This window comes from Homarus americanus, unplaced genomic scaffold (assembly GCF_018991925.1).
Source record: "Homarus americanus isolate GMGI-L3 unplaced genomic scaffold, GMGI_Hamer_2.0 scaffold9798, whole genome shotgun sequence".
NCBI classification, from domain to species: Eukaryota; Metazoa; Arthropoda; class Malacostraca; order Decapoda; family Nephropidae; genus Homarus; species Homarus americanus.
Window position 1 is genome coordinate 245,966 of NW_024742161.1, and position 144,179 is coordinate 390,144.

The window sequence follows — 144,179 nt, forward strand, 5'->3', positions numbered from 1 at the left end:
AAAACTGACCAAAAATGTAAGAATGATTGACCTTGTTTGGGTAATGATATACACTGATGATTCTAGTTCCCCTTGACAGTAATTCTTCCCTATTACAACTAAATTGCGTAATAAAGCGCAAATTTATAAATGTAATTATTTGTAGCACCATGAATTTCTTTATCTCCGAGTTCCTCGTCTCACAGCGGCAATGTATTTCCCCCAATCTTAAAACACAGGTCTGATTCACACAGTTCTTGACTCTTACACAGATAAACGCTACGAATCGAACCCGTGTACTCTGTGTAGTGTATAAAGGGATCCTCCGTTCCACACATGCACCGACCTCTCCTTTACCCCGAAGGAGAAAATAAAGAGTGAGAGATGATAATATGCGTTGTAGGAGCGAGTGTAACTAGCAGGAGTGTGTACCCCCGGGAGCTCACCATCTGGAGAAAGGTCATTACTGCCTCTGCTTCAGCTATAAACTGCTCAGTCGGTGGTGTAGATCAGCTGTTCTCCCCACAACACCTCCACCAGTAGTGTAGATTGACCTGTGTTTGTGTACAGACGCGGGAGTTTCAAAGGCAGAGGCAATGGGTACGAGATCCTGTGCATTGGTGAAGGAATGTAGATTTTAGGAAAGAGTGGGCGCGTTGTGTATGCGGGCGTGCATGGGCGTGGAAGGAACGAGGAAAAGTGTTGGTGTGGGTGAGAACAGGGTAAGGCGTTTGTCGGTGGTTCCCGAGATGCTGAGATGAGGGCGTGTGCGCGTGGGTAGGGGCGGGATGAAAGCGTGTGGGTTCAGGGGTGAGGGCGCGTGTACGTGCGGGTGGGGGTGAGGGAGTGGGTGGAGTCAGGGGCGAGGGCGCGTGCAGGTGGGGTAAAGTAGTGGGTTGAGTCAGGGGTGAGGGCGTGGGTGAGTCCAGGCGTGTGGCGTGGGCGTGGGAGGGCGCGGGGGTCAAGGTGCCCACTGGCCTGGTAATAAGCCGTAATGTCGTAAACTTTAACTCGGTATTAAGGGCCTCGGAGTCGTGCTGATGACTCCCCCACCTTGATCGCTTCATCAACGACCTGACGCCCGACCAGCCAACCAGCCAGCCACCTATACCAGCCAGCCAGCAACCTATCCACCCAGTCGACCAGTACATCCAGCCAGTCAACTACCCAGTCAACCACCTATCCTATACCAGTCTGTCAGTCAGCCAGCCAAATGCAACTCTTCCGCCGACTAATTTCTCGTGGCTGTCCTGTTCCTTCTGGATAACTTAACTACGCCCTTCACTCCTTTCCTCCAGGTCTTTTATGAGTATATTTTACCCTTTGGTCTTATATAGGAAAGCTTTTGGCCTTTTATAACTTTAACAATCTCGCTTCTGGTCTTGCCAAAGCTTTATCACGACCCTCTTAATTCCCATGGTGTTTGTACGCGTTATTAAGGTAATTTAGCCAGAATTATTCACCTTGTTGCTCGGTTCTCTCCCTGTACATATTAATGGAGCGCTATAATTTGGCGTCGACATTTTTTTACACAAGGTTAAACTTTCACCTTCATTGGATTCGTCTTTTACACATTTACACTTTCACGAATACTTATAGTGACTTATTAACCTTCTGTAAATTTACACTTTCACATAGTTTTAAGTAAACGTTTATTGTCTTCATCAGCTTAACTACTTATAAATTGGTTGTGAAGTTTTAGTCTCAAAACCTGAACCTGAACCTGGACCTGGACCCGTTTAAGGAAATCCCCAATGGACCCTTTTAAAACACCTTACCCTGCTTTAAAAAAACACATTAAAAACCCTTACTGGACTTTGTAAAACCCCTTAAAAACCCTTAAAAAAAACCTTACTGGACCCAATAAGACCCCCTTAGTGAGCCGTCTTAAAGACTTCTAATTATATTCGCTCCGTCATCACGAGTTTCATTTAGCTTGTGACAAGTCTAATGGCTGAGCTATACGTCTCCCTTAACAAACTTTCACTAACAGCCGCGATGGTCTTGTCTTGTCACGCAGCTGTTAGGGAGAGGTGCGAGCGGGGGTAGTGGTGGGCGGGGGTGGTGGTGTGCTGCTTGTAAGTGGGCGGGGATGAGGGTGTGATGCTTGTGGGTGAGCGGGATTCGAGGGCGTAGCGATGGTGTAACAGAGTGAGGGTGTAGGCGACTTGTTAGAATGTGGGTGGAGTGAGAGTATGAGTAGGGGTGGGGGTAAGGGTGGGGATGTGGGTGGTGATGGTGTGGGCGTGAGTGCAGATGCTGGTGTAGATCTATAAAGCATGGACGTGAGTGTGATAAGTGTAGATGGTGGGAGGGGGCGGGAGATGCAGGGACCAGCAGCATGAGTGTGGGCGTATGGGTGTGGTCTTTAGTGCCAGCCCCGTAAGGAGGACCAAAGAGCAACACGTGGGGTGGGGTGGGGTGGGGTGGGGAGGGTGGGGCGGGGTGGGGAAGAGACTGAAGCCCAGGATTAGGCGGGATACGTAGATTAAGCCATTCATCAGGTGGTAATGTCTAGTATTATTCTCCAGGATGATTTACACCCTCGCGGGCCCCTGGTGCTGCCCACCGCTACACTCGACACACCTCCGCCACCCCCCACCCCCACCAGGCTACACACGCCCGAAGCTGCTGAAGACGCCCCAAGTTACTGAAAACGTCCCCACCAGGCAAGACACGCCTCAGGTTGTTAAATGCGCCATTAAAATCGCCCTAAGTTGTTGAAGACACTCTCAAGAGTCGATTAAGTCTCCGTAACTCCTGCTCAGGTACGAGAAGTATACCGTAGGGAGTAGCTACTGAACAGTGGCCCTCACAGGTACACCAGTTTACCCGAAAACGTCGAACACACACTAATGACGTCATCTTCATCAAGACTTCGCGTCACATGATCCCCCCTTGAGAGAGAGAGAGAGAGAGATGGTCGCTGTCACAATCAGTCACGACCATGCCATCATTCTCAAACGTCCGGCTTACACGACCGCTTACTGACTTCCAGGGAGTCCCCACGACCCTCCCTGGTAGTTCTAGTCTTCAGACGATGGAGGAGTAACCGGTGATGAAGGAGTAACCGGTGATGAAGGAGTAACCGGTGTTAGAGGGGTAACCGGTGATGGAGGGGTAACCGGTGTCAGAGGAGTAACCGGTGTTAGAGGGGTAACAGGTGATGAAGGGGTAACCGGTGTTAGAGGGTAACCGGATGGAGGGTAACCGGTGATGAAGGAGTAACCGGTGTTAGGGTAACCGGTGATGGAGGGGTAACCGGTGTCAGAGGAGTAACCGGTGTTAGAGGGGTAACAGGTGATGAAGGGGTAACCGGTGATGGAGGGGTAACCGATGTTAGAGGGGTAACCGGTGTTGGAGGGGTAACCGGTTGTAACCGGTGTTGAGGGTCCGGTGTTGGAGGGGTAACCGTGTTGGAGGGGTAACCGGTGTTAGAGGGGTGATGATAACTGATGGAGGGTAACCGTGTTAGTAACAGGTGATGAAGGAGTGTTAGAGGAGTAACCGGTGTTAGAGGGGTAACCGGTGTTGGAGGGGTAACCGGTGTTAGAGGGGTAACAGGTGTTGGAGGGGTAACCGGTGTTAGAGGGTGATGGTGGGTAACCGGTGTTAGAGGTAACCGGTGTTAGAGGAGCAACCGGTGTTGGAGGGGTAACCGGTGTTGGAGGGTAACCGTGTTAGAGGGGTAACAGGTGATGAAGGGGTAACCGGTGATGGAGGGGTAATCGGTGTTAGAGGGGTAACAGGTGATGAAGGGGTGGTGATGAAGGGTAACCGGTGATGGAGGGGTAACCGGTGTTAGAGGAGTAACCGGTGTTAGAGGGGTAACCGGTGTTAGAGGAGTAACCGGTGTTAGAGGGGTAACCGGTGTTAGAGGAGTAACCGGTGTTAGAGGGGTAACAGGTGATGAAGGGGTAACCGGTGTTAGAGGGGTAACAGGTGATGGAGGGGTAACAGGTGATGGAGGGGTAACCGGTGTTAGAGGGGTAACAGGTGATGGAGGGGTAACCGGTGTTAGAGGGGTAACAGGTGATGGAGGGTAACAGGTGATGGAGGGGTAACCGGTGTTAGAGGGGTAACAGGTGATGAAGGGGTAACCGGTGTTAGAGGGGTAACAGGTGATGGAGGGGTAACAGGTGATGGAGGGGTAACAGGTGATGGAGGGGTAACAGGTGATGGAGGGGTAACCGGTTGAGGAGAGTGTACCGACCGGTGTAGCCAGACTCCCTGGTGGTAGTTGCAACAAGTGAGATTTATTCTGCTGGACTCCGACAGCTTAATGACCAGGCCACAGCTCCAGCCAATGGCGGGTGGCCACGCACACTGATAAACGTGGTTCTTGCGGCTCCTGCTGGTTGCTGAGGCTGACCTGTGGCGGCCAACTTGCGGCAAACCTGCGGTGACCGACTTGCGGGAGACCTGCGGCGGTCAACGTGGGGGAAACCTGCGGCGACCAATGTGTTGGGATGACAGCTGCAGCCAAACAACAGGGAATCTACGGCCAAAATACCTGCCGCAGCTTGGGTGAGGAAGGACTGCAGCCCCAAGAAAAAGAGAGAGAGAGAGAGAGAGAGAGAGAGAGAGAGAGAGAGAGAGAGAGAGAAGATACAAGGAGATAACTTTGATATACAGTTTCTAATTATCCCCGAGCAATTTGTGACTTTAAATGAATAGTCCACCATGCACTGGACGGACGTAGACAAAAAAAAAATCTTGTTTAGGAGATGGCAGCTTGACTAATGGTTTCCAAGAAGGAGGAACTCGTAAGATTAATTCCACAAGACGCAACAGCTAGTGGATAATACATCATAGGGAAGCGAGGAGCTAATGGGGGAGTGAGAAGCCTTAGTCAACACACACCTGCCAGATTTACTCAACACACACCTGCCAGATTTACTCAACACACCTGCCAGATTTACTCAACACACACCTGCCAGATTTACTCAACACACCTGCCAGATTTACTCAACACACACCTGCCAGATTTACTCGACACACCTGCCAGACTTTGGTAAAAAAATCAAGCAGATACTAGTGTGGTCCTGGGTGGCAGATGTGGGGGTAATAATGAAAGTGGCAGTATAATACGTAAGTGGCAGTATAATACGTAAGTGGCAGTATAATACGTAAGTGGCAGTGTAATACGTAAGTGAAGTATAATACGTAAGTGACAGAGTAATAAGTGGCATTGTAATACGTAAGAGGCAGCCATTGGTCTAATAAGCGCCACAAGGGGGAGGGAGGGAGTGGGAGATGTCTTGGAGGGGGGGTGGAGGTGGATGTCTTAATGCAAAATTTACAACGCTTGATTATAGAGGTGTAATGCTGCGGCCGTCACATGGTCATGGCCCCTCCCCTGGCCAGCCTGGTAGCTTACCCGGTCATGCGTACACGTGTGCGTCAAAGGCTGTGTGTGTGGTGTGTGTGTGTGGCATCGTAGGCATACTGTACATGTGTGCGTGGTATCATGTCGGATAAAATTATTCTTAATTAAGGAAATCGTTTAAATTCTCACACACACACACACACACACACACACACACACACACACACACCACACACACACACACACACAACCACGGACACACACGTAAACATTAGACACGGACACACACGAGTAACCACGGACACACACGTAGAACATTAGACACGGACACACACGAGTACGGACAGTCGGTAAAGGTAACTGAGGTAGGATTGGTCTTGTTTGCGCTCGCGATCATTACTTATTTTCCAAGCGTGTGACAACTTAATTGGCAGGCGCCGACGGTACCGACTACCACCACCCGCCACACACCACCAACCGCAGCCGTGAACCGCAACCAGCCAGCCACACACCACCAACCGCAGCCGGGAACCGCAACCAGCCAGCCACACACCACCAACCGCAGCCGTGAACCGCAACCAGCTAAACACCCACCCGCCAGAACCGACAGTCAGCAAACATAACTAACGCATTCAGTCGACCACACATTAAATAAAAAAAAAACACCCTCCCAGTCAGTTAAACCGCGAAGTCGGTCAGCCAGGTCGACTCAGTCAGCGCCTCTTAGTTACCTTCATCGAAAGCACGGACAGTCAGGCAGCCAGTCAGTCAGTCAGTCAGGTCAAAAAAATGTAAATACAAACAGTCAATCATACAACCACCTCAGCCTGTCAGCTCAAACACAGTAGACTGGAGTTCCTCTTCTGCGTCTTGTCCACTAATTGATCTCTCCCTTCACCCCCTCACGCCCCTTTTATGCCTTGTGCTGTCTTCTGTATCTGCTCGCCTTCCCTTTTGTGTGTGTGTGTGTGTGTGTGTGCTGGTCTGTTCAACAATTGCTATAGTCTTCTCTACCGTTTTTTTTTTATCTCTTCTCTTCACTTTCTCTTGTTCCTTTGTTTGTGTTTTTTGCATGTGATGGTCTCTTTACCTCATCACTGACTGACCAGGCCGCTCACCCCAAACAAAGACACTGACAGGAGGCGCCGTTGTGTCCTGCACGCTCCCGCTGGATCCTGGGACTGGCCACTGAGACTCGCCGCTCCCTGGACAGCATAATCATCCTCCATCGCACGCTCCATGTCACGCTCTCGTCCTGATCGACGTCATCGCCTGGGCGTTTTTGCAGCTTCCGCGATATCCGTACTGATCCATTTGCATCCTGGCGAGAGTTCGTGATGGGGAGACCATACCTGGCGGATTATACGTGCTGAGGATTGGCTGCTGCGTCACGTAGGGCGTCGATGTTACTTGTTGCAGAGGCCAGGAACCTTTGCTGGGTTGATGGGTTGATATAGGGGTGAGGAAATAGTTGCTGTCAGTTCCCAACAGAGTACACAAACGTATATCCCTCAAAACGACATTTACTACGAGAAGCATCAGCAGCCAGTGTTTGGTCAGGTGAAGGCCTGAGCGACATCAATGACGAGGAAATAATGATCTGACCTCACGAGGTCTTTATTGTGTCAATTTGTATAATCATAAGCCAGATTTTGTCATGTACTGTATAATATATCATGACAAAAATACTATTTTTTATTGACCTTAACTTCAGTGTAATGTTAGACTCAGAGATGTACAGGACCCGAGTGTGGGAATTGTCTACGAGTCCTGCTGTGAGAGTTCCTCGGTATGTGGGGTGTGTGAGGCGCTTGTGGGGCAAGGACGGTGGCTGATGGGGTGGGGAAGGGAGCGGACTGGCGCAAGTGAAGCGTGGCGGGGCGTGGGAGGGGCAGAATGGGGGAGGGAAGGCTTGGGCACTGATGCCACCACGGCAGGGAGGAGAGAGGTGCGCAAACCATGGCTGAAACGCATTGGGAATAAATGATAGAGATAGAGAAAAATGGGCGTGGCTGGGCAGAACAGGGTGACAATGGGCGGGTTGGGGTGACATGACATGGTGGTGACGGAGGGGCGGTGAGGGAGGAGAGTGAGGAAGAAAAGCTGACTCGAGGGTGGTGAGGGAGGAAGAGGGGTGAAGGAGAATGAATTTTATGTTTTTAATTTTAATTTGGCCGCAGACAAAGGCTAGTTTATTGTGAGCGGTAATATAAAAAGGATTACAGGTATTGTGGCATTGAATATTACAGAGTATTTCTTGTTCACTTCTTATTTAGATGTGTATATACATTAGAGTTGACTTATTCCTATCTGCAGTGTGTGGTGAAGGAAGAGATGAAAGGGATGTGGAATTATCTGACGTGCGAGGCGAGAGGTGAGGGTGGTAGGTGGAGGCAGGACACCCCCCCCCCCTCCTTCCACACTTCAGCACGTCAAAATAACCCTTGAGACACCAACAACGTGTTGACGATCTTGGTGTTGGCTATTTTGCTCAAATTAACCTTTAATATTCTTTACCAAACACAAACAAATATAGGATTATGTACAGTAGTTTGGGGAATTAAGGACTCGCTTTAAAATACCATCCGGGGCATAAGTGACTACGGTGCCAGTAGTTAACCATCAACAATGTGGTGACAGGAAGGTTCAAATTCAGCTTTATTAAGTAATACCAACCTGTAGTACAGATTTAGGTATGGAATACAGGTGAGGTAGTTCTAGACGTAACAACTATACTGTACGTTATGTCCCTCTGTCACTACAATGAGTCATGTTAATAAGAGAGACAACTATAATGTGATGTCCTACACCATGGGTCACCTTGACAACACCATGAAAAAGATAAAGCCCACGTGACACACCAAGTGAACCAACACGTACACAGCTAACACCCACACCAAGTGAACCAACACGTAACACCCACACCAAGTGAACCAACACGTACACAGCTAACACCCACACCAAGTGAACCAACACGTACACAGCTAACACCCACACCAAGTGAACCAACACGTACACAGCTAACACCCACACCAAGTGAACCAACACGTACACAGCTAACACCCACACCAAGTGAACCAACACGCACACAGCTAACACCCTCCAGACAACACCATCTTCTGCGCCACTACGAGCACCACCTGTCAGCCACCACTACCACCAGCAGACACTTGTTGCAGCGGGAGGGAGGGAGGGAGGGAGGGTGACCGACCTAGACAATGTGTTGTGGGTTGAGAGTGGCGGCACGCGCGACAACCACCTGATCGTCGGCACGTGCCAGGCGCGCGACCATTGTTCCCCGCCCCTCTGTTTCCGCGGTCACGGAACCCCGCTAACACGGACACTACCGCACTTCCGCTTCTCTCCTCGCCTTATTTTTCCTTCCTAAAACCTTCATTAATCTCTATTATTCCAGATTTATTGGACGAAGAAGGCAAGGTGGCGGTGGTCAAGCAGTTACGACACTATCATGACAGCAGAGAAGGGGAGGGAGGGGGTGTGTGAGGTTCCCACAATTGAGGTGAAGTGAGTGTGTGAAGGCTTGTGTGTTCACGCCGCCCTCAACACCGTGGGAAATTCTTGTCATTTATGGGAAAAAATTCTCCCCTTTTTCACTCGGGTCAGGAAATTAATACTACATATAAATAAATAAAATTCTCATTCATGGAATAAAATGAATTTATATTTGTATATAAATATTTAAATCCATATATTCTTGGGTAGAAAATAAACAATAACATTTCACTGTGCTGGACTATAAGCGGTCTGTAGTATTTTGGGTGGCAGGAGGGAGGGGCCGGGGGTGGGGAGGGAGGGAAGGGAAAAGTGGGGGTGGGTGGGAGGGTGGGGGGGAAAGAATGAGGGAGAGATGGTTGGGTTAATAGGGAAGAAAAGTTGATATGGTGGGGAGAGGAGAGTGAAGAGTGAGGAAGGGAGGAGATGGTAAGGAGGAAGGGGATAGTGAGGTGAGGGTGGTGATGGGCGGCGGGGTATGTGTGAGGGATGGGATAGTGAGAGAAGGATGGAGTGGGCGGCGGGGGAGGGAGAGCGGGCTGGAGTAGACGGCTGGGGAGGGAGGTAGGGCCGTGATTTACTGAGCTCTGCGGTCAGCCATTACCGCCAATGAAGCGGTAAGTATGTGACGTCTGGATAAGAAGACCAGTGTAAATGTACTCAATGGATGTTTAATGGTCAATACAATGTGGATTAAAAGTTATGTAACAAATAACAGCTTCGTGTGGTATACAATGGTAACAGCATGTACTACAAACTTATGTGAATATTACAAAGATGTATTCATAGTATCTTCCAGTACACAACAGTTTAGAACAATAAAGCCTCGTAGAGCATAGACCTACGAGTAACGGGTCCTATAACTAGAGTCACTCGTAGTGCTCACAGCTCGACAGTATGTTCTCAACTGCCCCACCGAGGACAGATGGGGTACAGATGCACTACCCGCTCTAGCTGTGGGTGGCTGATCCCACCTTGGTACCTTCCCTACTGGTGCTTGTAGTGGTAGGGCAGGTTGATAGGAAGGCTAGTAAGTAGGTTTGTAAGCAGGCTAGTATTAACATTGATAGGCAGACTATTATGCAGGATGGTATACAGGCCATACAGGCTTCTTTATGACCTGCACCACGTGTGTTTAGTGATCTCCATGCAGTAAGTACTCGGGGTTCTCGTGTTTCTAGGGGAGAGGAGCGGGACCCTCCATTACTCTTAGACTCACGGCCCCCTCGACTGACGTGAGTACAGGGGGCTCTTGGCTGCTGCACTAGACAGGAAGGAGCCCTTGACTGTTCTAGACAGGAGGAACCCATAACAGGAGGGAGACTCTCACAGGAGATATACAAGAGGGACTCAGCCCCTCACCGACGGTCAGGGGTGACGAATAATCAACAACTTTCAATTCAAGAGTTTTCCCAGGCTGTGATGAGCACCTTTCTCAAGCCAGCGTCCAGGGACAGCCAAGTGACGTGTGAATGGAGGAGGGGGGTAGGAAAGGGGGGAGGGAAGGGGGGAGGGAGGGAGAGGAGGGGAAATGTGGAAATGAAAAAGAATTAACTTATATGGATAATTGGAAAATATGACGTGAAGGATGTAGGGAAATAGAAAAAAGAGTTGGTGTCTGTATGAAAGATTGAAGGAAGAACTAAAAGGTAAATAATTATCAAAGAAAACAGTTGACTTACGAGAACCTGGGAGACAGAGACAAATACTGATAAACGATCAAACAAAATAAAGAGAAAGAGAACACAGCAAAAATAATTGTATAATATGGATCCACTCAGTAAAAAAAAAAGTCTTGCCTGTAAACACAAGATATCACAGCCGGAAATCCCATAAATATCACAGCCGCCGCCATCACCAGCGACACTGCCAAAAGAATTTCGAGGAAGTTTTCCCTCGGCATTAGCCAAACAACATTGTCTTCCATTTTCTACGAAGGAGCATTAGTGACGGCTGCCAGGGTCTGTACAAATGGTGTGGAGGGTGAGGGAGCATGACGGCTGTAACGATCCCTCACACACACCACACACACAGACGTTACTGGTCGAGGGTCTTACAGTTGCCCCTTTACAGCTCGAGATACCACACGGAAAAGACTGAATTCCTAATTAAGGGTCTGTCTACCTGACAAGCCTGTGAATGACCCCAGCCATTAGTCGCGGCAATTAGCAAGGTCACCGCCAACACCTTTCCTTGTTAGCCATTTGCTGGCAATTGCTCATTCACGGTCTCCTTGCCCCGTGGACCGTAAGAACAATCTTTCATTAAGGCACAGGAATGGATCGCTGTAAATAAACATCCTCGTGTAGCTACTTGGAATCCTCAACAACTTCTCTCCTTTAAAGTCTGGAGGCGCTCTTGACGCAAGCGTTATGACAAACGAGCAACAACAGGTTTCACTCAAGGGTATGTTTTCCACCCCCGGGGCACCAGGTAACGTGTACACCTATACTGGCAACTGGGGTCATCTCTTGGGTACTGGAAGGTTCAGTCTCTCCTGTCCAAATGTGCCCCGAAAATCCCGTTGTCCAGCCCCGCCAACCGTGTCCCTCGATCCAGCAAGGTCAGGTGCCCTGCTCCACCCCAACACCTCCCCGCCCACTGTACACTAACAAATTGTTGCAAAATACTATCAATCCTGCATTAAATTTATCTGACAAGTCCCAGATCAGATGGTAATTGTATTTTATGATGGTTCATTAATCAGGCTTTCTGAGAACCTGGTGAGACTGAGAGCGGGAAGGACTTGGCGTGCCTGACTAAGAGTCGAGAGCTGCAACGTAAACTCCTTCGTTTCTAGGCCAACGAGAGACGTACCCACTTGCCTTAACCTGTGAATTAACTTGTAGCTCAACGATGGTCGACAACCGTCTCACTTTTACCAGGGTTATTAACCAACAAGCACGAGTGGCTTAACAACATTTTCCCGCCCGGGTTCATATTCCAGGGCAGCGATAAAGAAATTGCTCCTCACCGGCGCCTGACACCATGACGAACGAGTCTGGTGGAGCCTCGCTAACGAGCACGTTGGCCGGGGTGTGACCCACTATGTGGCTCATACACGCTGATTGGGCCAGCTATGTGGCTCATACCCGCTGCGTGGGTCAGTTATGTGGCTCATACATGCTGCGTGAGCCAACTATGTAGATCATACACGCTGCATGAGCCAGCTATGTAGCTCATACACGGTGCGTGGACCAGCTATGTGGCTCATAAGCGGTGTGTGGGCCAGCTACGTGGCTCTCACAGTGCGTTGCTCTCGAAAATAAATATATACTACTGGAAGCAAAAAATGGCTACAATGTTGATACACGGAAGCTTGAAGCAGGAAGGAGAGGTAAGGGCGTGTTAGGGGTACAGTTATAGGGGAGACAGACACGGGCGACCGAGGCGTGGCAGTAACACTTGATGGTGTACACTTCCACGCTCCAGCGCCGCCCCTGACGGGCAGTGTGGAAGGTGAACGGAATGAAACAGTAAAATAACAACGAAATCAGGAGACAGAGGGAGCAAACTGACAACAAGGCAGAGCGCTAAGGGGATCAAGTGTCAACTGTCAGAGGTCACAGTCGATCGTAGCATGGTGAGAGGGATTAACTCAGCCAACGAAGGCACTACACACAGGGCGTCTAAATCTTTATATCCAACTTTAAACATTTGGCAGCTTAGAGTAACACAAAACCCTGGGTACAGATCATCAAAGATTCCTAAAGTTATTTTTTTCCCTGTGACTGAATATTCAAGAACACATCCAGATGATTAAACTTAAAGAAATAACACATACAAGGTTGGTGGAACATATGTTTAAAAGAGATTAGGGACGTGCATGGTCAGTGGGGTACAAGAACCAGAAACTTGAGAGAAATTATGAGACTAGAACACCTGAAGCGAGAGACCAGATTACTTAGAACGTGGAATTAATACGTTTAGAGAGCGCCTTGGCATCTTAAGAACGAGACTAAGATTCTGAAAGCGAAATTAGGATCCGTAGAGCGAGACTATAGGATCCGTAGCACGAAACTCTTGAAATACGTAATTAGTGAAGTCAGGTGAGACGGCCACACCTGAGCACAACATGAGAGAGGAAGGCGTGTTGGACCAGGTATAGTGAGTCTCTGGTCCCCCAGGTAACACATGGCCACCACATGACCAACAGACCAAACAATTAACAGGGGGTGGCAGGGGAGGGGTGGCAGGGTGATGGGTGGCAGGGCGGCAGGTGGTAAGAGTGGGAAGGGCGGCAAGAACAAATAGTTTCTGATAACTCACTTAAACCCTTTGAAAACATGTGGTGTCATTGGGCCCACAAGGAAGATTTATTCAGCAGATATTTAGATGCGTTATGGTGTTATGTGTGTGTGTGTGTGTGTGTGTGTGTGTGTGTGTGTGTGTGTGTGTGTGTGTGTGTGTTTTCTATCCTTAGTTGACGATACATGATCATTACGTATACATTGGATCTAATATACACTACAACAAACTCGGTCATTCACTACAAGTCCCTGACACATAGTTCTTCATTATAACTTCCATAGAATATTTGTAAGAGCAGCGGGTCTTGCCGGACACTGGAGCCTTTGTTTGCTTTATATTCAACAACATAATGATAACTAAGAGACGAGTAACTTAAGGTGCCCGAGGTAGGAACAACAACAGCATCAGGAAAGAGATAGAAATAATTAGTAATATGGGAATGTAAATCCGAGGTACAAAATGTGTTTACAAGAATCGGTAAAACGGATTGAAAACTGACGCAAGAAACATTATAAATCAGGAAGTGACAACCACGCAGCAGCCCCCCCGGAGTGCGCACTGAGTTCTGGTAAGGTAAAATGTCGAGTTGGGATGATTTAGGTGGATATCAGGGATGGTTGACAGCTGTTCATTAATTTGGTATGCCCCTTAGCTCGGCGGGGGACAAGGGGGTCTGCAGCCGTAGAGGTCGCGGACGGCAAGATATCCATGGCGGTGTTGTGCTCCCCACCGTAAGATTTAAGGACTTGTTTACATGCTGAGGAGAATGATTAATTATCGTACATTTGCAAACGTTCATCATTAATATTGCTTTGTCCGTTTACTTGGTCGTGCATATACCTGCCTCACTATCGTGGTGTGATGATGCTGATAATGCCGGGTATTTATCGAAGCTTCACTTTGGAGATCTGTAATTGGATAAACAAAGTGTGTAAACATTTCTGAAATTCTACTCCAAGCGTGGCCGTACTCCAAGCGTTGTCTTCTTTGTTATACAAGCGAGCCCCGGAACAGCGCTCGCGCTCATCTTATTTTATATTCATCATCCCCAGTTAGGTTAAAATGTTATATATGGAAGGAAAAAGTGGCAGTCTGACTGCTGTAGCGTAGGTGTGAGAGGGGTCATAAAAGGTTAGGTGGCGGTAGTTGGCAGTGGCGGTAGATGAGTAATTAATGGTGGCCTCCCCGCCCTGATGGAGTGACCCCGGAGGATAGGGCGGGGCGGGGGGGGCTTCCCTCACCCCGCCCCGATGGACACCCCAGGAGGGCTCAGCCGTTTACGTACGTCTTGTGTGTGTCACTGTGTCTGTAGAACGTATAGGCCGTGCCTTGGTCATGTGCCCCGCGGGGAGTGTGTCTAGGGGTTACGCCCAGCCTAGTAAGCCTACGGCTTGGCTGTAGCTGACTAGCTGGACGACTCGCCCCTGCGTGTGTGTGTGTATGTGTGGCAACCGACATTACTACAGAAACATGGGTGTACAGTGCTCCCCTCGCTCGTGGGGTCAACACCAGATAAGAGACACCTACACAGGTGTCTCTTTCTGATGACACAAGAGTCGGCACATGTTTCATTTTCATACATCAAGTTGAGTCCAATATTAATATTATCAGTCATAAGAACTTGTGTGTACATTATTTACCTCCGCGGACATTCCTTGAAGATAAGTCCCAGAATACGGGTAGATGTTGGAAAAAATAAATATCGTTTGTAATCGAATATTCCCAGTAGATATCTGTATGTAAAATGATCTTAACCCCTTAAGGCCTCCCTGGCCCCAGCGCCTTTCACAACTTGGTGCCATGTGTCTCGAGGAAGAGCCTCTCGTGGCTGACGCAGCTGACCCCCTGCTGACGACAACAACTCGAGGCTCAGTCAAGGTCGTGGTTGGATATCATCAACATGTTACAGATTTTAAAGATTGCCCACGAGGGGGCTAGTTTATTGGGCACCTCCTTACATCCTGTGCAAGATGAAGCGCAGAAGCGTTTACAGTGCCCAACTGGGAAGCATGCGGAGTTCATGCTTGCCTTTATGACTCATGCATTAAGGGCGTAAAAGGCCTGAAGGGTCATGGGTTTTGTCAGCAAGTTACATAAAGTGACAGAATGATGAGTGTGTGGGGGGAAAATTCCCGGTACAATTTATCTGTTTATGGCAAAGTGTGGCAGGTCCCTAATAATGTCAAGTGCCAGGCATGTCACTAGGAGGAGGGATATCTGGTCAGGTTACAGTGTTTGAGTAACGCCGCCTGGGGTTACAGAGCCACGGCTGATATATGGGACTATTTCAGTCCTCCTTCATGACTAGTGACAATGACCATGAACATATGTGTCACTAGTAACGTTGACGTCATCCTACCGCTTCTGTCCCTATCCTCTGAAACAAACACCACGGAACAGTCAACTATATCAGTTCAATATCACACTTGATCCGAAAAAAAAACATCCCTAGATCATTTTTTGTCATAGCTGTTACACTTCAAACTTATTAATACACGAGTTTTCCTTATTTTGGTGGACATAATCAACGTATGACCCACTAAGTATCCAGGTCCTGACGCTGCAACCACGAGTGGCAAGTCTCTGGCAAACGGGTTGCAACCTGTGGGCTGAAGCAAGATGCTGGACCTCGAACGCTGATGGAACTCATTACAAGCCGGAGCAACCCTCACTGTTTTACTCGTGGCTACTCAGGCAAACACGCAGGACTCGTATGAACAAGGTGGCTCATAGGTCGCGCACCATAAGATGATGAACGTTCATAACAAATTAAAGGAGATGGCTAAGAAATTAACACCGAGCCATATACAGTATATGGGTGTAGTCTCTGGCTCTCCATACTGACTCCTTCCATCCTTGTTAATGGCAAAGGAGAAGAACATCACTAGACACTAACAGTCTGCATCATCGGTATGTTAGGCAAGTGTGTGTACGTATGTTGTCAATTACTTGTTGGTGGGTAAGCAAGAGCTATTTGGCGGTAAGTGGAGTCAGCGGGAATGGATCCAATGTATTACTGTGGTGGTGAACTTGCAATCTACTTCTTAGTGGGAAATAGATAGTTTATTATATGTGTAGAGTGATGGCATCAAACGTTTAGACAAATGAAGTTCTCGAAAGCTTTATCCCTCGTGAAATAGGTCAGGCGTTATGGTTACCGCGCTAATGGTCATCTTGCAAGTTTAACTAACACACACACACACACACAAGTTATTCTCCATAACTCAAATTTATATTAAAAAAAGCTTATACTCTGATCAAAAGATATTGTATAACTCCATAATTACAGTAAACAGTTTGTTAAGTTGTGAAGAAAGTTATTCATTTCATAATTATCGACATTTCTCTTTTTTTTATAAGTTTACTGGATAGAAGATGTTTGTTAATGACGAGAAATTATGGAAGAGTATAGCGGGAGTCGTTAAGAGTATGACCAATTGTGAGGTTAAAGTGACTATATAGGATTGGATCACCTATATAAGAAAGAAGTAAGTTGTTTGTCACCAGTATGAAACCCTGATAATCCTGGATTTAATTTAGTGATACAATAATGAGGGAGAAATACCCGTCCAGAACTATTGTGAACCATGTAGTCAAACAGGAATGAAAGGTGCATGAGAACTATAAGGGAAAACTATCAGGTAATTTTGCAAGCAAGGAATGAGGCCAAACTTTTTTTTCTTCAGATAATTTGTAAATTTCAGGAGATACAGCAAGGGTTGATTACTGTAGTCTGATGGTTGATCGATAGAGGTGAACAACAGAGGGAGGAGCGGCCAAGGAAGCCACACTACCGAATGCTGACGAAGTTGGTGATTATTTTATTGGAATTATTCATTTTCTTTAGCAGTGGTATGAATGTTAGCAAGTTTCTGTGATGTGATGTGAAGAGAGTGTTTAGAGATGTTGATGATTGGTCAGGAAGAAGCTATAGTAAACACTTATGGTAGATGTTGATGTTACTGTACTTCAACAACCAAGGTGTTAAGGCGCGTATTGTAGCTGAGTAAATAGAGTGAATAATTGAAGGAGCTGAGGAGTTTGTGGAATGTTGTACTCAGTATAAACTCCTTCATTCCGACCTTGATGATACAAGTGTTGTGGTGAGTAGCAGCGTCAGGATCACTAGAGGAAACACAAGAAACAGAGACATACCGAACCAAGTGTGACAAAACCATCAGCGATGATAACACCAACACCTGTAACAACGCCAGTGTGACAGAACTACCAACTGCGACAGAACCGTCAAAACTTGTGACAGAGCGCAAGTTTGTGGCGGCTACATGAAGTGGGTTTGCCAGCCTTATATCAGCTAAGATAAACAGCTCTTACACCCAGGGGTGCCACTCGGCCCCGGCCACTCCAACCCCCGTGGAGGGTGTCTGAAGGATTCCATATAGGTCCTAGAGGGTTCTTAATCCCAATTGTGGAGGTCCTTCAACACCTTTGCCCGAGCGTCCGCAACCAACAGAGGTTTATTAACGCCCTGCCAGGCGGACGTACTCCCGACCTTATATATATATACACTGACGATACAAGTTTGCCAATTCAAAACTTTATGAAGGCTGATTGCCATACTCGGTTACCAATTGGAAGTTTTATGAAGGCTTCGAGCGTGTCTTGGACTAAGCGAGCGCTGGGGTGAATACCTCAGGCGACGTATTTGTCGGTATTATATCTGATATTCTTTTTCTTACGATAGATGGAGATGAGATAAAATACTAAGAACAGGAGGTGGATCCGTCAGCAGATGAGTAAAAGAGTGAATTTAACTAAGGCGGTGAACCTGAAGTGCTCCAGATGTTTTTACTGTAAGTCTTGGTGGCCGTCACGTTGTTTCAGGTTCCCACGTTCCATGTACCGTACGTCAGTGTCCATCTGTTAAGCGTCAGTCGTTTTTCCCGTCACCGGCCATCAATACAAGACAAGGTAATCGTGAGGCCGCCTTGCAACACCCCCCTCCTTCCCTCTCTCCACCCTTGATCCCCTACCCCCTCTCCGCCCTGCCCCGCGCCCTCCGGACATCAAACGACAGGAAAAACATCAACGCTATCGACCATCACAGGATTAATTTGTCCCGTCTAAACTACCCAGCCAGCGGGGGAAAAAAAATATGATCCCCTGCGAGACGAAGAAGAAGCCCCTGTATTTTGATTAACACCCCGCGCTTACGTCCGTGTGTCTGTGAAGGATATCTCCTCCATGCGTTTTTGTCTTGTGTATGGCTGCCCCCGTCTCCTCCTCCCCCCGCCCCGCCCCGCCCCTCCCCACCCCTGCCCCGCCCCGCTGCCAAACACCACTTTTCCAAACAAACACTTGCATCAATGATATTCTTATCGGCTCTCTTCTAACCTGGCGCGAACTCCTCGACGCTATGTACCAAACAATCAAAGTTGACAGTGGGTTAAAAACAGGTTGAAACATGGTTGGTAAGTGGGATGATAAATGGAAGGTTTAGCGGGAACAGGGGCAGGGAACGCTGGGTCACGCCGGCCGCGCTATCAGATACACCTCCTGACATGATTGGGTTTCACCAACTTTTTCCTGTCGGGGCTTCACTCAATTGGTCGAGTCTTCCTCCAAGGGGAGATGGGGAAGGGGGAAGAGGGAGACAAGAGGAAATGAGAGAAGTGGGGGTTAAGAGGGGAGAACTGCAAGAGGCGGAGAAGATAGGTCAGCAAGAGAATGCGAGAGAGAGAGATAAATGTAGATCACAAGCGCCTCATATTAATGGCAGCAGAAGAACTTAGAATCATTCACTCATAACACACTGCCTCGCCACCATCACTAACTGCACCACTTAGCCCTATGACTTACTGAGGGGAAAACCCACGAAACACTACTGACCAACTATCACAGCCGTTGCTTACCTCTAAGTCTTGCTGCTGTCTATGTAACCAATATGCAGAACACCTTGTCAATATTTTACCTTTAATATCTTTCGTAAAAAAAAAAAAACGCACATTATAAACTATGTACCCAGACCACGAAAACCATATTTGTCCTTATATAAAAATATTTTGATATTTTGAGCAGATCTACAGTAATCTAATACATTCCCGGATAGTGTGGACGAGTACACCCTCTACAGATGTTCAGTACACCCTCTACAGATGTTCAGTACACCCTCTACAGATGTTCAGTACACCCTCTACAGATGTACACCCTCTACAGATGTTCAGTACACCCTCTACAGATGTTCAGTACACCCTGTGGAGACGTTCTATGTATCAAGGTAGATCAAGAACCTGGGTACAAGACGCACCTGAGATATACTGCTGGAGAGGTGACTGCTGGTGAGGTATTATGTGGCCGACTCCCCTGGGTTGTGGGGTCTGCCAGGGACAGCTATTGTGGACACGCGTACCTGAAAAGAGATAACAATCTGATTAAGGGAAATGCTACTAGTAATTTGCATTCTCCTAATTAACTTCAAATAAATGAATAAACAGAATATTGATCAGCTGCACCTGTGGCCTCTGTAGTGCAATTTGCATAAATGTGAAATCTGTAGTGTAGATAGATCAATTTGCTTGCCAATAAACATTCAAGTACATCGAACATTACTGTCATAATGTGTTACCTGCATACAAGATAACAAATAAACATTCATACAACATTAACGAGACGGCAAATGTATATTCAAATAACAAAGTATACCTGACAAACACAGAAGCGTGTATAGCTGCGAGTAAGGTTAAAATACACATCTATGACAGGTATACAGCTACATAAATCCTTCAGTACATCTTATATATGGAGCCTCAAGGGTTTAGTCTAATAAATTGTCACATTATTAGAGCTAATATAATCCTGGCGCGTCTGTGTGTTGACACTGAGGAGGTGTTGAGAGTGTAGGGGTGGAGACCTCAACCTAACACAGTCTATTGCCCGGAGAATTGGGGTGATGGTGGAGAGAAGACACACACACACACACACGCACACACACACACACACACACGATAACAAAAGGCAATATAGTGTCTTATCTTAAATTAACAAGAGTTTAAAGCAACAGGTGTGTGTGGTGAGGCTGGGTGTGTGGTGAGGCAGGTGTGTGGTGTGTGTGTGGTGAGGCTGTGTGTGTGTGTGGTGAGGCGGTGTGTGGTGAGGCAGGTGTGTGGTGAGGCAGGTGTGTCTGTGGTGAGGCAGATGTGTGTGTGTGTGTGTGTTTAGGCAGGTGTGTGTGTGTGGTGAGGCAGGTGTGTGTGTGGTGAGGCAGGTGTGTTTGTGTGTGTGTGGTGAGACAGGTGTGTGTGTGTGTGTGTGGTGAGGCAGGTGTGGAGGCCTTGCAGGACTGTGACAGTGTTGGGACAATGGCTCCTCCGATAAATAAATTGCCAGAGTCACAACTGTGAATGACGCTCGATAAATCCTGGGTAAGTTACGGTGGTTCTGCTGCCATGAATGTGGGGTACGGTGGATGGGTTAATGGGGTACGGTGGATGGGGGGTGGGTTAATGGGGTACGGTGGATGGGGGTGGGTTATGGTTGGATGGGGGTGGGTTAATGGGGTACGGTGGATGGGGGGTGGGTTAATGGGGTACGGTGGATGGGGGTGGGTTAATAGTGGTGGTATGGTGGATAATGACAACAAGAGAAAGAAAGAAAAATGGAAATAAATAAAAGAGAGAGAGTGAGTCACCGTATAATAGCCCACCTTACACACTATCAGTGACTGGCGCTGGTTGGCGAATAATAAGCGTGTGTCAGCCAACCCCCTAACACGTAGAAAAAGAATAAACACATGTAAAAGAAAAAAACCTCACTGGAGTCTGAAGATATTAAATTTTGGGTAAAGTTTATTTATTTTCTTTTTCATCTGGAGTTTGTATATAACCAGACAACAAACAGATAGAGAAGATGGTCAAGGGGGAAGCTGAGAGTCACCCCCCTCCCCCAGGTCACTCCTCCCGCAGTCCCGAGACATTTGTCTTTGTGGCTGCGACAGCGGACACGTATCAAACCCCGCTGAGGGATGGCTCAAGATACGGCTACTCAAAGTCCTTGCCAAGACCTACCTACCTGGGACCTGCAAGAAAGAGCTGGTCCCGGCTGGCTTTCCACTGGTACCTGTTGTGCAGAGGTATGTATGCTCTCCGGGACCCAGGGTGAGTTTGTTGTAGGTTTAAAATATGTCCGGCCGGTTTTTTTTTCTCTCTCTCTCTTGCGTTCGATCGACTGAGTAAAATAGCGATTACGATGTTGTTAGCGTTGGCTGTTGGTTGTGTCCTTGCTGGTACATAATCACATAAGTCAGTCCTTATCTCCAGTCTCCTGGTGGACGAGTTACGGGCTTAATCTTGGCCAGAGTGTCAACCGCCCAACAAGGTCTGGTTCTTCATTCACCCGATCTGCTCTTGTTGCCGCATTGGGAGCCGTCGGAGGGCGCCGCTACCCTCTAGAGTTATGGCCGGGGCCTGGCCCAACCCGGATGGTGTGCGGCTGTGAGAACCAACACCGCCCCACACGACAACCTACCTATTTACTTGGCCAAGATGGACAATCTACATTTCCAAGCAACTATAAGGGTAATGGCACAAAGGTATTGTCGTACTGGTTTACTCTGGAGGAGAGTGAAGTGTAGAGTGATGGGGCGGGTAGAGCAGAGAGATAGCTGAGGGGGTAAGGTGTACAGGGAGGAGAGCCGACAGGTGAAATGTAATGTACAACTGAGCTTCATGGTGAGATATGCGTGAGCCAGGAGGAAGGAGGTATGCAGTGTGAGGCTGTGTCTCCTTCGTCAGGATACTCTGCTGTTTGGGAAAGATTGCATCATAAACTATCTCATCATTTAATTAACCGTTTCTTGTTAATTTCCCCCAAAGAATATAATTAGAGCTAATGAGTTTGCGATTAAAAAAAAATCCGGTACAAGTTTTTCAAATCGCAGAAAGAATTCTTAAGGCACGGCAAGAATCCTCAGGGAAAAAGCATCTATGACACTGCGACAAATACACCGTGTGAAGAATTACAAGATTTTTTAATGTCAAAAACTCTTTGCGCATAAATCCGCCAGCTCCCTCCCGCTAACCGATAAAAAAACGATGAAAGCTTTAGTGTTACGAAGACAATAAAAAAACCAGCAGTTAAGTTGGGAATCTAATGAGCTCGTATCGTTGGCGTGATTTATAATAGCATTCGACTAATTAAAAATAAAACAAACAGTAGACAAGCGGCAAGGCAAGCTGTGGCTGTCCCCCCACATCATGAGGAGCAACACGAGGCAGCAACATCAGCCAGTGTCACAGGCCCAGCATGTCTCAGGTGCACAATCAAAAGATAATTGTAAACACCGCAGCGCCTTTTCCCAGACCACCTCCAGGCTGTCGAGGGACCGTGTAGTCAGGGAGGGGCCACGACTGGTACCCCGAGCGCCCCCACCTCCCCTCTCTGTCCCCTACCTACCCGCCCGTCCCTGTTCCCCACCCCAGCTTAGCAGTGCCTTCAGAGACCCGTGACGTGGGGCATTTGTCACCGCCAGGTAGGAACACCGCTGGCACTTGTCCAGACGGGTCCTCCTGTCAGGCCCGCAACTTGCGTCTCTCAGCCTGTCTCCTTAGGATCAATTGTTCCCTTATGAGGACAGGATGAGGCATGGATCGTCCGCTCTTGTCCATTAGTCCGACTTGTGATGTTATTATTCCTGGGGACTGGTGGCGGATGATAGAAACAGCCAAGCTACTGATGGGTCTCTGTGTACGACAACATTGAGAACCCTGTAGGTACCTCAAAGACTCGCTATGGTGGACATTCTCCCTGGGTACCCCAATGAGGAGTCTACTCTTTACGGATAAGCTACGGAGAATCATTAGACTATATGCTTATGGAATAGACTACGAAGGGAGTATTATTCGTAGAAAATAGGTCATGGGGTATACCTATCATGTGGCAGTAAAGGACTATTCTCGGGTTGGCCTATGAAAGGACACTAGACGAGGTGGCGCCATGGTATCGCAAGTTGTTACTCCTATTCTACACATCTGTTTAATAGGACATAACAACATGAACATATTTTCCTTCTGATAGAACAAATGGATGACACCAAGAGACAAAAGAAACATGGAACACGCAACACCACAATAAGATGATGAGTACAAAGAGTGTTAAAAGACGAGAAGACGAGAAGAAACAGTCAAGACGAAGGAGAACAAAAAGAAAAGAGGAAGAAGCAACACCACAAACACGAAACAACATCTTCACTACACCCCCCCCCCCCCAAGACATAAAATGAAAGAATAAAGGGAGGGAACAAAATCGTAACAGCTACACAAATTACGATTCATCTTTTCATCAGCGGACATAAAAAAAAAAAGATAATGAACCTTTGTGAATTATCTTATTGAGAAATGTTTTAGCATAGTGGAGGGGAGGAGCGTCGCATGACCTCATCACTAGTATATGGTGGTCATGTTATGGATCATTACACTCATGACCGCTATAATGGCTTTTCTCTTGTGTGCTGAAGAAGGAATTTAATGCCAAGACGATCTGTTGACAACCTTACTTCCTCATTTTATATTTGTTATATTTTCTTATTTTGTCTTCTTGATTTATTTTCTTCATCCTTGTCCACCTTTCCATCTTATCATCCCTTCTACCGTCTTTCCTCCTCTCCCTCCCTTTCCTTCCCCACCTTTCCTCTCCTTTATTTTTTCCCTTTTCCCATCCCATCCTCTCCCTCCTCTTCACCACCAGTTAGATTGAAAACACCTTCGTAATAAATATCTGATGAGTATTCTTGCTCAAGTGACTCTCACCAGGGAGTCTACTATTACGCAGTACTCCAAAAGCACTCGGATTAATGAAGGTCAACAAACAATACGATTACGCGATACGCTTGAAAATTATCCCGAGTCTGTGATTACAAGAATACGCATTACCTATCACTGGAAAATATAATACGCATCATATAAATATACGCTGTAACCCCCCCTCCCTCCCACTAATTACAGGTCACTATATTGAGAAATACATATATACGCAACATTAATCGTTCATATAATACTCCACACCATTAACACTTAAAACAGGTTCACACTATTGAGAACTAACACCACTATTCAATACAGGTAATGATACACCAGAATACACTCATACGCAACACTGATAATGATCAATTATCAGTGTTGTGTGGTAGTGTTGGTGGTGTTGGTGAGGGTATCGAGTGTTGAGGAGATCCAGAGCCACAACAAGCAACACATTTAGCCCTGCGTTGTGTTCTTATCTAGGGGTCAAGTGTTGCCTCAAGTTAGACACAAAGGTCTTATCTGCCTTCCCTTGCAAGAAGACCCTCAGCCCCTCCCCCTACTAGTACTCCCCCCCCCGTTCCTCCTCCTCCTCCTCCTCCCCCTCCTTCTTCCTCCTCCTCCCCCTCCTTCTTCCTCTTCTTCTTCACTTGGGTTTATTATCTCCCTGCTGCTGTTCCTCCTTCCTCCTCTTCCGGGATTATTAGTCTTTAGTATATTTTCTCTTTTTCTCCTCTATGCTTTCTTTATCTTTCTCTTCATTCTCCTCTACATCCTATCTTTTCCCTCCTCTGGAAATATTCTTTTAGTGTTTCTTCCTTTCCTGTTTCCTACATTCTTTATTTATTCTTATCTACCCTACTCTCTCTCTCTCTCTCTCTCTCTCTCTCTCCTCATTTTTTCCAGTTTCTCATTAATCTTATTCTTCGTTCCTCCCTCTCCTTCTCCCCTGAATCGCCTCTTTCACCTAATCCTTATCTTTATTACCCATCGCTCATCCATCCTTCTTCTAATTCCTCTTTTACTTATTTTTTCCTTCTAAATTCTTTCTCATTTTTTTCATCCCTTTAAGTCTTATGTTTTAGTAATATTATTTTCCTTTTTATAACGTCTATTTTTAATTCTATCTCTGCTTCGTCTCCTCTTTTGCCTCTCTCCCTCTCTCCCACTTCCTTGTCCTCTCTCTCTCTCTCAATTCTTCTCCTTCTTTCTATTTTCTCTTCACATTTCTTCTCTCTCACTGCTTCTCTTATTTTTTTCCGTCTCTCATGTTTTTCCCTCTCCTCTTTTGTTCCTCCTCCTCCTCCTTCTTTCTTCTTTTCTCCTCCACTCTCTCTTTTATTCTTCCTTATCCCTCTCACACTGCATCTTCCTCTCCTCCCCCTTCTTCTGTTTAAATATTCCTCCTCTCACTCTCTCACTTTCTTGTCTTCCTTTTCCCTTCTCTTCCCTCCCATATTCCCTTCCATCCTCCCTTCCATTCCCTTCTCCTTTCTATTCACTCCATTACTTCCCACCCTTATCCTTCTCTCCCCCTCCTTCCCCCTCCCCTCCCTCCCTCCCCCCCTCCCTCCCTCTCCCCTCAACGCAGCTATCACGCCATCGCTCAGTGAGGGTGGAGGTCCGCAACGCAACCTGTACCTAGTCTGCTATTATGGATCCCTGCAACCGGGTCACACACTCGACTCCCAGGGTTTTGACCATATTAGAAGAAGTGACTTGAATCACATTAGTAGTTTGAAGTTCACGGCCTCTGATAAATGTTTCTTGTTTTTACTATAGTTTGTCCTCTGAAAATAGCGTTACTTTGTGTGTGTGTGTGTGTGTGTGTGTGTGTGTGTGTGTGTGTGTGTGTGTGTGTGTGTGTGTGTGTGTGTACTAATTATACATTTTTTTCGTGTATTTCGAACTTCAGAATATAACACAAAGTTTGAGTATTTTCACCTCTTATATTATCAACATTTATCAATACATTTTAGGCATATATAAATACTTTTAGGTGTATTATAACCCCTATGAGTATCTCCATATGCATCAAAACTTTTATCATTCTTTAACCTCCCAAAAATATGAAACTCTATCAATATTTTTACGTGGGAAAAAACTCTCAAAATATTATGAAAATGCAAGCGACACAAAGCAGCATAAGGAATATTAAATACGGGTTGAATACCGTTGATAAATACAGGTCGTGTAAGAAGGAATAACAGGTCGTGTGAGTATGAATAACAGGTCGTGTAATGAATAACAGGTCGAATAACAGGTCGTGTAAGTATGAATAACAGGTCGTGTGAGTATGAATAACAGGTCGTGTAAGTATGAATAACAGGTCGTGTAGTATGAATAACAGGTCGTGTAAGTATGAATAACAGGTCGTGTAAGTATGAATAACAGGTCGTGTAAGTATGAATAACAGGTCGTGTGAGTATGAATAACAGGTCGTGTAAGTATGAATAACAGGTCGTGTAAGTATGAATAACAGGTCGTGTAAGTATGAATAACAGGTCGTGTAAGTATGAATAACAGGTCGTGTGAGTATGAATAATACTTGACCATTTTTCATGACAGGAAGAGGGCTGCTCTCTCTCTCTCTCTCTCTCTCTCTCTCTCTCTCTCTCTCTCTCTCAACTCTTTCTCCTCCCTCCCTATTCGTCCTCCTTTTCCTTCTCCCCTTCTTTTTCTCCTCCTCCTCCCCCTCCTTTCTCTCCTCTATTCCCTTCCTCCTCCTTCACTTATTCTTCTTTCTTCTTCTCCTCCCTCTTCCTCCTCCTCCTCCTCTCCCATGGCATTACCCGTATTAAAAGAATTACCATAATCGGACAGAATGAATATTACATGACCATCTCACTAAAATTCCTGATCCTTGTAAATCAAAAGAGGGAGGAGACCAACAGAGCATAGGAGATCATGTTATAAAGTATGCAGGGAGACGTGGGTGTATACAGGGAGACGTGGGTGTATGTGGATGTATACAGGGAGACGTGGGTGTATGTGGGTGAATACAGATTTATACAGGATTATGTTATTTATTCGCAAATTCAGAGAGAACAAAATGATCCACAAATCAATATAACGATACAATTTAGGCAGTGACCAGCTTGACGATACCTAATCATTAACGCCTTGTAGTATACCTAACCTTATGTTCATACCACACACCCATACGATACTAGAGTACAAACTCCTTGAGAATACTGAATAAAATCATTTAATGAAGATAATGACTTAAATACAAGGACTTAACCCCTTGAGTACAATGACTTAATCCCCTGAGTACAATGTATTAATATCAACCCTTTGAATACGAGGACTACTCTTAATATAATCACAAACAAAACATTAAAAAAACAAAAACTAATTTCTCATTCATAGAAAATCTGACTTTTAATTCCCAACTTAACGCAAGATTTACAAATTGTTAGTAATTTTTTTTCCTCATTGCATCAAGTTTCCGAGATTTGTTTAGCTTATGAGGGCCAGAATTTATCTTTCATAGTCAACTCAACTTTATAATTAGGAAAAAAAATTAGGGTATTTTTCAGTATTGGATTATAAATGGAAAAATGAGAGTTACTACGTGCGTGAAGTGTATACAGAGTTGGTTAAGACGTCATCTGGAAAATATGTGAAGGTAAGGATCGATGGTGTCTCAACTATATAAACACACACACACACACACACACACACACACACACACACACACACACACACACAGACACACACACACACACACACACCTGAGAGGGTCGTGTGGTCTTGTGAATTAAAGTGAATTATAACGAGTATTCTGGGAGCATCAATCACCCCAGTTTCTTACCGAGTCTTGAGTAATGTGTCCCCTACAGTCGCTGGTCCCACGAATCATTATTATTATGTCGTCAAAAGGGGCAATTACAGTAAATTAGCAGAATGTAAACACACGCAACGGGGACGCAAGAGGTAGTGGAGCATTAACGCTTGCAACAGACACGCGGGAAGCAACAATATAGTCAACACCTGCAACAAGGGGACGATAAGCAACAGTAATATAAGCGCTTGCAACAGGAACTAAAGAAGCAACAGGTTGTTAACGCATACAACGGGAATGCAAAAACTAAGAGCATCAACGCATATAACGAGAGAGCAAGAAACAGCAGTATAATTAGCGCATGCAACAGAAACGCACGAAGAAGAAACAGAAAGATACATAACAGAGATCTAAGAAGCAGAAAAACTTGAGTGCACGCAACGGGAACGCAAGAAGCAGAGGAGAGGCACCGATGCATGCAAGTGGAACGCATTAAGCCGCGGAAAATCAACGCATGTAACTAGGGCGCACCAGACCGTCATTTACAAACGTTTCACGGACTGTTAAGGGCGGTGAATCACGACGACCCGCCCTTCTGTCGTGAATCACACCGCCAGCAGGAGGAGGACCCCAGCCAGCCACTTCTCCCCAGGTAGTAATGAGACCAACGCATAAGGAGAAAGATATCCGCCTTCATCTCCCTCGCCAGCAAGGCACACAACATACTACTGAGGGCGGGATGGGTGCAGGGTCCTCTACAGAATGCCACAATGGGCGGTGGTCGTAGTAGTAGTAGTAGTAGTAGGAATGCAACACAAGGTAGTACAAACACACATATGTAGGTAGTGGTGGCAAAACACAGTAAAATAGTAGTAGTGGTAGTGGTCGTAGTGGTAGTGGTCGTAGTGGTAGTGGTCGTAGTGGTAGTTGTTGTTGTAGCTAAAGCAGTATATGATGATGATATAACAGGAAGAAAAAGTGGTGGTTGTGGTAGTAAGGTTATAGAACACAACAGAACAAGGGGCCAGTGTTGTGTGGTGGAGTGAGTGGCTGGGGGTGATAAGAGTGTGCTGAGGTGGACAGAGTTGAGTGTCACAAGGCCCACCCTAGACCAAACACCGCCACCTTCTCCCACAGATACTTACAATACTTGACCCGCCTTGCTGTGACTAACACAACTAGTGGACGCAATTACCACCGTCACAAACATACACTTTTCTTATACATGCCATAATACTTCAGTGTAAAGAGGCAGATTTTGATCGTGAGTTATTCCATCTCCAAATGCCACACACACACTCTCACGATTTGGTCTTGAAAATATTAAGGGATTTGGAAGCTAACACGTATTTTATAATCCCTAAAATATACACGACTCCACCCCTAGAACGCGCGTATTTTGATCTCACACAGGTATAGTTTAGTCCCTAACAGATACACATAGGTTTCAACCCCTAAAAAACCACAAGCGATTTGATCATGAACGACAAATTTGTTTCAGACCCAAAGTCACTGGATTCACGTTAAACAGTCGGATTTTTTTCTGCCTTAAACTGTTGTGGCTTATTTTAATCGAAAATTTAGTTCCATCACCGAAAAAAATGAAAGGAGGAGGAGGAGGAACAGGGTGAGGAGGAGGAAGAGAGGAGGAGGAAGAGAGGAGGAGGAAGAGAGGAAGAGCACCACACAAGACTGGTTCAAGAAGTCTAACTTTTTCTTACTGACAAATGGGCCTCGTAAGGAGTTTTAAAAATTCACTTTCAATTCATTAACATAGACAAGGAAAGGCCCCGACCACCGCCACCTCCGCCCCACTGAGGCTTTAGCTAATGTGCATATATTTACCACAACCAGATGGCCCAGAACCCTACACGGAGAACTGGGCATGTGGGTAAACCCCTTGACACACCTCTTACGGCAATACCTGAAGTTTGTTCCAGGCGCCTCTTATCTACACCTTCTACCATAGAGACTTTGTGGTTGTTGTAGAATAGTTGATGATGGGTGGGTAGATGGTGGGTAGATGGTGGGAAGGTGGGTAGTGGGTAGATGGTGGGAAGGTGGGGAGGTGGGTAGTGGGTAGACGGTGGGAAGGTGGTGGATGGGAGGAACAGTCAAGGGTGGTAGTGGTAACAGTGTCGGGGTTCGCTAATGGTGCACTATCAGGGAGGTATTGCCAGCCCCGGCCAGATGGATGAAGGTATGCAAGCAATTGACGTGAGCCCAGCCACCTCACCCTCTCCCTCCTACTCCTTCTTCTTCCCCTTTATCTTGTTTACTCTCAATTTCTACCCTTCTATCCTATTTATTCCTCACCTCATTCCTCTTTTCCCAACTTCCCTCATCTTCACCACCCTATTTCACGTCTTATACTTTCCTCTCTTCCTCCTCCTGCATCACATCACATCTTTGTCCTCCTCTGTCTAGCTTTATTCCTCCTTCTCCTCTCACCCCCCTCTTCCTCCCCTCCCGTTACTGTTCAAGCCTCCAGGACCCCCCCTCCTCCCCCACACACCAAGAGACCTGAAGAAGTACTACTAGCTGGACCAGACGAACACCAGGACACGACTCGGCTGCTCTATGATGTCGGGTCAATATATTCCCCCACCTCACCTACACCCACCATATACGTGTTGTTGCAGCCAATGTCCATCAATTTGGTCCTGTCACCCACTAACCGCTTAAGTAACTCCTGTAATAAATATACCATAGGTTTTTATTTGAGTTAAATTCCATATACACTTATCAATGACGTTACCTGGACTGGCATTATACAGTATACATCACAACGGAGAGAATATTTACACCTTTAATTAAGAATATCAAGAAAAAAACAAAAGACTCATCTTTCCTCTACCATCATGTGTGTGTGTGTGTGTGTGTGTGTGTGTGTGTGTGTGTGTCCTCGTCATCCATCCACAACCCAAGAAGTCATCAATCGCATCATTAATAATTAATGTAAAAGATATTAATTAGTCTAATGTCCGTCAGGTCTGAGCCACAACTTCTTCCCCCACTCCCCCTGTTACAGTCCAGGGGCATCTCGGGAAGGACCTGTCGCACGCCTTCACATTACAAGACCCTGCCGCTGACGCCGCCACGTCGGGGAGGCCGTCTGTTGGTTGTGGTCAGCTGTTACTTGAACACTATCCAGTATCGCTATTATTGCTGCTACTGTTACTACTGTAGCACCTGGGTCCCTCACAGGAACTGTACGACCTGACGCTAATGGTGGTGGTAGTCGTTTGATCTTCTAGTTCACGGATCACTAGTGTTGTAGTCGTTGCTTCTCTGCTCATCGATTCTGCTACTTCTGATATTGGCTAAATCTAAGCCATTTGAGAATCAACACCCATAAACAAAAAAGTCTAGGAATAATTTTGCCTTCATCTGCGAAACCTGTCTTGGGACTAAGAAAGCGTGCACACAATGCCAACATTCAAAAAGTCTCCAGGTAAATTTTACGCTATTCGAGAAACTGGACCCCAAAACAAACAAATTATTGCCGGGATAACCAACCTACAATTCCTGTTGATCATACTTGGACACCTCACCTCACTCTATGTAATATGGATTGTGCCGTCTGGCCTTGTGCCAACTACCGTCGGCGACAGCCGTGCATATAATACCAGAGTGACCCACACGCCTTCCACCACGCAGAGGAGGGCGTGGGGGAGGGTGGTAGAGAGAGTAGGAAAAGGAGGTTATTCCCAGCATGTCCACACCAGGAAGTAAAAGGCAAGAAGGGAGCTCAGAAAACTATACCGCTTTAAAGCGCTTCCTGAGAAAAGAAAACTCCGCCTGGTGACATCATTTATCACACCGATATTAACTTACCCAGCAGTACCTCTTCATACTATGAGCACCGCTCAAATATTAAAATTATAGGTGGTCCAAAATGAAGCCCTAAGATTCGTCACAGGTGAAAGACACCCCTTCACCAGAACCACAGCCGAGATACATAGAGACCTGAGAATGAAACCCATCAGCCAGCAGCTGCACACCATGGCCAGCAGAATCTGGCAAAAGATAGAACGATCAGAGCAAGAACTCCGTCAAAGACTCCCACCAAATAACGACAACAACCATACATGGTTCCCAAAAAGTTACCAAATCTCAAAAGGTCCATTACCACCCCCGATCTACACGGCCAGACAATAGACAACCTCCCTAGACCAGCATCCGCCAGTAGGGTCAGCGGAATATGAAATAAGGCCCTCAAAACACCCATATAGGGGATAGGGTTGACTGTCTAGTGCCTGTACCGAAAGACAATAACTAACCCATGACACAACCCTAACACACTATAAGCTTAGCTAGGTGGTCAGCCCGCCCTCTCTTACCTCCTCCTAAATTTCTTCAATTTCCGAACTATAACTTCCTTCCCCACCTCTAATCTTCCTTCACCCTCCTTTCTCTACCAAAAAACAAAACAAAAGGTATGAGGATAGAGGGCATAGGGAGGAGGGTGAGGGGTAGGGGTGAGGGGTAGGGAGGAGGGCGAGGGGTAGGAGTGAGGGATAGGGGTAGGGGTGAGGGTGGGGGTGGGGAGGAGGTGAGGAGGGTGAGGGAGTAGGAAGAGGGAGGAGGGCGAGGGGTAGGAGTGAGGGATAGGGGTAGGGGTGAGGGGAAGACCCACACCTGGTAGTTTACTCTTCCTCCTGACCTTCAGAGTAGCGTCAACACATACACACACACACACACACACACACACACACACAGATAGCATTTCCTTGTATGTGTTTAGTTTGTTTATGCGAACGACTGTTTGTATGGATGTATATTTCTGGGGATGAATGAATGAGTAAAGAAATAGTCAATGTGTATAGTACATGTTTGTTTATTACGTATTTACCCCCCACCTATTAACTCACATGTGTGTGTGTGTGTGTGTGTGTGTGTGTGTGTGTGTGTGTGTGTGTGTGTGTGTGTGTGTGTGTGTCTGTGTGTGTGTCACCGTGGAGTCGAGTTACAGACAATGGGTTTAGCATTCTGGCACTTCTCAACACAACACACTGCTCATCTCACTCTCTTCAGTGTGTGTGTGTGTGTGTGTGTACGTGTGTGTGCACGTGTGTGTGTGTGCGTGTGTGTGTGTGTGTGTGTGTGTGTGTGTGTGTGTGTTGTGTTGTTGCAGAGGTTGTTGTCAAATCTTTTTTTTTTTCTTAATTATTTACGGATTCAGGTTTTAGGTCGACGGTTTGGAGACTTTTTGAGCAAGACTAAATGATATACCAGTGCAGAAACACACACACACACACACACACACACACACACACACACACACACACACACACACACACACACACACACACGTACACACACACACACACACACACATGATCTCATTTACTATCTTCTATACCCTCATCCACCCACAACCGCCCACGCCCACTACCACACGCAGGGGCCAACACATCGCCCTGTGTCTACGCGCCCACTAGATTCTACCTCTCTACCTCGTACGCCAATACACATAGCCACGCCCACACAGCACTTAAGAAATTACACCCACGCCTCAGTGAACGCCCACTACACCCACGCAACAGGTAAGGGATTCTCTCTCACACACACGACCACCTCTCTTCCTTCCTCACAGCCAGAACCTTTCTCGTGAGTTCTTTTTTTTTTCTTCCCCAAACATTCACTATCCCGTCTCTCCCTCACCCTTCAACACCTCATGTCTCCCTCACCCTTCATCATGCCTCCTCTCTCATCTCTCACCCGTCATCACCCTACCAAACAGAGATCCATGGAACTTTGCGCTAGTCTCCCCTCCTCCTCCTCCTCCTCCCCACCCCTCCCCGGGCCAACATACAAATACACAAGTTTTTTTTTATTCTTTAGTTATCACTCCCTGGCATTCCTGGTTTATCCGTGTGTCTCATAATTCTCGTCTACGTAGTGCATGTTTATGGACGGCCGCGTATATTCCTTTGGTGGGTTTTGGCGGCTGTTGTAATCGAGCTTTCAGGATAAAGTTTGAATTTCTTTAGCGTGGGTGACACGAGTGAAAATATCCTCGGGGGGAAACGTACCCAAATGATCATAATCTGTTAGTACTCATGGAAGTGTTAAGTGGTGTTAAGTGTTGTCTAAAGTGATCTTCTTTTTTATAAGTTTGTCATGTTGAATCTCTTGAGAATTATCCGTGTAAAATTAAGTGGTAATATTGTTGGTTTTCCTTCATCTGCCTGTGTTTATGTGAGTAAATATCTGTCTTGGTAAAATGACTCATTTAGTGTTCTCAAATAGTGCATTAGATACCGTATTATTATTATTATTATTATTATTATTATTATTATTATTATTATTATTATTATTTATTAGTATTATTTTATCAATCTTACTTAAACACGTCTTTGAAATTCTGGTATAATCACTTATAAACACCACCCTGTTACCCATCCTTAATAATGTCTGAAACTCTGTAATGTTATTCACCTGATCTCTCACTATACCTTAAGCGGCACACCATTTATGTCATGTACTAAAATATATGAAAACATTTAGTGTAATAATACAGTGTTAACGTAGACTATGATTTCTATTTCTCAACAACTTTAAATGTGCTTCATATGTCGGATAGAGGGACTGAAGAAAGTAGTATTTAGCACAGTAATACTAACATGACACGTGCTAGGGATACCAATACAATATATAGTGTACTGCACATGAAGTGGAACAAAGGAGGGTAAAATATAATGTGTAGATCAAAGAGGTGTGGTGTGTGGTGGTGGTGGTGGTGGTGTGTGGTGGTGTGGTGGTGGTGGTGGTGTGTGGTGGTGGTGTGTGGTGTTGTGTGGTGTTGTGTGGTGTTGGTGGTGGTGGTGTGTGGTGGAGGAGGCTGTGGCAATGACCTTTTATATCAGACAGACGCATAAATCTCTATCCTGGGCCTAGGCTTATATGGCGCACCCGACCCCTGATACATTAGGCTCCTTCACTGTGGCCACAAACATTACCAACACCACCGTGGCCACAAACAACGCCACCGTGGCCACAAACTACACAACACCACAGTGGCCACAATATCAGATAGAGGTAGGTGACACTTTAGTAAACCAGGAAGTAACAAGAAAATGCTTAGTGCGGCGTCTCTTGAACTGCAACGCCGCAACTGTTGTCCTTAAGGAACCTCCACGACCCTGGGAAATCGAGGAGTTTGTACACGTAAACACAATTGCCAGCGCCGGGGGTAAAGTTGAACGGTGTTTCTACAATGTTTTTGCTTCATATCGCTTAAACAGATGACTCAAGATGACACACCGTGTTACTTGGGTCCTGCTTGGCGGTGGTAATTATGTGATTTTGCCTCGTAAAAGGTTATGTCTCTGTCCGGTGTTCGTCCCTTAAAGGAAAGAGATAAGATATACCCTCACCATCTGCAATAAGTCATATCGCTTACACAGAAGACTCAAGGTAAAGTGTCGTATTATTCTCGCTTGCTTCGTGGTGGTAGCTATGTGATTTTACCCATAAGGGAAATTTTTTAGATCGAAATTCCCTCACCAATAGCCAGAGATAGTTATTATATCAGTACACAGTGTGGTCGTGAAGGTACACAGTGTGGTCGTGAAGGTACACAGTGTGGTCGTGAAGGTACACAGTGTGGTCGTGAAGGTACACAGTGTGGTCGTGAAGGTACACAGTGTGGTCGTGAAGGTACACAGTGTGGTCGTGAAGGTACTCAGTGTGGGGATCGGCCGTGATGTGTGAGGGAACGTGTGGGAATGAAGATGATACACATTTTACAGCTACTTGTGTTGTGTCAACCTGGATCAGCGAGGGATGGGTGGCGTAAGGTAGGTGCCCGGCCTCACACATCACCAACTATATTGTCCATAAGTGTAGGGTTGAGAAAACTGGTCTTACAGCTATGAAAGTAGTATATAAGCGTCTGGTAGGTGGACTCTTAACTTCACAGCCCCTGCACTTACACAAGGCATCGAAGAACGTTAACTGCACGCATGATTATAATAGCTAAACAAGCAAGATGACGAACAGACCCTTGTGTTACGCGTATCACAGAACAAGCACAGCCCACACATCTACGTCAATCACCTAACACGTTCAGTAAACATTAATTATCCACACATCAAAACATAAACCTCAGTCTGACCCACACACCCACACACACACACACACACACCCACCCATACACCCGTGTTGCCGCTACACCAATGAAGTTTCTCAAGAAATATCGAGGTATAAGAGGACCCCCCCACAAGGCCAGCGGTAGTATAGTGACCAACATGAGGCACACACACACACACACACACACACACACACATACGAAAAAAAGGTTGAGAGAAATTGGAAGAAACAGATTGAGGGCCTTGATTACCTGGTCCACCTATGAAGCTCCTACATGGCCAACAAACACAAAAATAATTATAATCAACATCAACAAATAAGTTCATATATCAAGCAATACCGGGTTTGAGATTTGATCATTTTTGGTAATCCTGAAAATTTTAGGCCAGCGTGTGGTAACCGGACCCCCCAAGGCCCCTCTCGAATATTGTTATTGAATCTATAAGAATCTCGTAAATGACTGCGAGAGACCTAAAGACCAAAAATCCCTACCAGACCGGAAAAAAACCCAGCTTGTAATGTCTGAGGTATTATCAAGCACTGTCAGGTATTATTTGGCAGCAATAGAGTAATTAACAGTCACGATCAGAATGCGAAAGTTTAATCACGAATATCAGTACAAAAACACGACAGAAAAACTACGGTAATATCAGGTTAGTGTAGGTTGGTATGGGGTGTCTGCTGAACGAGAGGTTAATGATGCTCGTTGATCTCAGTACAAACCGTTGGTACAGGTATAGTGTGTCGTTAACCTCACGTATCGCTATAGAGAACTACCTCTTGTGGTGTTACCTTACCGGTGTGTGTGTGTGTGTGTGTGTGTGTATGATCTACGAGTGAAATATCAAACGATAATAACATACCTTCATGAAAGTTAAGTAACGATATAAACAAGTTAACATATTAAACTTATTGTTAACTGTTGCTTAAAAATACCTAACAAATCTGTAATTATGTTTCATCACAATATTTTACATCACCTCTACATCTCGTCTCACCTGAATGCTGTGGTCGTGATTTCGTCGGTGTGAACTATTTTTTATCTTCAGATGCTCCTCATTACAACAGGAAGACGTGACAGTAATACCAACAATCAGCTCCAGTGAGTCTCGCTGGCTTCAACTGCGTAAATACAGCCGTACCCCTTAGATCAAGGTCACGTAACATCATGAACATGAGACTTCCTCTGATAAGTTTGTGCCAAAAGATAAAAAAGAGAACGTCCCTCTGATACACATCTGGACATGGTCAGATCGTATGGCATCTCAAGACTTTTTAAGGCGTACGCAACCCGTATTGCGATTTATGACTCTACTATATAAGCTGGTGTTAGTGAGCGTGGCCCGCCCGGCTGCCCCATACCTACAGCCCCCATCTCCTGTGACATCGAGCTGTCCCGTAATGGATAGTGTCATGCCACAGTGTTCTACAGCATCAATTTGAGCGCATGTGTACGGAAAGCATCGCTCAATTTTGACAATCTGAAAGTCATAAATAGGGGTGACGGTGTTTGCCGCCGCTGAGTTATTTCTGTGAGCGGTAACCGATGGCCAATTGGGCTAGTTACCAGCTAGCTCTAATGGGAAGACGAGATGCCTGGCCAAGCCTAAGAGGAAATATGACATAAAAACAGTGTTTATTTATTTATATATATATATATATATATATATATATATATATATATATATATATATATATATATATATATATATATATATATATATATATATATATAGCATCAGAAGACAATCATGAACCAAACACTAAGTAGTGACACGAACACACACATACAGCACAGTGTATCGAGTGAGTCACTGGAACATTAGACGTACTAAACCCGGAATGCGGATAAGGACGAAAACTGAGGCAGAATAATAACGGAGATGACTGACAGATGGACACCAAGAGATACTAACAGAGAGGCAACGGTAACAACAGCAACACTTACTAACTTACTTGACAACAGAAAGATGATCGAATAACATTTTAACGTATTAAACAGTACGCAAGCATAGCAACCATATCTGTATCTGCCCTGGAAAGACACTTCATGAAAACCTGGCAACGTCAAAACTAACAACCAAGTTATGACAACGGAAACAGAAACTAACAAAGCAAGCGTTGAACAACAGCACAGAGGCAATAGAACCTAGCATCATAATTGTTAAACAAATTCATAACAACGACGGACAACGGGACAATGATAACAGAGTCGGACAGGACAAGCATTGAAAAGTTCATGACAATGGCTATGACAGCAGTAACACGACCTGACAATGCAAGAAGGAGAGGCTGACGTAACATTGTTTGTGGTGGTGGTGAGTTGGAGGAGGGGGGGGGAGGGGGGGGCAGCCATATACACCTGCCGGGGAATATCTTGTACAGGTGTATGGGCAACGGACGTGTGTTGGCGAATATATTATAACTAGCCAAGGAGGGGGCGGGTGGGGACACGAGAAAGAGGAAGAGGAGGAGAAAGGAAGAGAGGATGATAAGGGAAGAAACAGATTGAGTGACAGAAGGGAAGGAGAACGATAACAATGGAAGAGAAGGGAGAGAGAAGGATTAGCTCTACGTGGAAGAAGAAGGAGAAGAAGAAGAAGAAGAGGAGGGAAAAACAAGTGGGTGGAAGAGAAAGAAGGAAAGAGAATTAGTACGTGGGAGAAGAGAGACTCCCTATTCTCCCTGACTCCCCTCCCACCCCCTCCCTTCTCCTTATACCTATCCTCTCTAAAACCTATCCATGACTCTTCCAGTACCGACCCACGCCCCACCGCCCCCGAGAACCACAACAGGACCCGGGGTGGCGCTTGGCGGGTCCGGGGCTCTACGGGTCGTCACAGGCGGACCCCCGGGGATCCAAACCCAAAGTCTGGCCAGCACCCGCGCTGATACTGACCCCGCCTGCAGCCTACCTTAGGGTCCTGCAGTCTACCTTAGGGTCCTGCAGTCTACCTTAGGATCCTGCAGTCTACCCGTGACCCCAGCAGTCTGTCGGAGTCTACAGTACGTGGATGTTGCTCATTGTTACACCTTACCTACACAAGGGGTCATTATCAACATACTCTTAAGACCACCAACACAGACTAAACACGGCCGCCAACACTGCAATAATCACACGTTAAAGACCACAAGAGGTTTTGAGGTATGGGGCCGACACGCTTGATTTTCATCCCAGATCCCTCCAACCTTTATCGTAGCCGCGGTGAAGATCTTGTCCACCACGCTTCAACATTCATAAAAGCTGTTTCATTATTATGTGTATATTGTATTTTGCATATATGGTGGCGATTATAAATGATAATTACTTCTTATTACACCCGTAGTTACCAAGAATCACTACTGACTCATATATGATTCAAACGACTCCCAGAACTAAACAAGTGACTCACACGAGGACCAAACGACTCGCAGAACTACACAAGTGACTCACACGAGGACCAAACAACTCCCAGAACTACACAAGTGACTCACACGAGGACCAAACGACTCCCAGAACTAAACAAGTGACTCACACGAGGACCAAACGACTCCCAGAACTACACAAGTGACTCACACGAGGACCAAACGACTCCCAGAACTAAACAAGTGACTCACACGAGGACCAAACGACTCCCAGAACTGCACAAGTGACTCACACGAGGACCAAGTGAGTGAGAGGAGCCATAATGAGCGTGGCTGGTGAGTCGTGAGCCGGGGAAATAAATCAGCCGTAGGCATACCAACTGGCTCCTAAATAACACACCCGGTGATTTAAATGTGTAGCGAATGCAGGGAATAAATCACCAGCACTCCCCCAGCGGCGGCCAGGAGGAGGAGGAGGAGAGGGAGAGAGAATGAGGAGGAGTGTACAGTGTATACAGGTGTAGTAGTGAGGGAGACTCCTGGTTTAGGTGTGAGGGAGAAGTATAGGGAGGTAAGGGAGGGGTAACATGAGGGAGGCTATAGATAGAGGTAAGGGAGAGTGATTCAGAGAGAGAGAGAGAGAGAGAGAGAGAGAGAGAGAGAGAGAGAGAGAGAGAGAGAGAGAAGATACACCGATCGAGGAATTAAATCAAGTGAAAATACACGTTTAGTATGACGTATTACGCATGATTTATACAAGCACTTTTAATAGTGTGTAAAACCGTGGTTGAAATACAAGTGTGTATGATTTCCCTGTTCATGTCTTACACACACACACACACACACACACACACACACACACACACACACACACACACACACACACACACACACACACACACACACACACACACACACACACACACACACACACACTCGTTACTGTTCACATCCGGATACATACACACATACGTACATACACGGCTGTTAATAATATGTCTGCACGCCAAACAATCCCAGAGATAAGTATTGTTTGTAAAGTTGTAGTGAGAAACAAACACGTAGCGTAGTCTGACATGTAACAATCACAACATAAACAAAAACAAAGAAAATAACAAATGTGAACAGTGAAGAGAACAATGGTGAAAGAGATAAGTGGAGTGGAACATTTATACAGACGTGTGTATCTCGGGTGAACCAACAGTATAGGTGTGTGTATGTTACCGACTGAAGTGACACATAAGTAGTCCTACGAGACTTGACCCAACTGTTGTTTATATGATATACATCCCACCAAGACTGTATAGTACCGTGTGTGTGTGTGTGTGTGTGTGTGTGTACGGAAGTTCCTGTATTAAGAATGCACATTAATAGGTGAGAGCAGCTGTGTGTGCGTGTGACTGAATATGTTGAGGTGTGTGTGTGTGTGTGTGTGTGTGTGTGTGTGGACTGTGCATAGCGGTGTGTGCATGCACATGTACACTTGATAAGAATGTGAACATGGATGTGTGGACGCACATGTATGCCTAATAGGAATGTGCACAGCGAAGTGTGTATCCATATGTATGCCTGAGATAGGTATGCACTTGAGTATGTATATATGCGTGTACGTTTTAGATAGGAATGTCCACATGAAAGTTATTTACCCACAATTATGTGTCTTAAGATACTTCGCATGTACGCGTCTAAGATGTACATGTATACACTGGAACGTAAGTATAAATGTTTGGAACAGGAATGTGCAGAGGGAGGGGCGTACACCTGTGAGTGTGCATGATGGTATGCTCTATCAAATCATTACATCAGTACACGTGTGAGCGTATATGTAAGTACAATAACATTAAGTACGCAACTTGTGCTTGCGTCAGGAGGCGTACAGGGGAGAACATGTCTGGACGTTCAAAAATTCATACGTTAATTGTTTCTCCTTAACGAAGGCAACAGATCCCGTTTAGTTACGGTAGCGTCAACGGGTAATTTCACTGTTTTGTTTAATAAAAACATCGTATAGTAGTAAGTGAGTCAGTTAGATAAGTTATTATGTTACCATTAGTACTCACGAATGCCAATAGGAATCCTGAAACCCAGAACACGAAAAAAGTCAATAATAATCGCAAACTAAACACAAAACACACACACACACACACACACACACACACACACACCAAGGGGAGAAAAAAAAGGATGGGTAAAATACATATATGGGTAGGGTCGTCCGGTGCCAGATTCAATAGGGCCACACTTTGTAATATTACGTGGAGGCCAAACAGGGTCCGCACCACCACCACCACCACTCACTCCGTTATAATCTGATGTTGATGATTAATGTTGGCTATTAACTTTTCAACCAATGAGAGCAAAGCGTTTCCCATGCCTTACCCACCAACCAGATCCCGCCTTCCTAATTAGGTCCAGTCTCTCTCTCTCTCTCTCTCTCTCTCTCTCTCTCTCTCTCTCTCTCTCTCTCTCTCTGTATATTTTTCTTATCTCTCTTTCACTTTCTCTTATTCTTTTTTTTCTATCTGGAGAATTTTTATGTTCTTTTCGTTTCATTAATTTATCGTTTTTTCTATGTTCCTTCAATTGGCTTTATTACCATTGACTTAAATTTTCATTTGTAGTTTCTTTCCTTCTCTTTGGTTATGTCGCATTCTGCCTGTCTGTCTGTCTGTCTGCCTGCCTGCCTGTCTGTCTGTCTGTCTGGTTTCCTTTTCTAAGTTAATTTGTTTTAATCATTTCTGCAGTCTTTAAAGTTCTTTCCTTACCCTTTCTTTATCTTCCATCTTCCTCTCCCCTTTCCATTTCTTTCTCAATTCACCCTACTTCTTATATCTCTCCCCTTTCTCAACACCCCACCCCCCCTCCTCTTCCATCTCCACATACCACCACCTCACACCTCACCATCAGTTGGGTCACTCAAGCTGTCCAGGAATGTCATGGCTTGCTAGATTGATCATGAACTCTATATTGCGAGGGGAGCCGAGGAAGAGGAGAGGAGGGAGGAGGAGAAGACAGGAAGGAGTAAAAAAGAGAGAAAAAAAAAAAAAAGACGAAGATAGGTAGAGGGTAATGGATAACGGGTAAAGATTATTATTACCCAACGACTCGTAAATACATACTACTTAAAGCCTTCATAATACCTTCAACACTTTCAATATTCCACTATCATGTCCAGCGTCCCCGTGTGTGTCCAGCGTCCCCGTGTGTGTCCGCCACGTGAAGCCCCTCCGGCAACCACTAGTATTATCGTCGTCAAACTTAGCAGGTCATTGTTCCTACCAGGGTGTGTGTGTGTCTCAGGGGGATGAGGAATACATTTATGAGACGTTGGGAAAAAAAAGTACGTCGTTCGCTTACCAGGTTTGATAAATTTACTGAGAAAACTAGGGAGGGAGGGGGAGGGAGGGAGGGAAGAAAGACCCCCCCAAGAGAACTGCCAGTTGTCCCGTCTTAAAGTGCCGAACAGTAGTGTGACAAGGTTGGCGGATGACCATTTGAAGATGTTCACCTTGACGAGGGGTTAAGATGAGCCCTGTTCAGCATCCAGTGGGCGGTGTACAAGTGTTCCTACATTATCTTCCTCGTTACAGCTTTAATGTTTACTCAAAAAATACTTATAAAGATCTATGTTTATATAATAATACACCCACACACGAACGCTTGTATTAACGTGTGTTTTTAGAATGGACGTTTATGTAATGTGTCTGGTGTGAATTTATATGGTTATTTAAGGTATGTTTTTTTATGGTTCTAATATGTTTATATAATGGATATCTTTCAAAATTTATTTAATGTAAGATTATATAAACTGTGTGTGTGTGTGTGTGTGTGTGTAACCAACATCCACGAACGCAGGAGTCAAGTGCACACAAGACAGTAATCCCAGAAACACAACAAACTCAGCTGCCACGTCACAAACACACACACTCAACACTACCCCTTGTTGTCAGTCCCGCCAGAGTCAGCAGCAGTGTGTAGACGGACGAGGATAAGAGGCGAGATAGCAGGAAGAATGGTAGGAGCAGCAACACGAGGAGGAAGAGAAATAGCAACAGTGGGAGGAATAGGAAGAATAAGAGGATAAGAAGCAGAAAGAACTAGAGGAAAGTGGATTAATAAGGATGGTTGGAAGAGGAGGTAAAATAATACAAGGAAGAATGAAAGGAGAAACGTAGAATGATAACAAGAAAAAGTAAAAAGCATTATTTACACCACCATCACCACCACTACCACCACTACCACCACCCATCACCACTACCACCATCCCTACCACCACAAGCAGACTACTACCAACACACAAGAGTAACCGCACTCTGTCTCTGAAACTAACCTTCATCACTACTACTACTACTACTACTATAGCCACCACCAGCAGGATCTGGGCCAGTCTCCTGATAACCACCCCCCCTGGTTCTCCCTTAGCCTGGCCCATCACTGAAAGTTGTGCATATATTACTGAGTGGGGTGTTGGTCTTTCAGGGCGAGTGATTTAAACAGCTCGGTGTGCGACAAGGGGGCCGTTGTCCGCCAAACCACCACATGCCCAACCCTGAGCTGCACCATATCTCCCCCCCCCTCCTCCCCCCTATCAACCCTTTCGCACTCTCTTTTTTTTTTCTTAATTGAATTGCTGTGATTTACGATCTTCTCTGAGTAACGGGAACCACACATTCGGCTCAGTTTTCACTTAGATCAGCAACAACCGGGAGTAAAAATGTTATCTAAGCGAGGAATTAAAGCCACAGTTCACCACAGAGGGACAACACGTTCTTGCATTCCCTATTGGGCCACTAAGCAACAAGTGTGTGTGTGTATGTGTGTGTGTGTGTAACAAGACTTAACTTATACTTCACATCAAAAAAGACTCGATTGTGTTTCATTTTGGATCCGGGAGACCATCTTGTAACCCGACGGCGTTAAAAATAATATCATAAGATTAATTACATTACCATTTTTAACAGAGAAAACCTTGTCCCACACACACACACAGCTGGAGGTTCAAATATTCTCACCAGCACTAATTTAAATACCTAAATGACCCCAAGTTAGATAAGAGACGAGATTCAGGACATGAAAGTATGTGTAAAGGTTTTATTATTGCATACAGTGACGAGCCAATAACGAGATTACTGTTGATAAAACTAGGAATGTTAAAGTGACTCAATCTCACTATCTTTTATTTGCTTCTCTCAATTCCTTCTTTAGCCATCTTTCTCCTCCTTTGTTCTTTTTTCTCATCTTTCTCCATCTTTCTCCTATCATTGCTTTTCCTCGTCAAAAGAATTTTTCTAAAGGAGAGATCAAAACCCAAGTTATCTAGATTTTTTCCTCCACCCCTTCTCTTCTCTTCTCTTCCTCTCCTCTCTCCTCCCCTCTCTTCTTCCCCATCTTCCCCTCCCCCCCCCTCCTCCTCCTCCTCCTCTCGACCGGCGTCCATAGCAACCACTCACCGTGTGGGACTTCAACGCTTACTCAGCAACTTGGGGAAATGGGGTCATGTGGGTTAGACTGTGCCAAGTTTGTCGAATTTAATGGAAGATGAAGCAGCTAAATTTTTTTTCTACCCTCTGTTGTTCCCAATTAGTACGCTGTCAATTAAAATTTTCGTCATGTGTTGTGTTAGTCAATTCTTCACGAAATCAGTTAATTTTAGATAGTCAGTGAAGAAAAATATGTTTAATGTATGTAAATTCTTGAGTAAAGTCATAAACAAATGTGGTGGTCAGTCAAATTTTCGTGACCTGATTCAGCCTTTCATAATGTTAATAAGTTTTAGGTGACGTCTGGATATATAACAAGATTGTAACTTCTTCGTGGTACTGTGTTTTAATTTGACGATCTTTTTTTAATAATTAGTAAGAATTATTTACAACTGGAATAAATAAATACATCTACATATATTAATAATAAGGATCTATGTAAATATCACTTCTAAAAAATATCCCCCTTCACATTTCTCTGTTTAATAATGAAAAAAAAAATTTCTTCCCATATTGTGAAACCTCATTTTTATATGATTTTCTAATTTTATTATTTCTATCATCAGCATCTACAAGCACGTCTGACAATCACCTGCCCAAACTAATTACGCAAACCAAGTCAACCTGTATACGCATTTCTCCTCAATCTATCCCCACAACCCAAGCGTATATTTATTTATGTCCTCTATATTATCTACGGCACTAAGCTAACCTTTACATTGTATCCACTCATCATATATCTTCTGGGGACCATCTACCGTCATACTCAAAGCTAACTTGTACTTCTTCTCCACTATGAACACATGAACTGTACGACTTTATTGTTGAAGATGAAGGAGGACTTTTTTCTCGTAACTACTGTGTTAATTATGTTGTTAGGATGAATCAGTTAATGAGTTACTATTAACTTCTTCATTTGGACTAAACTCTGAATTTGGTCTGAATCAGAAAGTTGATACAAACTCATTATCTAATTCAGTTAATTCGCGAAACTGATGTTATAATTACTATAAAAAAAAAGACTGCCTTCCCCTCACTGTTGACAAGGTTTTCAGTGAGCACCTCTTAAGTGTGTGAGAGATGTAGGTTTCGGATAAGACTAATCTGATATACCTTTCTATACAGCTTGGCAGCCTGACGCCCTCCCTAGTGGAAAAATGACTGGTGGTGCCCCCACTTGAGGCTGGGGGTGTCCAGTGAGAGTGTTGTGGGCAGAGGGCACACCAAGACCCAGACGCCACCACTAGCGAGACAGGCCAGTATTGTTTTCGTGTGAGCACAACCCACCATTGGCGACGCGACGCGAGTCAGATCGATCGTTTCTGAAAATGCCCAGAGCTTAGTATGGTTTTCTGGTTATTTTCATCGATCACACAACCCGGAATACTTACACTATACACACACGAGTCTCAAGTGTCTGTCGGGCTACTGGTTACTCCGCCACCATCGTGTGGTTGAAGATTATCATGGAAATTATAAGTGATTTTTGTTGTTGGTTTATCGAAAGTTTTGGGGGCGGTGTGCGTGTGTGTGTTATCAATCTCCCTCTCCTGGGTTGTGGCATCGACTGGGCTATTGCATTCTGCGCAACATTAAGCAGTGAGCTCATGAACAGTCCACCTCGGCACAAGGGGGTCTTACAAACACCACCACACACGTACATACGCACACACACATATATACACACATACACACACACACTTCACACTACTTGTACTAGACCGCCGCATGACTCATAGTAGAGTCTGGTAGGTTCTAACTCTGCTTTAGGACTTTACGTAGCCGAGGGCAATGAATGACCTGAGGCAGGACCCTCAAGCTAAGAGGTTCTCAACAACAACTCGACGGACTCTTTTAGTGTACACATGCGCGCGCGTGAACGCACACATACAAACTCACATTAACACACACACACACACAAGAGCTGTACTCAGAGAGACGGGCTATTTCGGATTCAAGGAGCAACAGGTTGGGGAGAGTTTGGTGATGCAGTGTGGAGGTTGTGCTAATGGACACCTACAGGGCACACCATGTTACAAATGAATCAGATTTAGAAAGTTTATTCAGAAATATCAGTACAAGTGTAGATTTACGTTTAAAGTACAGGTACACCTGATCAGGTAGTGACAATATCATAAAAGAGACGCCATAACTATAACAGAAATAGATCTAATATATACTTAAGGTAGTTAGTCAGGTGTACAGTAATGATGAAACAATGTCCATGTGGTGACACTATCATGGGCTCGATGCCTTCACCTCGACAAGAAAGAATAAACCTAGTTATGGCATCCAGCTCGTAACTAGATGTATTCAGGGCCTCGTCTGCTGGCGTTCTCTTTTTTCATTTCACGTAATCATCATCATTACTGAGAGTTATTAGCACAGCGAGGGACACGCCGCTGGTTAAAATAACAACACGAGTAGACCCATCAGGCAGGGCAGACCGTCCGTGGTCTCGGGCAGCCCTTGACTTAGGGTACGCCGGGGTATATTCTTTGACATCCACTTAAGTTTCCGTTCACCTCAACTCAAGGTAAAAAAAAAATCTATTCTTGATTAAATCTTTCTTCTTTCAATAAATAAATAAATAAAATAAACACCTTCCCCCCCTTAATTTTCTTTTACACCGCTTCTCAAATCTTTATTCTTTTCTTTTTCTTTTATTAACAAAACTTCTTCATGATGTCACTATAAACATTCCGAAACAGTGATTAAAAAAAAACCCCGTAAATAAATGGATTATATTATAAAGTCAATCTTGAGGGAACTGTGGATACAACCTCTATAAATAAGTTCTCTTGAAGGGAAAAAAAAGGAGAAAGAAACGATGTGTGTGTGTTTAATCAAGTACTCTTGTCCCGGGAGTTAAGGGTAGCAGTGCACAGAGCTGCCTCCTCCACCTCCCCCCCCTCCTCCTGGGTGCATGGGAGGGTACTAGTGGGGTGATGGAGGAGGAGTTAGTGGGGTGATGGGGGGGGAGAAACCTGATGGAATACTGCAAGGGAGGAGGAGTGGGGGGAGGGAAGGAAGGAGTGTTGGGGTGATAGGAGAGGAGGGGGAGGGTTGGGGAGCAGGGGGTAGGAAGGAGGGAGGGAATGAGAGGCTGCATCAGGGGTCATGTTACAAGGGGGCGGGGGTGGTTCGCCAATACTGGGTAATTATCATATTTCTGCCAGCCCTCGTGTTAACTCCGGCACCCCGCCACACCACACCCCGGCCTCACCCTCCACTAATACACGAATTAAGTGCCACAGTTTCCCCATTTGTACCTGTTTCTAGATCTATATTTTATACTTAATAGTTTGTACACACTCACACACACACACCGATACAGATAAGCTATTTCATATATTAGTTGTATGAAGCCGTAATTAGAGTACGCGACTCCTGCATGGCACCCACAGCTGACAAGAAGAAAAAAAAACCGTGTAGTTATTTTAGCAGAGAATTACTCGTGTTTTAAATAGTGTCCTTCAAGCCTTAAAATTACAAACACTGGACCAGAGGCGAGAGGATTGTCTTGTGTCTTAGAATCGACAGAACACTACTGACTAATACCAACACCACCCGCCAAGTTCACTGACGTCCACAACTCACGTCATACAAAACTCCTGCTCTATCCAAGACAAGTCAACTATCCTTTATATAAAACATCTCCTTAACAATTATATATAGAGTTCATGTCTCGAGTAAGATAATGAACCAAATGTGTATACAAGTCTAATGATATCTCCTTGTCACTGTCCAGAGGTTTTGTTACCACGTATTACTGTACCCTGAGAGCCAATGGTCTATCTTCTCAAATTCTAAGCAATAAACCATGTTGGCTATTATTATTATTACACCTTGCCAACATCGTTCCTCAAGACACTATACTCCGATAGCTGCCACCTCACCTTACTTATGCCACTACACCACACACACACACACACACACACACACACACACACACACAGACACACACACACAAGCACCAACAGCACATTAACCCCTACAAGACCAAGCAAAGTGACACGGCCCCTCCTCCCCCATCATTACGACCATACTAGCACATCCAGCTCGACACTCGGGACAGTCGTTGTTACACCGTCAAGCACACGTCAACCCCGCCCTCTCCCCACCTCTGACAGCCAGCACTGAACACATAATCGACACTCGTATACATTTTACGACCGCTTATGGACCCTTCATCATCTACCTGTGTCACTGACCCTTCCATAAAAATACGTGAGATCACAGGTATGAGAGAGAGAGAGAGAGAGAGAGAGAGAGAGAGAGAGAGAGAGAGAGAGAGAGAGAGCACTAGGGGATGAACAAATAAAAGGGAGGATATGGGACGTTCAAAAGAATACTTGTGGAGAGGGAGGGAGGGAGGGAGAGGAAGGGAGAGGAAGGGAGAGGGAGGGGAATCGAGGGAGAACTTTGGGAGAAAGAGGAATTGGCGCCTGGGAGAGAGCGACGTTCCTGTGGTGAATGGGAGGTGGCAGGAGAGAGCGAGATGATGGGAAAGGTGAGGTGAAGGGAAGGGAAGGGAAGGGAAGGGAGGGGAGGTGAGGGGAGGTGAGGGGGAGAAGTGTCTGTCTAGTGGGAAGGACGGTGGGAGAAGCACAAATGAGGAATGACGGTAGTGTGAGGGAGGAAGACAGGATTATGATGAAGTACCTGACGGATGAATCACGAGAAAGAAAGAAAGAAAGAAAGAAAGAAAGAAAGTGAATATTAAAAACCATTGGGAAATCATAGAATACATGAGATAAAAAATATTGAATAAATATTTACGAAGGAGGGAAGAGAGTGACTGAAGAAGACAAAACACACGAACGACTACAAAAATAAGGTAAAAACTAACTAACAAGAAACAATAAACAAACTGTGAAAGTAGAGTAAAAAAAAATTAAAGACGTGAGTATGATTTAGTACGTGAATGAAAAGTGTCTGTGCGTGTGTGTGTGTGTGTGTGTACTAGTAGTGATGGTAGTAGTAGTAGTGGCCGTCTCACAACATAAACAACAACACGCCCTCTAGCGCCCATTCATCAGGCTGGTGGCAGAGGCATTGTTACCATACCCGCGTTGTCCCTCCTAATCGTCTTTTGAAGTTGACACATTACAGTTCAGGGCGCCACACACACCCATAGTTGGCGACTCTTGCCTACTACTACTACTACTACTACTACTACTACTACTACTACTACTACTACTACTACTACTACTACTACTACTACACGTGTGAGATACTAAAGGAATTGCAATAAAGCGGGAGACAACAAGAGAGAGATTAAGTGGAAGGGGAGGAAGACAAAAATAAACAAGAGGAGAAAAATAAACTGCAAGAAAAAGGACGACTGGGAAGGAGGAGGAAGAGAAGGGGGGATAGGGAGTGAGAATTGGGAATAAAAATGAGGGAAGAAGAGAGAGAAAGAGAGAGATGCATGAAAGGGAGTGGTAAGGAGGAGGAAGAGGAAGAAGAGGAGGAGGAGGAAGAGGAAGAAGAAGAGGAGGAGGAAGAGGAGGAGGAGGAAGAAGAGGAGGAGGAGGAGGAGGAGGAGGAGGAGGAGGTTCATCAGTAGGTAGGAGCCGTCTGTCTCAACATGCGTCCCGTTACTCCCCCCTCACCCCCCCCACCATGAGTACCTCCGCCGTTCTGAGATCACCAACAGACGGACTGCGTAATGAACCTATTCATGTGTAAGTAACCAACCCGCTTCTAGACGCAATTTATGACGTAACCTGACGCAATTTACGTGGTGGTTGCTGATCGAAGCTGACTCTACATGTAAACTATGAACTGATGCAATTATACATGACAGGAGTAGACGGGAGGGAGGGAGGGAAGGAGAAGGGCGGAAGGAGGGAAGGAGGGAAGGAGGGAGAGAGAGAGAGAGAGGGAGGGAGGGAGGGAGGGAGCATCGCTATGTACTGTCCTGTTTTATACGAACATATTTAATTCTAACTTAAATTGCTTTCATTATGTCTGTACTACATTCCAGAGGGTACATATCAATCTGTCTGTCTGTCTGTCCGTCCTACTCGAGGTCTGTTGGCAGGGTGATGCTATAATTACCCAGGGCAGAGCAATGAAAACATGTAAGGTTCTTTTTTTTTTATGCCCCTCTTAATTATCTTGGGTTATATTGTCTGGCTGTTTTTGTCTGATACTGGCACCAGCATCTCGAGTGTGTGTGTGTGTGTGTGTTTGTTTGATTGAATGTTTGTTTGTTTGTTTGTACTCAACCTCACTTAAGATAATTTACCACTAGCAACAAATATAATAATACTTGTAAATGACACTTAATTAATTCCAATCACCATCACCACCATTCGCTGGAACTAGTCTTACCACCACCACTATCCACTCAACTAATCTACCACCACCACTCAACTAATCCACCACCACCATCCACTCAACTAATCTACCACCACCATCCACTCAACTAATCTACCACCACCACCACTCAACTAATCTACCACCACCACTCAACTAATCCACCACCACCACTCAACTAACCCCATACAGAGCAGCTCGGCAAGGGGGTCGATAAATCCACAGCTAACGTCACAGCAAATTCGTTGGAGGAGAGAGAAAAAAAAACTAGAAATTTATGACTCATAGACTACGTGAAATTAATATTAAGCTTCCCCGGCACCCTGACCTGATTGATCTCATCTCTTAGTAAGAAAGTCGAGTTGAACACCTCATGAGTCGGATCTGATTCTATATGGAACTTCCTGATTCGAATTCTCTACAAGTCGAATCTCTTAGTGTTCAGTGATTTGAACCCTTTAAAAAACATAGTCTCTTAATGAGGTTAAATTAGGTTAGGTTAGGTTAGGTTAGGTTAGGTTAGGTTAGGTTAGGTTAGGTTAGGTTAGGTTAGGTCAGGTCAGGTTGTCTTTTGAGTTATTTAGGTTGTGTTTGGGTCATTTTATCTCATGTACGATAAGTTATACACAATCAATTATTCAGTTGTATATCTAACTGAGACTGTTGTTGTTGTTTCTTCTAATCTCGTATTATTAATTAGAATCTCATTATCATAACATTAAAAGCTATTAAAAGTAATGTTACAGTCACTCTTTATGTCTATCCTTATCTTACAGAGGATGTCTTTAAGTTGTCCCATAAACAAAAAACAAAATAAATAAAAATGGAAAAATAATATATATATCAGTATTGTGTTATTGTGCTGGTCAACAAGATGGTTACAGGTGGTCTTCAAGATGGCGACGACCTGGCCAACAATTTTTAAACACACGGTCTTGTGGTTTGTTGTGGGTCTGACCCCTTGTAACTTTCACCTGGACTAACCTGCATTTAGGACGGCGTTTTTAGATTTTATGAAGTTGCCCTCTAAAGCTTATTAGCATGCAACGTTAAGGGTCTGGTCTAGCCTCTGACAACTACCCTGGTTCGATGTAAAGTTCTCGTCTCTCACTATTGCAAGAGTTGAATGTTAAGGAACCAATCTCTTAATACCGTCAGTGTTCAGCGCTCAGTACGGAACCTCTGAATAATTATGTATTTAAATCTGTTGATCTAAACTCTGGATACAGTTCATATTTAACACCACGTATATAACGAGAACATATTAACATCACTCGGTATAATGGAACCATCTATTTGTATATATCATAGAACTTCATACGACTAAACTATTATTATATTATTGATTACCAAGGTGGTGGTGGTGGTGGTGGTGGACACATTTACACTATCAGCTAAGGGATAATGGCCATCACTCATCACTAAAGCATTTTACAACGTGTGCAAGTTTTATATATTTTAAAAGCATAGACACCCCCCCCATCTCTCCTTAGTCAACTTCACGAGGAGAAGATTTATAACACTTGTAGTCCTCTATTTTGTCAGATAAATTAAATTCCTCAAAGATATATTTAGGTGTTAAGCATTGGGGTCAACTGGCGCTTACATCAAGAGGGTAAAGAGTTTGGACTGGGGATTTTTGGTAATTAGAGTAACGTGATCACATGGTGGAGATGGAGCACAACGATGGTCTCTGACGGTATGGTTATATATATATATATATATATATATATATATATATATATATATATATATATATATATATATATATATATATATATATATATATATATATATATATATATATATATAAACATTACATACCTGAAATAACCAAGTCCATGATGCAAAAACATAAAATTTACATTACGGCCAATTTAATCGTCAACACATGTTCAAAAAGCATTCCTCATCAGAAATCTACCCCCGTTCCTCTCTCTCTCTTTCCCTTCATCACCGTCTCCTCTTTCCCTCCCTTTCTTCTCAACCTTTTCCCTCATTACCATCTCTTTCCCTCCTTTCCTCTTCCTCTTCTCGCCCTTCTCACCCCCTCATAGCCTAGCCAAAATATTATGTAACGCAACCTCGATGACCAGACTCAATTACTACCTTGCCGTTCTGCTCAGCCCTCTACCTCTTGCTCTCCCCCAGCAGAAGGCTTAACTCCCCCGCCCCCCTCCCCTTCTAAGGTGCGTGGCCCTGTATGATAAATACGATAGCAGGACGCCACCAGAAATTCTGCAAAAAGCGGCACACATGTTTAACATAATTCTTGGAGATGGCAGATGACAGCTTTGCCGGGAGGAGCCGTCTCTTGCTTCTGTATATTCTCTATAACTCGGCTATTTTTTCACCGCCTTTTGACATGATTATACGGGTTTATGTTAAACAGTTCATAGAGTTTGTGATAAATTTGTTGGTTCTTGTAAAAGCTCAGCGATGGAGTAAATCGAGCATAAAGTTTGGGTTTAAAACCTTTTAACAAGCGAACATTTGAGCCGTATCTGTGGGGTTAATATGCTGACCCTCTGAGGGCAACACTCTTGGCTAAGTGAGCCGTTTTACACCCAAAATAATGTCGCCTTCATTAAATGTTTTGCTAATCAGTTTCTGGTGTTATCTACCGCACAAAACAATTTAATATCCCCCAGTAGAGCCAAAACTATAAAACTAACTAGTATGATAGACGAAGGTGAGTAAAAGCAGGAGAGAGAGAGAGAGAGAGAGAGAGAGAGAGAGAGAGAGAGAGTTGGGCTACCATAAGATATGAAATGCTAGGAATCTTGGCATGGCCGTCTCCTGTGACACTTGTTTTTCATTACGAAGTTCTGACTTTTCTTTGCTATATTAAAGGTTTTGCTATATTTAAAGCTACCGCACTCTAACACACACGCCCAAAGATACATTATTAATCATAATAAGAAAAGACCTTCATTACAGTTTCTATTTAAAACGACCTTAGACAAACATTATAAATATAGAGTGTCTCAGTTTAGCGGGTTAGTGATACGGTGCAGCGTTTAAAGTGCTGTTAACACGATACACGACGAGGCCTTCAGGGTAGGCATCAGTTTCCACGTATTACTGTACACTCAACACTTGTTAAACCCACCAGCTGCCTTGTACAGCCTGTGGCACTTTTTATCACTAAGTGTACTGCAGCAGTGTGTTGACGCCTGAGATACGTGGGCCGTGTGGGGAGGTAAGGACGGTCCAGTGTGGGGAGGTGAGGACGGTCCAGTGTGGGGAGGTGAGGGCGGTCCAGTGTGGGGAGGTAAGGGCGGTCCAGTGTGGGGAGGTAAGGGCGGTCCAGTGTGGGGAGGTAAGGACGGTCCAGTGTGGGGAGGTAAGGACGGCCCAGTGTGGGGAGGTAAGGACGGTCCAGTGTGGGGAGGTAGGACGGTCCAGTGTGGGGGAGGGGACGGTCCAGTGTGGGGAGGTAAGGACGGTCCAGTGTGGGGAGGTAAGGACGGTCGGTCCAGTGTGGGGAGGTAAGGACGGTCCAGTGTGGGGAGGTAAGGACGGTCCAGTGTGGGGAGGTAAGGACGGTCCAGTGTGGGGAGGTAAGGGCGGCCCAGTGTGGGGAGGTGAGGACCCGGCATTTCATCAACATAATAACACCCTCAGCTACACTGACACAACACTCTACTTTATAATAACTAAATTATTATCACAGTCGAATTAAAAACTTACTATGAAGTATTTTCTTATTTATCTATTTCATTTATTTTTCTTCAATCGAATAACATTTATATATTTTTTACAATGAATTTAATCTTCCCGAACAATTTTATTTTTCGGGTATGATATGATTAGCTATTATTATTGGTCGGCTACAAACTTAAACTACTGTTCATATAATTCTAGTAAACATTTAATACAATCTTCACAAAAAGTTTATGAAAGACAATTTAGAATATAAACAAAACTTCAACGGTTTAAACACACACACACACACACACACACACACACACACACACACACACACACACACACACACACACACACACACCAAACACCTGAACATATTAATGTGTCTCAAAAATGAACAAAATTATTACTATATACCGCGTGTCGTTGCCGCCACTCTACATAAACAACAAACTTCAAAACACCGCCAAACAGAGGACCTTATACATCCTAATGCTGATCTAAACGTCTTTACATCTTCCAGTCATCATTTCTTTTTCTCCTGTGTGTTTATTGTGATGTAGGATGGGTAGCAGCTCGGGGACTATACTTCCATCTACCTTCGTCACAATGTTTACTTCCCTGGGACCTGGTTTTTGAGACTGACTCTTTGAAATAAATCGGATTTTTTTTTTTTACCGTCTTTGATTTTTTTTTTTATGTATGAACCACAATTATGATTATTAATATTATTTTTTTATGTAATAGTAATAATATAATCCTACTTCTACTACTGATGATGATAATAATAATAATCGTCAACACAGCCCTGACACACCACCACCACCACACCTACAATAGATACCTTCTCTTATCCACACTTAGTAGAAAAAAAAAAAACTCGTAAGTCTTCGAGAATCAGGAGCAGCTTATTAGATCTTGAACTCGGGTTGTGTCTGGTTATATCCTACAACTTTCTTTCTTTTTTATATAATGACATATCGGTTGCCCACTGTACCCTAGGACGCTGTACCGGTATTCACTGTACCATGGTGGCCCCGGTATTCTGGGTATATGGTGTAAGGTGATCTAGGCAGCAGTGTGGTGATAACGTTCCCTGTTAACATTCCTACCACACAGCACATTAGCCACGCAGTCACTGGTTAGGTTAGGTTAGGTTAGGTTAGGTTAGGTGTCAACTTTGAAAATATAATATTATTTCTCTCCAGCCTCTGTATATTGCTTTCATATATCCACAACATAAATCAGCGATGCAGTTATTACCTACGTTAACACACACACACACACACACACACACACACACACACACAGACAGACACACACACACACACACACATGAAAACCCTCTTCAAACACCCAGCAGGCAAGTTTTTTTGTTTTTTTTTAATCATAATAGCGGTGTATTATTCATAGCACGAGCAGATTAAGATCAGCTCCGTCCTTCTAACTAGAGACATCAACGGAATGGGTTATACCTCTCTCCCCACAACGAGATGAGAATCGATAAGGTTTGTCGTCTACGGTGAATTTATGAATGAAGTTTGGTTGCAATGCTCCCAGTATATAGAAGTGCAATTAACCAGGCGGAAGTTGTGTGTATACCTTTGTAGACAGATTCAGGTACCGACATGGTTAAGTTACGTTTAGGTTTGGTTTGGTTAGGTTAGGTTAGGTTAGGTTAGGTTACCCTTAAGATGAATTAATCTGGAGGAAGGTAATTGTCAGGTGATCGTAATAATCTTATATCGCCTAACCTAACCTAACCTAACCTAACCTAACAGCCTCTAAATCTATACGCGACCACTACTTGACTCGGGATGTAAACTAATACACTAACAACACGTGCTTGCTCTCTCTCTCTCTACGTGACCTGGAAAAAGCGCTGGACTGAAATCAAGGAAAACGGACCAGATGTGACCCCCTTGAAAATGTTACTAAAATAAACAAGACACCCCGTAATGAGTCCCTACTGTTGGGGAAGATATCTACAACAGCCAGAACCAGACGGGATCATGTCTCTCTCTTTAATGTTGCTGGACCATCTCTACGTGACCTGGAAAAAGCGCTGGACTGAAATCAAGGAAAACGGACCAGATGTGACCCCCTTGAAAATGTTACTAAAATAAACAAGACACCCCGTAATGAGTCCCTACTGTTGGGGAAGATATCTACAACAGCCAGAACCAGACGGGATCATGTCTCTCTCTTTAATGTTGCTGGACCATCTCTATCTCTCTCTCTCTCTCTCTCTCTCTCTTTGAATCATAAGCCTTTTACTGTCACTAAACTATTTTCTCTGTCTGTCTCTGTCTATTTCTCACTCAGCAAATTTCACGTTTATATTTTTTTCTCAGTCAAAGAGGGAATATTGTCCCTTGTTTCAGGTCAGTTAACTCAGTTCTCCTCTCAGCAAGGCGACACTCTCTCAGTAGCCAACACTACCACCACTTTTTGCCGAATTCTCCACCAGTGTTTAACTTGTTTTTGCCTCTTCATGAGTTTACACATTCTTCTCTCTTGTTCTTTATTCCTATTATTATTATTTTTTCGGGAGGGAGGAGGGTGTTGGGATCCTTCCTTAACTTCATCCACTACTGTTTTCATCATTACTCCATTTTGTTTTAAGAGAAAGACAACGTTGATATTATTACAGGTACAAGTGAGAAGACCTCTCTCTCTCTCTCTCTCTCTCTCTCTCTCTCTCTCTCTCTCTCTCCTCACCGTGGTTCATCCTTCTCTTTCTTATAATTTTCTCTTCTTCCCCTTCAGTTCTATCTCCTCTCCTCACTTGCCTTATCCTCCTTAATCTCTTCCTCCTCCTCCTCCTCTCTTCTCCCTACTCCTCTCTCCCTTCTCTCCCTTTTACCTATATCTCCCTCCTCACTTCTTCCTCCTCCTCCCCTCCCACCCCATCCCAGCAGGAAACCTCAGATGGACTGGCGTGGGCGTGGTGTTGACTTTCCATTACGTGGCGCGGGCGGGAGGTGGGCGGCCCACCCTTCTGATGATACCCGACGACTTTGCCAGAATGGGCGGTGGGCTGTGGCACGTGATATTGGGCGGAGGTGATGGGTGGAGGGTAGTTGTAGTGGGTGGGAGTGGTGGACAGTTGTTATGGGAGGTGGGTGGTAAGTAGTTGTGAACGGGTGGTGGGCGGCAGTGGTTGGTGGGTGGTGGTGATGGGTGGTAGGTGATGGGTGATGGACAAATATGATGGGCTCATAGTGGTAGTGGCAGGTGATGGGTGGAAGAGGCCTGTATATGTATTTATCTGCATACATAAATGCCTCTCATACACCCATGCACTTAGGGACTATGATAGCGTTTATCGTGACTCAACACCACTGTAACACAAGGATACACCCACGCAACACACCCACGCAACACAACCACGCAACACACCCACGCAACACACCCACGCAACACACCCACGCAACACAACCTTCGTCAGTGTTTCTCACATGTTTCTACGTTAAATATTCAACACCTTTCTTGGAGGTTAAGTGAGAATCCATCATAACTACCTTCCTTATACTAGGTCACTTCAGATAGTTCCTCACGAGTTCCTACGTTACATAGTTCCCCTTAACTAAAGAACTGACAGAAACGGTTCACCTAGAAGTGGTCTCCAAGCTTCGAACGTTAAATAATTCCCCGTTGGCTAATAACATATATTACTTGTATAAATTCCATCACCCAGTGTAATGATCATTTAAGCTATAATAAGTCCTTTTCATATCACGCCATATTGGTTTGACTTTTAATTAACCTCTACTGCAGTTAAAGACGTGTTGAGAGATGAGGTCTAACTAATTACACTCTAATAACTTAAGCTCATTACTCTGACAAAAACTAAATAACTGTACATACATTACTTCATTAATATAACTAAAAAAAACTACTAAGTATGTTTAAATCAAGCCAAGGAACAATAAATGAACAGAAATTATTCGAGTCTTGTATACTTGTAACTTATAGAAGCGATCTCTCAATACTCAGTTCCGGGAAGACTTTAATAACGTAACGAGTATCTTTTTATCCTGTTCCTGCTTGACCCATGTGACGCCACGCTATATGGATCATCACTTAATAGAGAGAAGACGAAAAAAAAAATATCCAAATTGAAATGAAAACTGATCTGCCTGGGAAACGCGATACGTAACAAACCCGCATCTTGGTATTATATGACGAGAGATCCGTGCCAATGGCGTTATATATTCTCCCCTAGTGGCCAGTATGAGACTTAAAACAGCACCAGCGCCATATTCTCCCCTAGTGGCCAGTATGAGACTTAAAACAGCACCAGCGCCATATTCTCCCCTAGTGGCCAGTATGAGCAGAGGGTGAGAGGGAGCGTGAGAGGGAGGAGTGAGGAGAGGTGAGAGGGAAACGAGGGATAGGAAGGAGAGAAAATGGAAGTGTGTGAAAGGGGGAGAGTAACTGAGGGGAGGGAAGGAAGGAAGGAGGGGGAGAGAAAATAGGAGAGTTTATCATCACTGTCCATCAGAGAGTGTTGGGGGGAGGAGAGGGGGGGGGGTGCGGTGCTTAATTGGTAGTTAACCAGGAAGGGTTAAAAGTGGCTAGAAATTGTTATTGTTGTTTTTATCTCGGAATTGGTAGCTTGTAAAATTGGTACTTTTCATCATGACGCCAATTGTCCCCTTAGAAGTAGTAATTTTCTTATCTTATCTTAACACTTAGGTAAATTTATGTTGTAAAGTGAAATTGCGTGTGTGGGTTTTGTAAGTACGGTTTATGTAGTGTAGTGTTAAGTACTGTATAGATTAGACGACGCACTTACGCTAATATTAAATTGACATTATAATCTCTCTGTTTCCTTCTCCTTCTCTTCTCTCCTCCTATTACATCCATTTTCCCTCACCTATACCATATAATATCTACCTTCCTCCCCCTCTTTCCTCCCTCCTTTTCCCCTCTCACTTATGATAGTCTCCCTCTCCCCTCCTCTCAGGTCTGGTTCCCCTCACCCTGGTCTAGTCTCATACAGAGTATCACGCACACCGATAGTAGCGCCACCCCTTCCCCTCATCCCTTCCCCTCGCCCCTTCCCCTCACCCCCTACTTCTTCTCCCCTTTTAACTCTCTCTCTCTCTCTCTCTGGCCTCTCCAATTATCCGAAATAATCCAAGGAATTATCCGGATCCGCAGTAATAATAACTCGCCATAGAACGCGGATGTTGATGTGTGACATAGTCTGCCGGCTAGTGGAGGCGCGCGAACCCAACATGGGATTAATGCGTGTCACATATCAGGGTTACGTAGATGATGTTCAACGGCTGGGGAGGGGAGAGGCGAGGGGGGGGAGGGGGGGGAGCGGTTCAGTGGGGGTTTATTCAGAATTTTTTTAAACCGTATTTTATTTTATTTTTTCACTGGTTTTAGTTCCCAGCTCACACACACACTTGAAAATAAATAAAATTAGTCATTAAATTTAATTCACGTGAGGATTAATGTTAAACCAGATCCTGTTTTAAAAATTCCTTTACAGATACTAGAAATTAAACCATAGCTAGTTTTAATGCCCTGTACACACTTGTAAATAAAGACTGTTTTAATTCAACTGTATACCAGAAGATAAAACCAACAGGTTAAATTTCTCTTGCAGGCACTAGAGTTAAACCAGACCGTTTTAATTCCCTTCATGCAGTTGAAAATAAACCAGGCTGTTTATTTCTCCTGATGACCGTAAAATATAAACCACACCTTGTTCTCTTACACACACCTTCTACTTATACCACACCCTGTAGTTATGCCACACCCTGTAGTTATACCACACCTTGTAGTTATACCACACCCTGTAGTTATGCCACACCTTGTAGTTATGCCACACCCTGTAGTTATGCCACACCCTGTAGTTATACCACACCCTGTAGTTATGCCACACCTTGTAGTTATGCCACACCCTGTAGTTATACCACACCTTGTAGTTATACCACACTCTGTAGTTATACCACACCTTGTAGTTATATCACAACCTATAGTTATACCACACCGTGTATTAGTTCACTCTCATGTCACTACCTAAAAGAGACAAAACTTTCTTATTATCTTTGTCTTACTTAAGTTGAGTAAAGAGAGCAAATAGTGAATCTCTCTCTCTCTCTCTCTCTCTCTCTCTCGTTGACGTCATCAGTCATCACGGCTCATGATAAACAAAGGCTCCTCTATTTCGCGGAATATTAATACTTCTCTCTCTCTCTCTCTCACAGTGGTGGTATGGGAGACTCCTGTTTATCTGTCACATTCTAATATGTATCTCTCAATCTGTCTATATTTTCTGTCAACCTCTCTCTCTCTCTCTCTCTCCCTCTCTCACACAAGAGACGGCCGCCCCCTCCCTGCATTACTCACACAATAATCAAGCGCCACCATTTTTAACCATCCTGTACAGTTTCATGTGTTTGTGTTGCCGGGATGAAGAGGCTCATTAAACCCAAGAAACAACAAGATACACCAGAGGGAGAGGGGGTGAGAGGGGTGAGAGGGGTGAGAGGGGTGAGAGGAGGGTGAGGGGGGGGTAAGAGGGACCTAAAGTTTACGATAATAAGGAGACGACACAAGCTACGCCATATTGTACCTAAATTTAAAGTGTCCTCCTTGACAGTGTGGTGAAGGGCATTTAAAGTAGTGTTGTAGTTTTAAGGGGTTTTAAGGTTTATGGAGATGTGGGGAGGATGGGTAGGGGTGGTGGTAAATGTGGGAGGGAGTGGTGTACTTGCAGGTGTGGTGGTAGTTATGGAGAGGGGGGGGGGCAGTTGCAGGTGGTGATGGTGGTAGTTGTGGTATGGAAGTAAAGTGGTATTATTATGATGATATCCTTCTTCTTTTACCTTCACCATGACACTACACCACACCACTACAATAATACCACCATCAACACTATCACTATCATTACCACCACCATCATCACACCACCACTATCACACAACTACCACCACAGTCATCACCAGCATCATCATCATCATCATCACCACACCACTACCACCACGTACACAACTCAGCTGACTAGAGGTAAACACGGAGGCGACAGCAAAGGCCTTGTTTATCAGGAACTTGACTTTGCTTGCGTCTTAATGCGTTCACGAGTGATTGTGAGAAACGGATGTGGGAGGAGTCAAGATACGGGAATTCACAAGACCTTACAGATACGGGAATGAATATACAGATGTCAAAAGATACGACAATATACATAAAGATACGATCATACAAAGAAGCTTAAAGATAATATAAATAGGTCAAGAATGTGAAAATACACGAAGGTGAATGACACTAAGATAAACAGAGAACAAAAGATCATGTATAGTGGTTAAAGACACGATAATACACACAGATGTAGAAGATAATATGATACATAAAGAACAAAGAGTATGGTCGTACCTCTGAGCCATAATGACAATCCTTCACTGTTTGCTACTTATGGTAGGAGAGAATGTGAGGGAGGGGGGCACTGGATCAACAAGGTCGTCTGACGGAGTATGTGTTGTGTCTCGTGTTGGTGTTTTAGGGCAGGCAGGGTGGTGTGGTGGGCAGGGTGGGTGGGTGGTGGGTGGGTGGGCAAGGTGGGTGATGGGTGGCAGGCTAGATGGTAGGTGAGTTGGGTGGGTGGGTGGGTGTGGTTGGGGTGGTGGTGGTGGTGATGATGATGGGAGGCAGCGAGTGCAACAAGGCGTGAGTGATGACGACCTGATATGTTGCGAGTATCAGTCAGGGGGATGAAGGTAGGAGGAGAGGCCACTCACCTGGATATAGTGCAGGTGGAGGTAGTCCCAGGTTGTCGGGGAGGTCGTTGAGGCCGTAGAGGCCGAGGAGACGTCGCATAGTGAGCTCGGCGTATTCCTTCATGTCGGAGGCGTCGGCGCCACCACCATCCTCATGAGGTCCGGGAGAGGTGGGGCGGGATAGTAAGGCGTTGAGGCGCGGGTGGGCGCTGGGGCTACTGACGCCCCCGCTGCTCACAGACACGCCCGCGCCGCCCGTCAGATCCACGGCCTCGTCCAAACGCCGAGGCATGAGTGAGCGCCGCATGGTTGGCGTCTCAGATAAGTCGAGTGGCTCGGGGACGGCAGTGTCGTAATGAGGGTCTGAGGCCGCGAGGTGCGACCGTGTTTCAGCGTCACTGGTGCCCTCCGTGTCCTCGCTGTCCGTGTACGTGTACACAATGTTACGCGGCTTGAAGTTCTTGCGTTTGTTGCGTCGCCCGGCCTCTGGCATGGGCAGGGCTGTAGAGGGTGACCCTACAGGAGCGTCATTCGTGGTCTCGGGAAACGCTCGCGAGGACGAGTCGTCGTCTATAAACATCGGGGCGCTCTCTGAGTCATCACAGTCCATTAGGTCACCGGGGACGTCGTCGTCAAGAGGCGCGGACTCTGGCTCATGGTTGGACTCCTCCTCCAGGGGGTGACTGGAGGGTTCTTGCTTGAATATATTCATATCCAGCACTGAAGACTCCTCAGGGACGTCCTCGGGGTCGCAGGTGGCGTCCTCGCCCCCAAGATCCTGATCGGTGTCCATTCTGGAGTCTCCTTCATACTCATCCTCATCTTCGTCAGGTCGCACACGGTCTGTCAGGACATGTAAAATACTAGTAAGTCCCGGCGGTAACTGGAGGTCATAAGAGTCATCACACCTAATGAAGGTATATTACAGGGGCATAAAACAGGACTAAGTAAAGACCCCAATAGCTAGAAAATCAGAATCTGCTTCTACAATAAGTTGATAAAAACTAAACATCACAAAAATGGAAGACTCGTGTGAATGAGTTACCTGTGTGGTCTGTGTGGGCGTGGATGGCATGGTCGTGGGAGAAGGTGGGCGTGGTGGGTGGCTGGGGACCTCCGAGTACCTCGCCCACGTTAGCGGCTACACTCACCACCTCCATGGCATCCTGTGGGACCAACACCAGTTAGTACACTTGTACCTCATAAATAATGTTTTACTCTATTAGTATAATATAAAGTCTCTCTCTCTCTCTCTCTCTCTCTCTCTCTCTCTCTCTCTCTCTCCACTCCTCGTATTATCAGTGCGGAGAACATTAATGCTCATAGCAGTTCAACACACACACACACACACACACTAAACCTTCTCCCGCGCTTTAAACAACGTATTTTATTATCATGTCTTAGCGTCGTTCATCTCTCACGAATACATCAAGGAAGATGGCGGCGAACTTCTCGGCACAATATCTGGGCGGGAAAGTTGGTGGTGATCTTTGTTAAATATGTCAGTATAATATATAGAGAAGTGACGGGGGAGCGGACACCGGTCACCCAGACGAGGATAACGGCCACAAAGCTCCGGAGATTATAGTTCGAAATAAATATTGGCTCAATCAGTCATCATTAAGCTAAAATTGCACAAATCGTATTCGTCACAGTTTGGTTTCATTGGCGCCCGTCACGGAAACTTTACGGCCGCTCCTGACGGAATATTAAACTTCTATTCCTTACAACTAAAAAAAAAAAAAACCCACCACCGATATCAAACATTCTCTCGTTAACAAACATGACTAGAGAAAATAAATCACAGCTAAAATTGCATAAATATAAGTATGTTACTTTGTTTTCTGCGGTGAAAACTTTTATCGTCGTCATGCAGAGATTCCAAATAATTCTGGTCCTAATCCGCGCCAAAGTTTTGATGGTGATAATTTGTCTTTCAACTCGCCACACAATTATGTCGTTCTTTCGCGAGCCATAAATCCTCACTGTCGCCCTCCATTAAGCATTACGGCACCGTGTTCCAGGCTCCACCGTGTTCCAGGCTCTACCGTGTTCCTGGCTCTACCGTGTTCCTGGCTCTACCGTGTTCCAGGCTCTACCGTGTTCCAGGCTCTACCGTGTTCCAGGCTCTACCGTGTTCCTGGAAACGTGGTCACTCGGGGAGATAGAACACGGGGGCTGATCCGGAACCAGGATTAATTAGGCTAGTTAAAAAAAAGGGGACAGTAAGACAGGCTAGTAGAGCTGGCTAGTTGGGATGTATATTGGATAGTCAAGCGGACGAGGAGCGCTGTGTGGTTAGAGAAGCGGGCTAGTCGTGGGAGGTGTTAGAGGGGGGGGGTGAGTGGGGTGTAAAGAGGCGTAAGATTTATGACTTATAGTTACAAGTGACACACACACACACACACACACACACACACACACACACACACACACACATTTCATACACAAATTATATATGTTAAATACACACTTCCTACCATATTAATACGAGCTATAATTACACTTCATTTGGGACAGTAAATGTATACATAATACAGAATTAATTCATACATTATTCACAGCTAATACTTATCCAAACACTTCAGAACAGTAAATACTCGTACACGCATATATACACACACGTCACACATTTAATACATACATATATACACACATCATACATATTTACTACATACATATATACACGTCATACATAATTAACACATACATATTATATTTCATACACAACCAATACACACAATCATACACAAACAACACATACGTGACACATACACTCCATAAACATCAATCGATATAAAAAAAAACACACAAACCAAAACACCCCCTCCTCCCACCCCCCCCAAAAAAAAAATCTCAACTCGGGTTAAAAATTTGTGTCCTTCAAAATGCCAATTCTCGCTCTTAATGACAGTGGTGCAGCCGATAAAATATTAACACGTCATAATTAAAACCAAAATTATACGTCATGAGATGGACCCCTATAATTTGGGCGGCGGGGACAAATATAATTAAAAATTCAACATTACGTGATGGAAGGAATGACCCCCAGGGCGAAGGTTAAGTGACAATGGAGGTATAAATGCACGAGTATACTAGATCCCTCGCTAGTATCGTGTATGTATGTATGTATGTATGTATGTATGTATGTATGTATGTATGTATGTATGTGTAGTGATGTTCATTTTGACAAGGGAGTGAAAATAGCCATATTATAACCAGTATAGCGCAAGTGATGAATCTTTGGTGACTATATGAGGTATAGGTGTTACATAGGAAACGAAAGAGCGACTGTATCCAGAAGCAGCTGACTCTTATAGGGAACGTATAAGGAGCAGTATTTTCAAGGCTTCACAGATATGCAATAGTGATATAAAAGGTACACATCCCTTTAGTAAATACCATTATGTAGAGTATATCTCCTCTCCTTCTAGTAATATTCTAACATCTGCCAAAAACAGAAGTACTCCCCTTGACCTTATTAAAAGTCATTATAACTGCAGACAACGACAGGTAAACCTCCGCTTCCTGGTGACCACATATAGCAGTGATAACATACCACACATAGCAGTGATAACATACCACACATAGGAGTGATAACATACCACACATAGGAGTGATAACATACCACACATAGCAGTGATAACATACCACACATAGCAGTGATAACATACCACACATAGGAGTGATAACATACCACACATACGAGTGATAACATACCACACATACGAGTGATAACATACCACACATAGCAGTGATAACATACCACACATAGCAGTGATAACATACCACACATAGGAGTGATAACATACCACACGTAGGAGTGATAACATACCACACGTAGGAGTGATAACATACCACACATAGGAGTGATAACATACCACACATAGGAGTGATAACATACCACACATAGCAGTGATAACATACCACACATAGCAGTGATAATATACCACACATATATGATACACACACATAGCAGTGATACACACACATGGGGAGTGATAACATACTACACATAGCAGTGATAATATACCACACATAGGGAGTATAAATATACACACATAGGAGTGATAACATACTACACATATAGGAGTGATAATACCACACATAGGAGTGATAACATACCACACATAGGAGTGATAACATACCACACGTAGGAGTGATAACATACCACACATAGCAGTGATAACATACCACACATAGGAGAGATAACATACCACACGTAGGAGTGATAACATACCACACATAACAGTGATAACATACCTCACATAGCAGTGATAACATACCACACATAGCAGTGATAACATACCACACATAGCAGTGATAACATACCACACATAGGAGTGATAACATACCACACATAGCAGTGATAACATACCACACATACGAGTGATAACATACCACACATAGCAGTGATAACATACCACACATACGAGTGATAACATACCACACATACGAGTGATAACATACCACACATACGAGTGATAACATACCACACATAGCAGTGATAACATACTACACATATGAGTGATAACATACCACACATAGGAGTGATAACATACCACACATAGGAGTGATAACATACCACACATAGGAGTGATAACATACCACACGTAGGAGTGATAACATACCACACATAGGAGTGATAACATACCACACGTAGGAGTGATAACATACCACACATAGGAGTGATAACATACCACACATAGCAGTGATAACATACCACACATAGGAGTGATAACATACCACACATAGGAGTGATAACATACCACACATAGGAGTGATAACATACCACACATACGAGTGATAACATACCACACATAGGAGTGATAACATACCACACATAGGAGTGATAACATACCACACATAGGAGTGATAACACACATAGGAGCATAGTATACACACATAGAGTGATAACATACTATATAGCAGTGATAACATACTACACATAGGAGTGATAATACCACACATACAGCAGTGATAAATATACCACACATAGAGTGATAACATGCTCACACAGTAGGAGTGATAATATTTCACACATAGAGGATAACATACCACATAGGAGGGAGTGATAACATATCACACATAATGAGTGATATGATACACACATACGAAAGATAACATACACACACATAGAGTGATACATACACACATAGGGAGTGATAACATACACATAGGAGTGATACATAACACACGTAGCAGTGATAACATACACACATAGGAGTGATAACATACACATATATATAACATACACACATAGGAGAGTGATAAGACACACACATAGCAGTGATAACATATCACAGCATAGAGTGATAACATACCACACATAGAGGATAACACACACATAGGAGTGATAGCATAATACACATAGCAGTGATAACATACTTTTACACATAGCAGTGATAACATACACACATAGAGTGATAACATACTACACATAGAGTGATAACATACACACACAGAGTGATAACATACACACATAGGAGTGATAACATACACATAGGGAGTGATAACATACCACACATAGAGTGATAACATACCACACATAGGAGTGATAACATATCACACATAGTGAAAGGATATGATACATGAGTGATAACATACCACATAGAGTGATAGCATAACACACACATAGCAGTGATAACATACACACATAGGAGTGATAATATACCACATAGCAGTGATAAATATACCACACATAGCAGGATAACATACCACACATAGGAGTGATACACACATAGGGAGTGATAGCATTACTTACAGCAGTGATAACATACCACACATAGGAGTGATAACATACCACACATACGAGTGATAACATACCACACATAGGAGTGATAACATACCACACATAGCAGTGATAACATACCACACATAGGAGTGATAACATACCACACATAGGAGTGATAACATACCACACATAGCAGTGATAACATACCACACATAGGGTATAACATACCACACTAGAGTGATAACATACCACACACAGTGATAACATACCACACATAGGGTGATAACATACACACAGGGAATACACACAAAGGTGATAACATACACACAACGAGTGATAACATACACATAGAGTGATAACATACCACAAAGGGGATAACACACACATAGGAGTGATAACATACCACACATAGGAGGATACATACCACACATAGAGTGATAACATACCACACATAGGAGTGATAACATACCACATAGAGTGATAACATACCACAAGGTGATAAAACACACATAAACACACAGGAGTGATAACATACCACATAGGAGTGATAACATACCACACATAGAGTGATAGCATACCACACATAGCAGTGATAACATACCACACATAGAGTGATAACATACACATAGAGTGATAACATACCACACATAGGGAGTGATAACATACCACACATAGGAGTGATAACATACCACACATAGGAGTGATAACATACCACACATAGGAGTGATAACATACCACACATAGGGAGTATAACACACATAATACACACATAGAGGATAACATACCACACATACGAGTGATACACACACATAGGAGTGATAGCATACCACACATAGCAGGATATGACACCATAGGAGTATACATACCACATAGCAGTGATAACATACCACACACAGCAGTGATAACATACCACATAGGAGTGATAATACCACACATAGGAGTGATAGCATACCACACATAGCAGTGATAACATACCACACATAGAGTGATAACATACCACACAGGAGTGATAACATACCAACACATAGGCGTGATACATACCACATACAGTGATAACATACCACATAGCAGTGATAACATACCACATAGAGTGATAACATACCACACATAGGAGTGATAACATACCACACATAGCAGTGATAACATACCACACATAGGAGTGATAACATACCACACATAGCAGTGATAACATACCTCCTGTTTCAAGAAATATTATATTCTTTAAAAAAACAGAAATACATAATGTTTACATAGTAGATTTAACATATGACCCGCCTTGACTCAGAAGGACGATAGGAGATGATGGTTAATGAAGCAATTTAACAAAACGCGCGTCTTAAGGGGGTCGTTTAGCATACAGTAAACAACCTCTGTAGCTAGCACATACCCCTTCAGCATAAAGATGTATTTATACGACTCTCGTCATAAGCTATTACGTGTTATGGTTGTAATCTAAACTAACCTGTCCTAACCTAACCTAACCTTACCTGACTTAATCTTACCTGACTTAATCTTGCCTGACCTAACCTTACCTGACCTCAATCTATCTAAGCTAACCTTAACCTATTTAACCTAACTTAATCAACCTAACTTAACCTCATTGTACCTAATCTAACCTCATCTTAATATCAACTATAACCTAACCTAACCTACCTTAAAGTACCCTTACTAACCTAACCTAACCTAGTCGTTCACTCATTAAGCGAAATACCTAAGAATAACTTTAGCCACTGCGTAAAATAACGAGTAATTTAGACGAAATGACAGTGACGTAATATACCTGAAAGACTAATTTACCTGTTACTTAAGAATTTACCTGAGATGATCCTGAGGAAAGAAAGGAGAGACTGAGGAGAGGGGAAGGTTATATATAATGAAACAAGAAAAGGGAGACTATAATAAAATGAAAGAGGGGAGAAAAGAATAACTGAGGGGATGACGAGGAGGATTAATTCAAGAAGAAGAAACAGAGAGAGAGAGAGAGAGAGAGAGAGAGAGTGTGTGTGTGTGTGTGTGTGTGTGTGTGTGTGCCTTACAACATACAGGCGACCGACATTTCCAGATTGACACACGCGCGCCACAATAGTCTCCTGACGGTAAAAAGCAGTCAGGTCACGACAGGTAACGACAGGTAACTCAGCGACAGGTCGTGAAAGAAAAGACTAGTGGGGTGTAAAGAAGAGCGTTATGGGTGATCGAGACTCTAGCAGCTGAGCCCTTCCAGGTGACGGCGGCGGTGCTGGGGGATGATGATGGCTCTACCTGCTAGCCCTTGCATTACAGTCCTTCCCCAGAGGATAATAAACACACACACACACACACACACACACACGCCACTAGCAGGAAGGGGTACGATGTAGGGTGGTCATCACTGGGAGGGAGGGGGGACCATGACCACTACTACCCCCTACCATCAACACCACCAGCTAGGTGACACCCGGGCGGCTAATGGCCCAAATTAGACGATCAAGCGGATGAGTTTTGTGTGGGTCGCGTTTATCGTCGCCTCCTCCCTCTCTCCCCCATCAGGAGGGAGGAAGAGCACCGGCCTATGACAGGAGGGCTGCATCCTGACGGGGAAAAGACAGTCGAGGAAGGGGTGGGGAGGTGGGGTGGGGAGGGTTTTATGGACTACGGGGAGGGAGGAAGTAGTGAGGGCCGTCTAGACAGGTGACTGGTAACTGTCACACGGTCAGTCACGAATACACGACGATGTATGGGAGTAAGAGGAGTGGTGCACGGCAGTCAAGGGGCGTTGATGACCACGAGGGTGAAGATAATGATGATGATGATGATGATGATGATGATGATGATGATGATGACAACAAGGCACAGCTCTTGATACTATCCTGAGAAACTGGATTAACGGTACCTACAGTCAAACAGTTCCCCCTTTAAAATGACCCTAGAGAAACTATTAACCCCTTTAAACTGACCCCAGAGAAATGAGACATACAATTAAAAAAAAACTTCTGATGCACAAATATTTATTTAATTTTTTTTTCAGTGACAGTCGTGTTTGGGGGGTGGGAGCACGTCACATCCCATCGGCCAAGGGAATATATCGGCCGACGGTCGTAAGGTGACAGTCAGCGGTCGTAAAATATCGGGCCGACGAGCGATTAGTGGAGTAAAAATATAAATAACACAGAAAAAATGGGTGAGGAGAAGGTACTTGTATGGTTTACTGAGCTGGTGATGTATGCGTGGGAGGAGAGAAAAGGAAGAGAGGAGAGAGAGACAGGCAAGGGAGAAAGGGAGAGAGAGAGAGAGAGACAGGCAAGGGAGAGAGGGAGAGAGAGAGAGAGAGACGTACAGCGTAGATATCCAAATGCAAAAGCAAACACATATATTTACTAATACCAATATCTTTTGTTGTCATCATTATTATTATTATTATTATTATTATCATTGTTACTAATAGTCATATTTATCATTAATTATCATTATTATTACCAGTATTATTAGTATTACTACTTGCATACTTACAAATACCATTAATGGAAACAAATTGAACAACCACTCCCAGAGAGTACTCACAACCACCTCTCACCTGGCTGCTGGTACAACACCCTAAAACACAACAATAGCAGCAACAACAACAACAACAACAACAACAACAACAACAACAATAGCAGCAGCAGCAACAACAACAACAATAGCAACAACAACAACAAAATGCTCTTTATTTCACTTCGTTTTCCTACTTAATTTAATATATACGTATAAGTGGGGAGGCGCATCTCTTCAGTGGGAAGGGGAGGAGAGAGAGAGAGAGGAAGGGGAAGGAGGAAGGAGAGGGGAAGGAGGAGGAGGGAGGAGGAGGAGGGAAGGAGACACTGAAAGAGGAGGGTTGGGTTCCTGGCCCAGCAAGTAATGTACTGCCTGTCAAAATGTCCAGCTGGAAGATTGTCAACACGATCCTGGGTGATGTTACTTCTTGGGGGGGGTCCAGGTTGGGGAGGAGGTGTACTACTACGGGCACGGGAGTGTGTTGGGGAGGGGGAGTGTGTTGGGGGGTGTACTCAGTAGGACGGGAGGAGGAGTGTGTACCCAGGAGGCAGGTTGTGTGCTTCCAGTCAGTAAAAGGGGGAGGAGAGAAGGGGTGAGGCATGTGCGGGCAGAGGAGGGAGGTTATCCAGGAAAAGGTGTGTGCCGGTGGGGGGTGGGTGGTGCAGCAGGTGTGTGTGTGTGTGTGTGTGTGTGTGTGTGTGTGTGTGTGTGTGTGTGTGTGTCGGACATCTTGTTGTGTGTCGTCATATAATTAATTTAAGCCGTTTTGTCACAGTTGTAAATAAAAGCTCTCCTGTTCCACGATGTTTCCCATAACTCATTCCCTCCTCCTCCTCCTTTCTCCTTCATCCTTCCTTCCTTCCTTCTCTTCCTTGTCCCTCTCTACCTCCTAGCCCACTCAATCCCTCCCCACATTCTTCCCTCCTTGTCCTTCCTCTCTCCGTCCCTCCTTCTTCCTCCCCTCTCTCCCTAGTTTAGCTTTATCGCTGCGGAAATGTGAGCTACGACTTTAGTCATTCTCTTGAAAACCTCAGCTAAAAAATATGAATACCAACTCCCAGTACGTGCCCAGTTTGTCCTTGTTCATGGATATTTGTCCTTGTTTGTCCCTTTCTTGTGTTTGTTTGTCTTCGCATGTTTCTGTTTACGTCTTTGTTTAAACATTTGCGTATCTATTTTCATTTCTTTTTTATATTCATGTTTATATTCCCCCTTTTTTGTTTTACTAATATCAGCTGTTGTTGTGTATTTGTTTATATCATATCTGTAGTTGTTTGTGTTTACCTACGTGTTTTTTTTTTGGTTTAGGTGTCCTTGTATTGTGGTGGTTACGTGGTTTGTTTTTAACCCTGTTTTTCCTTGTTTGTGGCCGTGTGTTAAAATTCCATCGTTTTTTTCCTCGTGGAAGTTGTGTTTACTTGCTTGTGTTTGTTCCCATTTCGTTTGGATATATATATTTATTTCTCCGTGAACAAAAATAATTCTTTTTTCTATTTTTTTTTAATCTTTCTCACTTTTGTTCCAATCTTCGTTTTCTTTCTTATCGTCGTGTTTTTGTTTTCCTCCTCGTTTATTTAATGTTAGCTATTATTTCCGTACACTGATATTATCTTTTTTGTTAATTCTTCTTCTTCTTCTTCTTCTTCCTCTCTACTACTGTACTAATTTTCACTCGCCTAAATATCGTTTTTTCTTTTTTTTTGCTTTAAGATAGAACAATAATTCAGATTGTTATTACTTACGAACTTAAATTACTATTATTGTTATTATTATTATTTTTGTTATTGTTACTATTGTTGATGTTGTTTTTATTATTATGCCATTATTATTGTTATTATTTCAAAATAAAAATAAGCGCCTTTGCCGTTATTATTATTATTATTATTATTATTATTATTATTATTAGTAGTAGTAGTCGTAGTAGTAGTCGTAGTAGTAGTCGTAGTAGTAGTCGTAGTAGTAGTCGTATTGGCTTTAAATCATTTACTGAGTTCTTCCATATATACAAACAGTTAATTCCCTCATTTTACCAATTCTTCTCATTCCCTCTCATCAAGTTTATTCTGTTCTTTCTTCTCCTCATTTATTCCATTCTTTATCTACACATTCATTCTCACCTTTACTCATTAATGGTATCTTCATCTTTGTGTATTTCCTTAATAATTAGTTCAACAGGAAACAATTTATATTTTTATCTATTTAAGTAATTATTCTAAGCTCTTTATCTGTTTATTCCTTTTATCAAATACTTACTAATTCTATTTTCTTTTAGTCCATTTTTATCCTTTTTCTTTTCAACTACCTCGTAATTTTATATCCTTGTATTATTTAATTATTATTTTCCTCAATTACCAAATCATTATAAGTTATCTCTCTCTCTCTCTCTCTCTCTCTCTCTCTCTCTCTCTCTCTCTCTCCAACTAACAAGTTTATTACACGTTATCTCAGTTTTCTTGTTTATATCAATTAAATTCCTTTCTTCAACCACCAATTTCCACAGTCTCCTAATCACCATCTGCTCGCTAATTGCTTCCATTCATTCAAATTGCCTATTCCAGCCACCTAGACTCGCGCCATCCATCTCCAGGCCCAATTTTCTGTCGTTGGCTCAGCGGCCGTCACGTGATCTCAATTATGGGAGGCAACCAACGCTTGCCATTCCCACTACAATTAATCCTCTTTCTCTTTATTAATCCAGTTATCAAATTATCACCGAGATTACATAGTTAAATTATCACCGTGATTACATCGTCAAATTATCAGCGATTATAGAGCCTTCTGCCAACACGCTATAGGATTAAAATTCATCGTTTCGTCTCATTCTTAGTTTGGGATCGCCCCTGTTATTGTTTTCTTTTGTGTTAGAAGGATTTATGATGCTTCTAACAATATATATATACACACACTAGGGTTATGTTGTTGCGTATCTCTTATCATATACCCTCGTTAGGATATACGTTAATTATCGTCATATTCTTAACTCCAATTGCATTCCCCGTTCCGTTTATCCATTACGGTATATTTCCTTTCATTATTTATTTTTTTTTTCAATATTATTCTTAATTATCTAAGTGTTCTTCCTCTTCCTCTCACTTTTCCGTCTACTTTTCCTTACCAATGTTTTTAATCCCTCCCTCCCTCTATTACACCCCTCCTCTCCCATTCCATCCATTCCCTCCGTTCTTCCTCGTTATTATCTTCTATCCCTACCATTTATTCTGTTCTTGTCTCCCCCTTTAGTATTAATTATTTCACCTCCCCTTTCTTCATGCTTAACTTACGCTCATTCCTCCCCCTCACTTAAACCTTATTAGAATTCCGTGTTACGTAAACTCACACTCATTCACACACGGCAAAGAAGAAGAAAAAATATGATGTTTTTATTTAGTTAGTTATCTCTTTATTTACATCTTCATCACAATCCTTATTATTATTATTTTCATCACAATTCTTCTTATTCTTCTTATTATTATTATTATAGGTTATATACGTATGTTATCGTATAAAAGCTGTATTCTATATTTTTTTCTCAAACTACCAAATGTATTTTCCTTTATGACACTTACGTTGACATATTGTATAGTAAAATAATGATAATAATAATAATAATAATAATAATAATAATAATAATAATAATAATAATAATAATAATAATAATAACAATAATAATAATAATAACACCTCATCTTTCTTTTCCATTATTAAGGCAATTCTTTCCCTTCCATTACCTGTAGGTTCTCTTCTCTCTCCCATAGCTACGGAAACTTTCATCTTCACCAGTCCCCTATCCCATCACAGTGTGGACCATCCCTTCTCATCACAAACTCCCATCATCACAGTATCCACCCATCCCATAATTCGTGACCCATCCCTTCTCTCCCTCCTGCCCATTCATCTGGCTCCAATTCACCACTTATTTCATTAATTACGCACCAACAATTCCCCAGATGTAATTGATGCCTGGCCAAACAAGTTGGTGCGGTAACTCCCCCTAGTCATGACACGGCATTAGTCCTGTCATGAGGTTTTGAGGAAGAAAAAAAATGTCCCCAATTAAGGTGTGGGGAAAAAAAAAACGACCCTAATTTCGTTGTCATTCGTATAAAAGTTCACATGTGTAAGGAGGAGCCAGCTACTACAGTACACTCATAAAGAGATATTTAGGAAAGTAGTAGTATTAGTTTCATGCTTAGAAAATGAGAGAGAGAGAGAGAGAGAGAGAGAGAGAGAGAGAGAGAGAGAGAGAGGAGAGAGAGAGAGAGAGAGAGAGAGAGAGAGAGAGAGAGAGAGAGAGAGAGAGAGAGAGAGAGAGAGAGAGAGAGAGTAGGCCTACTGAATATTAAAGCCAAAACACAATACTCAATATCGTTGTCATAACTCACATCAAAACGTTCAGTAACAAAGGAAAATTTAAGGAAAAAAATTCTCATAAAAAATCCCCTAAAATCCATTAAATAATAATTATAATAAAAAAATATATAACCAATAACAGACAGTCAATATCGTTCCCACTGGTGCAAACGGAGGAATAAGACGAACAACGGGAACAAGAGGAACAGCAAGAACAAGAGGAACAGCAGGAACAAAAGGAACAGCAAGAACAAAAGGAACAGCAGGAACAAGATGAACAGCAGGAACAAACTATTCTCATAAAATACATCAAGTCAGCAAAGTAACAATTTAGGTCAAAATGTTAGGTCAGGCGTGAGAAGGTTGGTGATGTGGACAACGTGTATAGCAGCGGCGGTGTGGGTCATCATTATACCTCGACCACCCCATTGATGGCGTGTATGATAATTAAATAATGATAAGACCATTTGCTAATACAAACTTGCAATTACACTAGCGTAGGAATTAATTAATCAGGATATATATATGTATAATACTTCTCTTTCCTACCTCTTCCTACCTTTTCTAGCGGACTAAACACGAGATGGAACAACAGCTAAAAAAAAAAAATACTGATTATTATCATCATAAATAAAAAGATTACTGGGTGACCATTTCATCAACAAGGCTAACTGGATGGTTATCTGCCTGGTTGGTTAGCTAACTGGTTGACTGACTGGTTGACTGACTGGTTGGCTGACTGGCTGGCTTCCTTAGCTTTATAGCTTGACTTAGGATGAGATTCTCAAGGGTTAGTGAGACAATACTCCCCCGTAACTGATGACTGCAGCTAAACAACGCCAAAGAACTGTATAGAATTACAGTAATCATCTACCTTACTAACTCAATAGGCATAATCAGGATAAAAAACTTTAGGCCTATATTATTATCATTAGTGAATAATTCTAATTTAGGCAGAGATTCAGTGTAATTTTTTTTATGCAAATTTGTTTATGTTTTATTTACTTTATTTTTAAGTCAAGGAATTCGGCACGTTCTTCCCCCCTCAGTTAGGAGTCATGGGCTGCTATGTGTCCCTGAGCCCTCTCTTCTGACTAACTGCCTCGCTTAAACCACCTGCTAATAACACCCGGAGATTAAAAAGTCAGGGTTGAGTAGCGGTTGGGGTGAATCATACGGTGGTGGTGGGAGTAGTGGTATGGGGTAATAATAATAGTAGTAGTAGTAGTAAAAAAGTAATAGTAGTGGTAGTATTACTGGTGGTGGTGGTGGCAGTAGTAGTGGTAGTGGTGGTAGTAAGTGATGGTGGTGGTGGTGGTGGTAGTAGTGGTAGTAAGTGGTGGTGGTGGTGGTAGCGTGAGTGAGGCACCGCCACAGCATTAATCTGCCGCCCTACAAAAGAACATCGGGCAGACTTCACCCACTGAGGAACAATTTTGTATATTGTTTTTTTTATTCAAGAGAGGGAGCGGTAGGTGGGGGGGAGGTGGGGGGGTTAAGGAAGAAGGGGGGGGGAAACCAAGTATGAAGGTAGGGGGAAAGGAGGATGGAGGAGGAAATAGGAAGAACGTAATAATAAGGTGGAGGAAGAGGGAAAATGTAGGAAAGAGAGAGAGAGAGGAAGGAATGGACGAGAAGAGGAAATGGGGGAGGAAAGGGAAAGGAAAAGGGGAGAGGAAGAAAGAATAACAGGTGCATGAGAAAGAGAAGTAGTAAATGAGAAGGAAGAGGATGGGACGAGGAGAAAGATCAGAGATAGAAAGAAGAGAGAGAGAGAGAGAGAGAAATAAAGAGGTTTTCTATGGCGTGGAAGAGGAAGGAAGGAAACCAGTATATAAAAGTTTCCAAAGGGTAGAAAGAAAAGGCATAAAAAAAAAGGAAGGGGGGAGTGAAAGGGTCGGGTAGAAGAAGGAAAAGGAAGGGAAGGGGAGGAAAGGCGGAAGTTGCAAGGGGCGATCACCTCCTGACGACGACGGTGACGAAGACAAAGATAAGAAAGTTAGATAGGTAGATAGGTAGGTAGGTGGTGTGATAGAGTAGGTATATGCAGGTCGGCAGAGATGGATTAGTAGGGACTGGGGGATGTTAGATAGAAGGAAGGGGGTGGAGGGTGAAGGAAGAAGTTAGATGAGAAGAGAGAGGGAATGGGAGGAGGAGGGAGGGAGGAGTGGAGAGGGAGGGGGGGAAGGACTTATTGCAACTCATGGGAAAGAGAGAGAATCGGAGGTAGGTGGGCTGCTGGGATTAATTAGGCAAAATGGAGGCTGGGTTTGTACAGGATCCTGGAGCCAGAAACAAAGCTTTTAAGCACTGTCTGTGGACGCCACCTTAGTCTTGGGTCTGTCAAGGGTAGAGAGAGTGCTGAGGGAGGAGAGAAAGGGAGGGGGGGGGGAGAATGATGATGATGGAGGAGGAGAAGAAGGAGAGAGCAGGGAGGATGAGAGAAGAAAAAGGAGGGAAGGAGAGTAAGAGGCGACTGTGTTAAGAAGAAAAAAAATCCAAAGGGAGAATAATGGAGGAGGGTAATGGCGTAAAGAAGGGAGGTGAAGTAAGTGGAGAGAGAGAGAGAGAGAGAGAGAGAGAGAGAGAGAGAGAGAGAGAGAGAGAGAGAAATGGGAGGAAGTAAAGGAGACAATGAGAAGAGGAAATGAGAGTAAGAACCGTGTAATGATGCAGGAAGAGAGAGACAGAGAGAGAGAGAGAGAGTGACTCAGCACAAAATATAAACCCAACATAATAGTAAATATTTATAGAAGGGAAGAAAGTGAACGAGTTATTAGGTCACGCTGATGATAAACTGTTATGTGCTCAGTAATAAGGAAACATACAACATACACCAGCAGCAGTGTATGTATGATGGGCAGTATGAAGAATCTACGGACGGACGGAGGGACGAATTGACGGACTGACGAGGAACTGACGAATATAGGAACAGATTGACGAAAAAAGACGTACTGACAACCGACTGACTGACTAACTGACTGACTGACTGACTGAGAGACTTTTCCTATATCCTACTTAAATGCCAGAAAAAAAATAAACCCAAAGAAATATGGATATAAATACAGGGAATAGAATGACATAAACAAGAGAACGAGAGGAAATAGGAGAATAAATGTGAGATAACAGGAAAAATACTAAATAAAAGAACAATGAAACAAGATAATAAAATTTAACGTAGACAATTATGATGGTAAATTGTGAGGGCGTAAAGGAGATACGAGTAACAATGTATTTAACTCTTGTACTGTATGTAGGTAACTTATAAATATATTCCAAAAATATTATACAGTGGCTGAATACATTAATATACACAATAACGGCGGATTATTAATTTATTTTTCAATTAATATTTTTTCTGATACTTTTTTTATTGTATATTTTTTTTTTTACGATCCATGTATATTTTTGATGAATTTGAATAATATTAATAGAGAGAGACAAAGTGTTCTTGCGGCTACCACAATAAATCATCACTTTTCCCCATGAATATTAATATTCTCTCTCTCCCATTATTCTAAAAAAGACTAATGTTTTATTTAATAGTTCTAACTCATTTCAGCATATCAGAACTTATTAGGAACAAAATTATTATTTAAAACACAGGTATGAGGCCGATAGTTAATTAGCAGACTCTCCATTGTTCATAAGAATTAATTATTGATATATTAATTTACAGTGGAAAGTTATGAAGTATTGTTCCATAAAGCGATAACAAGGGTCGGGGAGTATCAACAGGTGTATTGACACAACTAAGGCTGCTCCGAGGGGTAAGCTCTTACACCTTAACAAGCAAGAATATTACCGGAGCTTGTGTCAAGTGTTGGTACATCCATAACATCACTACCATACGAATTTACTTTAATATTGAGTAAAGAAAAAAAAAATAATTAATAAAAATGATATTTAAAGAAAGAATATTGACGAGAATTTGAATAATATACTGTTGAATATAAAAATTTAATTCAGAGGCAACTAGTTAGTATTTCTTGACTATTTCAGTTTATTGGTCAACAGGAGTTAATTCGTAAACAAAAATAAACACTTCTGCTGACAATATAAATTTACCCACTGAACATAAAACTAAATTCGATTATAAATATATAAATATCTATGTATATAAATTGACTACATCCACAAATGTGTCTTGACTATGTACAAAGTTTAATGGTAAAAATATAAATTCATAAACACAACGGAGAGAGAGAGAGAGAGAAGCTTTTCGGTGACAAATAGAGGGGACCTGAATAATGCAACCGGCTATTATCTACGGGGGGGGGAAGGGAGGGTAGGGGAAAGGAAGGGGGCGAGGGGAAGGAAGGGCGGAGAGAGAGGGGAGGGGAAGGGAGAGAAAGGGAGGGGAAGGTAATTAGTGGCCAATGGGTTTTAGAGAAACTACCGTCCATTAGCCAATTATTGTCATGATGATGGAGAAGGCAAGGAGGAGGGAATCAATCATCATGAAACGTCGTCAACAAAGAGGCCAGTTGAAGAAGAGCGAATAATGTAAAGGGGGAAGTGGAGGAGTGGTTAAAGGAGGGAGGGAAGTAAGGAAGGAAGACGGACGGATGAGAGGGAGGGACGGAAGGTAGGAAGACGGACGGATGAGAGGGAGGAAGACGGACGGAAGTAAGGTAGGAAGACGGACGGATGAGAGGGAGAGGGACGGATGAGAGAGGGACGGATGAGAGAGAGGGACGGATGAGAGAGAGGGACGGATGAGAGAGAGAGGGACGAATGAGAGGGAGGACGTATGAGGAGGGAGGTACAGAAGGTAGGAAGACGGACAGATGAGAGGGAGAAGACGGACGGATGAGAGAGGGAGGGACGGAAGTAAGGTAGGAAGACGGACGGATGAGGGGGAAGAGGGGGGGGGAGAAGGAAGATAGAGATAGAAAGAAAGAAAAATAAAAAAAAGCGGAGAAAGAGATGGAAGAAGAGCTCCAGACACCACACACACGAGACCGCACCTACAGTACGAGTGTAACATTAATAATTCCCCTCTAACAACTAATTATAATGCTATTTCACTGTCCTTAATGGCCAAGACTCTCAAAGATACAGAGGATAATTTTCCCTATAATTAAATACGAGAGTACATAGTTACAATGAAGTCTTAGTATACAAATTTCACACCATTCTAAACAGTGTTCAATCTTACCCTGAATGTGTTCCAATATCATCAACTAGGAGATTCATATATACGTATCATGAAGACTCTTGACTCCCCCCCCCCAAGGTAGGGTTTCTCAAAGATCCGTATGTACGATTGTCCACATTAACTACACACACACACACACTAACTCTTCACCCTGGCCTAAGTTACGAACCCAAGATGGCGATCACACAAAAAGCGTACAAATCGCACAGACACTTGTGTACCATATCTTGATTTTGGTCTCTAACGGGCGACGAACAGCAACAACCTGGCTAATCAAGTGAGTACTGAAAAACCTTGGTTGTGGTCTGAGTCGCGGTGAGGTGAGGGAGCTGCGGTGAAGTGACTGGGAGTGAGAGGGAGCCGCGGTGAGGAGAGGGGGAACTGCGGTGAGGTGAGGAGGGAGAGGGTACCGTCGCCAAGTTCAGTCCAGGTAAACTCTCCTGAGGTAATTTTCACCCTTCATACATAACAATTCTATCTCTCATAATTTCCCCTTCGTTACTGGACTAGCGTATTACCAACCTACATACATACACGCTCACAGACCTTAGTTATTAGAGCGCTGTGATGACATTATAAAAGAAAGCTATTTAAAGAGTCTCCTAAACACGACCAAAGGCGGTGAGTGCTTGTGAGGCTTTAATAATACTCAAGGGAGGTAATCATAGGATCATCAGTCACGCCCTCAAACTAATGACTCCTTGTAGTGTCCCATGATTTTCTGTATCAGTTATTGCCACAGTAGTATTATCTATCTACCTATCAATATTATTACTATTTTTTTACCGCTATTTCTATTACATTACTACAATAATATTACAACTATCATGTATAATAATGATTCTATACACCAATGACTATTAACATTATCACCATTTCCATTTCAAGAAGAGGCGGCCGACCCAGCATCATCAGTAACCCCTCAAGGTATGTAGTTATAAAACACAGTGGTTATACAATACGGGATGTTGTAGCGAGCGACACACTGACACACCTCTATCTTTAATGTCCCCTGGTGATAATGTACTGTTTTGTGATGTTAATGGTGTAGCATTGTTGTGAGAAAGTGGTGACACAGGCAATGAGGAGGATATTTTGTGACTGAGGTGATGATGATGATGATGATGATGATGATGATGATGATGATGATGGTTATAACTTATTGTTCCAACTGCCTATAACACTATCGAGACAATCTTTTCCCTTCCCTCCCTCTCTCACCGTCCATGATAATTGTTGTTGTTCTGTTATCCTTGTACCTGTATCCTATATATCTCTACCTGTATTTATATCAATGCCTCGACCTACACTACTATCAATACCTCTCTATAAGTTGCTTGTACCTGTACCACCACCTGCACTGTCCTTTTTCAGTCAATACAACAGTAGTGTATAAATCAGAAGTTAAGAGTCGTTCGTCACCGCAAAAGTTCGCCAGTAGACACACTTGCATCAAAACAAAGTCGTACGTCGCAAACTACAAAACAATATCGTACGTCACAAACTACAAAACGATATCGTACGTCACAAACTACAAAACGATATCGTACGTCGCAAACTACAAAACGATATCGTACGTCGCAAACTACAAAACGATATCGTACGTCACAAACTACAAAACGATATCGTACGTCACAAACTACAAAACAATATCGTACGTCACAAACCACAAAACAATATCGTACGTCACAAACTACAAAACAATATCGTACGTCACAAACCACAAAACGATATCGTACGTCACAAACTACAGAAGAGGTCGAGTTATATTCAACGAAAAAAAGATTCACACTGACGACCATCCTTCACTTGATAGATTCTAATAAATTTAAACTAAAAAGAACATTAACACCAGAAGATAATAATTATCAACAACTCCTACGGTCTCTATACGTAATTCAGACCGTAAAACAAATATTATTTTCATGTACTGAAATAAATCCCATATATAGCACATAACTTTTTTTTCCCCGACCATATTTCAGAAACTTCAAAACTACATTATAAACAGAAGTTACGCTCACACGCACGAGAGTCCGGGAGAGGTTTTAAGACAGTTGATACCATGAGAAAGTATCACATAATTTATCTATGGAAACATATGATGAGCTCAACCCAGGAACAAGAGTGACCGAGAACTGAGTATAATATGGGTCGCTGTTGGCCAGGAAAAAAAGTTCTTTCATTCAGTAAGGCTTTCATTCAGTGTGTTAGTTAGCCCGTCAGGTTTGGCATTCCTAGGTCTGACTAACGCAAGTAAATATCCAGTGCGTCAACGAGGAGCAGTTGTATACCCCCTCCCTACCCTTCCCCAGGATGTTGTACTAGCTCCTCTGCTGTTTCTCAGCCTTATACTGACCCTGAGACAACACACTCCAACCCTGTATCAACAACACACTTGGACGATGCCAAAGTCACCACCACAACACACACAAAAATACCCAGAAAACACGAAAACTCCCAAGCTAAACAGCGAAAAATGTCTATTCCCTAAACAGGACATTGAAATTAACTAGAAAATCGGATTAGTTCCATAATAAAGTTGAATAATCTCTCCCCGCATAACAAATGGGAAATGTTCTCAGAGTAAAATGAGTAAAATTCAACATAAAAAAAAAAATCCCGTTCCTTCACTATAAACAACGCTAAATCGACACTACCGACAAATAGAAAAAACATCAGCTGGAGACATTGCGGGTGTTTTCAAGAGAGAGTTTGGAGTACGACGAAACATCCAAAGATTCTCAGAGATTCCAACGTTAAATTTTACCTCTTACGACTAAAGAGAGAGATCGCTATGTAGAATCTCTCTCTCTCTCTCTCTCTCTCTCTCTCTCTCTCTCTCTCTCTCTCTCTCTCTACACACGAAAGCGGCGGCTAAAATGGCGTGAAGATTGCACCGAGACTCAACAGTGGTAGGATGAAGTTTTTGTACAGGTACTTTATTTATGAGGTAAAAAAATTTGATGAGGTGAACACGACAGAATGAATCGTGAGAGATTTTAGTGTTAAAGACATACGGGAGATGGTGAGATAGCAGCGAGATATTGAGAGACACTTTATAATGAGACAGAGACAAGACGGTGAGAGATATTGGTGAGACAGTGACGAGAATAAGAGGTATTTCACGAGACAAAAGAGATATTGAGAGGCATTTTACAACGAGATACAGACGAGGTTTAGAGAAATACTTCACAACGAGACATACAGACGTCGAGAGACACTTCACAGCCACAGACATAAAGGAGACAGCAATATTATAGACCGTCAATAGATGTTATAGAGCCCGTCAATAGATGTTATAGAGCCCGTCAATAGATGTTATAGAGCCCGTCAATAGATGTTATAGAGCCCGTCAATAGATGTTATAGAGCCCGTCAATAGATGTTATAGAGCCCGTCAATAGATGTTATAGAGCCCGTCAATAGATGTTATAGAGCCCGTCAATAGATGTTATAGAGCCCGTCAATAGATGTTATAGAACCCGTCAATAGATGTTATAGAGTCCGTCAATAGATGTTTAAAGCCCATACTGGTTTCCCAAATTATACAAATTGATGATAATTGACCATAATTGATGATAATTACCTAAACTAACAAAGATACGACCCGTAATTATAGACCCTAAGACAATATATACAGTTTGTTTATCATTAATGGCCGCAAATCCACTTTTATGTGTATTCTTGGTAGAAATTCAAAATGATTATAAAAAATAAAATAAATGAACTGAAAATTATTAAAATCTGAGAGAGGATTTTAATAGTTTCGCTTGTTAAATTATTCCAGTTACTTGAGACGTTAAAACCCGATTAATTTTCAAATGTTCGTAAGTTAAAGTTCCCCATTTAACGGAAAATTTAAAGTTCATAGGTCCAATTTCTCCTGTAACTGATTCACTTAAAGTATGGTTCAGGTATATTACTGAGACTCTATCATAATAAGGTGTTTATGTCTAATACGGCAAAAAAAAAAAAAAAAACGCCGATTTTCTGAGATTTCGGGGTCAGGCAAACACCCTCAGTTAAGGTACCACGGCTTTAAACCCTACTAACCACCTACCTGACCTACCACTAACCACCCAGCACCTACCTACCACTACCTATCTACCACCAGCACCCAACAAGCATCTACCACCACCACCCAAAAAACATCTACCACCACCGACTTATTAACCAGCACCTAACCAGCACCTATCAACACCTACTAACCACCAACTATCACCTACCATCACCCACCTACCACCCCCTAACTACTACCTTCTTGGGGGCATCTTCTTCAGCACCTGAGGCCACCAACACCTTCAGGAACCGAAGAAGTGAAAGAGTGGTCAAGATTAATTAGCTCGTATAAGTACTGATGGGGAAGATAATGGGGGAGGGGTATTAAGCCCCAGGGGAGGAGGAGGTAGTGATGGGGAGATAATGGGGAGGAGTGGCTGGGTTCAGGGGAGGAGGAGTAGTAATGGGAGATAATGTAGAGGGGTATTAAGCTCCCCAGGGGAGGAGGAGGAGGGAGGAGGTAGTGATGGGGAGATAATGGTGAGAAGTATTAACCCCCAGGTGGGGTAACTCCATCCCCAGCGCAGTGGCTGGGTGGGGATGGAGGTAACCATGAGGTAGACAGGTTGTGTGGTGGGTGGGTTAGGGGTAGGGGGTGAGGGGTGTAAAGGTTTATATGTGGGGTGGGAGGCGAGAGGGAAGGCGGAGGACAGGAGAAAGAGAAGGAAGTGTGTGGTTAAGTAATGTGAAATAGCCAACACACACACACACACACACACATGCCACACACACACACACACACACACACACACACACACAAGGATGGTGGTCTTACAGTGAGAGAGGCGGGTGTTAGGGTGGGCTAGGAAGGTTTAGTTTTAGTTTTAACAAATTTACTGACAAAGCTTGGAGTACAGTTTGCCTATTGGGGGTTAGAATAAAGGGGAGAACACAGACAACAACTGAGGATTAAAGAAACAGGAGAGAGAAGGAATGTAAAAATGTATAAGTGTAGTAAGAAAGAGATAACATAAGGATAAGACAGAATGAATAAAGTAGAACTATTAAACACACAATAAATAACTTTCAAAACGAGAGAGAGAATTAAATACAAAATAAAATGTCATATACGTTGATAAATTTCGGAATGACGAATTAATAAAGAAGAAAAATGAAAAGAACGGAGGATAGTAAAATAGGATCTGGTATTATAAAAAAAAAGACGATAACTAAAATATTAATAAAGAACATAAGATCCAACAAAGGGTTAAGTATTATTAATCTGATCCGTTTATTTGTTGATACTATTCCTGGAGACGATAATTATATAGCCATGGTTGGTAGGAGTAAGCTTGAGTTTTATTATAACGGGATGAGAAAATAAAGGTTCACTACACTAAGTTTCCACCGCGATCTATCCACACAAACCTAACCTAACACCGATGAGCTTCTGGTGAACGCTGTGAGGGACGGGGCGGGGTAAGGGGCGGGGCGGGGTGAGGGGCGGGGCGGGGAGTAAGACGTATTAGTACACACATTGTCACGGAGAGGAACCTTTGGTCGGCGGTGGTGCTTGATGATACGGCAGCATGACGAGATGATAAGAGAGAGAGAGAGAGAGATCACAATATCGGAGAAGAACTCTTCCTCTCATGTACAAGCTGAACCTCTGCGGGAGGGAGGATGGGAGAGGTAGGAAGGAGGTAGAATGGATAGAAGGGGTTGGAAGAGTAAGTGGGATGGAGAGATAAGAGTGGGATGAAAGGAAAAAAAGATCGGAGGAAAAGAAGCAAGCGAGGGAGAAAACGAGGGAAAGGAGAAGAGAACAGAAAGGAGAGCAACCACATGGAAAGAGGGCAATGGGCGAGTTATGAAAAAAAGGGAGGAGATAAACAGTACATATGGAACAAGAAATGAGATGTGATATAAGGGAAGGAGGAAGGGGCGTAAAGGGAAGGAGGACGGGCGTAAGGAGGAGAAAGGGGTGTAAGGGGAGAGGGAAAGGGCGTAGGGGAAGGAGAATGCGAAGAAGTAGGAATGAGGAAAAAGAGGCGATGTGAAGTGGGGAGGGATGGAGAGGGAGGTGGAAGAGGGGGTGTGGACAGGGAAGGAGGAAGGGAAAGGTTATGTGAGAAGTTTGAGGGGGGAGAGAGGGGGGAGAAGGGAAAGGTGATGATGTGAAGTGGGGAGAGAGAGGGGGAGAGTGGGGAGGGAGAATTGGACAAGGGGGAAGGGAGAAGGGAAAGGTTATATGAAGTTTGAGGGGGAGGAAGGGGAAGGTGATGTGTAGAAGTGGGGGGAGGGAGAGAGGGAAGTGGGGGAGGGAGAGGGGGTGGACAATGGGAGGGAGAGAGGGAGGGAGGGAAGGGGTTGGGACAGCTGCCCAGGCTAACCTCCCAGCATCAGCTGAACCACGAAACACTCATACTGGACGCCGACCTGCCTATTGGACATAAACCTGTAATGGACGCCAACCTACTAGTGGATATATATATATATATAACGTAGTGGACATAACCTGCCCTAGTGGACGCTCCGAGGACGCCAACTTGTCATAGCATGCGACGATAGCCTTGACACCCTAAAGGGACCTGGCTATTGCATTTGTGATGGCTACTGGAGACGCCGTTGCTGAGATGAACACACACACACACACACACACACACACACACACACACACACACACAAATAGACAGACATCTAGACAAGATATACTGTAAAAATAGCCGACAACATTTTCGAAGAACCAGAAAACGACCAAATCCCCACAATATTGAAGATTATCTCAGAGACAGACATAACAAAACTTATCAATACCCTTCTTCACTTCCTGGTTTTCCCTCATAATAATAATAATAATAATAATAATAATAATAATAATAATAATAATAATAATAATAATAATAATAATAATAATACAAAGAAGACGAACGAGAAAAAATATATATCAAAATTGCAATATAAAAATAGCAATGCTGATAATTTTATAATAATATTAACTTGAACGATGATAACAAAAATAATAATAATAAAGTAAGCAAATAAGAAATAAACGATTTCATTATACTTTATGGTAAATAAAGTAAACATTAGGAAAAAAAATACACCTCTACCAATGACCGGCTGCCCACCTCCCTATATAAGGATGGTGGGTAGGGAGGCGTGTGAGAGCATTTCATGTTTAAGAATAATGGATGCCTGGAGATGAGGCCAACACCGTGTCCTTCTTGCCCGCACACACATACACCATCTCTACTCACTTAATCGCATTAGGAACACAAAAATACCCCCGTCCCTTTTACCTTACCTATTAATTATCTGTTTATATGTTATAAATCGGGTTTTATCCTCACACTTACGGATCTAACGTGGAAATTTACGTATTTTTGGTATCGTTAAACTTATTAAAATTCCTATGGTAATGTATAGTCATTTATCGTTAAGATTTAAGTGAGTAATTTTCTAACTATATTAAAAGTTTATTCGTGTGTCCTGGTAGTGAGACAAAGTCCACATTACATAGTGAGAACTTTCCCGTCACTGACCGACGCCAGGTACAAAAAAAAAAAAAATAGCCTAAAAAATAATCCTACCTGTGTGTTTTAGACGATTCCCAGGAAGGTTGAGAAAACAAACAAAAGGTAACGTTATTGTTTGGTAACAAGTTGGGTATTATTTATATCGTGTGTTTACTCCTGCCCTTCATATTGTTTACCTTAATACTCTCTTACCTTCAACAGAGGACGTGAACCCAAACAAACCCGCCAGCAGGACTCCCCAAGCATGGCGGCCTTCATATGACCACCCGTCCCGTGGTCAAGGCGGAGACTCAATATCCTCAGACAACACATTGATTTTTTTTCTCACAAACTCACGAAGAAAAGTTTTGATTAACAGCGATATTTATTTGATTTTCCTTATTTGTAATGATAATAATGACTATTATTATTATTATTAAATATTTTGTTTCAGCGAGGATACATTGTAGACTAAATAAGGCTTAATACTGCAAATTGTGAGCGTATTTGGCGTCGCCTTCAGGTAAAATAAAATAATAAATGATATATACCTTCATAATAATTAGAGGAAAAGGATGAAGGAAAATAAATGGAGGAAAAACGTAATTAACATGGAAGCAGGATTCTTATTACACGATGCAAGTGATAGAAGGGAAGCGTTTCATTTTCGGCAGCGTCGCCGTCAGGACATAAGACTTCAACTTCCTCACCCTACGACCGTCACCCACACGACCCACCGCTCTCCCCACCTCCCCTCAGCTACCTTTCTTTCCCTCCCTCCCTCCCTCCCTCTCTCACCCTCCCACCGCGACCGCCCGGCCCGCTTCCCTCTGCCCAGCAAAAAATCCAAAATGTCAATACTGGAAAAGGATGACAAATTTCTTAAAACCGACAGGCGTGGAAAATAACGAAGACTCTACCTTAAAACTTTGTGTTAATGGAGAACTCATTCCCACACACGGGACAACAATATTTATCTTCACCTTTAAAAAAAAACTTTACGGGCAAATAAAAAATAAGGTGATATTACAATTTGAAAATGATGTACATTACTATTAAAAAAAATACAATTAATTTATAATAACCAACTACTTGTGTAATTATATTCAAAACAAATTAAATGGACCTTAAAGAACGTTCGAAGCTGACGTAAATTTTGTAGAATAATTCAATATAGTACAGTACAGTAGTGCAGTACAGTACAGTACAGTACAGTGCAGTACAGTATAGTATAGTATAGTACAGTGCAGTACAGTACAGTACAGTACAGTACAGTATAGTATAGTACAGTACAGTGCAGTACAGTACAGTACAGTACAGTACAGTACAGTGCAGTACAGTATCTGGTGTTACAGAATGTAGCTCTTCGGGAAGCTTCCTCCCTAAGGTATGTGTACTCGGTCGTCAACCAGCTGTGTATCATCAATTGTGACGTAACGTAGTCTGGGCTAGGTTACGTTACGTTATGTTAAACTCAATAAGTGGGCCTCCGGGGAGTAGAGCCTGGAGACACTACTCCCGGACCATTAACTTTACTGTTTCCACTAACAAATAGTCGTTAAATCTGGTACAATAACGGACATTTTAACATCAAGGAAAATAAGAAAAAACTGGCCAGATTTAAGGAACAATTCCTACTGCTGATATTACTTCAAAAATAAAAAAATATAATATTTTTTTTGGGGTTTCATTATTTTTCTTCAAATCCCAAATTAATTTAACACCGGCAGACTGCCTTCATAATGTACAACACCTTTATGTTTCAAATTATAATTTCATATCGCGGTGTTTTGTTAACATTGTTAAAAATTTCAAGGAAAATTATATATATATATATATATATATATATATATATATATATATATATATATATATATATATATATATATATATATATATATATATATATATATATATATATATATATATATATATATATATATATATATATATATATATATATATATATATATATATATATATATATGTCATTAGTATCTTATAATACATCTGTAATGTTAGAAATTCGTGTCATACAACAAGAATTATATCAAGATTTTCTTAACATCTTTTATAAGCAGTATTTCTCCTTTACTATTTTGAACTCCATGTTAACTACGTGAACATATACACGTGGTGGTTACCTTCGGGTGATTATTATGAACTACATTATAATAACGGATATAGTTGTCGCAGGTATATTGGCTAAAACGCTTCAGGTATATAATTAATAATATACGAGGAGAAGTATAGTCGTCGGGGTTGTGTTACCAGGTGAGGTGAAGCATAACCCGGCCCACCAACTATACTCTCGGTGTTAGATGGTGCTTACTTGTAGTTAATAATTTATAGTGTAATGTAATAAAACGTGCTGCTGCTTGATATAAGGGTTATGCTGAGATTGTGCCATTCTTTACCTGTAATACATTAGTTATTAAAAAAAGGTAAAACATTTCTAGTTCTATTTTGCTATTTTTAAAGTATAAACAAGTGTTGGAATAAAGAAGTTTATATTTAGAATTTATCGACTTTTTTTTTAGTGTAGTAGACGATAAAGAAAATGGTTTATACTGCACATCACTTAGATTTTATCATAGAAGTGTTAAGTAAAAAAGCACAGTCCGGTTTAAAATAAAAGTTGGTACGGTACAAGTGTCTCGTAATTTATGTAGTATAGTTAAGTATATTAGATATATCCTTAAAGTGTGTTATTTGTAAGTGTGTGGTGATGTTTATAAACTGTACTTAAATTTTGTAATTGTTTAAGTGTAACGTTAATGAATTAAAATCTATACTGTAATTTTATGATTTTTTTAGATATAATTTTTTAATATATTTCTAACTACTGTCTGGCCTATTTCAAAATTTCATAATTAAATTTCAATATTTTTAGAATATCGCCTTGATAATTTTCTAATGTGGTTTAGTAAAAAGTGTTGCAGCTAAAAAAATAATAATCCACTTTTAAACGATGTCAAGATTATATTTATTAAAGTAATTATTTTTAAATTGTGCCATGTATAATGTATAGTAATAATTATAGTTACTACTTACACTTTATGATTTATAAGTGAACTCAAGTAAAAAGTAGTACACTCGATGTTCAAAAGTACATTAGCGTTTCCTTTACTACAATGATATACGAAATAGTTGAAGTGAATGATTATATTCTTAAAATACGTATGTATCTGACACTGATATTATCAAAATCAACTCTTCATATCAGTCCACATAGGTGGCGCATAAGTCACTTTACCAAGAACAAATGTACATGTACTCGTGTTCATCGACTCAGTTTAAACACGTACTAAACACATATTAAAATCGTACAATTCACGTATTAAACTCGTACTAAACACGTATCATCTCGCTGTTCCCGAATTCATGAATTAAAACTTAGAGGAAATTATTTTGTAATAAAAAATAAAATAGGAGAAAACGAGTTAATAAAACTAAGAAAAAAACACCGCAAAAACAGGAGGAAATAAAATCCAGAATAAAGCATAAAAACTGAAACGTAATAAACGAAACAAAAACAAAAAACAAAAGTACTTACAACTACGATAAAAACAAACACAATAAAAAACACACAAATCAAAATGACAAAGATAAATAAACGATAAAACAGGACAATAAATCACTAATAAAACGAAGAAAATATAAAACTAAATTATAACAAACAGCTAAAATAACGGTAAACAAAAACAAACATGAAAGAGAAAAAAAACAAAAAAAATTGAAATTAAAATTATATTAAACGGGAAATCAAACTAAATAAAAAAAACCCGATAAAACAGAAAAATAAATATAATGGTGATAAAATAAAGAAGAGAGAAAATCCAAATATAAACAAGAGGTCGATAAACACAAAGGAAAGATTTTAGATCCTGACCTACGTATTTCCACGATGAGGACAGCCAGCCAGGAACTTCTCCACTATACCCCTCCTCTCTCTCACAACATCACTGGCAGCTTTTCTCACTTGGCCCGACTAACCGACAATGAACGGAGAAGGAGGAGGAGGAGGAGGAGGATAAACCCCGATGACAACGACGTCCTGCTTGAGGGGTATAACTAGAGAGGAACGACCAGGACTGCCTCGTTAACTAACCAGGTCACTCCATCCAGGTAGTGTGTATATCTTTTCCCTCTCACACATCCGCAAACTCCACATTCTGAAGACAAACTCAAGTGAATCTATAGTCGTGAAATGACAGTCCACAGTAGGACACTGCTCTCAACGGCTGGTAGTCTTTTACACACAACACTGTCAAGGCTAGTAGAGTCTCTAAGTCATATTGAAACTACCAAACTGCCGCTAACTACCTGGTTTCCCTGGCTCATTGTAACGAGTCACCGGTGCTGTCCTCCACTCACTGGCTGCTGGGGGCACAGTCTGCCACCTTGTTTATGGCGCTCCGTAATTACGAGCATCACGTCTACTCTTGTGTCTGTCGCCACTTCCTTCCTCAACCTGATGCATACCTCGAGGGGCCAGGTTCTCAATAGGCTCGTAAGATGAATGTTTCTGCCTATATGAAGATGAAGGGAAATACACGTCTAAAATTATGTGTATCAAAATTAAACTACGATTCTGTTTTAATTAGATACATCCCCTTATTACCATCAACAGGAGACAAAAGTAATGTAGATAATTTTTGAAAGGATTCTCTAACTTAATTTTGTCCTCTTAGATTCTCACCGAAGTTTGGATGCAATTTAAGTTGTGTGTGTGTGTGTGTGTGTGTGTGTGTGTGTATGTGTGTGTGTGTGTGTTCTCTAGCTAATCAACTAATTTTTCGGACGTGACTTCACACAACTTCAGGTAAGAGGAAAATTCATTATGCGAACTTTTTTGAGAATTTAGAACCTGAACCAATTTTCACTAAGTTTCACACAAGTTCAACCCGATTACAGTTTTGATGACGTACAATTTATCGGCAGGCCAAGCATCATAGGCTCTGTATAAAAATTTCACCAAGTTACACATTCTCGGATACGAACAACAGTGTCTTGGTACGCAATTACGGATGTGTACAATTTAAACAGAGGTAAAACATCCCCGGATTTATACAATTTAAAAGGGGGTTTAACAGTCCAGGATTAATACAATTCAGACAGTGATAAAACATTCCAGGATCTAAACACAGGGAGGTACGTGAATCCTCGACTTAGTATACAGTTTAGTGTCGTGCACATCAAGTTAATAAACTGTTCTCTCTTCTTGCTCCCTACGTGGTTTCCCCTCCCGATCAATTCCTTCATGCCACGAACGATTTATCTACAAAATTAGTAGACTTGTGTGTATTTGAACACCAAGGTTTAAGGTGTTCGTAATGTACACCCTCACGACGTTCTCAAATGAACAGTACAACACAAGTTTCATCGTTCACACTTAGGGATATAGATTATTCACATGGGACCCACACCTGTAATTTACATACCACTAACTTCTACTTTCTTTTTCATTAATAATTAAACTCTTGTAAAAAAATTCTCAACAAATGAGCATCGCATCACGCTACTGTCAAGCTGAAGGAATATCTTGGTGGATTTATTTTTTTTTCTCTCTTAGAAATTATGTGAAATCAATGACTGCAAAATTAACTAGATAGATGTGAGGGTGTGAGGTCTGATGAATGACGGTCTCCAGAAGTAAGGAATTTCCTCGTATATCGTGATTCACTTTTCTTGTAATTTTAACATGTTTATAAAATCATTACTAAGTTCTGTTTATCTTTTGTTGAAAATTTTCTGTTTTTTCTTTCATATATTTATTTTTTAATAATCTCTGTTTTTCATCTGTTATAAGTTACAGTATCTGAGGGGGTGAAGGAGGATGGCCTTGCTGTGATATATACTAAATCCTAAATTTATTAGTATAGTAAGGATATTTATTAATGAAGAACGGAGGTAACAGAGCACCTTAATATTTCCACTCGCTGGTGAGATCAATACGGTACATTATCCCTTAATAACGCCTCGCTCTGACACACGCTTCACTTTCTCCACTAACTACCAGCAATTCCCACTTTTACGATAATTTTACCTTACTGCAATAACGCTATAATTTCACGAGCTGACAAATTATATCCCTTGACTTAACCCGCTGTAGTGGAACCTCGTCAAAAGTGGCTATCAGAAAACCCAACCAGACGTAAAATAAAATTAGTTTTAAAAAGTTTGTGAATGATAATGATGGTCCGGCACGAAAGATTAACACATTTTAATTTAGGTTATAAACTCATCACTCGTGTTTGGCTCATAAAAGTTGAACACCCGTAGGAAACAGTCGCTGGGGGTGATAAACTGGCCACACGCACGTACTAGTAGTAATCCATTTCTGGAATTGGTCGTTTGTAGGAACTTTTCCATAAACATTAATATTGCTAGACGAATTCTGGCTCTGTCCATCACGGAAATATACACAATTTCTCGTTATTTTGCGATGAAGGCCAGAGTCTCTCGTGACAAATCGTAGTTATATTTGCACTATTTCTATATAAAAAAAAAGAGCAGCCCCCAAAAAAATAAAATAGAAAGATTAGCACTAAGTTAACGTTCCTAGCCATCCCGATAAGCTATTACAAGTTTTTCATCGTCAATTTAGGTGTAGTGGATCAGTGTGATAATTACTAGGTGGTAGACGTGTGGTCCCCGTCAACCCTCGATCAAGTTAAGATATTCTGGCTTGATTGGTGGTGAGGTCTTGTACAAGCCGCTCCTACTTAAACATATACATTTTTGTATGCGTGTGTACAGTATGATGCTATACATAACACAATACTTCCTTTCGTCATATAAGGCTTGATGTATGTATATGATGTAATTATGAAGGAAGATAAACTAGGCAAGGGGTCGATACGTCAACGCTCCGCCCTAACAAGTCTCGTTGCAAAGTAGCAATTTCTTAACTGGGATCCTTATCGTCAGGTCATCATAATATTTTGTTAATCTGCTAATGAAGCACGAGAGAAGAACACACTATGGGAGCAGCTCCAGGCATATATTTGTCTTTCAACGATGTAATGATTATAATTAAATCATTTACTTGATTGAAGCCGCTGGGAGGACAAACCCGACCCCCGGTAATTTCTCTGGTGTCATCTGCTTTCACGTAAATTAATTTTGTGTATCGTGCGCTGTTGTCTACCGAGGGGTACGTGTGTGTTTACATTCTATTAATCAAAAAAGTCTTCACGCAAACTTCCAATCCTACTTTTATTGTTGACGACAGTTCCTGAGCCAGTCTTTTCTCCAACCAGTTGACGGAGGCGACGGCGGCGGCGATTGGGTCTGGAGAAAACTTTTGCTTCTCCCCCCCAAAAAAATTTCGGGAGCGTGACGCCAAACTCACGTGATACATGAACTGACTGTCAACTTCTTTGTTTCTGGGAATCACTAGCGTCTCTTAATTCATCATGTCCGGTGGCTGGTAGACCCATCCATCCATCAAACATTGTCAGTGGTGGTGGTTGTAGTTTGGTGGTGGTGGTGATGTTGGTTGTGGTGGTGGTGATGATGTTGGTTGTGGTGGTGGTGATATGGTTATAGTGAGGATTGTGATAAAAGTGGTGATGGTGGTGTTAGGCAATGGTAATGATGGTACTGGGTGGTGGTGGTGATAATGGTGGTGTTAAGTTGTGGTGCTGATGATGGGTGTGGTGATAATGGTGGTGGTACTGGATGATAGAATAGTGATGAGGCTGTTATGATGGTTGTGGTAGTTGATGATGGTGCGAATATTTTTGAGGTTATGATGCCAGTGGTGGGTGTTGTGATGGTGTTAGTGAGTACAGCATGACAACCTTATTTGTCATTAATTTTTTCCTACTAAAACTAATAATTTGTTTGTGTTCCTATGTCAGGTCACATTAAATCACTGGAATTCTTCGTGGTGATTATATCCTGTTTTTTACCAAGAGATGAAAAAAAGGCCAATCTGAAAAGAGTGATTTTTATAAGCGTCAGAAATCACAGGTTAGGAGAGAAGGCATCGAGGGTCGTGATCCCACCTTTGCACGACTGAATCCCATCGAATTTCCGGTGGTGATCCTCTCCGGGAGGTGGGAGGCGGCGGAACACTCCCACAGGATACTGCCACTTATACCTCACACATGAATCATACTCGGAACGTTCAGAATGTTAATAACGAGGAAATAACTAGCAGGGCGAGTGTCGGGTCTCCTCTCACCGTCGAGATTGTTGTAATGGGAGGTGGTGGTCAAACTGGGTATAGTGATATCTTCATCGCTTGCTGATAAGGGATGTTATTATTTACAGAGTATTAATCATTCAGTTATATATGAATCACCATAGTTTACGTGTTGAGATGATTACTGAGGTGTTGTATTATAGCTAACGACGGGATGGTTGTTGGGGGAGGAGTTGCTGCAGCATCCATCCATTCACGGTGGCTGTGCGCGGGGGTCGGCCACACTCAACACACACTTCTGTCATTCACTAAATTTTGTGGAGACCTTCAGTCATCACAAGTCTGGCCTCGTCACGCAGATGTCTTACGAACTTGTTTACATGGTAGATATTGCGAAAAGATTTTAACATGGAATTATATTTACTGTTAATAAATTCGTCTTTTCGAGTGTCAAAGGTTGGAGATATATTTTTGGGGGTAATTAGTCTTTAATTACATACAATCTATTTATAGAAACAAACTTAAGAGTTAACTGCCACATTATGTATTCACTCAAAGACAACGTGTTCACTTAAGAGCCAACAACAAATAAAACTACATTCGTGAAAAAAAAATGAGACGAACTTCGACACAACTGAAACATCCGTAACACGAGACCAACTCTTTACTACATAGTTTCATCACCCCACCACTACACCTCTGGGGAGAGTACAGACACGTCACCTCGTCTCCCCAGCAGGAGAGTTAAGGTACTGTTTTCAGGGGAGCTCACCTATGGTTGTGCAGGCGTTGACAGACAGGCGTGGTGTGAACGCATCCAGGTCTCCTCTTCACTATAGGACGCTCAACGCGCTACAGTGAAGAGTTACTTGCTCTCTCCTGCTCTCACACTTTTGCTTCACTCTCACTAGGCACATATATGAAATATATAGATATATACGGCATATAAATATATTTTATTATATTGGTTCTTTAGAGTTCACCTGCTTTGATTCCACTTTGCCCCAAGGAGTAATTTGGAATTATTGAATTGCACTGAGTAAATCACTTATTGTGAGCTACTGCTGTACAGGGAAGGCCGGGGATTGGCGGGATACTGCTTGCTTGTCAACTCCTGTTCCGGGCCAGGGCAGTGTTACTAGGCCTGGGAACCTACCGGCGGACTTTTTTAAACCTGTCACCTTTGTATATTTTCTTAGATTAAAATAAATTGTCGGACATGGTTCTCTGAGGTCTCCCCTTTTCCAGGCAGTGACTTCTCGCGTTTGATAAATGGCCAGACAAGCCTCCGTGTTTGGCCTTTTTTGTCCAAATTCTCACCCCAATTCACCTCAAATTCACCTGGTATTGTGAGGGCTCCCCTTTACCCGGGAACTGTACAGCGCGGCCGCTCCACAACACTACTCTCCTTGGCACAACTTGTCAAAATTTTCCCACGACTTTCACACAAAATCACACAAAACACAAATCATCTCATGTCGGGCGGCGCGTGGGGTCGAGGCCAGAGAGGCGGGTCAGCTTGGCGCTACTCCTGACGCAGGCAGGTAATGTGGCGGCGAAGGTGACCTGGTGGACACAAGCTGGCACTCCACACCTGGCGGTGCTGCTGCTGTCGGCCCAAGGGTATGTAGTAAGCAACGCCGGGAATATTAATTATTTATTTATGAGGCACTAGAAGTTTTGTATCCTGGAGTGGGCGGAATGTTGGGGTGGTGCGGGCGGAGGTTTAAGGCCGCGTCGGAACTTCAACGCTGGCATGTAGAGGCACTGGGGTAAGGACACTGTGGGAGGCCGGGCCGCCGCTGCTGGTTGCCACACTTGCGTCGCTACTGTGGCTACGAGTGCGACACGAGAGAGATGCGGCGTGTGAGGTGCCGCAGGAGCGCTAGCGGTGAGTGTGCTAACACAGCGGTGTTGGGCAGGCGGCGGCGCGCGGCCGTGTGAGGAGCCCGCGCCCGGCCCGGCCACCGCAGGGTTGCCAGTGCCCCCCGCGCACCCCCGTCGCGCACACCCCTTCACCACCACCACGTGCACCACCCCGCAACATCCCACACGTCCTTCACCACGTGCACCACCACCTACCTCCGTCCCTCCCTGCCCCAACACACCCTCCCCCACTACCACCCACCCACCCAGGGTCACCTGAGGTCACCCTGCAGATCCCTCACCATTACCCTCCTCCCGCCCCCCGCCGGCGTGGCACTGCCCCTCGCCCACCTCACACAACATAAACAGTCATCCAGGAAGGCAAGAATAAACACCTGCACGACAGAAACTGGCCATTTTGCCACATTACCTGCAGGGAGGGCATAGCACGGCAGCGGCGGCGGTCAGGAACAGCAGCACTCTCACACCCAACTGACTCCCACATTTGCTACACTTCGCTTCAGTACAGCCAACCCGCCTGTCTCGTTACGTCCAAATCTCTCTCGTAACGAATTTCGCAGCGGCGTCAATTACGATACACTCCTGAAGGGGTTTTGGGGTAGACGACTGGCGTAGTGGAGAAGGGGGCGGGGCGGGGCCTCGGGGAGGAGGAGGCAGCGACACAACAACTGACAATGAGGAAGAAGCCAAACAGACGTCACAGACCCACCACCTCCCCACAAGTGTTTTATTTTCAGGAAATGGTTTATCTTTATAAGGTGACTCCTTATGTTAATTCAAACATAATGTCGAGAAAAACGAGAGTTAGACAATAAGTGTTGACGTGGAGGTATGCAAACAGTCAAGCTACGTCCAGCGCTCAACGCTCATTGGCCAGCGCGTCCGCTCTCAGCTGGATCGACAGCCAGTAAAGATTCAGGAGAGTAAGTTGTGAGTGATTACCCCATGCCAAATACCATAGATCATTACACACTGCCTGGAGGCCCACTACAACCTCCCCACTGTGGCTAACTTATTGTGTTGCTCACTCACGGCTAACACTCATCCTTACTTTGTCTATAACTGTCTCTAAATCTCTCATACGAGTACATGTCTCTATTCCCTTGTCTACTGTATATGTTCACATTACACGTACAGTACAGAGAGAGAGAGAGAGAGAGAGAGAGAGAGAGAGAGAGAGAGAGAGAGAGAGACATGCACTTGGTGGCGTATGTTAGGTAAATGGTGTGTGAGTATGTGAGGTTTGTGTGTGAGGTGTGTATGTATGTGTGTGCTCGTGTGTACATAGGTGGTGGGACACATATGCTGCCTTGTAATATATAAGGAATATGCTGTTAGAGGTTTAACAAACAGAGCATTATAAAGTTTATCTCGTGAAATTAATAGAGATACGACAGCTAGGGACGGACGTAAACAAAAGAAACAAATGAGGGCGAGGAGACAGAAAAATAATATAAGAAATGAGTACGAAGGAGAGAGAGAGAGAGAGAGAGAGAGAGAGAGAGAGAGAGAGAGATATGCGATGCTACGTACTAAAGTCTATGGGAAATTATCTCCACGTTTAAGAAGTGTAGTCGTTTGTGTTGGTGTTAATGTTTGTGTTGGTGTTAATGTTTGTGTTGGTGTTAATGTTTGTGTTGGTGCTAATGTTTGTGTTGGTGTTAATGTTTGTGTTGGTGTTAATGTTTGTGTTGGTGTTAATGTTTGTGTTGGTGTTAATGTTTGTGTTGGTGTTAATGTTTGTGTTGGTGTTAATGTTTGTGTTGGTGTTAATGTTTGTGCTGGTGTTAATGTTTGTGTTGGTGTTAATGTTTGTGTTGGTGTTAATGTTTGTGTTGGTGTTAATGTTTGTGTTGGTGTTAATGTTTGTGCTGGTGTTAATGTTTGTGTTGGTGTTAATGTTTGTGTTGGTGTTAATGTTTGTGTTGGTGTTAATGTTTGTGTTGGTGTTAATAATTTTGTGTTGGTGTTAATGTTTGTGTGGTGTTAATGTGCTGGTGTTAATGTTTGTGTTGGTGTTAATGTTTGTGCTGGTGTTAATGTTTGTGCTGGTGTTAATGTTTGTGTTGTGTGCTGGTGTTAATGTTTGTGTTGGTGTTAATGTTTGTGTTGGTGTTAATGTTTGTGTTGGTGTTAATGTTTGTGTTGGTGCTAATGTTTGTGTTGGTGTTAATGTTTGTGTTGGTATTAATGTTTGTGTTGGTGTTAATGTTTGTGTTGGTGTTAATGCTTGTGTTGGTGCTAATGTTTGTGTTGGTGTTAATGTTTGTGTTGGTGTTAATGTTTGTGTTGGTGATAATGTTTGTGTTGGTGTTAATGTTTGTGTTGGTGTTAATGTTTGTGTTGGTGATAATGTTTGTGTTGGTGTTAATGTTTGTGTTGGTGCTAATGTTTGTGTTGGTGTTAATGTTTGTGTTGGTGTTAATGTTTGTGTTGGTGTTAATGTTTGTGTTGGTGTTAATGTTTGTGTTGGTGTTAATGTTTGTGTTGGTGTTAATGTTTATGCTGGTGTTAATGTTTGTGTTGGTGTTAGGTTTGTGCTGGTGTTAATGTTTGTGTTGGTGATATGCGTGTTGGTGTTAATGTTTGTGTTGGTGATAATGTTTGTGTTGGTGTTAATGTTTGTGTGTTAGCGATAAAGTTTGTGTTGGTGTTAATGTTTGTGTTGGTGTTAATGTTTGTGCTGGTGTTAATGTTTGTGCTGGTGTTAATGTTTGTGTTGGCGATAATGTTTGTGTTGGGTGTTAATGTTTGTGTTGGCGATAATGTTTGTGTTGGTGTTAATGTTTGTGCTGGTGTTAATGTTTGTCTTGGTGTTAATGTTTGTGTTGGTGTTAATATTTGTGTTGGTGTTAATGTTTGTGTTGGTATTAATGCTTGTGTTAGTGTTTGTCTTGATGTTAATGTTTGTGCTGGTGTTAATGTTTGTGTTGGTGTTAATGTTTGTGCTGGTGTTAATGTTTGTCTTGATGTTAATGTTTGTGCTGGTGTTAATGTTTGTGTTGGTGATAATGTTTGTGCTGGTGTTAATGTTTGTGTTGGTGATAATGTTTGTGTTGGTGTTAATGTTTGTGTTGGTGATAATGTTTGTGCTGGTGTTAATGTTTGTGTTGGTGATAATGTTTGTGTTGGTGTTAATGTTTGTGTTGGTGATAATGTTTGTGTTGGTGTTAATGTTTGTGTTGGTGTTAATGTTTGTGTTGGTGTTAATGTTTGTGTTGGTGATAATGTTTGTGTTGGTGTTAATGTTTGTGTTGGTGTTAATGTTTGTGTTGGTGTTAATGTTTGTGTTGGTGATAATGTTTGTGTTTGTGTTAATGTTTGTGTTGGTGTTAATGTTTGTGTTGGCGTTAATGTTTGTGTTGGTGATAATGTTTGTGTTGGTGATAATGTTTGTGTTGGTGTTAATGTTTGTGTTGGTGTTAATGTTTGTGTTGGTGATAATGTTTGTGTTGGTGATAATGTTTGTGTTTGTGTTAATGTTTGTGTTGGTGATAATGTTTGTGTTTGTGTTAATGTTTGTGTTGGTGATAATGTTTGTGTTGGTGTTAATTTTTGTGTTGGTGTTAATATTTGTGCTGGTGTTAATGTTTGTGTTGGTGTTAATGTTTGTGCTGGTGTTAATTTTTGTGTTGGTGTTAATATTTGTGCTGGTGTTAATGTTTGTGTTGGTGTTAATGTTTGTGCTGGTGTTAATTTTTGTGTTGGTGTTAATATTTGTGCTGGTGTTAATGTTTGTGTTGGTGTTAATGTTTGTGTTGGTGATAATGTTTGTGTTGGTGATAATGTTTGTGTTTGTGTTAATGTTTGTGTTGGTGATAATGTTTGTGTTGGTGATAATGTTTGTGTTGGTGTTAATGTTTGTGTTGGTGATAATGGTATGGGTGGTAATGTTAATAGTGGTGTGGATATTGGTGGTGATAATGTTAATAAATGTTAAAACCATTATTTCAATCTCGAACAAAATAATTATGTAAATGTAACATAATTTCATCTTCACTACATTCATAAGACACTTAGTCGAGTAAGTGCCAATGGCTTGCAAAGTTGCCAATAAAAAAAGTAGATTAGTTTCCTCAGTAACGTCAACAAGTGAGGACTATAAATTCCGGAATCTGTAAACCTCGGAGTCTATAAAGTGGCGGGTTATGACAAATGAAGCGCGGTCGTGAGGGTTCACGGTTACAGATGGCCAATAATAAGAGGATCCCAACCGTCTACACAGAAGGCGGCTCAGGTAGGCTTACTACCCACTGGCGCATATGGGACCAAACTTCTCCTACGTTATAAATGAAGGTTTATTAGCACATACTTCCATTCTTATGTTGCTATGGTAATTTCATTCTCGGAATAGACTTTGCTTAAGGTTGAAGTATGTTATAAAATTACTGCACCTATAGAAAAACAATATCTTTTTTTTTTTGGTACGTGTGTCTTTCTATGTCTACTTATCAATGCACAAATACACAGACATATTACATCACGAGCCATACTACAACAGGAGCCATACTACAACAGGAGCCATACTACAACAGGAGCCATACTACAACAGAAACCATATTACAACTGGAGCCATACTACAACAGGAGCCATACTACAACAGGAGCCATACTACAACAGGAGCCATACTACAACAGGAGCCATACTACAACAGGAGCCATACTACAACAGAAACCATACTACAACACAGGCCATGTGCTATGTGAACCATATTACAGCAGGGAGCCATACTGCAACAGGGAGCCATCACTACAGCAAGACCATACCACAGCAGGGAGCCATGCTACAACACAGGCCATGCTATAACAGGAGTCACACAACAGGGCCATGCAACAGGAGCCATACTACAACAGGGCCATGCTACAACAGGGCCATACTACAACAGGAGCCATGTACCTAACCCAGAACCATACTACAACAGGAGCCATACTACAACACGAGCCATGCTATAACAGGAGCCATACTACAACAGGAGCCATATTACAACAGGAGCCATACTACAACAAGAGCCATACTACAACAGAAACCATATTACAACAGGAGCCATACTACAACAGGAGCCATACTACAACACGAGCCATGCTATAACAGGAGCCATACTACAACAGGAGCCATACTACAACAGGAGTCATACTACAACAGGAGTCATACTACCACCAGAAGCCACAATATTGCAGGAATAACAGTACATTAGGAGCCACATAACATAAACAGGAGCCACATAACAGAAACAGGAGCCAAATAAGAGCAACAGGAGCCACATAACCCAGAGACTGGAGCCACATAATATAAACTTCAGACGCATAACAGAAACAGGAGCCACATAACAGAACTGGAGCCACATAATATAAACTGGAGCGCATAACAGAAACAGAACCCACTGACAGGAACTGGAGCCACATAATATAAACTAGACCTGCTGAAACAGGAGCCACATAACAGGAACTAGACCACATAACAGGGAACTGGAGCCACATAACATAAACAGGAGCCACATAACAGAAACAGGAGCCAAATAAGAGCAACAGGAGCATTATTAAAGATAACACAACAGCAACAGATTAACCGTACTAAGAGCCACACAGCAACAAGAGCCACAGAACAACAGCAGAAGCCAAACAGCAACTGGAATCAAACTGCAGCAGTAGAAGCCACACAGTAACAACAAGCAGCAGTAGGAGCCACACAGCAGCAGCAGGAGGCACACAGCAGTAGTAGGAACCACACAGCAGAGGCAGTAGGAGCCACACAGCAGCAGTAAGAGCCACAAAACAGCAGCAGTAAGAGCCACACAACAACAGCAGTAAGAGCCATACACAACAACAGCAGTAAGAGAGCCACACAGCAGTAGTAAGAGCTACAAAACAGCAGCAGTAAGAGCTACACAACAACAGCAGTAAAAGCCACACACAACGACACAACAGTAAGAGCCACACAGCAGTAGTAAGAGCCACAAACAGCAGCAGTAAGAGCCACACAACAACAGCAGTAAAAGCTACATAACGACAACAGTAAGAGCTCACACAGCAGTAGTAAGAGCCACAAACAGCAGCAGTAAGAGCCACACAACAAACAGCAGTAAAAGCCACACAACACAACAGTAAGAGCCACACAGCAGTAGTAAGAGCTACAAAACAGCAGCAGTAAGAGTTTACTACTAAATAACAGCAGTAAAAGCCACACAACGACAACAGTAAGAGCCACACACAGTAGTAGTAAGAGCCACAAAACAGCAGCAGTAAGAGCCACACAACAAAAGCAGTAAAAAGCCACACAGCAGTAGTAAGAGCCACAAACAGCAGCAGTAAGAGCCACACAACAACAGCAGTAAAAAAGCCACACACAACGACAACAGTAGGAGCCACACAGCAGCAGTAAGAGCCACAAAACAGCAGCAGTAAGAGCCACACAACAACAGCAGTAAGAGCCACAGCAGTAGAGACAGCGATCACCATTAATGTGTCACCCAGGAGCTACACCAGCCAGACCTGTGCCTATATCATCTACAGAATCTTGAGAATTTTTCCTTGTCAAGATGGTGTGATAAGAGCGATCATACGTGAACCTCTTCTATACCGTTTCTCACTCACACTATACTGCTTCTGTCTAACTCCAACTACACTATATATACCTCATATATAGCACAAGGTATAAGGCTATATATGCTCTATATTATATGGTTCTATGTGCAGTGAGGAGTAGGGGAAATATCGGACTATATGGCAACTAAACGTGACAGAAAAAATCACCAGCCGAAAGATTGTGAACCCCTGACCCTCCCACCATCACCCCCCCCACCTTACCCTCCTTTCCCTCACCCTCCCTCTTACCTCCTGTCCTCCTCCTCCTCCTCCTCCTCCTCCTCCTCCTCCTCCTCCTCCCTCCCTCCCTCCCTCCCCTGTTCACTGGACTGCCCTGAAAGGGCAATCAGCATAGGGGGCAAAGGCGGAGGTAAGGGGGTGGTCTCGTTTGGTGTGTGTGTGTGTGTGTGTGTGGTGTGTGTGTGTGTGTGTGTGTGTGTGTGTGTGTTCTCCTGTCCTCACTTAACCTGTAAATACAATCTCAAACTCAATTCTCATTAACACAATAACAGCAGCACCATTCAAGAAACATTGATTCTCAATTTTAAATAAAAAAAATAATAATTATCTTAATCACAAAACCACCCAGGAATTATGGATTACTTAACCGAGAAACTACTGATCATTTCAGAAAGTAGCTGCAGTTAGGCAGAGAGAGAGAGAGAGAGAGAGAGAGAGAGAGAGAGAGAGAGAGAGAGAGAGAGAGAGAGGATTACCGTGTGATTTATGTGAACAAGACTCATCAGTAGGTAGGTAGCAGCAGCACCACCTCACTCACCTGTTGATTCGGGTTACCTCACCGTGTGAAAGACATGACTTATAGTATAGGAGTCAGACACACTATCATCAAGAGAAAGGGGGGTGAGAAGCGGTTTCAAGTGTTCCTATAGTACGAAAACAAGCCATCTAGCTAGGCCTTCGCTTGGAACACATCTCAAGCACAGTGTAGGACCAACGTCATTTAGTTTCTTCTTCTCTTGTGTGGACTAAGTAAGTTGCTTCTTCAGTCAAATGTCTTACCTCGTCATTTTTGCTAAGTCAATTATATAAGTCACGTATCTCGTGTCGTAATGAACCCGTGTCAAGTATAAACACACAGCAATTTACACCTTCATTCATTCTTAAACAAACGTCACTTCACAGACATTAACGACTAAAGAACCGAGATATCTCACTCCGGCCGTGGTTCAGTGTCCTTAATTACAATCTGATCGATCATCTAACCCACAAATTATACAATTAAACCAGAAAACTACCCATAAAAGTAGTTTTTTGACAGTCATGGAGTATCTCGGTAAGGTGGTGATGAGGGAAGCTGTGACAGGGAGAGGCTAGGAGGAGGGAGGGAGGAGAGAGAGAGAGAGAGAGAAGGGGGGGGGGGGGGGGGGGGGGGGGGGAGGCGTGGGAAAATTGTGGAGGGGAGGAAGGGTTGCCCGAGGTTCGACAACACGAGGGGTGGCTAGGCGAGTGATGATAGGTCTGGTGATGACTGATATGGGTACGGGGAGAGAGCTGTCCACGCCACAGAAAAAAAAAAGAAGAAAAAAAGAGGAAAATTAGAAAAAAAATGAACATAAATTTAAGAAGAAAATATAAACTTTATTAATTTTGCCTTTATTCTTCTCATTCATTTGTTTTCATCTTCTTTCTCCTTTTGTCTTTATTTATTTTTTTACCAATAACTGTGACGTTTAAACAGCTTAGTTACCATTGTCTAAAAATATATCTATCCAGCTTTAATCTAGGTCAATGAACAGATAATCCAAGACTCTTACAAGACTAGGTGGAGACTCATTCTGAACCTTAACCAACTGGGGAGATTGGTAGGTGGTCACTGGTCAGCCGGGAACACACCAACGCCACGAGGCTGAGACTGATTTTTTTGGTTGTCGTAGTAAGAGGAGAGAGAAAACTAGGCCACCTCATTCATCCACTCACTCACCCACTCACTCACTCACTCACTGAAGGATTAAGTTTCTGCTTCCGGGTAACGGGCTGCTATACCCTATCAAAGACACCTTCAACTACTGTACATTTAGCTGTTGGTTGCCGTTCTACACTTGACTCACTGGCAGAGTCTTACCTTGGGTTGGCGCAGCTCGGTATAAGTTTACTTGTACTTGTTTGGAGCACCAGACCATCTTCCATCCAGCTAGTAGGACTCTTGTGGTCAGTCAAGCGACCACTAGAGTACTTTGCCGTCCCATAAAAGAAGCCAGCGGAGGACGAGGAGACCAATAGAAACCAGCGGAGGACGAGGAGACCAATAGAAACCAGCGGAGGACGAGGAGACCAATAGAAACAAGCGGAGGACGAGGAGACCAATAGAAACAAGCGGAGGACGAGGAGACCAATAGAAACCAGCGGAGGACGAGGAGACCAATTTTGTCCGTAAGGAGACGGTGATAGAACATGAACCACTGGTATTTCCTATACATATAACATGTCTTGCCTCTCGTAGGGGATGAGAACTACGACTGATTTCATAGATTTACGAGATAGTGAAAGTATAAAGAAACTTACTTGTGCCTTCTTACTTCTGAGAGAGAGAGAGAGAGAGAGAGAGAGAGAGAGAGAGAGAGAGAGCAAATGACTGAACAACCTGCATCACACATAATAATCCCAGCTACACTGATCCCTAGGCCACAGAATAACACAACAGACAGAAGCTGTACTGTTGTGCCAGAGGCTAAAGACAGAGAGATCCCAACATGTCCGTCTCACAAAATGACAGGAGTCTAACAATGGCCTTGTCTGTGTGCTTGTTTTCATTAGGCCTTGTCTGTGTGCTTGTTTTCATTAGTAGTGTTTAAGGGGAGACTCGCTCGGGGCGAACTCGGGGCGGGGTGGGATGGCGGTGGGGCGGTGGGATGGCGGTGGGCAGGGCGGGGCGGGGTGGGTGGCGGTGTGGGCGGGGCGGGAAGGGCGGATTGAGCGGGTCAGGGTGGTGGGTGGCGGTGCAAGAAGGGGGCCGGTGCGGGCTGGGTAGGAACGGTAATGGACTAAGGGGGGAAGGCAAGGGGGGGGGAACTGCGCCCCCTCCCCCCTCTATTTTTTATAATCCCTTAATGTATTGGCCAGATCGTAGGCAAATATCATTCTGTCGCTTTTACCAAGAATAAAAGAAATAAGGTTTTGTTTTCTCTCTCTTGTCTATTTGGGAAACCCTCTCTATTTATACCTTGTGTGGGAAGAGGTGAGGTTAGGTTAGGTTAGGTTAGGTTACGTTATGTCAAGGTTAGGTTACGTTATGTCAAGGTTAGGTTAGATTAAGTTGCTAGGTTAGGTTATGAGATGTTAGTTTACGTTAAGTTAGGTTAAGGGGGATGAAATATTTATGCCAGAATAATAAGTAAGGTTCCCGTACTCGATATTTCCGGGTATGATACCTTGGGGAGCCAACTGCTGATGTTTTCTGTCTATTCCTGACGACTGTTGATATTCTAACGACTGCTGACAAGTCCTGATGACTCTGTATTACCTCTAACGACTCGTTTTATATGCCATGATAATCCTGACAACCTCTCATACCTCCTGACAACCTCCCATACCTCCTGACAGCCTCTCATACCGCCTGACAACCTCCAATACCTCCTGACAACCTCCCATACCTCCTGACAACCTCCCATACCTCCTGACAACCTCTCATACCTCCTGACAACATACCTCCTGACAACCTCTCATACCTCCTGACAACCTCCCATACCTCCTGACAACCTCTCATACCTCCTGACAACCTCCCATACCTCCTGACAACCTCTCATACCTTCTGACAACCTCTCATACCTCATGACTCCTTACAACAAATTGCTGACAACTCCTCATACCTCCTGACGACTCCTCATGTTTCCTGACGCCTTACAACAGACTGTTGACAACTCCTACCTGGTGAGAAGGAAGGAGCAATGCGTGGTGGTGTGTCCTCCGTCAGCGGGCGTGTGGTGGTGATGGTGACAGGTGGAGGGGAGACGCCCGCCTGCAGAAGGAAGGTATTAAATGGTAATTGTTGGTTTGTGTGATAGGCCTATGTCACAGGCCTATACGAAGTCCATACACACACACAGACATATTGATAATACACTGATGTCAACTACCAATTATAATCTAACAAACAGAAAATATATTTACATTAAATTTAATTATATTTTACAGATCACACACACACACACACAGCTGCCCACCCTACCCACACACAACGATAATATTTACCTTCTCTTCTAATGCTTCCTATAGAAACACTATTAATAATTTGCTGTATATAAAATAACTTCAATCTTATACTGTGACAGATCAACACGAAGACTTGAACAGAGTATCTCATAACGTCTCATTCTGCATCAATTTGTCACCACAAGAACACGAGATGTCTTCAATCGTCTTTCACACATCTCCTCCTCCTCCTCCTCCTCATTTATCACTCCTTCTTATCTCCCCTCTCCTCATCTATATTCCTCATTTCCCTCCTACTCCTCCCCCTTATCCCTATTACTCATCCCTTCCTCTTCGGTGCCTTCTACCATCCACCGAAGTCATTTAAAGGAATCACATAACGAGTCAAGTTCTTAATAAAAAAAAAAAAAAGTTAGGTTAGGTTTAGGTTAGGTTAAGAAATATATCTCCCTAATGCAGCAGGATATTATGCTTCCGTTTAGTGCCTCCTGTGATGACCGCTGCCTCCTCCCCCCCCCCCTCCCTGGTCCATAAACTGAGTAAGGTGACACATCCTGAAATATATACTCTGTCAGAAATGAGACCCCACCCCACCTGTTGTCTCATTAGGGCGTGTATCATTCCACACACACACACACACAGTCATCTCACAGTCATCTCACAGTCATCTCACAGGTGTCAAATCATCAACCTTCGAACGTGGATTCAATTCTGGCATATACTCTTCAAGCTCTTACTGTGTTACTTATTACGAGTGATGAGAAGGAAGTGGGAATGAAGAAGAGGAGGAGGGGACGATGAGTGGAAATGAGGAAGAAGGGGGGGATGACGAAGGGGGGGAATGAGGATAAATTGGGATGTAGAAGAGAAAGAAGTGACGGAGAAGAAAAGGAGGAGGGGGTGGGGAAGAAAAGACGGTGGGATGAGGAGCAGGGGGAAGAAGGGGGAGAGAGTGGGAAAAAGGGGGATGAGGAAGGAGGGATTAAGGGGTAAAGAGGAAGAGGGATTAAGGGGTAAAGAGGAAGAAGAGGAGGAGATTGTAAGTTTCCATCTTGTGTTGTTCCCACCAAGATACTTTTGTGACTGGGAGTAACCCTTCCTTAAAGATTGCATCATCAAGCATGGTGCTAAGTGCTTTACTGGTGATAATGATCGCATGTGCTTGTGCAATGACTAGTAATGTTAAGAGAGTAATGCCTGGTGGTAGACAGTGCTTGGTTGAGTTACAAGTTGTGTAAGTCAAGACAGCGCCTCAAGATTACTATCGTCTAGATGCCACTGCGATCCGCGTCCATAACCATTGATTAAATTTAACCGCGAAGAAAAAAAAATATCATTCTCACTTTACTGAGAGAACTATGAACACTCTTGCCCGCGATAAATATCCAATTATTTTCAGATAAATTATGGAAAGCTGCAGCCTCTGTTTTTCATTTATTTATTTTTACAATAATTTCACTTAACATCAACTACATTATTATCCACGGGATATAAAGGGGGAGAGGGATCAATGCAATTCTCAATTATCTCTCGTATTTTTTTATTGATTTCTCTCTCTCTCTCTCTCTCTCTCTCTCTCTCTCTCTCTCTCTCTCTCTCTCTCTCTCTCAATAGAACGACGGAATATGTGGACAGTGTTGAGTTACATTCCTCAGGTCTTTAAGCCGTGTCGACCATGGACTGGGGCGACATGGTACAACCCTCCAGGAATCCTCACCCTTGTCGATTGCTAAAATACACACCCCCCCAAAAAAAAAATTTTTATATATATATAGAGAAGTATACATGATCTACGTTTGCCTCCCAGTATCTTGATAAACCCAAACCAGTTTTATGGAGGGAGTTAGGTAGATGAGGATGAGGGGGGATCGTAGGAGGATGGATGCCAAGGGGTTTATGTGAGTTTATTCAGGTTAGTAGTTCACACATGTCCGGAAACGGGTGAAGGGAATGTGTGTGTGTGTGTGTGTGGAGGGAGTGTGCAGTGTGGGGGGTACAGGCATATGAGGGAGGAGGTTAGAGTGTGTGTGTATGGGGGAGAGACGGAAGATGGAGTGTATAAAGGGTAGGAGACGGGAGGAGAGGACGGGGTGTGTACATATGGAAAGAGGAGGCAGTGTGTCTCTGGGGAGAAGTTGCTTCGACTGTATGAAGGAGGGGAAAGGGATGGGGTGTATGCATAAAGTAGGGGGGGCTGGAGGGGGTAAATGTATGCGTTATGTGTGTGTTTATGTGAGGAGGGGTATGTGTGTGTGTGTGTCTGTGTGTGTGTGTGTACATCTATGACCCTGAATTCGTGCCCACGTGTCATAAATTCAGTCAACATAAAGGAATTTGCTCTCCGGGAAACACTTGACGGAAAAAGTTGAAATTTGCGACCTGGCATTGCCCCGAGGCGTCTCATCACGGCGCTTCAACATCACATCTGAGAATTTACACCATCAACTTAACTCTTAACGCGTACATGATTACCGATACTAAGAGTTTTATCTTGTAAATGTTTCCTTTCATAAATTGTCCTCTGAACCCGACTCTGTAAACAACTTTAGATATGAGTATCATTACATCAGAATTATTATATATTTATATCTCAGTGTTACATAGTGTATACTTTGTTTGTCTTCTATGTTACGTGTTTTGTCGTTTTATTGAAGGTTGAGGATATATATATATATATATATATATATATATATATATATATATATATATATATATATATATATATATATATATATATATATATATATATATATATAAAGGTTTATCATCCAAATTATCGGGGAGAGAGGGAGGGAGGGAGGGAGGCGCTGTCATCACCTGCTAACATATGGACATCTCAGGAAATCGTTATTTTGTATAATTACTTTCATCCGCGGGAAAACTGCTGCTGGTGATGACTGTGTGGTTGTGCTGTTATTTAGTTTATGAGTTTGTTTTAGTCATACTCGTGTGTGTATATATACACACCATACAGCGGCATGAATATTGTTTTCCGTGTTGTAGGTGAGAAACAGCGCTATTGTTGTTGTTATAATAATATTGTTATTGCGTTTCAACAACTCAGGTCTTTAAGCGTGTAGAAGGTTAGTAATACACAATTATATCAACAATAAACATTTATGAGAGATAGAGCCCTCGTTCTGCTAACAGTTGGGGTAATATTTTCTTGTCATTTCTGAGAAAGTAAGTCGAGATAATTTATACTTATGGAAGGTCGTTTCTGGTGGCAATACACCTTACCACAAGACGGTCACGTTATATACTGTAGTTCTTGCTTGTGATATAATTATGTTATCTGCGGCTTGCTGTCATTGTCTGGTGTTATCATAAGTTTAGCTTTGACCATCCAATTGTTGATTAACTTTGCCTTTATAGACTAAGAACCGAGTAACGTGGTCAATTTTCTGATACCAGTATTAGGTGCTCCTCATGGTAGACCTCTGCTCACCACCGTGGCCCTAACCACCCTGTTTCGGATGGTTCCCGTGACCTCGTGTTAAGGTGCTGCTCACCGTCGTTGACGTGTCAGTGACCTCATTTGACCCGTCACTGATGGTCTTAAGAGTGTGAGAGCCGACGATGGGACCACGCGTGACCAAGTTACTGTGGTCTTCACTGGACGAGGATTTTACTCCTAATGTTCACTTACCCTCGAGTATACTGTAGAGTGTACAGTTCCTACTTGGTGGGCAACAGTTAGTTCCTGTGTACACCCGTAATTTACTTATAATGTTTCATAGAGAATTTTGTCCACATTTCAGCCTCGCCTTTCTGGTATTTTCTTGTCGATTAAAGAGAAATTCATCGGCAAATCCCAGAAATGTCAAACCAAAGTATGGTGATGAACGCCTACACGCCTACTGAGAACACCCAAGTTACCTTGAAATTTAGAGTCAGGTATACTGTATAAATATATACTATATAATACAAAATAGTTAACAAATGATAGATAGATGATGAATAATCCCGTCCAGGCCGGTAAGCGGAGCGCCATGATGAACTCATAGGGATGAAATTTCCCTGAAGGGAGAGTTCCATATCTGGAAAGTTTCAACTAGAGTTTCCGGGTCCTGGAACACGCCGGGTACATTCCTGCCGCCACTCACTTTCACGGTCCACGGATCGGCCGAACAAACCTCCTCCACGATACTTATCTCTGGCGGAACACCAACTGTGGAACCTTGAGATACCCTAAGAGGAAGAGCTAGAGCTGCTGCTGGTGGTGGTGGTGCTACTGCTGCTTGGAGCAATAATATTATATAAAATATATTACAATTACTCTTCCAAGGCTTCATTTAAATTTACAATTCATTCTAAAGATGTTAATTACAATTACAATTAACCCAAATTTTGTAATTAGCTACTCAGCTTCATTTACACTCACTGCCAGCCTAACCCGGCAACTGAGCCCTCACAGTCCAAGTAAAGAAACAAGAGAGCAAATTTCACCTCAAATTCTGGACTTTATTGTTAATAATACATATAGCAACTGCACAAGCCTGGCTGCTGTACAATGGAATGCTTTCACACACCTGCAGTTGATAGACAGACGGACCTCACCTATTCGTCAATGAACCTTGAAAACGGAGATATGAACACACACACACACACACACACACACACACACACACACACACACACACACACACACACTCACACTCACACACACACACACACACACACACTCAACCTTATAGAGGAATAATAGTAACTTTCGCACACATGAATAATTGAATATTATAAAACTTGTGAAACTCTTCGGTAAACATTAAAACCTGTCGCACTCTTGTAGTCTGTTTTCCCTAAATAGGAAATAATTAGTTATATCTTCGCATTTATATATTTATTTTATCGATATTTCATTAACTATCACAAATTTCACTAATTTATATCTACATTCCATAGAGAAAGTGCAGATACTGTCGCACATATTTACACTCTGAACTGTAGAAAGGGGAACGGAGTTTTACTGTCACACACACCTTTAGAAACCAGATAGCAAATAAGTTTCGCACGCATCTATAACCCGAGTGGAAATCAGTTATACTCTCTCTCTCTCTCTCTCTCTCTCTCTCTCTCTCTCTCTCTCTCTCTCTCTCTCTCAGGTTCTCCATACATGACAAATTTTCAGAATCGCTGCGTTGATTTACTGTCTCCTAAATAATTGGTACTGACGCTCACTACCCACACCCTCACCCTCCCCCCCTACCCCCACCCAGACGAGCAATTAGGGAATGTCCAGGTGGTAGTGAAGTGTCCAGCGGAGGGTGGAGGTATTGGCGGCAGTGGGTGAGATCAAAGGATTCATATGAGAATTACACGGACAAACAGCGGCGAACATAAGGCGGTGTGTGGGGGTGGTGGTGTGGGAGGGTGTTGGAGAGGGGTGTGGGTGGGTGTTGGAGAGGGTGTGGGTGGGTGTGCAAGGAGAGTGGGTGGTGAAAAGAGAGAGGTGGTGGTGTGGGAGGGGGCAGGTGGCAGGGGGTGTGGAGAGGGGGTGGGTGGTGGGAGGGTGAGAGGTGGAGAGGGGGTGTTGGAGGAGGGCTGGTGTGAGGGTGCTGGAGGGGAGGTGGAGAGGGTGCTGGGAGGAGGGTGGGAGGGGTGTTGGAGAGGAGGTATGGTGGGCGGAGAGGGTGTGGGGGTGTTGGAGAGGGGTGTGGTGGTGTGGGAGGGCATTGGAGAGGGGTGGAGGAGGTGTGAGAGAGGTGAGAGGTGCTGGAGAGGGGTGTGGGTGGTGTTGGAGAGGGGTGGTGGTGTGGGAGGGCATTGGAGAGGGGTTTGAGAGGGGTGCTGGAGAGGGGTGTGGGTGGGTGTTGAGAGGGGTGGGAGGGTGAGAGGTGGGAAGTGCATGGGAAGGGGGATGCGAGTATGATGGGTAAAGAGTGTGATGTGGGATGGGATGTGGGTGAGGAGAGGGTGTGGCGTGAGTGTGGGAGGCGTTGGGTATGAACTTGAGTGCTGGTGTGGCTGTGACTATAGATGAACGTGGGTCCGAATACGGCTGCGGTTACGGTATTCCTGGCACGTGGCTGCGGCAGAGGTAGTCACGGTCGGTCAGAGAAGCTTGATGTCCACTCCCAGGTGACTCACAGACTGGCGGGTGGGGGGTAGGGGGGGTAGGGGGGGTAGGGGGTGATAAGGGGGGTGAAAGACTCACTTCACACAAGAGACACCGATAATGAACCAAGCTAACATGTTCAATCAACTCGACGATGAATGGTCCCGGATTCAATTACAGACGGGAGTGGAACTTTCGCAAAGGTGTTTTGTAATATTTGCGGCAGTAATTAGAGCCCCGGATGCAATTTCGATAAGCGGGTCATATTCAGAGGCAACAGTTAGCCAGTACAGTTAGCGAGTTGTCCGGTGTTCCAGGGTTACAGAGCGTGTTAACCGAAGCTATGGTCGTTTTGTAGTGGCACTTTGTACACTACAGGTCATACAGCTCGGTGTCGAAAATAGTAATCGAGTAGAAGTCAAAATTACCGATGTCTGAAAAGTAATTAAAAGTATAAAATAAAAAGTACTTATCTTGATTGAATTATTTATTGTTGTTTAATGTTTATTTTTACTAAGATAACACAAATAGGAAGAACTAGTAATCTAATAACACTTTCTGAATCACATTTGAGTTGAAAAATAATTAGACCTCACCTCACACCCCTCATCGTAACACAGTGTCTCAACGTAACACAGTGTCTCAACGTAACACAGTGCCTCAACGTAACACAATGTAATATTGTGCCCTCAACGTAACAATGTGTCTCAACGTAACACAGTGCCTCAACGTAACATTAAGTGTACACAGTGTCTCAACGTAACACAGTTCAACGCCTCAACGTAACACAGTGCCCCAACGTGCCTCAACACACAGTGTCTAACGCAATACCAGTGCAGTGTCTCAACGTAACACAGTGCCTCAACGTAACAATGTGTCACAGCCTCAACGTACACAGTGTCTACTGTAACACAGTGTTCAACGTAACACAGTGCCTCAACATGTTCAACGTACACAGTGTCTTTCAAACAAATACAGTGCCTCAACAACAGTGTCTCAACGTCAACATGTACAGTGTCTCGGTCGTAACACAGTGTCTCAACGTAACACAGTGTCTCAACGTAACACAGTGCCTCAACGTAACACAGTGTCTCAACGTAACACAGTGTCTCAACGTAACACAGTGTCTAAACGTAACACAGTCCCTCAACGTAACACAGTGCCTCATCGTAACACAGTACCTCAACGTAACACAGTGTCTCAACGTAACACAGTGTCTCAACGTAACACAGTGCCTCAACGTAACACAATACCTTCACGTAACACAATTCAGCAACGTAACAGTGCCTCAAATTGTGATGAGGCCGCGTGCTACTGACCTTTTGAGATATTAACATATACAGAGACACTAATATCCAAGAGCAAGACCTGATGTCCTGTACAGAGGTGAGTCTTCCTTCAGGATTCGAATAAGATTAATTAAATGCAGCGTCTTAACCTCTATCCCATGATTTGGTTTAAGAGATTATCCAGGAACTCTCTTACGCCCACGTCACCTCCTCACCCCCCCTCCTTCCTTATCATCTCCTTTACTAACACTCAACTTCACCCCTCCCACGCCCATTCCTCTCCTCTTCCACACCCAACACACCTCCTCCCCCTCATTCATCCCCAGCGTTACCCCTCCCCCCTTTGCTTACCCCCAGCCTCATTTTTCCTCCACCCACTCCTCACGCACATCTAACACACCTCCTCCTTACTCATCCTCACCCCTCCGTCTCCCTCCTCCTCATTCATCCTCCATCCTCACCCCCTTCCCTTCAACCTCTCCCTCAAGCATTTTTTTTCTCCTCTCTCCTCACTTTACCCCCTCCCTCCCCATGGCCTTACCCTCCCCCTCCTCTCCCCTGACTTCACCCTCTCCCACCCCCCTCCACCCCGCACCCTGCACATGGCATTGACAGAGTAAATATTTATTCAATTGACTGCATGAAGCTCTACTTGAAGGGTTGATCGTGGTGCGGCGAGTCCTGCTCACTACCATGATCACTATTATTGTGCTGGGGGACACACACACACACACACACACACACACACTGAAAGAGAGAGAGACCATAATAGGTAAACACACGGGTTCGAATAATCCCCCCCCAGGAGATAGAGCTGTATTATCAGGTGTAATAAATAGCACCTGATTGTATAACATCATCAACCCATTCACACAAATTCGTCATTTCCTGTCTTAGTTAGAGCTTGGTGGTGTACAACTTGTGAGAACTCGACGATCAAACAGGTTGTTGCTACCAGCGGGCCAACGTAAACACCGTGGCCACATTTATTATTCTGTAATTTTTCCTCATTAACTATACTTGTATTTCTTCCTTGTATACAAACCTTAATCCCTCGAGGACGATATCCTTGAGTGCAATTAAATAAACCTTTAAATAAAATGTCCCAACACTGTTTACTATGACCTATATACTCCTCCTGTAATACATTATAATTAGTACCCGGAACTTGAAGCATCATACTCAGGGAGCGACGCCTATACCCTCAAGACTCATATTACTGACATTTTTCACATCAAAGTACAGTATCATAAAATAACAAATATATATATGTTTTTAATTTAATTTAGTAACAAAACTGTAAATTGCTACATAATATTTAACATACGCCAGTGGGTGATGACGTCACAGTAAGCATTAGCACTAAAACGTTAATCATATTTAAAGGAATGTTAAATGATTTCATACTACTACTACTACTACTAATAGTAATAATCATATTCTTTGTCATCCCTGGAGGAACATGACGACACAGGGTCAAGTCTGATCTTGATGCCGTATTTCTACCCCCCCACACTCTCCCCCACAACACAAAAAATAATGGACCATGCAACAACTTCTTCGAAATTTAATTGAAAAAAAAACCCTAACTGCATAATACTGTGAGATGTTTCCTGGTATACAGTACGGTGAGAGAGGGAAGGAGAGACTGTTTATCATACACATTTTTATACATAAACAATCATTTACATAACGTTAAGAAGACGAAGTAACTAATTCCTTTATCTCTTATCAGCGACGGTGTTGACTAACGAGACGTAGATGGGATTCACACTATAAGGTGTTCAGTTAATACATAGTTTACATTTTTTTTGGTCGTGTAAAGTTTCTGGAATAAAAAGTTTGACCTCGATATATACTGAAATAAATTGACCCGCCTCAGTCAATACCGTATCTCGTTTATCTTAGTGAATGTTAACGAGTACCTACCCCTCATGACGTCCCGGCTATACAATTAAAAGAAAAGTTTATATTGTTTTTGTTAAGTGACTTCGTACTAAAATTATGTTAAAATACAGTGAATTAAATGGTTTTGTCTATTTTATGAAAGTACAAACAAAAACACTGAACTATGGCCTTCAAGTTTACATTTCAAGCTAATTATTTTCGTGCCAACATCGTCCGTGACACACACACACACACACACACACACACACACACACACACACACACACACACACACACACACACACACGGACGTCAGCCACACCCACGTACACGTCAAAGGTCGCAAGTCCGGTAGGAGGTGTGGAGGACTTTGGGCCACACCCACTCTTATCCCCCCTCCACCCACACTCCCTAGGACTCCCAGCATTCTTATGACTCCACCAGCATTCCTAGGGCTCTGCAACCATTCCTAGGGCTCTGCAACCATTCCTAGGATCCACTACCATTAAAATCTCCCAACAATCCTAAGATTCTCCAGGTGTTTCAAGGACTACTTCGCCATTTCCAGGTTTCTGCTGGAAGTTATTCAACATTCCTTCAGCGATTACAAAACATTGCGAGAGAGAGAGAGTGTGTGTGTATGTATGTGTGTGTGTGTGTGTAAGGTCACAACACTGAGGGTGTGTAGTGTTGTAAGGTGTGCGCAGTGTTGTAAACTCTCACACCTCAAAAGTTATTAAATGAAATATGAGCCGACGACTTCCCAAGTGACTGAGTATTTGTCTGTCCGTCTCGTCCATAACATTAAAGTCAATTACGAGGAGTGGGCGAGGGGGCCGAGCATAATGAAGGGCGGCTGTGAACCCTGGTATTATAAGATAGATCCTCGTGAATTATCGGGGAACTAACGGTGTCTGGGTAGTGAACGCTGTAATAACTGTCCCGTTTGATCCCTACCTTTACAACAACATACCACGAAACCTTTTATTATTATTATTATTATTATTATTATTATTATTATTATTATTATTATTATTATTATTATTATTGTCTTTTCTAATTATCATAGATGAAATATTGTTACTACTCATTCACTCCTCAAACTTACCACCACATCCCGAACTCTGTGACTGCTACACTGGATAACATCTGTACTAGAGTAAGATGTATTACTGCTAGGACTACAGTGAAGGTGCAGTGGGCAGACCATGCAGTGTAGGACAAGCCATAAAGTAAAGGGCAGGCCATACAGCAAAGGGCAAGCCATACAGTAAAGGGCAAGCCATACAGCCAGTGGCAGACCATACAAAAGTGGGCAGATCATACAGCAAAGGGCAAGCCATACAGTAAAGGGCAGGCCATATAGTAAAGGGCAGGCCATACAGTAAAAAGTGAGCCATACAGCAAAGGGCAGCCATACAGTAAGGGGGCAGGCCAAGTAAAGGCAAGCCACCCGTAAAGACAGCCATACAGTAAGGAGCAGAGCCATACAGTAAAGACAGGCCATACCAGTAAAAACCATACAGTAAGGCAAAACCCTTTAGCAATTGAGCAGACCATACGGAAGTGGCAGACCAAGACCATATAAAGTGGGCAGAATCGCTGAGGGCAAGCCATAAAGTAAAAAGGGCAAACCATACAGTAAAAAGGGCAGGCCATACATTAAAGGCGACCATACAGTGAAACAGAAGCCGTATCCGAGCAGAATATACAACATGCAGAACCATAAGGTATGCCAAACTGTATCCTATGGCATAAGAAAAAAAATACAGAAATACACAATGATAAAAAAAGCGGGTACTGGGGGGCTGCATCCACCAATGGCCGGGTGTCTGATGATGATGGTGGTAGTGGTGGTGGTGGTTGTGATGGAGATGGTAGTGGTGATGGTGGCGGTGGTGATAATGGAAATGGTGGTGATGGTGGTGATAATAATGATATGACATCAACCGATCTCGATGTATGTAATAGACAATGCTGATAATGATGATGACGATGATGATGATTATAATGATGATGATGATGATGATGATGATGATGGTGGTGATGATGATGATGATGGTGATGATCATAGTAGCACATACAGTACACAAAGGTGGAATGTGTAGTACGAGTTGTTAATACGCTCCCAAATTTGATTGAAAAATACCTGAGGAATATTTACTCAGGTGCCCAGTCACTTTCTATTTGGGGGGCTCGCTAGTGGCGGAGAGGGTAGTGTACAGTATATGTTTTGTTGACTTTCCATTATATTCTGTTTATTAATATCGTTAGTAATTCATATTTGATCGTGTGTGTGTGTGTGTGTGTGTGTGTGTGTGTGTGCTCTCTCTCTCTCTCTCTCTCTCTCACTGCTGTCCGATGAGTATGATAGTGTTGTCTCGGCTTAGCAGGTGTAGGGACTGTATTGTGTGTAGCGGGGCATAGTGTACTGTGTGGAGCGGGGCATAGTGTACTGTGTGGAGCGGGGCATAGTGTACTGTGTGGGCAGGGCATAGTGTACTGTGTGGAGCAGGGGCATAGTGCTGTGTGTGTGGGGCATAGTGTACTGTGTGGAGCGGGGCATAGTGTACTGTGTGTAGCGGGCATAGTATATTGTGTGTAGCGGGGCATAGTGTAACGGGTGTAGGTGTGTTATGGAGTACGGTGTACTAAGTGTAAATGAACTGCATCAGTGTGCAGTAAAGTAATAGTATCATTATAGTGTGTGTGTGTGTGTGTGTGTGTGTGTGTAGTGAGGTGATGGTATCATTGCAGTGTGTGTGTACCAGTGTACAATGAAGTGAGCTTACCACAATCGTTTATCAGTGTATAAGAAATGAGTGTATCACTGTAGTGTGCGTTATTAGTGTAGCATCATTTGTGTAACAATTGTAGTTTAAGGTACAGAACTACAAGCTGGCATGGTAGACCGCAGTGTGTCAGTGTAGTGTAGAGGTGCTGTACACCATGGCAGGGAAGGGGGAAGGGAGGATACAGGGTAACGCTCTACTTATCCAGGGAAGGGAACACAGTGGCTGAGACGAGGCGGGGCGGGGTGGGGTGGGGTGGGGCAGGGTGGGGGAAGGAAGGAGTTCCTTGTGGGGCCTTCTCGGAGAGCTACTTACACCATCCTCAGCCTCTTGTCCCGCTCCCCGCCAGCCTCTGTTGACCGAGTGAGGGAGACGCACTTCTGGAGACAATAACAGAATGCTAAATACCAACCAAAGGAGGTTTTAGCGATGAAAGAAATATACAGACGGAGTCTAAAAACCCCTACATCACCGCGAGTGAATGTTGAATAAAGGAACGATGTCTTGGACGATTGTTATAAGAATCACGCTGGGTAAGGAGTGGACTCCAGCCCTTGGGCACCCCGGGCGTTCGGGTTATATCCTGGAAGGGGTTCTTGTGCCCCTGTTGGCCCAGCGTGTCCATGTAAGGGTTAGGAGCATTGGTGTTGGTGTGGCTGATAGCCAGAGCGATAAATTTTTACTCCAGCAATGATAGTTCTCAAGAATGGCAAAGTGGTGCTAAAATCCTTACATTTCTGGAAGGCTCGCGCCGTGCTGACCACCACAGCTGACCCCCGCTGTTGGGCCCCCACGGAGCAGCAGGGTCAGGGTGAGGGCCCCACAAGTAGGGGCCTCACCCCCCACACACACACACAACACACACACACCAATGCTCACACATGCACGAAACTGGGCGACACAGACCGTCAGCCTGTGACACACACACACACACACACACACACACACACACACACACACACACACACACACACACACACACACACACACACACACACACACACACACACACACACCCGCCTGACGAGGAAGGTGAGATATGGAAGCCTCTCGCACCACCACCTACTCCTCCTCCCACCCTCTTCATTCCCTCTCTCAACCCCCTTCCTTTTCCTCCCTCCTCCTCTTTACCCCATCTTTTGACCCTCCTCCTTACTAACCGTATAAATTATGTATTTACTTTTTTCTCCTCATTCTCTTTCAACTTCAGTTTTCTTCTCCAACATTTATTTTTTTCCTCTTTAACCCTCCTTTCTTCTCCTTCCCTTTTCTTTTCCTCTTCATTTATTTTTATTCTACTCTCACCATCGCCAAGAGAAGCACACCAACTCTCCAGTATCATTGTGCATCTCCCAAACATTGATCAATAGAGGAACATACAGCCCAGAAATTGGCAAACAAAGTATTATCAACAAATCCAGCAAGCGGTGTCCTTCTCAGCTGATCCAATAAACAGTGTCTTTCTCAGCTGGTCCAGTAAGCTGATCTAGTAAACAGTGTCCTTCTTAGCTGATCCAGTAAACAGTGTTCTCAGCTGATCCAGTGAAGTGTCCTTCTTAGCTGATCCAGTAAACAATGTCCTTCTCAGCTGATCCAGTAAACAGTGTTCTCAGCTGATCCAGTGAAGTGTCCTTCTTAGCTGATCCAGTAAACATTGTCCTTCTTAGCTGATCCAGTAAACAATGTCCTTCTCAGCTGATCCAGTAAACAGTGTTCTCAGCTGATCCAGTGAAGTGTCCTCAGCTGATCCAGTAAACAGTGTCCTTCTAAGCTGATCCAGTAAACAATGTCCTTCTCAGCTGATCCAGTAAACATTGTCCTTCTCAACTGATCCAGTAAACAGTGTTCTCAACTGATCCAGTAAACAGTGTCCTTCTTAGCTAATCCAGTAAAGCATTGTCGCCTCAGCTGATCCAGTAAACAGTGTTCTCCAGCTGATCCAGTAAACATTCATCGCTTCTCCTTTGATCCAGTAAACAATGTCGCTGTAGCCGATCCAGTAAACGTTGTCCTTCTCAGCTGATCCAGTAAACAGTTTCCTTCTCAGCTGATCCAGTAAACAGTTTCCTTCTCAGCTGATCCAGTAAACAATGTCCTTCTCAGCTGATCCAGTAAACAGTGTCCTCAGCTGATCTAGTAAACAGTTTCCTTCTCAGCTGATCCAGTAAACAGTTTCCTTCTCAGCTGATCCAGTAAACAGTTTCCTTCTCAGCTGATCCAGTAAACAGTGTCCTCAGCTGATCCAGTAAACAGTTTCCTTCTCAGCTGATCCAGTAAACAGTGTCCTCAGCTGATCCAGTAAAGTGACACCAGAGAGCCAGATGGTGTGTGTATGTGCGTGTGCGTGCGTGGGCGACCAAACCTCGACCTTGTGGAGTCAGTCACGTCCGCCACCTGGCTTACCACCTGTTCTACCAGCTGTCTCACCCCTCTGGTTCACCTTCCGCGTCACCATCTATTCCACCATCTTCCCCCTTACATCACCATCTATAGCACCATCTGTCTACTACCTGAATCACCATCTGCTCCACCATCTATATCACCATCTGTACCATCTGCCTGTATCACCACATGGCCATCTCTCTCTCGCTAACCACCTGATCTACCAGTTGTTTAGGTAACATGAACTATCTCTAAGTTCATACACTCACTCTCTCTCTCTCTCTCTCTCTCTCTCTCTCTCTTATTTCTTTCTCTTTCTGTCTCACTCATCCTTCCCTGAAAATCTATGTATGTATGTATGTATGTATGTATGTATGTGTCTTCCTTGAAGTGTGTGTATATATACATACATATATATATATATATATATATATATATATATATATATATATATATATATATATATATATATATATATATATATATATATATATATATATATATATATATATATATATATATATATATTATGTGTGACTGATAAGCTTAATAAATCGTCGCTGTTTTCATAAGTTTTAGCTTAACAAATTTATTGGCAGAGCTTGTAGTACAGTTTGCCTATTCTGAGTAATTCAGTCAGGTCTTGACACTGAGGGTGGTATCACTTCTCACTGCCACGCAGGACAGAGGTTCATACACAAAGGAATAGATCATATTCATTAACAGCTATAAATGTATAGAGGTCAGATTCATATGGGTAATGTCACTGTTCACTGCCATACAGGACAGAGGTTCGTACACAAAGAATGCATCATATTCATTGACACTATATATAGGTCAGATTCATGTGGGTAATGCCACTGTTCACTGCCATGCAGGACAGAGGTTCGTACACAAAGAAGGAAATACATCATATTCATTAGCAGTATATATAGGTCAGTGGATCACATACACTGGAGTCATATTCTAATTGAAGACTAATCAGTGTGGGCTAGCAAATTTGGGATAAACAGCAAGAATGTCCTCAAGCACACCTGATTCAATGAATTAATTACATAGTTCAAGATACAATACGTCAGGTGGCCTGAAGTCTTTGACAGTGTCACATTCAATAATATAGTGTTCAAGTGTATGCTTTAAAGGTTTATCACAAAGTTTACATGCTGAGTGTCATAAGCCGGCTAATATGTAATTCTCTAGTTTTGAGGAACTAGAAAGGTACACATTCACCAGTTTGTGAAAACAGCGACGAAATATTCCTGAAGTCTTCATTGTGCACCGAGATGAGGTCCTATATACTTTTGATTTTCTTTTATGTGTTCTATGATAATTAAAATGGCCAACGTTGTAAAAATAATACCCAGCCAGCCTAGAGGTGTTCGTACACACCAACGTAACATTGTCCGTAAAATGTGTTAGCAACTATCTTATCAATAATGTTATGAAAATTACACGAAAATATTTGCATCATTAGTGTTGGGAACATTGTCGCCAACAGAAATGTGTCACGTAAACTGACTCGTGTGGACTATGTGATAATTTCACATTTCTTTCCAACAATGTTGTCATCATTAATTCATCACGTTGATGACAATGTTGCCAACATGTTGTGTTGATGTGGATCCACCGTTAGTAATTAGTCCTTAGTGTGTGTGACGAATCTTTTGGATGTGGGAATCAGTTTTTAAGACTCGTTTAACCCCTGAGTAACAATGACTGAACCTTGACCAACAGTATCATCATACTCGAGGAACAGGTCATCGTCTTCAAAGGACTTATCATCGCGCTGAAGGGATTGCGTTATTGAACTCAAGTGGTTTAGTCATCGAACTCAAATGATATGGACTAATTCCTTGTACTCAGGGGGTTGTCCTCACACTGGAGAGGTTAATGTCATTATTAATCTGGGAAGTTTAATTCCTAAAAATGTCGATAGAAATTAATTTTTGTATTGTGAAATGAGCCTCTTACTCCTTCCATTTTTAAATGAAATAAACAAACCAGAAAAACCTGCGACGTCGACACACCAACAACAGAGAGAGAGAGAGAGAGAGAGAGAGAGAGAGAGAGAGAGAGAGAGAGAGAGATAAACATCTTGACAGCACTCAGTAAGGTAGAAGTCACGAACACAACCTTATAGAGACATCAGAATAATTTTCTCACCTTATCTCCCTCCCTACTCCTCCACGCCACCATTACCATAAACATTCTTAATGAGTCTATGGGCTGGAACTCTTCTACTGCACGGGCCGGGATGCGAACCTGTGCACACTCCCTTAGTATTCAGGTGGAGGCTGGAAAAAAATGAAAAACGTGTTAGTGGTTTATATTCAAAGGGACCTCCATCTCCTAGCATTAAAACACCCCCTCTCTAGTGTGAGTGTGTGTGTGTGTGTGTGTGTGTGTGTAATAATAATAATTTACGTGTGTGTGTGTGTGTGTAATAATAATAGTAATTAACGTTGTGTGTGTGTGTGTGTGTCATTTAAATGTAATTACTCCTATAAATAAAATAACATTAGTAAATTTAAGTAATTCACTAAATATGATAATTTCCCTGAATGAAATATCACTATTAATATAACACCATCATTAATATAACACCACCATTAATATTACACCACCATTAATATAACACCACCATTAATATAACACCATCATTAATATAAAACCACCATTAATATAACACCACTTTTAATATAACACCACCATTAATATAACACCACCATTAATATAACACCACCATTAATATAACACCATCATTAATATAACACCACCATTAATATAACACCACCATTAATATAACACCACCATTAATATAACACCACCATTAATATAACACCATCATTAATATAACACCACCATTAATATAACACCACCATTAATATAACACCATCATTAATATAACACCACCATGAATATAACATCACTTTTAATATAACACCAATATTAATACAACACCAACATTAATATAACACCACTATTAATATAACACCACCATTAATATAACACCACCATTAATATAACACCACCATTAATATAACACCATCATTAATATAACACCACCATGAATATAACACCACTTTTAATACAACACCAATATTAATACAACACCACCATTAATATAACACCACTATTAATATAACACCACCATTAATATAACACCACCATTAATATAACACCATCATTAATATAACACCACCATTAATATAACACCACCATGAATATAACACCACTTTTAATATAACACCAATATTAATACAACACCACCATTAATATAACACCACCATTAATAAAACACCACCATTAATATAACACCATCATTAATATAACACCACCATTAATATAACACCACCATTAATATAACACCACCATTAATATAACACCACCATTAATAAAACACCACCATTAATATAACACCATCATTAATATAACACCACCATTAATATAACACCACCATTAATATAACACCACCATTAATATAACACCACCATTAATATAACACCATCATTAATATAACACCATCATTAATAACTACTCCCATGGTTCTCAGTTCACACGTACAAAAACTTTATCCCGAAATAAAAGTAATATTCTTCAACAGTTTAAGCGTTAAGTATACTGATATTTCTTTGTTAACTCTCGTAACGATGAAATAATCAGATTAACACTGTAAAAATAAATGCCCCTTATCAATAGCTTTTTTTATCGTTTATTTATTTTATTTTCACATTCTTTCCTTCATTAATCCCACCATTCACTAAACACCTTTGAAGACCTGTTTTTTTTTTTAATGAACGAAATTAACTATAAATAATGTTTTTTCCTATTGTAAGTACGAACTTTTTTTCTTCGTTTGATCATTACGTTAACAATGAATCGTTTTTTTTCTATTAATGAATAAGACAATTTGTCAAACACTTGTCTCCCTCCCTCATTACGATAACTACTTATTAACTACGATATCATAACAAACCCTTCAAGGTACAATATATACTTGTTTCTGTAATCTGATGTTGTCTTCACTCCTTGTTTTATCTCTCTATCTATCTCTCTCTCTCTTCTCCTTTTTTATCACTCTATCTCTTATTACGGGTTACATAAAACGTTAATAACACCACCGTATGAAAAACTGATTCCGCCTCATTATTCTTTGTTTATTTTTATTTTATTTTTTTTCTATTACAGATTTTTATTATCCAAGAGATGATCCGATATGTCACTATTACCCTCAAGGCATTATGGATCACAACAAGGTGTTATTCTGTCTCCTTATAAATCTTTCTTTTTGTGTCTGTCAAATGCTTAATTATATCAGTCTATGATCTGGGTCTTATCATGCCTCGGTACGCTGGATTAGGTTGACGGTAAGGACAGGTTGACGGTAAGGACAGGTTGACGGTAAGGCCAGGTTGACGGTAAGGCCAGGTTGACGGTAAGGCCAGGTTGACTTCTCTAATGACGCACAAGCTGGACAGTAGCTCTCTCTCTCTCTCTCTCTCTCTCTCTCTCTCTCTCTCTCTCTCTCTATTATATATATATATATATATATATATATATATATATATATATATATATATATATATATATATATATATATATATATATATATATATATATATACTACACTTTGACTTGTACATGAATACACAAAGATTATACCATATATAAACTTGTAAATAGATATGCACTATTGATATATATACACATACTGTACTGTACATTAATATACAAATCAATATTCATAAATATAAAAAACCCATAAATAAACAAATGAATATAGAGCGCAAAATAAAATATAACCAAATATACATACGTATATAAACACATACAATACCTGAATATATATATAAATAAATATACATAAATATACACAACCGATAAATATACGATAAAATAAATTAAACAAATATAATACAATATACATGTATAATATAGACAACATCTTATCAACATTTCAATACAACATCTGCATCATAATCAGTCAATATAATATTAGGGAACTACCACCACACTAAACTACGTCCCAGTGTATATCATTATTTTTTTTAATTTGTTATCTTTATTATTATTTCATTATGGGTATGGTATAACATATTTCTTTCTGTTATATTTCAGAGATAACGTTATATCTCTGGTATATTATTTCTTATATAATGAGTCTCTGTTGTTATGGATTTACAACTTCCGACCGACACGTTATAAGCAGGTGACACCCCGAGGCCATATGTTGATGTGTGATAGATATAGTAGGTGGAACATGTAGTGTGTGATAGATATAGTAGGTGGAACATGTAGTGTGTGTGATAGATATAGTAGGTGGAACATGTAGTGTGTGTGATAGATATAGTAGGTGGAACATGTGTAGTGTGTGATAGATATAGTAGGTGGAACATGTAGTGTGTGTGATAGATATAGTAGGTGGAACATAGTAGTGTGTGATAGATATAGTAGGTGGAACATGTAGTGTGTGTGATAGATATAGTAGGTGGAACATGTAGTGTGTGTGATAGATATAGTAGGTGGAACATGTAGTGTGTGTGATAGATATAGTAGGTGGAACATGTAGTGTGTGATAGATATAGTAGGTGGAACATGTAGTGTGTGATAGATATAGTAGGTGGAACATGTAGTGTGTGATAGATATAGTAGGTGGAACATGTAGTGTGTGATAGATATAGTAGGTGGAACATGTAGTGTGTGATAGATATAGTAGGTGGAACATGTAGTGTGTGATAGATATAGTAGGTGGAACATGTACTGTGTGATAGATATAGTAGGTGGAACATGTAGTGTGTGATAGATATAGTAGGTGGAACATGTAGTGTGCGATAGATATAGTAGGTGGAACATGTACTGTGTGATAGATATAGTAGGTGGAACATGTAGTGTGTGATAGATATAGTAGGTGGAACATGTAGTGTGCGATAGATATATAAGGAGAAATGAGTAAAACGCATTATAAATATTAATAGAGAGTAGAGAAGATGTTTAAGATACATAAATAGTAGTAAAATAACCGATAAACTTTATAAGGTAGAAATAAGTAACAGTCATCAGGTATATAAGTAACAGTAACAAGCACCGAGAGATAGATATTTCACACATTAAATACGTTTAGAAAATATATACCCACACAAAATCTTACGTTAAAAGTATATATACACAAAGTTCATTCTAAGATTTTGGGTGATTTTCAGGATTTTCATGTATTTTTGGATAGTTTTTACAATCCTCGGGAAAACTACGATAATCCGAAGCCTTACCAGCGGATGTATCTTAGTGAGTGATAGTGACTTACGATATCCCTAGTGGAGGTTAGGTGGAGCCCTTCCCCCAAACACACACACACACGATACACACGATACACACACCTGACTACATGACACAAACCTCACACACACACGACACATATAACACACATGGAAAAACATTTTACACAACTGACACACATGACTCACAAGATATATAACTCACACACCTAATACACATATGACACAAGTGACAAACATCTGACACTAACGATACATATGACACAAGATATACACCTGACACACGACTTACATACAACACACCTAGCACTCACCTCACACACCTGATAGAGACATCAAGCGTCCAACGCACACCTGTCACACGTCTTACCCAGAAAAAAAACATATGTAAAACAAAATACACGTGAAAGAAATGTACCATAAAACAGGGTCATATAAGTAATTTAAAAAGTGAGTACAAGATAAATATCATAATTATATCTTCACTGTATTTTATAACCGGAATTAACAAGGGGATATTTTTCTCCACCAAATACCGATCGTGATATAACGCAAATCTGATATAATGTGTGAAAGGGGATTTTAAAATAATGTAATCTGTAAATCTGTGTGTGTGTAAAAGGGTTGAAAAAGCTGTAATTTGTAAATCTGATATGAGTAAATGAGATTTTAAAATACTGTAATCTGTGAATCTGTGAGAATATCAAGATTTATGAACGTTGATCAATGTTTTAGTGGTAATAGAAAGAATGGTGTGTGTATGTGTGTGTGTGTGTGTGTGTGTGTGTGTGTGTGTGTGTGTGTTTTCTGTAACTTTGATCTATATTTACCAAAAACATTTCATAATAAGAGTATTCATCGTTTCTATTTGATGATGATGATGGTGATGGTGATGATGATGATGATGATGGTGATGATGATGATTGTTGTTATTTTCATTATTATTATCACGATGATTTCTGTTCAGGTTATTAGTATTACTATTCATTATTTATTTTTATCATCATCATCATTATCATTGTTAGCGAGGACTCGAGGCCTGACCACCACAGTAATAATGTACACTGTATCTCTGAAACAAATGGGAGGGTGAAACTCTATATGGATACTGCTTACATTATACAGGTAACCGACTGCCATAAATAATAATACGATAAGTTCACGGACATGTATGGCTGTAACATGATAATACAGTCATCAATAAGGTGATGTATGGCTGTAACAGATAATACAGTGATCAATACGGTGATGTATGGCTGTAACAGATAATACAGTGATCAATACGGTGATGTATGGCTGTAACATGGTAATACAGTCATCAATAAGGCGATGTATGGCTGTAACAGATAATACAGTCATCAATACGGTGATGTATGGCTGTAACATGGTAATACAGTCATCAATAAGGCGATGTATGGCTGTAACAGATAATACAGTCATCAATAAGGTAATGTATGGCTGTAACATGGTAATACAGTCATCAATACGGTGATGTATGGCTGTAACAGATAATACAGTCATCAATACGGTGATGTATGGCTGTAACATGGTAATACAGTCATCAATAAGGCGATGTATGGCTGTAACAGATAATACAGTCATCAATAAGGTGATGTATGGCTGTAACAGATAATACAGTCATCAATAAGGTGATGTATGGCTGTAACAGATAATACAGTCATCAATACAGTGATGTATGGCTGTAACAGATAATACAGTGATCAATACAGTTCACTCACTCGCACAGATACTTACAGTAACAGGTACAGGTCACTAAAGTATACACTAACTAGTCTACACATTACTGGCTCATACTACCAAACGCTACAGCACCCTACTACATGATCTTCAAACTACATCAAAACACTACAGAGTTTGGTACAGTGTCCTTTAACCTTCATAGACAGATGTGACCTTCTAACTGGCAGGTCCCCGTCTCTCATCCTCCCGTCAACAGACCGAATATACATGAATGTAAAATACTCGAGTAGGGAATAATGCGACCATTCCTACGCCAGACCCGCTAACGTGTTTATAACAGAGTAGTAAAAGCGACTAGGTTTCCCCTGAACGAGGTGAGGTAGGAGGTAGAGGGTGGGTGTGGGGTGGAGGATGGGTGGGGTGGAGGTGGGTGAGGGGTGAAGGTGTGTAGGGTGGTGGGGTGAAGGTGTGTGTGTGTGGGGTGGGTGGGGGAGGTGTGTGAGGTGTGTGGGGTGGGGTGAAGGTGTGTAGGGTGGGTGGGGTGAAGGTGTGTAGGGTGGGGTGAAGGTGTAGGGGTGGTGGGGTGGGGGATGGGTGTGGGTGGAGGTGTGTGGGTGGAGGGTGTGTTGGGGTGGGTGGGGTGAAGGTGTAGGGAGGTGGGGTGGGATGGGTGGGGTGGAGATGTGTTGGGAGGGAGGTGTGTAGGTGTGGGTGGGGTGGGGGGGGGATGGGTGGGGGGGGGGGTGTGTGGGTGGAGGTGTGTTGGGTGGGAGGTGTGTGGGTGGGAGGTGGGGTGGTGGAGGGGGGTGAGGGGTGAAGTGTGTGGGGTGGGGTGGGGATGGGTGGGGTGGAGGTGTGTTGGGTGGGAGGGGTGAAGGTGTGTAGGGTGGGTGTGGGATGGGTGGGTGGGGGATGGGTGGGGTGGAGGTGTGGGTTGGGTGGGAGGTGTGGGTGTGGTAGGGGTGGGGGAGGGTGAAGGTGTGGGTGGGTGTGGGTGGGGGGATGGATGGGGTGGAGGGTGTGGGTGGGAGGGGTAAGGTGTGTGGGGTGGGTGTGGGATGGGTGGGGGTGGGATGGTGGGGTGGGGGATGGGTGGGGTGGAGGTGTGTTGGGTGGGTGTAGGGTGGAGGGTGAAGGGTGGTGGGGTGGGTGTGGTGTGGGTGGGGGATGGGTGTGGGGATGGGTGGGGTGGAGGTGTGTTGGGTGGGTGATGACGTGGGGCGGTCGGTGTGGTTGAGTAATGGGTGGGGTGGGTGGATATGGTGGGTTGTGTGTGGGTGGTGGGGTGGGTGGTGGGGTGTGTGGGTGTGCAGGGTGAGGTGGGTGTGGTGGGGTGAGGTGGTGGGATGGTGAGGAATGAATGAGGATGAAAGATGAGGTTGAGGTGAGCAGCCCCAGGTGGTGGGGTAGCATGGCCCCAGGTGGTGGTGTGGAGGGGGTAGCAGCATGGCCCCAGGTGGTGGTGGGAGGGGTAGCATGTAGCCCCCAGGTGGTGGTGGAGGGGTAGCATGTGGCCCCCAGGTGGTGGAGGGGTAGCATGTAGCCCCAGGTGGTGGCAGCCCTGGTGGTGGTGGAGGGTAGGTAGCCCTGGTGTGGTGGTAGCCCCCCCAGGGTGGTGGTGGTGGGAGGGTAGGCAGCCCCAGGTGGTGGGAGGGTATGCCCCCAGGTGGTGGTGGGGGCATGTAACCCCAGGTGGTGGTGGAGGGGAGGTGTAGGTGTAGCCCTGGTGGTGGGGGCCCCCAGGTGGTGGTGGAGGGAGGGGTGTGGTGTGGTGGTGGTGGGAGGGTAGTAGCCCCAGGTGGTGGTGGAGGGGTAGCATGTAGCCCCTGGTGGTGGTGGAGGGGTAGCACGTAGCCCCAGGTGGTGGTGGAGGTGGTGAGGGTAGCATGTAGCCCCCTGGTGGTGGTGGGAGGGGTAGCCCCAGGTGGTGGTGGAGGGGTAGCATGTAGCCCCCTGGTGGTGGTGGAGGGGTAGCACGTAACCCCCCAGTGGTGGTGGAGGGGTAGCATGTAGCCCCCTGGTGGTGGTGGAGGGGTAGCATGTAGCCCCCAGGTGGTGGTGGAGTGGTAGGGTGTTATCTCAGTAGATCGTGATGTATTTCGCCGTGTTCTGCATAGACCAGATCGTCGCGGGGGGTCACCTCCACCGTGTATGGCAACTGACTTACTTCTCCTATGGTATATATACACACAGTACTCCATACTTTACCCGACTCCATTCTCCAACTAACCTCATCTACACACACATTATATATATATATATCCTCCAATCATGGAATTATTTTACCACATAACCAGACAACAGCTGCAATTAACATATCACTCCGTTAAGCCTCGCGTCACAAAAACCACTCACAATGACCTTGGAACTGTGTACCTGTACAGACCATCTGCATATTACGGAATCTCAGCTTCATGTTGCATACACCGCTACACGAACAAGAAGTTGGGGAAAAAGGGGGAATGCAGACTAAGGAAGAAACGTGTAAAATGATTATTGTAGAGCCCGGTGGTGCTTCAGCAACACCTCCAGGGCTGTTAATTTACCAAGGCGACGCACCACGCGCATAATGTTCCCTGGCCCAGATTACATCTCTCACGCCCTCTGTTATTAACACCAGGGGGTAGCTGCCAGCAGAACGCGGGGCGCCCCACGGGTAGTCTCGGGGCTACATGGCTAGTTTTGGGCTACTCATTATTAGGAAAAAAAACTTCAGTAAGAAATATCGGTATGAGTGTAGATTGAAGTATAGTGGACAGGCAAAGTAACACTCTAGTGGTATATCAACATCGATACTACAACGACCAGGTAAACATTACGAGTTCAGCTGGATGACGAGGAGCTAGAGTGATCCAACGAGTGAAAACAACCAACCCCTAATGGCTCGTTTTTCGTAGTTATGTGACCGACCACTCTGGGAATGTTCGTTACTATCTAAACAGTTCAGAATAACATATGTTACTTGCCTATGTGGCCTCCGGCGAGTCAGAAACATTACCTTAACCCCAGACACTGCAGCTATGTTTCCCCTGCAGACTTCAATGGTGATGATCTAAGAGTTATTTTTGTTTTTTATTTACTGTTATACGACAATTAGGTTTAAGAGATCATGAAGCTGTTTATAATGTTGTTACTTCATGTGTCATCCCGAACTACCCACTCTAAAAGTTCGTGTTTGAAAAAGTTAATCTGACAACATGAGAAAAAAAAAAATACCAGGAGATAAACAGAATCATCACATCATCAAGAGTAGCTATTAAGTTGTATGCTAACAATGGTAAAGAACATATTATATAGTACAGTACATCACACATAGGAAGGAATACAAACTCAAGAGGTGGATTTTATTTGCGAGTTTAGAACATTGTAAAAGTTATGGCAAGACAGTGATGACTAAATCTCTAAAAATATATTAAACCTGAGAACGTATACCCGATAGTATTAACAATGTGGGTTACCTGAAACAATAAGACAAGCTGTATCGCTCCTTATGTTAATTCCCCATCCAGACACCTAAAGATTCTAATGTTCATAATATTTCCCACTAACATGAGGATGAAAGAATTCACCTCCCTAAGTCTGTACTCTTAAGATGGCGGCAAAAAACAAAGTTGAAATCGTACTCAAGACTTTACCGTAGCTAAACGTACTCTCTTACCACCCCCCGACATTGAGTTACGTCTACACCCCCCCCTCCCCCCCTACCCTCAACCAATCAGGTTCTAAATCGAGTGTCACAACATCTGAGCGGCTTAATATGCTTCCATGATATACTGTTATTCATTATAAGCCTCGATTATACAGTGTTATTATATGTTAAATGCTGCCAACACCTAATCATCCTACAAGGCTTGGTCGAGGATTGATTGTCCTCTGATGTGTTTATCAAGAGAGAAGAGAAGAAAAGAGATACACACGCACAGAAAGACAGGAGAGAGAGAGAGAGAGAGAGAGAGAGAGAGAGAGAGAGAGAGAGCTGAAGCAAGCGTTGAGAGAATTTATTACTGTAGGTTGTTGTCCATCAGGTCATAGGGAGGAATTTCGTCTAGTTTATTAAATAATTTATCACGGCGTTTATTTAAGATGTAATGAAGATATTTATTAAGAAATTTAGTACTAAGGAATTTATTTCAAACAATGTATTGTGTTTTGTGATCAAATTTACGCGAAGGAGAATTTTAAAGAATTTTACCATAGAATTGAGTAAAATTTCTGTCAAAAATTTAATTAAAAAACATTTTTTTTTTCTGGAAGTTTTCTGGTCTTACCTTTATAATACACCCACTTGCCCTCAGCTCGGCTCTCACTACCCTGCTGACGTCGTTGATGACTTCTGCTGACGTCCTTGTTGTCTTCTTCTGCTGTCGATCACCATCTGTCGTTCCAGCAGAAGCAGCCACCTAATGAATGGTATTTTCTTGTATAATCCGTTGACGCGCACCAACGTTTTGCCTCCAGCTAAAGCAGATTATTCTCGTGTGCCTCAGGACGAGTCAGATGTGCCCCAGATGTGCTTTAAATATGACCCATCAGTGCTTAAGGTGTTCTTCACATACACGATACTTCAGATACCTATCACACGTGCTTCAAATCTGTTTCGAATACAAATATTTCGAACATGCTTCAACTGTTTCAAGGCTTCTTTGAGCGTAGGTGCTCTATTGTCATGTATTAATTCGTCTATTCATCCATTTATTTATTCATTTATTATTATTTTTTTGTGTGTATGCCACCACTTGATGGGTCGGCCGTGCCCTGGAGTGACCTGAGATATAGAGATGTAGGGGGTGACAGCATCCGGGTCGCAAGGTACCAGATGCTGATGATCGGGCCAGGCAGAGGGTTCACGGCCACCGATTGCTATCCCGCGACAGACAGAGAGAGAGAGAGAAGACTCAGAACAACAAAAGCAGAAACAGGGATTGTAAGGAAAGATACATATAGAGATGACTTAAACAAAGAGAAAGAAAGATAGAGGTATACAGGAGAAGAGATGCACTGACAGAGGTAAAGAAACAAAGTATAACCGAGAGAGAGAGAGAGAGAGAGAGAGAGAGAGAAAGAGAGAGAGAGATGTTCCTGAAGGTGAGGTGGGAGCGACAGGTGTTGGTGTCCGTGACTGGTCTTACCTGCCCAGTAATTACCTCTTAATGCTCCTCCTCGCACCCGGCCGATCACTATCATTTACTACTGGTCACTCCCAGTCACTACTAGTCAACGCTGGTCACTTCCAGTCACTGCTGGTCACTTCCAGTCACTGCTGGTCACTCCCGGTCACTACCTAGGACTGCTTCTAAGTACTGTAGGACACTGCCGGATACTTCTGGTGACTATCGGACACGAGCAGTCAATGCCCACTCTCAAGACACTACCGGTTACTGTCGGATACTGCAGGACAATTAGTGTCACTGTCGGCCAATAGTGAATACTGATGGAAACTGCCGGACACTGTTGGTGATGAATATGGTTGAACAATTAGACATTTCTAATACATTTCTACTTATTACCCATCACTTCTGAACACTTCCCCTTCTCCTGTTCATTTATTTACGAGTTTACGGGAAAATTTGTTCACTCGTTGATATGTTCAGCATATTACTGGTCAGTTTCGTTCCAGCATTTCGTTCTCTCATCCGATCTGTTCACCTTTAACACGATCACTAGCAAATAAGATCACCTGATACCTTAACTTTTTTCCAGTCATGTAATTGTCAGTCTGACCACGTTCCCCGTTATCTTGTTAACCGGCTTAAAAGCGACCATCGGTTTGCTTGTTAACGGGGGATTTCAAGCCGTCCTCAGCGACACATCGGGTAAAAAGCTTGATGTCTTATATGGAATTACGATTTACAGCATAATACACGACGCTCGACCGATCCGAGCTGTCGAGTGCTGTACCAGAGGCCACAGCGGCGTCTGTACAGTCATCTATCCCAATAAAACTAGACCCCAAGGTGCTTAGCTTCAGTTAAGGGGATATATGAAATAATTCACCTTAAGCTTGTACACCATTATAGTGATTATAACCATAATTTGTAACAATAATAATAATTTGTAAGCCTTTTCTCGTTACGATGCAGGATAGTAGTAATCAGGATCAACCTACGATTCACTGTCATTCATTCTACAACTACCACAGACGATACATTACGGTATGGTATTATTATTACACAAAATGGGTCTAACATGTCCATATGGTTCACCTTGTGGCTTTATACTGCACAACCTGAACCTCATGTTTATCCCCGTGAACTAACCCACACCGTCCTAGAGCTGTGATCAGGTAACACACTTGGCTACCTCTCCCCCCCCCCCACCCACCACACCCTGTTTACCAGTCTCTCTTTCCCCAGTCTTTCGAATAATTTCTGCCGCCTCACCAACCTATGTTAGACCCTACGTCCAACAACACTTCAGCTACTTTCTACTTTATCTTATTGAGTGTCGACATATTCTGTGCATCTGATCTCCTCTAGATTTAACTCCCAAAGAACTAAGAATCAAAACAGAATGAATATTTATATTTTCTTGACAGCTTCCTTGGTGATTCATCAATACTAATCGCTGGCCAGAGATTGACGAAGCAGTATTTAATTTATCTGGATATTTTCATCAAGCTGTCATCACGATAAGGTCTCCGGATTTACTGAGGTACTAACAATGGATCTTCAACGTAACTGACGACCATGTAAGAATGTATCCAATTGGTTGAATGAAGGTTAACAAAAAAAAAAAAAGAGAACATCTGAGCATGGCGTCAACATTACATTGAGACTCTACCTTAACTAGACAAGATTCATTTCCAAAAAACCCCGACCTTTAATTTTGTCTCCAATTAGTGCTAAATGACCGTAGTTGGTGAAGGTAGTCTGTGTATGTAATTGTTATGCTTTTTTTTTAGATGCTGTAATTGTACTGTAACTTAAGTCCACTACTTCGCTACATTCCTACATCCTCAATTACGAGTATGTTTAGTTTTTTTTTCACTGTACGAAGTTAAGTGAATCCAGACCAGGGCTCGTTACTGTGAATCATATGACAACCACAGCGATATATTAAGGAGGAATTTTAATACATTGTTTAATTAATAATTGGCTCACCAGCGATCAGTAAGGCAGAGGTACGATCATCTGCCACCACTTAGACGGGTCAACTCTATTAGGATATATTTTAGTATTTGATGAAGGAATAATTGAAAGTAATCCTCGGTGAATTAGCATAATCAGGTGTTAGGTGGATGGTGATTAGGTCAGGTAAATAGCTTGACGTACTTAAGGGTCAAGTTATAAAAGGAGAAGACTTTAAATACAGGAAATTAATTATATTTTAATGAGAAGACAAAGAAAATAAAGAGAAGAAGAACAAGAAACAAAAAAATAAATAAAAAAATAAAAATAAAATAACACGAATGAATAGAATAAAACGGACGAACAAAACAACAAATGAAGAATAGAAGGAAAAAATAATCTGATGATAATGATGAGATAGAAGAGGTAAACAAAACACCAACATTAAAGGAAAGAATATATTAAGATTTATTAAACCTGTTAGGTATTAAATTAACAAGATAAGTGACAGTAGTAATTGATATCTACTTTCCTTTAAGAGTTTACGTGTACAATATGATAGGGATATGAAGTAAGGATAATTTGTACTGTAGGATAATTTGTACTGTAGGATAATTTGTACTGTAGGATATTTTGTACTGTAGGATATCTTGTAGCTACAGTAGGAATGTCCGGAGTTGTGTTTGTCTGCCATTATCATCAATTTGTATAATTTATATCCAAGAGGCGTACATACCCGTGTCTTGATAACTTACCAAATGACAGTTGTACCAGAATCAGATTTATACCAGAACAATTTCATATTCCTCGACTGTAACTGTGTGGGAACAATTTTATCACGCCAAATTTACAGTTGTACCAGACCTGGGAACAATCCTTTTCACGCCCAATTAAGAATCGTACCAGAACGGAAAACAGCGGTTGGAGGAGGTGGACTAATTTAAGGTATACAGGCCATGACTCGCGAACAAAAGGCAGAGGAGCTGGGAGATGTAAGGTGATACTCGCGTCATTGTTCCTGGGAGGGTCGGGGAGCTGGGACCCGTGAATCTACGAATCTGCCTATGTTTGGCTGTATTAGGCTATCACTCTTGTCAGGCTGTCTTAATTTGACTGTCTAAACCTGCTTGACTGCCTGGGTTAAACAGTCTGTTTGTTGTGGCTAACTACCGGAATCGAGTTTGCCGAGCTATCAGTTGTGTCTGGCTGTCAAATTCCGCTAAATGTCCAATCTTTCAGTCTAGCTGTTTTACACTGGGCTGCTTGAATTGCTTCGATGCCTAATGAACCAGCTTTCTTAATTTGTTAGCTGTCTAATTTTTACCTATCTACACGTTCTACCCAGCTGTTTAATATATGGTTGCCTGAAGGTAACATTCCTGTCCTTCAAAAACTCCTGTCTGCTGTCGGATAATCCAGCTATTACACTTGACTTCTTGTTGGATTTTCCTGCCTAGCTGAATCGACTGGTTGTCACAAAAAAAAAACAAGGGAGATAGTGAACTCAATATTTAAGGAAGTTCACACAGCTATTGGGTCAAATTACGCACCACTGGTCTCTCGACCAGTACACACCACAAGGCATTATTTTAGAAATTTACTTAAGGATTTTGTTTATCGAACCTGTCTTTTCTTTTTGCTGGATGAACCACAATTGTTGTTCTGTTTTGGGTGGAAATTACTGTTTAGCAAAAGGAGTTATATCTAAAACAAGTAATGCAGGAAATTACATCTGTTTTGTTTTATGTAAGAGCCTCTACCACCCCACTAGGGAACACAATGATGGAGCCTCTACCACCCCACTAGGGAACACAGTGATGGAGCCTCTACCACCCCACTAGGGAACACAGTGATGGAGCCTCTACCACCCCACTAGGGAACACAGTGATGGAGCCTCTACCACCCCACTAGGGAACACAGTGATGGAGCCTCTACCACCACCCCACTAGGGAACACAGGAGGAGCCTCTACCACCCCACTAGGGAACAGTGATGGAGCCTCTACCACCCCACTAGGGAACACAGTGATGGAGCCTCTACCACCCCACTAGGGAACACAGTGATGGAGCTCTACCACCCCACACTAGGGAACACAGTGATGGAGCTCTACCACCCCACTAGGGAACACAGTGGTGGAGCCTCTACCACCCCCACTAGGGAACAGTGATGGAGCCTCTACCACCCCACTAGGGAACACAGATGGAGCCTCCTACAACCCCACTAGGGAACACAGTGATGGAGCTCTACCACCCCACTCGGGAAAACAGTGATGGAGCTCTACCACCCCACTAGGGAACACAGTGATGGAGTCTCTACCACCCCCACTAGGGAACACAGTGATGGAGCCTCTACCACCCCACTAGGGAACACAGTGATGGAGCCTCTACCAATCCCACTAGGGAACACAGTGATGGAGCCTCTACCACCCACTAGGAACACAGTGATGGAGCTCTACCACCCCACTAGGGAACAGTGATGGAGCCTCTACCACCCCACTAGGGAACACAGTGATGGAGCCTCTACCACCCCAACTAGGGAACACAGTGATGGAGCTCTACCACCCCACTAGTGAAACACAGTGATGGAGCCTCCTACCACCCCACTAGGGAACACAGTGATGGAGCCTCTACCACCCCCACTAGGGAACACAGTGATGGAGCCTCACCACCACTAGGGAACACAGTGATGGAGCCTCTACCACCCACTAGGGAACACAGTGATGGAGCCTCTACCTGGGAACCTGATGGAGCCTCCACCCCCCTGCTAGAACACAGGCCTCTACCACCCACTAGAACACAGTGGGCCTCACACCCCACTAGGAACACAGTGATGGAGCCTCTACCACACTCAGGAACACAGTGATGAAGCCTCACACTAGGGAACACAGCGGTGAGGGGCCTCCGTGTGTCTTGGCTACCAGGGAGACGGCGGGGGCCCCTAACTGCATGATGTGTTTATCTACCACATGCTGCTTTATCACTGCAGCCCCGCCTCGCCCCGTCAGACTAACTTCCTTACCTGCATCCTGCCCAGCTCCTCCTGCCCCTGCCCCGCCCTGCAGCCTTCTCTCTTTTTTCCTGCCCCATTTCACCCCTTCCTCGCCCCTCTCCTGCTTTCCTGTCCCTTCCAGCCTGCTCTGATCCCTTCCTTCTTGCCTCCCCGCCAGCCTGCTCCTGCCCCGCCTTCATTGCTCCCTCTTCGTGCCCAATCTCGCCTCTCTCCTCTGCCTGCCCCACCCCATCCCTACAACCAGCTCCTTCCCCGCCCCATCCGGCCGCCTCTACTAGCCTGATACCACCTGAGCCATGCCCCAGTTGCCCCCACTCAACCACACCAGCCTGACTTCTGCCCCACCCAGCCAGCTCCGGACCTAATCCCCCACCAGCCTAACCCTTCCGCTGTTACGCCTCGCAACCTCGCCCCATCACCCCTGACCCCTCACCAGCCTCGCCCCATCACCCTGACCCCTTACCAGCCGCCCCATCACACCCTCACCAGCGTCCCCCATCACCCTGACCCCTCACCAGCCACGCCCCATCACCCTGACCCCTCACCAGCCTCGCCCCATCACCCTGACCCCTCACCAGCCCGCCCCATCACCTGACCCCTCACCAGCCACGCCCCATCACTGACCCTCACCAGCCTCGCCCCATCACCCTGATCCCTCACCAACCACGCCCCATCACCTGACCCCTCACCAGCCACGCCCCATCACCCTGACCCCTCACCAGCCACGCCCCATCACCCTGACCCCTCACCAACCTTGCTCCACCATTCAGTTCCTCTCCAGTCCCACCAGCCTGATCCTCTCCGCCCCGCCCGTCCCACCAGCCTGACTCCTCCCCCCTGCCCCGTCCCACCAGCCTGACTCCTCCCCCGCCCCCCGCCCCACCAGCCTGACTCCTCCCCCACCACTCCCACCAGCCTGACTCTTCTCCCTCTGCTCCACCAGCCTGACTCCTCCCCGCCTCCACCAGCCTGACTCTCCCCGCCCCACCCGCTCCACCAGCCTGACTCCTACCCCCCTGCCCCCGTCCCACCAGCCTGACTCCTACCCCCGCCCCGCCCCGCTCCACCTGCCTGACTCCTCCCCCGCCCGCTCCACCAGCCTGCTCCTCCACCCCCGCTCCACCCCAGCTCCTCCCCGCCCCTCCGCTCCACCACAGCTCCTGCCCCACCCCGCCCCGCTCCACCTGCCTGACTCTTCTCCGCCCTGCCCACCAGCCTGACCTCCCCCGCCCTTGCTCCACCAGCCTGACTCTCCCTGCCCCACCCCTGCCCGCCCGCTCCCAGCCTGACCCCACCCCTGCCCTCCCCCCGTGCCCACCAGCCTGACTCCTCCCTGCTCCCTGAGCCTACCAGCCTGACCTCCCCGCCTCAGCCTCCACCAGCCTGACTCCTCCCCAGCTCTGCTCCACCAGCCTGACCTCCCTGCCCACCAGCCTGACTCCTACCCCTGCCCGCCCTCCCACCAGCCTGACTCCTCCCCCGCTCTGCTCCACCAGCCTGACTCCTCCCCCGCCCCGCTCCACCAGCCTGACTCCTTTCCCGCCCTATATCTTACCCATCTGGCCACTAAACTATTTTGAGGTAAAAACAGAGCCATTTCAACTCCTCAGCCAAGGTTAGTTAAGCTTGTAAAATATAATGTGTATGTGATCTATTTCAATAATAATTTCTTTCATTCTCGTGCCTTTGTTTACAGTTACGTTTATTAGTAGTATTAAGAGACTTTAAACATCATTGAAGTATTCTATAAATCTGTCGTCTTATAATACATTTCTAGAATTTAAGTAATGATTTTTTTTATATAACTCGGCCACAGTAAAAGTGCTCAGAAAAGCCCGGTAAACAAAATCTTCAAATAGTGAAGTAAACGCTGTGGTCAGGTCGTCCAGTATTGTGCCGGAACAGAAGCGAATATTACACAATGAGGAGCCGGAGAAGCAGTCATTTTAATACAGCAGCGACCAGGGTCCATGTTGTGAATTTATCTCAATGTGATTTATAGAAGAAGGATCCACAAGTTAGTAGGTTTATCACCCAAGCGTCTGACGGCAAAATGCTGCTTATCGTTAAATATCCAAAAGGCCTCAAGTCCATCCTAACTGTGGGGGATTTCGATATTAGGAGAACACTGTGGTTAAGCTGTGTATTGGCCCATGAGGGAAAGTTCTTGGACTTCATCTGATGCCTTCGGAGGCTGATGGCATCATGCATGAGATTTGGTTCTCATTACCCCCCCGCGACTCTCACTTGTACCTCAACAATCTAAAGTTCTAGATAAGACGACAAACAAGGCCACGTTAGAGGAAACCTTCTCGGGAGGTGAGAGTCCGCCTGACAACTAAAGACTTAGAACTTAGAGCTAAAAATAATAACGTAGAGCAGACCAGAAAAGGCTTCTAGACAGGAG

The 144,179-nt window shown here is 43.3% G+C and overlaps 1 protein-coding gene across 1 annotated transcript; it reads right to left on the reverse strand.

Moving 5' to 3' along the window:
- Positions 1–19,302: 19,302 nt before the first annotated feature.
- LOC121876507 lies at positions 19,303–99,107 on the reverse strand. The gene is made up of 4 exons (XM_042381637.1): positions 98,975–99,107; positions 63,292–63,412; positions 62,268–63,089; positions 19,303–19,439 (listed from the first exon to the last, which is right to left on the reverse strand). Exons 1-4 carry the CDS (start codon positions 99,047–99,049, stop codon positions 19,303–19,305), a joined length of 1,155 nt encoding a protein of 384 aa, XP_042237571.1. The 5' UTR covers positions 99,050–99,107.
- Between the last annotated feature and the right edge of the window lie 45,072 nt (positions 99,108–144,179).

Bases quoted from the DNA above. Each gene is read 5' to 3' on its own strand.
- LOC121876507 (XM_042381637.1), bottom strand. From the start codon at position 99,049: ATGTGGGAGTCAGTTGGGTGTGAGAGTGCTGCTGTTCCTGACCGCCGC. The intron at 63,090-63,291 runs GTAACTCATTCA...ATGTCCTGACAG, and splicing joins CGCCCACACAGACCACACAG to ACCGTGTGCGACCTGACGAA. The intron at 19,440-62,267 runs GTGAGTGGCCTC...ATCTCTTTTCAG, and splicing joins TCCACCTGCACTATATCCAG to GTACGCGTGTCCACAATAGC.